Here is a 116,651-nt window from a genome sequence, read left to right as displayed (position 1 = left end):
GAAGTTGAACGCAAATGACATTCTTTAAACTTACAAAAAAATTTAGTAGAAAAACATTTAAAGATTGAACCATATGATATTGTCGGTTTTGTAAGTCAAAAACAAGTAAGATATTGGCGGTTTCACTTGGTTAAGCCTAATATTACTCAAATTTTATTCCCTCACTTGCAGTCTTTGAATATATAGTATGCTGATTTCTAAAAAGGGATTAAGAAATTTTGGGCTTTAAAATAGTACCACTGACTTAAGATGCTGTCGTGAAGGGAGTCTATACTTAGGTTATTTTTCAGTGAACATTTATGCACAAAGGTAGGGTTGCACGGGACAGAAGCCTTTAACACATAACCAGTCGAAATCAAGTGAACACTGCCTCCACACTGAATTTTGTTCTGTATTTGGTAGTGAAAATGATTAAAAAATAAAAGTGGTTTTGTTAGAAAAATGTTTGTGCTATTTATTTGCTTAAATTCTTCATGAGTGAATGAGGTAGTAGCTATTTAAGAGCCCAGTCATGAATTTCAGCTTCATTTACAGCTGGGGAGACCTGTGTTTCCTACCTTCATTTTCCTGTCTGTAAAATGGGAGTGATATCTACCTTGTAAAGTAGTTGGTAGAAAGAAATGTAGCCCTGTGTGCCTGGGTCAGTAAACGGTACCTGCTATTTAATTATGGAGCTTTTCAAAACTATATGAAAATTCAGTTTGGGGTAACGTTTTAGCAAAAGCACTAAGATAAATTGCGTGCAGATATGGCTATATTTCCCTTTACATTTTCGTGAATATAGGTTTTGGATAATAAGCTCCCTGGTAGTGATTCTATGTGGAAGGTAGAAGAATATTAGTTATTTAGGGAAGAAAGACAAACTGGGCTTCTACTAGAACAGTGAAAACTAATTTTACATTCACCTTGGAGTTGCATCTTAAAACTGATGTTCTGCTCTTAGTGTCATATAGCCTGTACAAGCCTACTTTTCCTCTGGCAAAACAATACCACTTTCTTCACTTGGGCACCAGATTAAGTGGTCTGTGCTGTTTGAAGATCGATAGACATCTTTTAAACTGGAATTGTGATTCTGTTCCCTTTGTCTCAAATCTAGCTAGTGCATTTCACTCCTATCTAAAATAGTTTCTCTAATCAAATACATGTAGTTGTGTTTAAATATGGAAACTCTACTGATACTTTTAAAGAGCATCAGAATATGTTACTAAGGGTTTATTAGCAGAGGTAGTTTTTAAATGAGACTAATTCTGGAGTTGTTGATTTTGAGTCTGTTTTACTTAGTTTTATTTTCCCATTTTCATTTTATAATATCAAAGTATATGTAAAATTCATAAAGACATTCTTCAGCAAAATAACGTGTGAACCATGCTAATTCTTTGCTAGTGGGAATATTCTTAAGAATATACTTAAAGGTTATAGTAGGCGTTAAATATCAAGTTAAGGAAGACAAGCATCCTGTAGGTTAGCATCATGTAATTTTGTTCTTATCAGTCAGCATTCAATCCAGGGAGCCAAATGACCCAAAAAGATTTGTTGACAGAGATTTGACCTTAATTGTGGGAATTGGTTTAATAGCCTCAAAGTTGTCTACGCTGTGCATCTGATGCTGAAGACTAAAGCCCACAGGCAGTCAAGAAAAGGATAGTTGAGAGGGGTAAGAATAAGTTGGAACCATAAGCTGGAACCCACAAGAATGGGCTGAAACTGCAGGACCAAGCAGATAAGCCACAACGTGTATGAACTACATAATTTCTGCTTCACTTCTTCAGAATTCCTACGCTACCCATGTTCATTACTTAAACATCCCCGCCAGTCACTGTCAGCCTTCTTCAGTGACCAAGAATTCTATGGGAGGTACAGGTGCGTCTTATTTTTGTGTTTTTATACTACACAGTTTCTGCTTTAGGCTAATTATTTTCACCTGCAAAACATGAGCAAATTCAGGAATGATTGCCAAATACCTTTCTTTAAAACAGGAAATTTCCTTCAGTTTTTTTAGGTGCTGTGGCAAAAGGAAAATTCTAATTCCATGTACCATGTGCCATTATGGCCAGAAGTACTATTCCTAAAATGAGCTGTAACAGTTTTTTTAAAGTTCATCACTAGGTAGTACTACAAGGATAATCACATGATCTGAAAAGTGTGCTATTGGGCTTCCCTGGTGGCGCAGTGGTTGGGAGTCTGCCTGCCGATGCAGGGGACACGGGTTTGTGCCCCGGTCCGGGAAGATCCCACATACCGCGGAGCGGCTGGGCCTGTGAGCCATGGCCGCTGAGCCTGCGCGTCCGGAGCCTGTGCTCCATAACAGGAGAGGCCACAACAGTGAGAGGCCCGTGTACCACAAAAAAATATATGTGTGTGTGCGCGCTACTGAGATGACATTTTTAGATGGCATTCTAAGATACTATTGGCCCAGATTTCTGATATAAAATGCTTTACAAAAGCCTTTTGCTCATTCATAATATACAAATGATGGGCTTTTACTGAGTTTAGTTTTAATGTCTTTACAAGTGATTTAATACCTCCTGTCCATTTATCTAGGTTTCACTGTCAGTTGTCTTTGAAAGTTCCCAAGTATAGCAACTTTGGTAAGGATTCATTTTGTTAATTTTGGAAAACACAGTTAAGATACCTTTTGCTGGAGTTAAGCACAGGCATAGTGTGTCCATACTAAGTAATTTGCTCAATTTCAGAGGCTAGCATACTACAAGTTGGACTTTGAACTCACCCCGTTTTCTACAACTTCTTCTCAACCATATTGTGACAAATAAAAGTTAAGAGCAAAAGCAACTCAGTATTTTCTTTAGTCCTTTTGTGGCCTCGAAACAAGCTCTTTGTCTGCTTTAGGCTTAGTGAAAACTAGGGAGAAATTTCACTTAAGCACTCATTATTCACCACCCTTCCCCAAGATGTGAATGATAAGCTGTGCATGAATAACACTATGAAAACACATTTTTATTAGTGTGAGTGGGGCTCAATACCAGTTCTAAACAGGAGAAAAACTGAATAGTTTTTTCAGCTTCTGTTGGCTATCAGCTTCTCTGAAATGTGTTCGTGTCTAGACAATTGTATGTAGCTATACTCACAATAATCAGAGCATCAGCTTTATGCCTCCCTTTTTATGAAGCTTGATAATTTTCTGTACACGAATGTCTAGACAGGCAAACTGTCTCTAGGGAATTTTCTTAAAGAATCCTATATTCTTTTGAAACCATACTGGTGGCAGGATATACTGAACATTTCTAAACGGCCATTTAAGGTAACCATTTTATAGCCCCCCAATTTTAAACAATTTTTTCAGTCACAAATGGAAGGCAAAGAGAATTTTATGAACCTACATTACAAAATCTAGATTACCACGTAAGAGTATCAAAATATATAGTGTTTTTATCTACTTACTTGAAACACGGCATATAGCTTCATTCATTAGCTGGATTAAAAGGCACATTTTGAAAAGTCTAATACTGTGAAAAGTTTATTTGCATTAAATAACTCCTATTTTTACCATCATAAGAGATACTGACATTTGCTTGTCCTTTGTGATCAGATAAAAGACATTTTGGAATGGATAATCTCTACTATTCTTTATGAAAGAAAAAGTTAAAAACAAAATTCAAGTGCAAAAGTTTTCAGTAGTCTTCCTACCTCCAGTGTATCCCAGCAAAACAGTCACAGCTTTAGGAAATTGATAAATCCCAAGCTACAATTTACCATGTTTTTTCCCCAATGAATTACAAAAAAAGTCTGCAGTATATTCTTGAAAGTATACCATATTCCCACAAAGCAAGGGAGCCTAAAAGCAACAGTGATCATTGCCTTTCAGTATCTCAAACCTCATATAATCAGTGACAGGATAACAGAATCTCTAAGTCCAACAAACATTCCCAAAATAATAGGGATCAACTTCTATTTAACAAAACTAGTCTGGGTTTACCCACCCTTTCCACAAAATTCAACAGACCCACGTAAGGTAGAAACTGGTCTTTGAATTTTTAACTATGATTATTTTTCTTCATTATAAAATGTATTTAATAAAATGTCAACATATGCAATGTAGTATGTACCAGCATGGAAGATGCAGCTTTAAAGATGTTTATTACAAAATTTTTCTTATGGTTGATGCTTCGGATTTTTAAGCCATCTCTTCAATAAAGGTCTCTAAACTCATTCAAATTATTTAAAATCCTGAAAAAAGTTACTGGTCACTCTAAAAAACTTGACAGATGCATTCTGACACATTTTTCAAGATACATTTAAAAAACATTTCCTTAGCTAAGCTCTTTAATACAAGATAACATTTTATGACTGTTATACATTATTCTCCCTAATTTATTGTCACTGTTGGACCTTCAAACCATCTTGGAATAAGTATGAAAAATTTTTATGTGCAAAAATGAATAATGCATGATTTTAACACTTTGGAGATAATTAAAATCAATAAATATTTTCTTGTGACTTACTTAAAAAAATAAACAGTAGGAATTGTCAATCTTGTGTATGTTTCTGGAATTTAACTTGTAACAAATATATTCTATTAGCATATAAAATGTTTTTACCTTATTTTGAAAGCATTAAATATGTAGGGATGCCCAAAATATGTGGATTGTTTTTAAAACTGACACAAATGCATCCATATTCCACTAAAAACAAAATAATCAGAATGATGTGCACTTATTAGGAAGCAAGTTTAAAAATTTGGAATTTTTTTAAAGTGCTCAGATTTGGAAGAAGAATATCTTTAAGCATGCTCATCATGAACACAAAAAGGACTTTTAAACTCAAGTTTAGAAAAAAAAAAAGTTTCTATGAAAGGAAGATTATTAACAAACATTTTCCATTGAAGAAAGAATTCAGGTAAAAACAAATAGCACCACAATGAATTGCACTAAGGTGCTAAAGGAGGTACCTTATTCCCTGCAGAGAGAATGCTCCTTCTGAAGTGTATTGCAACATATAAATGCAATTGTTTAATGGTTACCATTTGGTTCATTCAGCTACAGAAAACTGCATTCCTTCTAGTTCATTATACTGAACAAACATTCAAATTACTGAACTATACATAATGTTACATACTTTACATTTTATGAAAACAAAGCTTGAAGGAATATTTATAAAGGTCACCTTGAATATAAGATGACAAGTTTAAAAGGGCTTCATATCTCTTAAGACATTTAATTTATGTTAATGGTCCAGGAGTGTTTTAGATATAGATATAGATATATTTATATGCATATATATTTCAACAAGAAGTGTAAAAATTTTTAAAAACAAATCACAGCACTCATAGCTGTTTTACATAAGAAGGACTTGGGGTCATTAAGCTGTCAAACTATTACACTTATAATATGTATATTTTTAAAAAGACTGAAAATGGCACATCAGGAAACTTGCTGGAATTCTTATTAGAGGCCCATTTCATTATATCATATCACTGATGTGTCGATCCAACATAATTCCCTTTTCTTCAATGAAAACATCTGTCCCTTCTATTTGAATTCACTTCTGGGGTCTCTGCATTCTCTAGCTTTCCTTGGTTGAATGGCATCATTTTCTGTGTCAGTTAAAGATCAGGAAAACGGCTTGGGTCTTCCTTGTAGTCTTCAGGTATGGTAAAAATGGAGCCATCAAATTCATCATATCGAAACTCCTGAAAAGTCACAGTGGCTGTGATCGTAGGAAACACGGGTATATCTAGAGAGGACAATCAATGATAACACTGTAAAATGAAATGGTAACCTATTTATAGACTATGAAATACTATTAGAGATATCTATACTCCTTAAAATGTAAAAAAGTGTTATTCAAGGACCAGACAAATCCTAATATACATCTAATATTGAGTATGGGTGTTTGCAGGAAGAGTTTGGCTACTTGTGAGGAGAGACAGACACCAAAGCATCAAGAATTACATCAAAAACTCAAGGTCCCACTGCTTCCCAGTCTTAGCACTATGATGGCAGATTCCACTAGACTATTTTTTCTTGGGGCAAAGGGATGGCTACATTTGTACTTTTTGCATTCTGATATCTTTTCTTCAGATTGTAGTGTATATACTCTGAATCTGAGCTGATTTTTTTTTCATTTAATACAAATGAAATACATTCATCCTTTTTTGTTTTAAAACACTAAAAAACAATCCATCACTTTAATATATGGTATAAAAATAATCTCATCAGAATTGGAGTAATATCATACCACCACAGCCTAATATTCTTCTAAATAAAATACATTTCTAGATGAAATTATGAGTGAAATGTGACATCAAAAATGGCCAAATACTTTAATCACTCTGCAGTTTTATTCCTAATACGATTTACTGGAAAGAACACAAATTATAAAACCTAGATTCTGATTCCCACAAATCATTTAATTTATGAGGCTCAAGGATTTCGTCTACAAAATAAACTCTAAAGGTTACTTAAAACTCTGAAATGATTCTGTGAAAGCTAAGTTGAATGCCTAGGATAAAGGCATACCATAAACTAAGGCTGACTGTTACAAGCCTAGTATTCTATTGCAGAAAGTAATATTCTCATTTAAAAAAAAAAAAAAACTTAAAGAAATCAACATAAGGATTACAGAGTTTCCAGTTATTTCTGGTGGAAAAGATCATTCATTTGTGCTTATTAAGTAAAGATGCTGTTCTAATTCAGAGGTCAGCGAACTAAGTAAGGCCTGTTGCCTGGCCTTTTTTTGTAAGGCCTGTGGGCTAAGAAAACATTTTACATAATTTAGTAGTTTTTTAAAAAACACAAAGAATAATGTTTCACGCAGATAAAATTACATGAAATTCAAACTTCACTGTCCAGAGTAAAGTTTTATTGGAATATGTGGTTTACTTATTCTCTATGGCTGTTTTCATTCTCCAACAAGAGTTGAATAGTTGTGACAGAAACCATATGGCCTGTAAAGTCTAAAATATTTACTATCTTTCAGAAGAAGTTTGATGACCTTGATGACCCTTGTTCTAGGCATTGGATATACACCAGGAAACAGTAGAAAACAAATCATGCATTTATGGAGATTACATTCTGGTTGGGAGATACAAACCACAAATAGGTAAAAAATAATTGTGACTAAGTATGTAGGCAAAAATAAAGCAAGTAGGGGGATAGGGAGTTTCAGTGTTGAGGGTAAGAGTTCTTGATTAGGGTTCAAAGGAAAACCTCAATAAAGTGGCCTTTCAGCAAACACCTGAGATAAGAACAAACTACACAGTTGCCTAGAGGAAGAAAATTCCAAGTAGAGGGAATAAGTAAAAAAGCCCTAAAATGAAAGTGTATGGTTTATTCTGGGAACAGCTAGGAGATCAGTGTGGCTACAGCCAAATGAGTACGGGAAAGATTAGCAGAAGATGAGGTTTGAGAAGATATAGGCAGCCAGATCAAGCGGGGTTTAGGTCAAGAAAAAGTCTGCGGCTTCTACTCTGGATGAGATGGAAAGCCAGTGGATGGTTGTGAGCATAGTAGTAACATGTTCTGGCTTAAGTTTAGGCAGATGTAATGAGAATATAATGTAGGGTGACAAAAGTAATAGGAGGGATGTGCTCCAGAAGGAGCAGTCAGAGAGGCAGGAAGAAGATCAAGAGAGAACTCTATCCAAAAAGTGGGAGGAAATCTGAAGAGAAACTACCAGCTTTCACTGGGACAAGGACTCCACAAAAAGAATGAAATCTTGAGAGGTTAAGTCAGATAACAGAAAAGTGTCCAGCAGACTTAACGGTATGAACATCAATAACAAACACAGAGTGGAAGAGATGAAGAGAATCTGCACCGAGCAGCTGGGTTATTTCTAGCTTGAGGCTATTACAAACTTATTTTTGTATACAGGTTTTTGTGTGAACATATCTTTATTTTTCTGGAATAAATGCCTAGGAGTGCAACTGACTGATCCCATGGAAGTTGGGTGGTTAGTTGTTTGTTTGTTTTTTAAGAAATGGCTAAAACGTTTTCCAGGGTGGCTGTACCATGTTACATAACCACCAGCAATGTATGAGCAATCCAGTTTTTCCACATCTGCACAAACATTTGGAGTTGTCACCATGTTTTATTTTAGCCGTTCTGTTAGGTGTATGTAATGATATCTCACTGTGGTTTTAATTTGCACTTCCCTAATGGCTAATGATTCGCAACACTGTTTTTGTGCTTATTTTCCATTTATATATCCCCTTATGTGAAATGTCTTTTTGTGTCTTTTGCTCTTTTCTAACTGGCTTGTTTATTTTGTTACTGATGAGTTTTAAGCATTCTTGTGTTTTTTTTACTCTTAACTGGGTCTTTCACAGAGCAGAGCTTTTTTACTTTTGAAGAAGTCCAATTCATTGATTTTTTTTCTCTTATGGGTCATGCTGTGGTGTGAAGTCTAAGAACTCTTTGCTTAAACCTAGATCCCTAAGAATTTCTTCTACGTTTATTTCCTAAGTTTTATTGTTTTATTTTACTTTTAAATTTAAGTCTATGATTCATTTTCAGTTAATTCTTGTATAAGCTGTAGGATTAAGGTGGAGTTTCATTTTTTTTACCTTTGCATGTCTAATTGCTCCAGCATCATTTGTTGAAAAGGCTATCTTTCCTCCACTGAACTACTTTTGTACCTTTATCAAAAATAAGTTGAGCATATTTATAAGGATCTATGTTTGAATTCTCTTTTCTTATGTTGACTTATATGTTTATATCTCAACCAATACCATACAGTCTTGATTACTATAGCTATACAGTAAATATTGAAATGGAGTAGACTGATTACTCACACTCATTCTTTTTCAAAGTTGTTTTGGCTCTTGTTCTGAGTCAAATTCTTTCCCCTCCAAAAAGATCTATTCCAGTCCTAACCCCCAGAACCTAAGAATGTGACTGTTTTATGAGACAGGGTCTTTGCAGAAGTAATCAAATTAAGAATCATTAGAGTGGTCCCTAACCCAATGGCTAGTGTCCTTACAAAAAGGGGAAATTCGAAGACACATGTACAGGAAAAGAACACCATGTGAAGATGAAGGCAAAGATTGTGGAGTGATGCTTCTACAAGCCAAAAAACATCACCAGAAGTTAGAGGAGGGCCATGAAACAGATTTCCTCTCATAGCCTGCAGAAGGAGCTAACCCAGCTGACACCCTGATCTCAGATTTCTAATCTCCAGAACTGAGACAATAAATTTCTATTGTTTAAGCCACTCACAGTTTGTGGTATTCTGTTATGCAGCCCTCGAAAATATATATATTCTAGTTTCTTTGCCATCCCATGTAAATTTTAAAATAATCTTTTCTCAATCTACAAAAAAATATGGCTGGGATTGTGATAAGAATTGTGTTAAACCCATGTATCTCTTTGGGAAGAATTAACATCTTTCCTACGTTGAATCTTCCAATCCATGCGCATCGTATGTCTCTACTTTTGTTTAGATCTTCTTTTATTTCTTTCATCAGTGTGGTATAATTTTCTGCATACAAGTACTGTAAATGTTTTGTTAAATTTACATCTATTTCCTTTTTTTTGCAATCATAAAAAATATTTAGTTTTGGTGTCAGTGTGTTCAATGCTAATATACAGAAATATTACTGATTCTTGTATGTTTAACTTTTATCCTGCCATCTTGCAGAATGCATTAACTCTAGTTTGTTTCTAGAACCTTTGGGATTCAACTCATAGAATCGTGTCATTTGCAAATAGAGAAGATTTTATTTCTTCCTTTTTCTACTCTGAGTGCCTTTTTTTTCCCTTTCATTCATTATTACACTTACTATCCCCTTTTGATTTCTGCAGGATCTGTCATGCTATCCTGTTTCATTCTCTGTTTTTTATCTGTCTTGCTACAGATGTGTTGATTTTATCACTCTTTTCAAAGGACCAGTTCTTTGCATCACTGACTTTCTCTATTTATTCTGTTTTCTCTTTCATTTATTTCTACTCTTTATTATTTCCTTCCTTCTGCTTGCTTTGGGTTTATATGTTCTTCTAACTTCTTGAAGTAGGAGCTTAGATTATTGATTTAAGACTTCTCTTTTCGTAATGTATGCATTTAGTGCTATGAATTTCCCTCTCAGCATGACTTTAGCTATATTATACAAATTTTGATATTTGTAATTTTACTTTCATCCAGCTCAATATATTATTTTCCCTTGAGATTTCACCATTGACATAAATTATGTAGAAGAGTGCATAACAAAATATCACAAACTGGAGAGTCTCGTTATCTTTCTATTATTAATTTCTAGTTGGATTCTACTGTGATTGATTGTTTTTCAATTATTAAGGTTTGTTTTATAGCCCAGGATATGGCCTATCTTGGTATATGTTCCATGAGTACTTGAAAAATATGTGTATTCTGCTGATGTTGGGTAAACTGTTCTATAAATGCCAATTAGGTGCTTTGGTTTATGGTGTTGTAGAGGTGTTCTATAATATCCTTGCTGATTTTCGTTCAAGTTGTTGTATCATCTGTTGAGAGAAGGGTGCTGAAGACTCTCACTATAATTGAAAATCTATTTTTCCTTTCATTTCTTTCAGATTTTGCTTCACTTATCCTGCAGCTCTGTTGTTTGGTATACACATTTAAGATTGCTATTCTTCTTCATGGATTGACCCCTTTATCATTATATAATGCCCCCCCGCACCCCGGTAGTTTTCTTTGCTCTGAAATCTACGTTATCTAATATTAATATAGCTAGTCCTGTTATCATTTGATTAATGTTTGCATGATATATCTTTTTCCATCCTTTCACTTTCAACTTGCCAATATCATATTTGAAGGGTTTCTTGAAGATAGCATGTAGTAGAGTCATGTTTCTTTTACCTGTTTTTCCAATCTATATCTTTTAAATGTTTTACTTAGACTATTTATACTTAATAGAATTATTTATATACTTAAGACTTAAGTCTCCTGTTTCATTTTTTGTTTTTTTGCTTGTTGTCTTTTTTCATATATTTTTCTTTTTCTTGCCTTCCTGTAGGTTACGTGACTACTATTTATTTATTTATTTATTTATTTGGCTGCACCACACAGCATGTGGAACGTCCCTAACCAGGGATCAAACCTGTGCCCCCTGCAGTGGAAGCGCAGAGTGTTAACCACCGGACCACCCGGGGAAGTCCCAACATGACTACTTTTTAGAATTTTATTTTTATTTATCTATAGTGTTTTTGAGTATATCTCTTTGTACACCTTCTTTAGTGGTTGCTCTAGGTATACATTACATATAACTAATTTATCATAGGCCCCTGGTGTCATCACTTTAGCAATTCAAGTGAAGTAGAAAAATTTTACCCTCTCTTTATCTCCTTTCACCTTCCCCCATTTATAATAAACTATAAATAGAAAGAAAGAATGGAGAGATAAAAGTAGACTTTCAAGCAACTTGGCTATGAAAAGCAAAGATTAAAGGCAAGTGCTGGGTAGGGTGGAGCTAAAGGGATTGTTTCATTAGATTGGTTGAATTTTATTTCTGAAGTTTGGCCATCTTCCCCTCACCTCCCTGTGCCTGACTTTTCTTTTTTTGGGCCATACCGTGCAGCTTGAAGGATCTCAGTTCCCCAACCAGGGACTGAACCCAGGCCACGGCAGTGAAAGCCCACAATCCTAACCACTAGGCCACCAAGGAACTCCCTAGATCGGCTGAATTTTAAAAAGAGAAAGACCTTTAATTGGTTTAACTTTAAAAGGAGAAAGAACTGAACAAAGCCTAACGGCTAAGAAGAAAAAGGCTGTACAGGAGTTGGAAGATAAAGGAGAAATATGGGGAAACTGATAGAGCAAGCTTTTTAAAAAAGCAGGGAGGAGAACAGATCCACAGTACAAATGAAGAGAATAATCAAGCTAAGAAAAGGGACACCACTTCTACTGAGATAGAAAAGATGGAGGAAAAGATAGGGCTTGGGGCAGAAAAGTCTGTGTGAGAAGTTGGGAGTAATGAGGGAGGTCTCATTTCTGATGGCCTTTTTTTGTAACTAAGAAAACAAAATTCATCTGCTTAGACTGTGGGAGGAAGTAGTGGGGGGTGGGGATGGGGACTGATGAAGGAGGTTCAAATTTAACCTTTGAAAGCAGAATGAGGGAAGCAGCAAATCAGAGAAAAGATCATTCAAAATCAGCATTTAAAGCTCTGGCTGCTTTTGAAAACATGTAATTGTGTTAACAATACCCAAATTTTTCCCCTCAATTGTATCTTCTAGCCTAAATATAGAAACAGAAATGACTGAAGATTAAACTGACATAGGACTGGAGTTTTATATGGTCATTTTGAAAGAAGGACAAAGAGACAAGAGAGACAGAGGTAAGCAAATTCCCAATAAGTATACAAGCAAAAAATTATAAATCCCTTGTTAATATGGCTCTATATCAGAGAAATGCCTGCAAAAAAGTATTGTAGATTTTTTTCCTTTCTATATAAAGTATTTCTTTTTCATAAAAAAAACTTGTATTGTGAGGTTTGATTTGTGTTTGGGACTTTAAAAAATGTGAATACAGTAATAGTTTCATATATTTAATCCCTACCCTCTATTCTAGTTTGTCACTGTGCCCCTTAAATACAGTATATAGAAGAGAGTCCAATGCTTGAACTATTTTCTGGCTACAGACAATTACAGTGGGATTTGAAGCTTCTGCAGAAATACTCATGTAATGATCCACAGCTCAAACTCTCAGCTTTAGTTTTCTAACAGTTTCTGCCTAGAATCTTATCACTGGTTTACTCAAGTAGACACTGGGTTCCCAGTGCTTTTACATCACAAAGGGAATCTAGAATGACATAGTTAGAACATGTTTTAAAATCAATTTTAATTCACAAAATGTATTCCCAAATTTGGAAAGTTGAGAAGGTCGAGTTTAATTTTAGCAATAAAAGCATTACTTCTGGGATTAAAGCATTTTGGCCTAATTATTCTGAGATGTGGTTTCAGTAATATTGAGTAAAACAAGATAAAATATATCAGAGGAATTATATAAAAATTATATTATTATATAATATCCCCCTACCCCATACATAATGTAAACACCAAAAGGGCAGGGGCTTTTTGCTGTCTCTCATCCCCCCCATAGAAAAGGGTCCAGTACACAGCAGGCACTGATTAAATATTTGGAGGCTGGATCAGTGGATGGTATTGAAGGCCCTCCTGGAGCTTAAATCAATGCTAAATCTAAACCTCAACTCCTAAAGAACCTGTAAATAGTGTCTTGCTCCCAGTTTTCTAATATAGTTAAGAAGATAAATATATACGAAAATGAAAGTTTACTGTTTTGAAAGATCATTGTTTAAAATAAAATTAAGTTTACACATTTAAGACTGAAAAATAAAATGTAAGGAGTATTACTGTATCCCTGAATAATGACTGTTGACAACAGAAACATTCCCACTATTCAGAAACTCAGAGTCTGCTGAAAATTTGGGCTAAAATCCAGTCTCCCTATATTTCATATTAAAACATTATCACAGTGCATCATAAGTTCACCCACACCCTCTTGAATGAAATATTTGCATATCCCTTACATTTGACTTAAGTAGAATTAGAGTTTTCATCAGGAACTTTATATATTTGACAAAACATGAATATCAATGCATGTAATTACAGAAAAACCATATAAAAATTTAAACTATGAAATCCATTTTCCTTCAAAGCATATTTCTTCTTCTTAAATGTTAGTAAACAGCTCCATATTTCTAACAGACACTGAACTTACATGAAAATTTTTCTCTTACCTAGTTTTACAGGAAAGCCTGGAGGAAGCTTCATCTGAACAAATTCTCTAAGCTTATTAAAGTGCTTGAAGGGAGCTATTACTTCCAAAACATTCAATAATCTGAAAAATGGAAGGAGAAAAACATTTTTCAAATTGATTTCATTGTGTCTTTATGTTGTTTTATAACTACATGCTTCAAACTTACACAGTATTACTGACTTCCAGATATTAAAGATGAGAAAATGACACCTCCTTCCACCTCCTGTTTTTTTGTTTTATTATTCTTTTCACAGTGTCAAAGTTTATAACTTTCACATTTTATTGGGCAGCCATAATTCCCACAGTTGTTGATTTCAGATCTATATTTCAGCAGATTCAAGGCTTACACTAGTCTTCTTCCTGAAGTCTACAAATTCCCAAGTTCTTTAATTAGCCTCACTGTTTGGACGCCTGAATTTCACTGTCAATTTTGTGTGTGTGAAGGGCTCTTACGTACTTATTATTCCTTGATTTCTTATAGATTTGATAACTGAGTGTTTCTTTTTTACATACTAAAGAGAAATCCAACTGGCATAAAATTTCAGTTTATAATCCTTCCCTCTTAACTACAATTTCATGAGGTCTCTTAACTTCTTTTATCCTTTGGTTGGATGAATTTCATTTTCAAGTAGTAGTATTTTTCTTTCAAAAAAGGCCCATGGCTGCTATATTTATTGAATTCTTCTGTGTCCTTTTCAATTGCCTTGATATGTAAATGACATCTTACCTAGATATACTATCAGATCACACTTTCTTTGCCTCAGCAATATCAAGATGTAAAAAAGATGTAAGGCCAGGCTGTTTTTTACCCTTTCACCTGAATGCCTTTAGAACTCTCTATTAACAATTGAAATACAATAGTTTAACCAATATAATAATTGTTACTAATCCTTCTCTATCAATTTTTCTTGGAGCCTAATGTTAGGCTACAGAATTAGTTCTTCCATACAGAGAAATTTTCTTCTATCATATTTTGAATACTATTTTGTTTACATTTTGGAGGCTTTCTATTTAAATGGAACAGCAATGATCCTTATATTGAAACACTCTCCTCCATAAATATTACTTCTCAAATTTCTTTAACCTCTTCTTTCACTGGATTCACTATAAGCTATAAAAATTTAATTTTTGGTCACATCTATCCTGTTCATTGTTGTTTCTACTGTATTTGTTTTGCAATAGTGCTATTCAGTGCTTAATTTATTTCCTTAGGTTTACAATCTCCATTTCATTCTGTTGTCTTATCATCTCATCTTAGAGTGATCTAGTTTACCAATTTCATGTTCTTTTTATGTTTTCCTATAGTACTTACAAGAAATTTTCTTCTGTTCTTTGACTTATATTTTATTCTAGAATGAGTTCTTTTTCTGGCTTTTACATACTATCTATATTCCTTATTTTACTTTTTGCAGGGGGAATGGCTATAATTCCACATTTTATAAATTCTAAAATACACATTTTTTTTCACATATTAACATCTCTGAAATTGGGATAACTCCTAAAATTGAGAGCATCTTATAATTTGCCACATTATTCTTCTTCATTAGAGTATATATCTGGTGCATCTTGGAGTCATTTGGGTCCAAGATATGATAAATTATGCAGATTTGTATGTATGGCTAATTCCCTTCCCGCATCTTCTGAGAACTATTTATTTCCCTCTTTGATCAATAACTTGAGGACTGTATACCAAATTCTATCTACTCTTCCAAAGCCTGGCTATTGAGGAGTATGAGATGTGCACAGAATTTGTAGAAAAGAAGGGTCCTGCTCTCTTCCGTGAGAATTTTTTTTTTTTAATGTAATAGCCCAGACTGAAAGTGGAAGGATCTACAAAGGAAAGCCTAGGACTTCAATTCATCCCCTACTTTAGTGAGAAGCCTAAAGGTACAATTCTGTCAGAATCGGCTCTAGCTACCCACCTCACATTCCATCCATCTCTCCAAATCAATTTTTTTTAATGAGCATCTGATGAATACAGGTTTGGAAGGATATATTCAAGTACTCCAGGAGTACTGTTTATAAGGGTGACAAACTACAAATAATTAAAATGTTTATCAGTAGGGGGATGATAAAATAAATGGCAGTATATCAATACTACAATATATCAAGGAAAGAAGAAAAAGATAATAATGTACTTATTGTAAGAACTCCATGATAACTCACTTTTAAAAGAAAAAAAGGAACTAACAGAACAAATTGTAGACTGTTCCCCCATTTTTATAAAAAATTCTAAAAAAACACAGAAAAAATCTAGACAAAAATACAGCAGTTATTTACCTGAGGTGAAAGAAAACTGCCATTTTTATTCTATAAACTTCCCAACTGTTACTTTTTACAATAAGCATGTATTCATGTATTACTTTTGTAATTAAAAAATAATTATTCAAAAATTTATCTGGTTAAAATAATTAAAATGTTAATATTTCTAGAAGGGAGCACGACACACTGTCAAAGCAATGGCTGTTTGCTTTTACATTTCAAAGGCCTCAAATGCACCACTCAGATGCCAACATTATTATAGCATTTAGAGTTCAATAGCTTCTTTCATAAACTTGTGCAGTTAATAACAAACTTACGACTCAATTCCCAAGGGAAATTCCTGGCTCATGGCTATTGTGGCTTTAAACGTTTTCTTACTCTCTTTGCACACCAGTTCTCTACCCAGATGAGGAGCTCTAAAATGAAAAAGGAAAAAAGAAAGAAAGAAAGAAAGAAAGAAAGAAAGAAAGAAAGAAAATATTAGGAAATTTTTTCCACATGCTGTCATCTTCCCAAGAAGAATCTGTCATCTTCCAATGACATTCATTAGTATTTCAACTTTTCTTACTCTGATAGAAATAAAATTATGCTAAAAGGGAATGAAACGTATAATAAATGAGGCAAGGGTAACAAGAAAAAGAAAATAGCAAAGCATAAAAATTCAGAAGAATATGATCAAAACCCAGAAAATTTCATATTGAATTTTAATAATCACTATTTTTAATAACAAAGCAAATCCATAGAAAAAAACAACCTTTAAAAATATTTTGTATCTTTTAAATCACTTATTCAATTCAACCTCTTACTGTCTATGGTTCTCAGCACTGATCAATAAGAAGTGATATAAAGAATGCAGAATTTTACATTACTTGTAGAATATTATAAGATGGAAACATTTTATAGAAGTTAGAAAAAGTATAACAATAAACCTTTCAACATAAAAAAAAAAAAGACAACTTCTTACTAAGCATGAGGGTAGGTAATATTTTATTCTCCACCAAAAGAATATTTTCTACAAAGGACTGTATTTTCTTTGGCATGGGCAGCCAGAAAAAAATTCTTATTTATTTATTCATTCAAAATAAACCATTCATTCATCATTCTTTTATTCAATAAGTACTTACTGGATATAAAAACTATGTAATAGGTACTCTACTAAGTATTAGCAATATAACATTAAGCAAACATCTTGGGTAAGCATAGTAAGAAGTAGTCTGGCACAGGCTGAAAAAAAGAGATCACGACAGGAGATGAGCTTGGAAAGGCAAAAAGTAGATAAACAATGAGTAGCCTTACATACCTTGCAAAAGACTCTGGATAATAACAGAATATAAAGTTCATCATACAGTGCAAAAACTCAAATAAGCAACTGTATTGGGCAAGTCCTCATATTTCCTTAGAACAATGTCCTATAGGTTTTTTGGTGTATATAAATTGGCAAGAGGGATGTAAAAAGAAGGCTCTACAACTTATTCAAAAAGAGAATGTAACTGGGGATGCTTCTCCCTCATCATGCTTCATCCATATATATATTTTTTTTTTGTGTGGTACGCGGGCCTCTCACTGTTGTGGCCTCTCCTGTTGCAGAGCACAGGCTCCGGACGCGCAGGCTCAGTGGCCATGGCTCACGGGCCTAGCCGCTCCGCAGCATGTGGGATCTTTCCGGACCGGGGCACAAACCCGTGTCTCCTGCATCAGCAGGCGGACTCTCAACCACTGTGCCACCAGGGAAGCCCCTTCATCCATATTTTTAGTTTCAGATGAAACTATACTAGTGATTCTCTGTAAAAAAAATTTTATGCCTAAATATTCATGTTTTTACAAATTTTTCTAAAAACCAAAGAATATATAAACAAACAAAACAACACTTACTTTCCATTTTCAGAAGATATATATTCTTCCCATGTAATAGTGTTCTGAGGAGGAGGGGTAAGGGACTGTCTTCGAATTGGCTGCCAAAAAATAACAAACAGAGAGGGGGAGAGAGAGAGAAAAAAAGAGAGATACAGAGACAAAGAGGGAGGGAGAAAAGAAAATTATATTTTTTAAAATATAAAATTAAAACATACAATAAACTATAATCTACTTAATCTCTTCAATATAATGCTTTAAGAGGTTATTCTGAGATACTTCCATGGTGATGTAAGGTCCAATAATATTTATTATCATTTTTTAAATCTCAAATAAAAAGAAAAGTGTCAAAGTAGTAAAATCCATTCATTCAATGTCTATTTTTTTGTTTTTGTTTTGTTTTGTTTTTAATTTATTTATTTTTGGCTGTGTTGGGTCTTCATTGCTGTGCATGGGCTTTCTCTAGTTGCAGCGAGCAGGGGCTACTCTTCATTGCGGTGCGCGGGCTCTCACCACGGTGGCTTCTCTTGTTGTGGAGCATGGCCTGTGTCCCCTGCATTGTCAGGCGGATTCTTAACCACTGCGCCACCAGGGAAGCCCCATTCGATTTTTTAATCATCTAAAATGTCCCTGGCATTATGCTAGATGCTGAACGTGGGAACTACAGAGAAGTATAAAAACTAATCCTGACTTCACAGAGTTTACAATTCAAAGTTGGAAAGAAAAAACACATACAAACATGAATAGTTAATCAGGAATACAAAGTATTAAATGATTAAAGATCAAATGAGCTTACAAAAAACTGAGTAATACAGGGGTTCAGAAAAGAGAGCAGTTTTCTATAGACAATAAATCGAGACTAGGGGATTGAGGCTCAAATTTAAATGAAAAGAAAATAAAAAGAATATTTTGGACAGAGAGAATTAACAGGGAAAACACTAGATTGATTTGAACTAGGGAGGAAAGTTCAAAAGGGAGATCAACAACAGTGGTAAAGGTCATATCAGATTTAAAACTTACACCTCATCTTTGTTAACTAAGAGCTTGGATCACAATAGGATGAACTGGCAATAAAGAACTAAGGGAGTGGCAGTAGAAATCGAAAATTGCTAAGGAAAAACCACAAACTGTAGAGCAAAAGGGCAATAAGTGAAAGACATAAATAACAAAATGAACAGTAACACTGGGAGAGGATTCCATTCAGAGAAGTATAGTTTTGGATATAATGAGTTTAAGATGTTAATAGGCAGCATATTAGAGTTGTTAAAATCAAGGATTTTGAAGACACAAAAATGAACTGGAATCCCACCCAGCTCCACTACCTGGTAGTTGTGTGAATTGGGGCATGTTATTTATATTATTGTCCATTTAATTCACCTGCAAAATGGGAATATGACCACCCAACTCATAGTTAAGAATTCAAGGAGACAGTGTATGGAAAATCTTAGTGCCTAGCACAGTATAAAGGATTCAGTAAATAATAGTAACTATTTTATACTTGGAAGTTCCTAGAGGGCAGTTACAAAAAGAAAAGGAGAGAAATCATATTTAGAGATAATGGTTTAAGAATTCTCTGACTAACTAAATGAAAAGTAATAAAACAGAGGACTAATGACTGAGTCCTAAAAACTACACAGATTTGCCAGGGGGGAGGGCGGAGAGGACAGAAGGGAGCCAGATATTAATCAATAAGGGAAAAGAAAAAAACATAGCATCAAGTATCATGACAAGATACAAGACAAGTATCAAGTATCATGACAAGATGCAAGACAAGTATCAAGTATCATGACAAGATGCAAGACAAGTATCATGGAAGTGAAAAGGCTGTTTCAATATCATGACAAAGACTTTAAAGGGAAAGAAGCCTGAAAAAAAGGCCACAGATTTTGTTGGTTAGAAATCATTGATGATCTCTGAGTAGCAACAGAAGAATAGGGGAAGAAGGGAAACTAACAGTTTTTGAGCATCAGGCAATATGAAAGATGACGTTCTGCCCTTGAGAAGTTTACAAAGAGAAACACAGGAAGTAGATAATTATAATACAGGATGGGTGTGCTATGATAGAGGGATCAAGAGGATGGCATAAAAGCACTGAGAAGAGGTTTCTCTGACCCAGATTGGGGTAGCCAAAAAGATGTGCCAGCAATGGTGGTTCCTGGTGGAGAAGTCTAAGAGAAAGAGAACAAAATAACCAAATGAAGGACATTGAGAAAAGTACAATGGTGAGAAAAAGCATGCTGTACTGGGAAACTACAAGTGTGGTGCTATTTTTCCCTTCATGTGTAGCATACATGAAGGAAAAATAGCAAGATACAAGGTAAGAGGGCAAGACACAGAAGAGAAAAAGTAGTTTGAAAGGGTTTTGTGCACTAAGTAGATTGTATTTTACTCAGAAAGCAATGGACGAATATTTTGAGCAATATAATGTTTTAGAACACAAACGTTGGAGCCAGACTGACCAAATCCTGGCTTTGCCAATTACTAGCTGACTTTGGACAAGTTATTTAACCTCTTTTGTCTCAGTTTAGTCAACTACATAACCTCAGAGGGTCGTTGTAAGGATAAAACTGGCTTGTTAACATAAAATACTTAAAATAGTGCCTGACACATAGTAAATATTCTATACATTTTAGTTATTGAGGCTTTACATAGTTCAATCTATTTCAGAGAGGTCATTCTGGTAGCAGTAAGTTAGGAAGCTATCTCAGTAGTCCAAATGAGAAATGATAAGCTATTTCAAAATGGAAGAAGAGAAATAGATTCATGAGATCTTTAGGATTTTGTAATCGATTAGACACAGAGGTTAAGGAAAGCTAAGAAGTCCAAGGACAAATTTCAGATTGCTGGTTTGGGTAATGGTAGTAGATAATGGTGTTACCACTCAAGACAGAGAAAATAAGAAGAATGAAAAAACTGATCAGATTTAAACATACTAAATCTTAGATACCTATGTTTATCCAAGTGGAGGTAGGCAAAATACTATAGATCTGGTGATTAAGAGACAGGTCAGAATTGAAGGTATATATTGGGTGACAGTTACTAGTTTATGTGGTAACTGAAGCATCAGGTATGTATCTAACAATGAGACATTAGAGAATACTAATTGTCTACTCAATCAATAATCTATCTCCTGTTCTTTGTTGTAAAAGAACCTCCCTACCAATTTTTGGCTGGACACATGACTTCCTAGATTAAAGACTTCTAGATATCTTTACAGCTAGCTAAATTAGTTACACCTAAGTTCTAACCAATGGGATTTGAGCAGTGATGTATGCAACTTCTGACTGGGTACTCAAACAGAACAGGCATGTCCTCTCTTTCCTAATTACTATTAGCAATTATCATTCCTAATGGTTGGAATGCTAAACAGGTAATAAAACATCGTATACCATGTGAATGAGGGCCAGATCCTAGAAATGGTAGAGAAATAAGACCAAAAAAAAAAAAGGCTAGGTCTGAGATTAACTCACAAAACAAAGAAACCATATAAACTCAGATTTTTCCATGAGAGAAAAATAAACTCCTGTCTTGTTTAAGTTACTGTTATAATCAGCCAAAATTATATCATAACCAATACCAAATACGATATATAAAATGTGATACTACACACAATAGTATGGCATGTGGCAATGGCTATTAACAGAATGACAAATGGGCTTAATAGGTAGTGACTGTCATAAATATTGTGGCAAAACATTAGGTAAAACAGTGTCTTGTGATCCTGCAGAAGGCAGACAAGCTAATAGAAGCTGTAACAAACAGAAGAAATGACTGAAAAAATTTACCACTGATGCTCCAACCCAGAAAGGTTAATCACACCTCCACCCAAATCTCTATCTAACTAAGCAGATCATGGTCAATTTCTCTTTCAGAGCACTGCTTAAAATTGTCTACTCTTTTGTCTACTCTTGCTTCCAGTCTATTTAATACCTATATATATTTAATACCTGTATATACATTTGGCTATAACTGAGTGTTTATATATATATAAAATATATATTAAATTATATATATATTAAATCACATATATATTATCATATATATATATATATATATAATATATATATTATCATAGTAAAGACTCATTTTCCTGGCATGATTAGATAATGCAGAATGTCATATAAGTATATTTTTCCAGGTAATAAAATTCTCTAAGCAGTTTCTACTATTGCCAATAGAATTCTTTCTAAACTATACATTACACATTCCCCATCTTAGTAGAGACTGTAATGAATCTAATTTAACCTTCCACTGAGCACTTTACTTCATCATTAGGAATATCAGTTTTTATATTTTAATAAGGTCTTTCTTAGTTTATGTTTATTCTAATTGATCCTTTGTTATATACTGATACTCACAGCTGAACCCATCAGTGTTCCCACTATACTGTTCCCATAACTATCTAATGAAACAGGAAGACATGAAGGCTGCCACAGGACACCAGATGGCTTTCTAAGTTTATTTCCCTAAGTCAGTAGGCTCTGTAACTAAAATGAAATCAAACCTTTCCTACATAATTAAATGCAAACTTTTAATGCCTGTTTTTCTTGAAGCATATAAGAAATAGTTTTGATTTATTGCTAGATTTGCTGAATTCTAATATTTTATATGGCAAAATTTTCTGGAAGTTTAACACATTCATGTATTTTATATCTATATATTCTTATTTTGATTTTATATATTAAAAAAGTACATAATCACTAATAGAGTTTAACTCAATATTCTGTATGTATAGCTTGCATACAATTAATGCTTTTATCAATGACTGTCTAAGGTATAAATGGGGCATTACTCCCCCCTCCAACAATAAGTGGTTAGAACAAAGTGGAAAAAAGCACCAAAAGTGGAGGAGCAAGTGTCCATAACTTAAGAATTTCTGAGCACTTAAATTTTACTATAAAAAATATTGTCAAAAATATATACTAAATATTAGAACTGTCTGGAAAAGAGAGGGAAAAGAAGGAGTAGAAATGGCAAAACTAGTTAAAAGGCAAAAATTACTTCCAAGTGTTACCTATAAGCTATTTCTTATAGAAATTAAAACAAATATTTGTCTGAAAAAAAAAAAAGAAACTCAAAAGCTATTCACTTAGAATAAAGAACATAAATGCATTCTGAAAAGGACATACATTTTTAAGAACTGAAATTCTATTAAAATGTGGCTTTAAAATATAATATTTTCAGGAATTCCCTGGCGGTCCAGTAGTTAGGATTCCACGCTTTCACTGCCAAGGGTGCAGGTTCAATCCCTGGTTGGGGAACTAAGATCCCACAAGCCACACAACATGGCCAAAAATATATATATATATGTACATATATATATATGTATATATATATAATATTTTCATGTCTTTTGAAAACAATCATAATAGTCATACATATTTTCTAAGTTCTTGAAATTTTCAATAATGTTCCAAAGCCAAAAACATGCTTTTTACTAATGTGTTCTCTATACATCATTAAAAAAAACACCACAATACTGATTTTGACTACTTTTACCAATAGCAACGTTCTCTCATTCCTTTTACAACTTCAACTTCACAATATTTTGTAAGAATTGCTAAGACGTGTTGAAAATCTGGTTACACACAAAGATGAGACTTTAACAAAGGCAATCTGGGAAGCAATATACTTAGCCCAAGAACAAGAAGAACTTGGGGTAAGGGTCCAAGAATCAAAACCCATCTTTGCTACTTATAGCTTTGTGACTTCAGATATATTAATTTCTTTAAACCTCATTTTCCTTTCTATACAATTGGGCAATGATAGTTATCTCATTAGGTCACTGTGATAATTAAAAATTAAATGAGATGATATATGAAAAAATACTTCACACAATGCCCAGGAACTATTTCCTTTGATCTGATCAGAAGTCAGAAGCTTAATTATTTAATTCATATTATTTTGTTTTATTATATAGACATCTGGGATTAAACTATGTTTTAATTTCAACATGCCAAACTATACGTGATTAAAATGTCATTTAAAGACCCCTTTACCAATTCAAGTGCATCAAGTTACAACCTCTGCCCTAAAGAAAATAAATTTGTGTACTCATCCCAAAATGGTTTGCTGCCAAAATTAAACAAAGGTAGCAATAAGCACCACCACAACAAAATCGTTTTTTAAAAAAGAACTGTTATAAAATTTAAATCACAATATAGTCCAAAGAAATGTTCTTTATGTCTGGTTAACAATGGGAAAGGGTAACAGCTTTGTCAAAAGATTAGGCTCATCATTCCCTCTCTTCAATCCATCTCCATTTCTATTTCCTGAGCATATCACATCCTATTACCTCCTACTGATGGAGAGATCAGCAAATACCAGGAGGCTTCTGGAAAATAAAGTCTAGTGAGGCTCTAACCCAAGGACAAAAGAAAAATGAGGACTGCAAAGAGGATCTGGCAGGAAGGGGACACGATCACACTAAACTGGATCACAATTTTAACTTAAACATTTAATGTGGCTTCTTAAGCACTTTACATCCTATACTCACTTAACTAAACTATGGTTGATTCACTCAACACATAAACTTTCTAAACATTAAGATAAATTTGCTGGCACACACGGTATCACCATGAATTAGTTGAGACCTGGCATACTATTCTGAAAAGTTTGTCTATCCTGAAAATGCAATCTGGCACAATACCATAGGGGAGAGGCTAAACATTCAAGGAATTCAAGTCTCCTCATAGTAGCCTTTCATCTTTTTCTGACTGTGACTCACATTTTACACTATAACCCAGCAGTCACACATATGCAAGTAGACACAACATACACCCTTGACACTATTGTTTCATAAAGTAATAAGGACCCATACTATGTGCTCTAGTTTTTCCTTATTATCTGAATTTAGATTCTACTTCAAAAAAAAAAAAGTGGGGGTCACAGCCCACAAATTGAATTCATAATCCACTAAAGGGTCCCAATCCTAGAAAACACTGCTATAAAAAATGTAGTAAAATGTTAACATTTGGGAATCATTTTTTTTCTGGTTTTAAAGTCTAAAATTGTTAAAATAAAAAAAAATTTAAGAAACCCTCCAATTCATCTTACTAGGGAAATAAGATTATAGAGCCAAGTTACCTTGTCTCATATAGCTATGTAGTTCCATGATTTCCCTCCCCTTTTCCTACTGTCACACAATTCTTTGCATGTACCATGTTTTCAATAAATACATGCTGAATAAAAAAATTATGGGAAGGTATAGGCTAGAAATGACTTCATAAAGTAGGTAGATTTTTAGCCAGGTCTTCACAGCAGCAGAAGATTTCAGTTGGTGAAGTAGGAAAAAAAATATATATATATATGCAAAGGGACATGGATTAAAAATTAACACCAGGTTTCATGCTTACAAAACAATTTTAATCTATTTATTAGTGAAGACTCAAAGATCAAGAACAGGTTCACAAAAAATCACCAAAGACTGTATCACAGAAAAATAAAAGGTGATACATGGTAAACAAAACCTATGAGCATACTTATATAAACTCACTGAATGCCAGGAATGAAGTCTACCCCCTCTCTCTTTAGAACATTATAAATTAAGAAAAGTAAAAGTTATACCTCAAAATTCTGCTCCATTATGTTTCCACCTTTACTCAAACTCTCCATAATGGCTTTATTTCGAAGAATATCTTCTTCACTGAGATGTTCTCTTCTTTTTCTTGATTCTAAAACAAGTCCATTCACCAGATAAAAGTCGGCCAAAAAGTTTCCTACCCTTTCCTAAAGCAAAATCAAATATTTCAAAATAATAAAGTTTATCTTAGATTTTTTTAAAATTTTGAAGTAATACACAGTTTCTTCATAAACATATAACATTTAGATGTAAATAAAATATTCCTCTGGTACTTGAAACTATCAAATTATCTTATACATTCTATTAAACTAAAAAATACATAAAATTACACATTTCAAATTTGTAAAGGAAAATTTAAAACACACAAGATGTATGGTAGTTAATCTGCAAATGAATTAAGTGTAAGTAAAAACAACACACAGTATTCCTTTAGAATCTACTCCCAAGTAGCACAAAACTATCTGACAACTTAATTTAGCTAATAGTCAAATATCATGAGTTACAAGGAGGGGTCAGGGATAATTAATGTTCCCATTTTATAGATAGAAAAAAATGGAATAAAAAGAAATAAAAATTTCTAGTACAACTAAAATTAATTACCTGTTCCAGTATTCTCTAACAGGCCCAAACTTCAAATTACAGTTGCTTGCTTCTTTCAACAGTGGGAGAACAACCAAGTAGTTTTGCTCATCAATATAATTATGTATTTATATTATGGATTGGGGATAGGGAAACTCAAATGGATTAAAAGGACATCAAGAAAAGAGGGCTCCTTCAACATTAACCTTCACCTTTTTCCAGACCCACAGGTGGTCAGAGTTTGAAATAACTTACCTCAAAAAACATGATCAGTAACTACTGAAAATAAGCTTCCCATTTCTACCTGCATGCAGATCACTTGCTCTCCTCTTGCTGCTGTTTTCTGGCATTCCAAAACTAAGTGTTTATTGTTGCTTCCATTTCCACCTTGCTTTTGGTGGCTTCCTTACCAGTCATTAGAAAGCAAGGCATTCTGTACCTGTTTCTACCTACAAAATGGGAACCATAAGCATTACTGACTCCCTCCTTACCTGTCAAAGACTTAAGAAGATCACCTAGACACTCTTCAAGAGCTTTGAGCTGCTTAGCAGTAGCACTAGATGAACAGCAGCTTCAATTTTTATCTTCTCTTGAAGTGATCCTTCTAATGCTGTCCAGAAGAACAGAGTACAAACAAATAAGACTTCAAGCCAACAAATGGATTGCAATGTAGGATCTCACAACTGGGAATCCTATAATGGTACTTGTTGCCAAATAGGCTTAGAGAGGAAAATTGATGAACCTAGATCTCACAGTGAGAATTTTTCTGTGGTTGGGAAACACTCAAGTGATAATGATCAATTTTTGAAATCTTATAATGAAAAAGCATTTATTAAAAATAAATCATATCAATAAAAAAATTTAAATGTATATTCCCCATAATCCAGCCATTCCATTTCTTGCTATCTATAAAAGACAATGCAAAGGCATGTAAAAGGATAGTAAACATAACATCATTTATAGTGGGAGAAAACTGGACACAAATGTGTGTCCATCTAAATGTCCAAAAATAAGAGACTGGATAAATAAATTACAACATATCCATACTATGGAATACTATGCAGTTGCTAAAAAGAATGAAGTAATACTACTGAAAAGAAAACACTTCTAAGACATTGGGGGAAAAAAAGTTGCAAAACAATAGATAAAATGACACTTTATGAAAAATAAACCTATCAATCATAAATAGATATTTATGTACATAAAGCATAAAGAAAGGTCTGGGGGATATACAGCTGGATAACCTTCTGCAAAGGACTCTGGGATTGTGAGTAGTGGTCAAGGGAGATTTTTCAGCTTTATGTGTAAGACTGTGTGGTGGTTAATTTTATGTCAGTTTGCCTAGACTATGATGTCCAACTGTTCAATCAAACACCAGTCTAGATGTTGCTACAAAGGCTTTTTCTTTTTTTTGGCTGTGCTGTACAGCTTGCAGGATCTTAGTTTCCCAACGAGGGACTGAACCCAGGCCACAGTGGTGAAAGCACTGAGTCCTAACCACTGGACCACCAGGGAATTCCATGAAGGCATTTTTTAGATTAATTAAAATTTACATCAGCAGACTTGAAGTAAAGCAGATTACCCTCCAGAATATGGAAAGGCCATATCCAATCAAATGTAGGCCTTAAGAGCAAAGACTAAGGTTTCCCAAAGGAAAAGCAATTCTGCCTCAAGACTGCAACACAGAAACCCTGCCTGAGATTCTAGCCTGCAGATTTCAAACTCAAGACCATATCAACTCTCCCCTGAATTTCCAGCCTGCTAGACTGCTCTAAAAATTTCAGACTTACCAGCCTCTACATTCACACAAGCTAATTCCTTAAAATAAATCAATCTCTCCCTCACTCTTCTCTCCTTCTGTCTATAGGTATATATACATCTATATGCAGATATATACACATACACAGAGAGATACAGAACTCCTACTGATTTTGTTTCTCAAAGAACCCTGACTATTACAGGCTATTTTTGTCTTTCTAATGAGGATATATTCATTTCTACTGTGTGTAATAAAAGATAAATAGAATTCTTAAAATCTTGGCCCTTACCTAATGTGTTACTTATCCTTGACTTTAAAATTTTATAAGATGCTTCTTCATACATGCAACTAAAAAATGTTTGAATATATTTTGAACATATTATATTTGAAATATTATATATTATATAACCTCTTGCTGACAGATGAAATGGGAATTATGGAAAGAATTTACAATTCACTAATGGGGAAACCGCCACTGAGATTTAATTTAATTACAGTGTTGTAGAAATGTAAGCTTATTTAATTTTAGTCAAATATATGGAATACTGAGGGACAGATACTGGGTAAGTAAATAGTTTAAAATTCTAAAAGAAGAAAGAAAAAAGGTCCAGAGAAATGAATTTAAAAGTATATGCTTCTTTGTGGTCTTCCTAAGAAAAAAAGCATTAGAAATATAATGGAACCATGTGAAGACATTGTTTCCTGTATAATAACAAGGCAACAAACAACAAGAATATTTTTCAACATAAAATTCAAATGAACTAAACTTTCTCTCCTGGCTTCTCCTATCTTCCAACTCTGTAACCAACCAATATAATTCCCTATTTGGGTTCAAAGAGAAGAGAATAAACTACTTGAAAACAAGTAAGTAAGATACTTCTTTCTACCTGTATTTCCATCACATTATTTTGACAACATTAAATACTAAACAATTTTTAAAGTGTAAAAATCTCGATTTGCACATACTGTTTTATCTTCCCGAAAAAGCCATCCTGTTTGGGCACGCGTGAAAGAAATTGATTTGGTTGATAAAGTTGCAGAGTAAATATCACTACTCATTAAAATGTCAACCTCTTCTTCTGTTTCCATCTCTGATTCCTGGGGTGGGGGCAAAAGGTAAATATAAGAATCTAGATTTTCAGAGGTTTTTAGCGCCACATATGAAAATGTCAACAATTAAAACGTTACAGATTTCAAAAAACAAAAAGGACCAATTCTAAAAAAATGTGAAGTGCTAGTTACTCTAAAAACAATTACAGAAGTGTAAACTTCATATAACTAAATAAGTTAGAATTATAACTAATTATGAATCTAAAAATACAGGACACATAAAAAGGGTACTCACACTCTTCCAGATATGTAATGGAAACAATACTAGATTACCCATTACAGAAGTACAAAGTATGCAGAGTAATTGTAAAAGATTACTTTAAGAATTAAGTAGACACGTCTGAGACAAAATGCCTGTAAGAAGGTTTTGTTTTCTTTAAGTATAGATGAATCTTACTTTAGTTCTTTTTAATCTAAAGACCCACCACTATGAGCCTTTCTTTCCCAATAGTTTTAAGTGGAAGGAAGGAAGGGAAGGAGGAAAGGAGAGAGGTGATAAGGAAGGAAAAAAGGAAAGGAGGCCACATGGGATCTTCTCTATACACCTTATAGAAAGAAAAGAAATCCATAAATATCAACTCATAATTTCCAAACTCAATTAGCAGCCTTGCTTCAACATATTCCCCAGTGCTGGCATAAAATAATTGATCGATAATTATTTTTTAAAAGAGAAAGCTTTGTGCTTGTTTCAGGGACAGAAAACTAAGAGACCAGGTACAGAAGAGTAAATGAGTAGGCATTAGATGAGGCTCTATTCTAAATATAATAGGCCAAGAGAGATTCTCTGATATTTAGGACCCCAGAATCCGAAGAAAAGAGGGAGAAAAAAGGCAGAACCTAGAGAGTTGACTGGAGAATGAGAACCATCCATAAGGTTTCCAATAAGTAGAGGCTCTATTTTCCCTACCTCCTGATTTCTAGATTCCCAGGAGGCCCATTTTCTATTCGTCACCACAAACTTTCACCCAGATATAGCCCATTTCCTTCACCCTTACAAGTGAGGGACAGAAAATCTTGACATTAATGCTAAGGCTGTAACAGGTGAAAATGTATTCCTGGTAACCCAAACTAATTCTGAACACAATTTCCTAAAGAGAAATTTTGACTGGCATAGATTGTACAGAACTGTTAACCATCATGATGTAAATATATTACAAATCAATTAGGATTTTATGTACTAGCTTGGGAACAACACTATATACAACACTACCTATGAAGAAATTTGCCTTAAGTTTCAAACATCCCAATTTCAAATAAACTTTTGAAACATAACTCTTCTGTAAATCATAGACTATCTCCTAACCACATCATTGAAAAAGACCTGTTGTTAATTACATTCATTCAACAAACATTTAATGAACAATTATTACTTATGTATACATATTAGGATAAAAAACAAGTATTCCCTGCCCTGAGGATTATTGCTCAAAATCTAGCATTTCTGTATTCTTTTAGACATAAAATACACACACATATACCCTAAATACCAGACCACTGGTGATCTCATTGATACTATAACATCAGCTAATACTTACACTACTAGCCTTAATCTCTGGTTTCTCTTTTAGTACTATCTTTCCAACTCATCTATTGCCCAGTTAGCTATCCTGTTGTTATTTAAAACATAAGAATTCGAATTATTTAGTACATATATGAGAGTCTAGAATAAGGGTCAGCAGACTATGGCCAGCAGTCAAATCCAGTCCACCATCTGTTTTTCAAGTAAAATTTTATTAGAATACAGCCATACTCATTCATTTATATATTGTCTCTGGTGGCTTTTATGTTAATAACAGCAGAGGTGAGCAGTTGTGACAGAGACCATATGACCTGCAAATATATTTAAATATCTAAAATACTGACTCTCTCCCTTTACAGAAAGATTCTGCCAAACTCTAACTAGAATGTACTGATGCTGTATTAGGTACCAGAGACTACAACTAAAAGAACCCCAAACCTCTGAGAAGCTTAGCCCCAAGAAAGAAGAAAGCCATATAGACAAAAACAGCATTAGAAGCTCTATGGTACCACATTAGTGAGAACCTCAAAACAATGGTCACTTGGCAGATGAGGAAGTAACACTAAGTAGGTGCCCCACCAGGGTGAGGGTACAAGAAGAAGGGTATCCCCAGAATTGGAAACAATATGAACAAAGGAATGAAACACTAAATAGTCTGGAAAAAATTGCAAAGAGTTTAGCATGAAGGTATCTATGATAACAGGGTAAGAAAAAGGCTGGAAAAATGAACAAAAGCCAGGTCACAGAAGGAACCATGGCATGCTAAGGAACTTGGATTTCATTCTTCAGGCAATAGGGAACTTTTAAAGTGTCTTTAAGGAAGACAAATGTCATGAATTTGTTTTCAATGTTCAACCTATCTCCAATATGTGAAATAATTTAAAAGGAGACAAGAAGGGGGCCAGGAAGATCATTTATGAGACTTTTGTGACAGTCCAGTTGACATAATGAATACCTAAATTATGGCAATAACAGCATGAATAAAAAAGGGATAATTATAAGACATGAGGGAGACAAGAATAACCACACATGTTCTCTAATTAGGAAACGTGAGAATACAAGAAAAGATGTCAAAAAAAACCTCCAATTTTTCTCGCTGAACAGAGAATGATATCAATCACCAAAGGAAAGAAAATGGGAGAACGGGCACCTTAAAGGGAAAATAATGAGTTAAGTCTTAAATAAGCTAAGTTTTGAGGTACCTAGGAGACACACAGGCTATCCATTAGGCATTTAAATAGATAGGTCCCCACTCAGAAGATCTGAGTTACAAATATATACTTGTGAACTATCAACTGATAAGAAGTAGTGAGAGCTGTGGGAATGGAAGAGATTATTCTGGCAATCTGTAAAAATGAGAACATCAAGCGCATATCAATATTCAAGAAGTGAGCAGAGAAAAGGAAACAGGCAAAAGAGAGTAAGAAGGAGATATGGGAAAAGAACATCTAATGATCAAGGTCAAGTCACAAGGAAATGCAAATTTTAAGAACTGAGTTACCAATAATAGCAAATACTTCAGAGAAGTCTATATAAAGAGAAGGTTGAAACAAATACACTGATTTTAGCAACAGATCCAATATGAAGGTCATCTAAAACCCCAAACCTGTTTCCTTTTCCAAATGCCCCAATTCTATCTGTGGCACCACCATCATTTACTCTGTATTGTAGTCTGTTCAGTGTGCAATAGCATCATGCTTAAAAAAACAAGGTACATACCTTAATTTAAAAATACTTTATTGCTGGGACTTCCCTGGTGGCACAGTGGTTAAGATCTGCCTGCCAATGCAGGGGACACAGGTTTGATCCCTGGTCCAGGAAGATGCCACATGCTGCAGAGCAACCAAGCCCATGCGCCACAACTACTGAGCCTGTGCTCTAGACCCGTTAAGCCACAACTACTGAGCCCGTGTGCCACAACTACTGAAGCTCATGTGCCTAGAGACCGCACTCCGCAACAAGAGAAGTCACTGCAATGAGAAGCCCATGCACTGGCAACAAAGAGTAGCCCTGGCTTGCCGCAACTAGAGAAAGCCCACACACAGCAACGAAGACCCAAAGCAGCCAAAAAATAAATTTTAAAAACAACACAAACTTTATTGCTAAAAAATGCTAATCATCATCTGAACCTTCAGCAAGTCATAATCTGTTTGCTGGTAGAGGAGTCAAAATATTTCGAGAATTACCAAAATGTGACACAGAGACACAAAGTAAGCAAATGCTGTTGGAAAAATGGCACCAATAGACTTGCTCAACACAGGGTTGCCACAGACCTTCAATTTGTAAAAAACGCAATATCTGTGACGTGCAATGAAGCGAAGTATGCCTATAACCATAAAAACACATATTTTCCCCGCTTCCATTCTCTCCCTTTTCCAATCCATCTTGCATACTAGCTGTGTGATCTTAGCGATATCTTTTAACATTTATAAGCCTCAATATTTTCATCTATAAAAGAGATGGTACTATTTAGACAGGTTATTTTAAGGATTTAATAAAAGAGCTTTAAAGTATTTATAGTTCCAGTATGCTGGCATTTAATGCTTAATATATGATAGTAATTGATATACAGTTTGCCCTCCATAACTGCAGGTTCCACATCTGCAGATTCAACCAACCAGGGATCAAAAATATTTGGAGAAAAAAAAATTCCAGAAAGTTCCAGAAAGCAAAACTTAAATTTGCCACACAGGCAACTAGTTACAAGGTATTTACACTGTATTTACAACTATTTACCTTGGCTTTACATTGTATTAAGTATTATAAGTAATCTAGAGATGAATTAAAGTATATTGGAGGATGTGTGTAGCTTATATGCAAATACTACACCATTTTATATAAGGGACTTGAGCATCTGTGGATTTTGGTATCCTTGGGGATTCCTAGAATCAATCCCCCGCAGATAGCACGAGACAAACTGTATATTATTAATACAATGCCACTATCCATAGCACCTAGCAGTGTCTAGCATTTATTAGGTCCTTGATAAAATGTTTGAGGAAGAGAGGGAAGGAGGAAAAGTCAAAAAACTATTATATATAAGACTAATTCATTTAAATTACTTTTTGATCAAATCAATCCCTTGTTTAAGAATCTATGACTCTCTATTGCCAACTATAACAGATCCTAAATTATTTTATCTGGCTGTTAAGGCCTTCCATAAATCATGTTCCTATGCTCAGTAAGAGAAACCTTCACTGCAGTCAGATAGATTGCTTTTCTGTTTCCCAAATAAACCATTCTTAGTCCTACTTTCCTGACTTTACTCATCCTGTTTCCCCCACAAGGAATGTCTTTTTTTCTTCTCTTCGAATCCAACTCTTCCTTGCTCAGTGCCAGTTAGGAAACTATTTATTTCAATAGTACACATACAAGGTAACTAAATATCAACAGATATGACAGTAGGAGGGTCTAATCTAAGAGATGTTGAGGAAGGGGTCACAAGATGTAGTAAACGTAAGGAAAGGAAATGGTGAAAAATAAAAGCCACAGTGACAAAACAAAATATTGACCTAAAAACATTTGTAAGGCTATCAATGATATATATAGATACTAGAAAAGCTTTTTCTTTGGTTTATAAGCATTCAGGGAACAACAGATATAAGATGATGGTGAATATGGTCTCTCAAAGGTCGTTGTGAAGGCAATTCACATGGTGTTTAGATATGGTGTTTAGAAGGGGTATAATTTTGTACTTTAAGAGTGAAAAGACGGAGAAAAGAAAGGTGGCCAAAGAGTTGGGAAAAGTAAAACGGTACAGACAGAAAGCCAAGAGAGGTGTTCATATTAAAGAGGTAGAGATGGTTCACAACAATAAAAGAAACTAAGATAGGAAGATAAATGGGGACAGGGCCAGAACAGGTTCAACAAATGAGAACTATGAGAAGTTAGGGTTTATTTCACTAGGAGATCATCAGTGAATTAAGAGCAAACAGACTCAGTGGATTAGTCAGGATAGAGAACAGATGATAAAACTTTTTTAAAAAGCAAGAGGTAAGAAAATCAAAGCTTTAGGAATGAACCATCTCAATTATGCCTTACGCCTTTTAAAACAATTACACCGAGGCTTGGTTGCATACACAGACTTCTTTTATTTTTTTAGCCGCACCCCGTGGCATGTGGGATCTTAGTTCCCCAACTAGGGATCGAACCCTTACCCCTTGCATTGGAAGGCGGAGTCTTAACCACTGGACCACAGGGGAAATCCCTACACAGACTTTTTTAAACCATTTACAGGAATACTGATAAGACAACATGCTCACCTCATGGTGTATTCGCTGATAAACTTTTTGTTCATTGTCTAATACTACAAAAGATTCAGAGGGTGCCGCATCCCCATTGAAAATGAAGCTTAAATCCCCTCGTTGGCACTTCATGTCAGTAAAGTCTATGAGAGTAGTGTCAAGCCTGTGAAAGATGGATAGATGAAAAATTCTGACAAAACTTCAATAAAACTTCATATTAATTAAACAAGTTTTGCTCCTTCTAAACTCAAACCAAGATGCTAATACCATATTTCAAAATCAAATTTATAGATAAAAGCTAAATTTAAAATATCTCATTAAAAAACACCAAAAGAATATTTAAATATATATTCAATTTTATCTATATTTCATTTTTCTGAATATATACTTCATTAATCCAGCAAGAAAAAGGTTGTTTCCCCATTGTTGATGCATTTCTCTAACTGTACCCTTATTCTCTACCATTTCCTATACTGTAGCTACTCCATAAAAGTTACTTCAAGGGGGAAGGGCAGAAAAGGAAAGCAGACCTGTCTAACATTCTCTGATACTTTCAAGACCAAGTTGCTAGCTCGGCAGAGTACAGCTGACCCTTGAACACCAGGGTTTGGGGCGCTGACCCACATCCCCTCCACATGTAACTTTACAGTCGGCCCTCCATATGCACATTTCCACATCCTCAGATTCAACCAACCTTGGATCATGTAGTACTGTAGTACGTATTTCTTGAAAAAGATCTACATATAAGTGGGCCCAAGTAGTTCAAAACGGTATTGTTCAAAGGTCAACACTATATAAGAGAGGTATAGCCATGGACAGACCACATTCTTAGACTAAGGACTGTGTGTCCACAGTCTTGTCCTTATGATCTGCATCTATGCTTATGCTTGGTACCAAACCTTGCTTCATCCTTCAACTCGATAAACCATTTAACTTACTCTAAATTCTTGGCCTTTCTGCTTGACTTCCCAGATTCAGATTAGCATTCTTTTTCCCAGCATTTTCTTTTCCAACATCTCCACAGCCTGAAAACATTATGCATCGTTCCTATGGCAAATATTCATGGACTCACACACTTGTATGTTTGTTGTGCTCATTATAACCAAGACCTGGCATGGTCGACCCAGTGGGTTGGTCTCAAATAAAATCTACAAATCACTACTTGTTGAAATTTGGGAGAATAATGGAATGGAAAAGTTCACAAGTACCCTGAAGTGCTTCAATCTTGCACAAGGCTTTGTAGGAGAAGCTGAAAAATGGAGCATATTTCGCATGCAAAAGAATAACTAGGGTTACATATAATTTATCACCAAAACTAGTAGTTTTTAAAGGTGAAGGTGATACTGTTAATAATTTTACCAGGACAACAGAGGTGAACAGGGAAATATGGTTATCCTAGGTATAAGAGGCTCTTTTCTGAGCCATATAAAATATACACACCCCTCAGAACCAAATAAGAAGTCCTAAAAAGAAAACCAAGTCACCAACTCCTATATGAGTGAACACTACCTGCTGCTTTACAGTTGAATTCTAGCCCCTGGTCCACTTCCAGTAGCCTGCTACTGTACTACTGGTGCCTGTACTACTAAACATATCCTGTTATTGCTTGTACATGTGGCGTAAGAGAAAATAATGCCAATAAAAGGGGCTTATCCCCCACCTCTATAAGATGTAGGCTACTGAAGTCTCAAAAAAGGAACAGATCATTTTACATGCATGGCCTATTTGGACTCCAAGCTTCAGCTACCAGGGAACTCTATACCCCACCAAAAAAAGAAGAAAAGGGCCAGAACAGTCTTTTGCCTCCATTCCCTTCTTGCCCATCCTGGGTGAGAGTAGTAGTGGGTTGCAAGGGGTGGGGATAGGAAATGTGAGAGAAGAGATGTACAGAGAGACAAAGGCAGACTGACACTGGCAACATTTGAGCCCTTAAATCTAATTTATCATAATGATATAATTTATAATATAATTTTTTATATAATTTATCACAATGATATTTTAATGTATTAACTAGTCCTTGGCTTTCAGCTTATAAGCCTAAATACTTTTAATTTTGCCATGTAATTCACCATGAAGAACAAAAAATTCTTTATACAAATGCAAAGATTTGAGTAGAACATGTTCTGTTTCAGATAAAAACTTGAAAAATGCTCAAGTAACAGTGAAAAGGAAATAGGGCCTACTCGAAATAGGAAGAGCCTGACTGAGAAAGTTTGCAATGATTATTTTAGTCAGTGGTTATATGTAACCTCAAAATTATTAACAGTGAAAATATTTGTTAGTATTCTCAACAATAAAGTTGCCCACACTTTCCTATTTCTACTAAAGTATTAATTTCTCTTTGACAACAAAGAAGATACTTTTTTTTTTTTTTTGGCCACACGGCCGCAGAATCTTAGTTTCCCGACCAGGGATGGAACCCGCGCCCTTGGCAGTGAATGCGTGGAGTCCTAACCACTGGAACACCAAGGAATTCCCAAAAAAGATACTTTAAATTATCACATAACTGTCAGGGGATACAAGTAAAATTCATTTGAAGTGATGTTTAAAAGAAGTAATCATCTCCTGATGTTTAAATTTTAAAGTTTTTATTTAATGTTAACAAATTTCTTTTTCTTTAAAGCAATTCTTCATCTATGCAAAAAACCTTTGTCATACATCCTAAAATGCAGCTTCTCCATTAATCTAGTAAACTTTGTTTGATAACTAGCACTTTGAACCTGTCACATTCCTCCCTCAACCTCGGCTGCTAGTAAGTCCCAGGTTTCAGAGTCTTGCTAAACTGCAGTAGCTTCCCTTAAACTACATTCTTTGACACAATTATTCTCTCTCAGCCTCTTATTCTCATGTCTCTATCTTAACCATTTTGTGGTTTTTTTATCATCTATATTTATTAGGTAATATGCATCATGTCATTTACTTTTAAAACTCATATATAAATGTGAAACAATTTTTTAAAAGAAAGAAGCTCCTTTTCTCCTAAATTTAAGAATCAAACAGAACTAAAACTGACCTTTAGTTAAAGTAGCACATGGAAGATAATACTATTCTCCCAAGTTATCTACTAACTTTGGCAAGCACCTATATTAAGCATTTTTAAACTGATAATTTTTTAATAACCATAATATATTGCTAACAATAGGCTACTGAATTAAATCTACATCATTATCAAATCCTTTCCTAGTTTTCTAATCTATACTTTTCTGTATTTTCCAAGGTTTCTATAATGACCATGAATTTAATGTGCATGAACACTTTCATCATCAGAAACATCTGAGGAGGTTATTTTTAAAAACAAAATCACAGAAACTTCTACCTTAATAGAATTTTGCTGGAGAATAATGACCCTAGAACTTACTTCCATCTAAAGGTTATCTCTTCATTATAATTCAACATATTGAACAATAAATCTCATAAAGAGTTGATTTTTTAAAATTTCTGCCTTGTGACATGATATGATCTTACAGGAAGTCAGAGAGGTCCTGGCTCAGTGATTAATTTGCAATATGCTCATAAAAATCACTTCACTTGTCAGAACGTTCTAATCTATAAAATGAAGAGTTTATATGAGCTAACCTTTTAAGACATCTCTAGCTCTAGACCCTTACATATTCAAATTAATATTCTGGATTTTTATAAGATACAGACATGTAAAATTTTATGTATATATAAATATACTAATAGGTATGAATATACTAAAAAGTTGGCATATTCACCAGCATTATATATAGCTTAGATATATATAACTTGTAAATATACCTATATTAACAGAAAGCTAAAGAGATAATGATAAAATCCTGAAATAAATAAAGTAAATAGATTCCCTGTGAGATCCAAACATCAATCTTAGTTTTAAAAGGAAACAGAAGAAAATTAATATTAGCCTTAAAGTGTTCACTAGAATGGATAGATGACTGAACAGATGAATGGCTAGAAGCATGGATGGGTAGACAGGGGAGGGAAGGGTTGGAGAGGGATGGAGGAAAAACAGGACAATAGTTATGTCCTCCTTATGTGTCCCTTATTCCCTACAAAGCCAGGAAGAGGGAAATAACCATCTTAAATCTTCTTAATGTTATATCATGATCTTCACTCTACTTGCCTTCCAGATAGTCTGTAGTTAAATAATAATACCTTTGTTTTAGTCAAGATTTTATGCCTTTGGTTCCTTATCTGTAGTATCTCAAAGGAAATAAAATATTGTGAATATATTACAACATGTTATAAAATACTACATCCAAGTATAAGCTATTACTACAAAAAGAAAAGCTATCTCTAAATCTCAATTATCTGTTACTCAGAAAAAAAATCAAATCACCTTACCTGATATTGATACCTTGTTTGTATATTTTACATGCATCAGAAGGCAGAATTCGGGAAAGTAAAGGCACTGTATTTGTAAAAAGAAAAGGCAAAAAATAACCACCTGAAGTTCAGAGAGATTACAAATTTTTTTTATTAGAAGAAGAGTAATGTAAACATTTTACTATTTCACCAAAATTGTAATAATTTCCTTTAAAATAGTATTTTCCACTTAAAAATAATATACAAAGCAATTTTGAGGAACTTCAAATACCTACTGTTTAATTGTAATTGCTGTATAGTTCACCACCACCACCCACTAAACACATGTAAGAGTAGCAGAGTTGATATAATGCCACTCTTGGGTATATATTGTAGGATATTACTGTAAGTTAGAAAACGATGCCCTGTGGTAACTAAACCCTCCTGAATGGGTAACCAGATAAGCCTGGATTCCATCTGATCCTCTAAATATAATTGGATTAAATACCAGAAAAGTAATATGTGTAATAGAAAAAGACACTTTTAGAGCTAGATAGTCGAATTTGAGTCTGAATCCCAAATATGTTGGTTACTTAAGCTCACTGTAGCTCAGTTTCAAAATCCATAAAATGCAATCATACTATTGACTTATAGATTTCTACATTCCAGTGTTGCTTACATTCATATCACAAGCTACAGTCTCATAGTTTTTTTATTATTTACTATCTGCTATATTTTGAGGAAATATAAGTTATTCTATGGATAAATAAATCTACATAACAGGCTATATAATTAAACTACCACACACCAAAAAAAGAAAGAAATGTGAAACTCAAAATTCTTGAAATTAAAGATTACATCACATGTACATGTGTATGTACGTGGGTGTGTGTATCTATGTAAGATATATTATATGTATATTTTACAAAACTCTGTGTTTTAAAAATGGGTGATAAATCAACCTGGGTTAGAAAGAAACAAAGACTTTGGAGAAAATTAAGGGCTAGTTTTTTAGTTAACTTTTTCAAAAGCATCAATATTTGCTCACTAACATTAAAGGTATACCAAATATAAAAATGTCTTTTTTAAATCCTTAGAGGTCATTTAATCCAAAATGATTTCCAGCATTGAAGACAGTTTTCTAGACTTATTTTATAAAAGCAAGAAAATTTTACTGCCCAGAGGGAATATCAACTAAGAGTTACCCTGGTCAAAGAACATAAGAAATCATTTTCCAATAAAATTTTTCCTTATATGAAACAACAGAAGTTAAAAAGATTAATAATGGCATAAATCTACGTAAATGATCAAAGCTCCTCTTTCATGCTTATTGAGATCCAGTTTTTCTGTCCTTAAATATTTGGTGTAGCATGAAAAAGACGATTACAAGAAGATAGCATCCTAACAATTTAAATTTAACTTATTACATCTTTTGAAGTAGTATGGTAACCTATAAAAACAAAACTTAGAATCACATACCAATACCCATTTATCAAAAATCAGAAAAGGAGGAAGAGGGGAATGTAGAAAAAAATTAAGAAGCTTAGGGTTTGAAAAGCAAAAGTTAAAAAAAAAAAAGATATCATTGAGAAAAAAAGATTTTAATGCATTCCAAAAATAAAGCAATTTTCATTTTCCCAATTCTGTGATGACTTTTTCTTCCCCAATGTAAACTGAACAATTAGGCTGTCTGTATCTTAAGTTACCTCAGCATAATCTGAGAGTCTAACACAGTACTCCAAAGGCAGCATAATCCTCTGAACTGAAAAATGGAAAGTCTCAAAATTTTAATTTTGGTTTTGCTATCACTTACTCCCTGATTTTAAGAAGAGTTTCTAGGTTGAATGTTTTCCATCTATAATATGCAAAAAACAGTCCCAAATACAAGATGGATATTCTGTACATTATGAGATAAAGAAAAAAAACTATTAGTTTTTCTGTTGAAACACGCTATATACACATAATGTTAAATTTGTAGTGATTATAAAATTATTTAACACTTTACAGTACCTGAAGGGCTTCCTTCAAAAACATGGTTTCATTTCATCTACACCAAAACAAAGGCTTGAAATAGGTGGGGCAGTTATTATTATCCCCATTTTTAAAATGAAGAAACTGAAGCTCAGGAAAGTTATGTGATTTGCCATGTCAAACAGTTAGGAGCCAGTACTTCTGATTCCAATTTAAAGCTTTTCCATACCTAAAAACTCAAGCTGGAATAATTCAGTCACTTCCAGACTTGCTATTAACCAAGTCTGAGGCTATTTTCAGCCAAATACTGAAGGAGAAAGAGTAGAGTTTGTGGGCTCCACAACCTCTAAATTAAACTTAACGCCGGACCTCAATATTTCTTAACTTCCTCTTATTTCTGGGTTGCCTTTTTTTTTTTTTTTTTAAATATTAGGGGCTTTAACAAGGGGAGGAACCATGCCTAAACTCTGGAAAAAAGCTTGATAATCAAATCTAATAATAGAGATTATCCAATTTTTTTAATCCAAAGTGTCTAAGCTAAATCTAGCCAATGAGTTTAGTTTTTAAAATTATAGATGACATCTAACCATCAGGTGCTAATAATTTGACATGAAATCAGTAAAAACCTTTATCAACAATGAAACAGATGGGCTGACTTTTTTGCATCAAAGTCAAGTTCTCAAAGCAGCAATACTTTAAACAAGTACCTCAGTGGTTGCATAATGAACCTGATTATGCAACATTTATAATGTGTTTATAACTACAGATCATATGCACAATTTCTGGAGTAATTACATCCATTTCTATTTCTTCATGTAACTGAAATGTCACTTTTAAAATATTTTAGAACATTTTGCTCAGCAACATAAAGTGACTATCTTAGAATTCAAACCACTAACAACTACTAAGACAATCAATTAAAGAGCCAGTACACTCAAGGGACAACCTCAGTTTAGGATCGCCAAGAATGACTGGGGTATTTACAGATAGAAAAAAACCGGGTGAAAAAACAGTACTCAGGCTTCAGACCAATCTAACTTAGACCTCTTTTATTATACAGTGCTATTACAAACCTTTTTTTCTCTCAGTATTCTAGAACACTGGGACTTCTGAATAATTTATAGAGCATAAAGGACTACGAGAGTTAACAAAACAAAATCATGTGTGATCTTTTTTTTTTGACTGTGACATGAGGCTTGTAGGATCTCAGTTCCCCAGTCAGGGATTGAACCTGGGACACAGCAGTGAAAGTCCAGAGTCCTAACCACTAGGCCACCAGGGAACTCCCTCATGTGTGATTTTGATGGAGCCAAAACTAGCCTGATGAACTACAGTTGTTAACAATGTTAGAAAAAACTGATTATATTTAGGGATTAAAATTTTACATTTAGAGATTAAACACTAGAAAAACCTTAATCACCCATGCTGTACAGTATTATGCAGCTGTTAAAAAAAAAAATGAAGTACTTCCTCATGAACTAAAATGTGAGATACCTATGATATATTAAGTAAACGTGACAAAATGCATAATGATATAATAGTATGATCCCATTAAAAAAAAAACTAATGCTGAGGATACATATACATATATACATTTATATTTATATATATGTACATACACACACGTTTGTAAGCATTGAAAAGAGTTTGAAATATTCATATGAAACATTAACAGTGGTTTCTAGAGTTATCAATATCTGATTTATTTTTATGATTATGATCTATTTTTATGATTATTTTGGTGATAATAAGCATTCAAATATCCTTAATATCATAAAGATTAATTCAGATGCTTTAAAAAACACACATAAGCATACTATATTCAAACCTATAAATAGATTACATTAAAAAAATATTTAACCCAAAAGTTAGTGGTTTGGATAGTTGTTTACTTAGTAAAGTAAAGGTCACTAGGATCAAACTTCCTATTTGGACACCAAAGTTTTCTCCCTAAGTAGACTCATGTTTAAAATGGGGAGGAGAGAAAACTTACCTTGCCAAGGTAAATCAATAAATGACTGTAAAATATCTAGGAATTAACGTCTTTCATAAATAAGTGGAAGAGTGTGCAACCAAATAGTATGTTAAAACAGTGGCTATAAAGTATGCAATAAAAGCAGCAAATGTGATTGAAAGATGACAAAACATACAAAATAAATTAATGTTAACCAAATTCTTCACATTCAGGGATCTAAATACTATATGTCAAACTTCCCTAAATTCAGTAAACTAATAATCCCATAATTATTCTTCTCTTCCCTCTGAAAATTCCTTATATTAAATTATTATAATATTTGAACCAGCATTTTATTTTAAAAAAAGAGAATTTTTAATCTTAAAAATAATAATTATGAAAGTTACTAATCAGGTTAGGATAATTAAGTATTACTATAGGGCTTTATAACCATTACATTCAACTTGACGAAAAATATTTTAATTTCCTTAGGGCAATATTTGTTATGTTAACATTTCTATATAATAGTTATTTTTGCACTTGCATTTCTGCATACGTACATATTTTATAGTAAAATATAGCACACTCTTACCCCAGCTTTGAAAATCCCAGTGAAGTTCTAAATAAAAGTCACCTAGCTGAGAAATGAAATATGAATAATTATTGAATGCACACCTTCGTTAACAGCTCTTATACCTACTTAATATTTTGCTTAAAAAAAATCTGTTATCATTAAAGGTCTATAGACAGGAATAGGAAATAATTTCAATGTATGGAGTTGGAGAAAGAACCAAAAAATATATATGGTTATTACTTAAAATTACATTACAATAGCAGACATTACTACACATATCTACAAAGGAAAACTCACACCACTCTAGATTTTACAAGAACGTTTTAATCACATAAGAACATATCTGAAACTGACAGGCATTTAAATTTGCATCAATAAATATTCCATTTCGCATAACAATAAGTAGTATTGTAAAAATACTTAATAACTTTAGAAGTGTTATAAAAAAAAAACAGTAACTTCCAAAATGATTATTGTGTAGGCTCATAATGGTCTAATAAAATCACCCACTGCAATACAAACTTTTTTTCTATAAAGTGATAGGTTTACTAAATCTGAAATAATATGTCATCATATGAGATCTATAGAGAACGTTTTTATTTCACAAATTAGAAGCTAAACATCAAAGACTATAACTGTTCAAGGAACTATTAATCAAATATTGTCAAAAAAATTTATCCCTTGAGATTTCAAAAACAAAGCATACCTAAAAGAAGACATAGTCATGATGATATATCTTTCTCCCACAGTTCTTTCACGCATCCAAAATGCAGAGGAAAAAACAACAGAAAACAAAACTCTCTCCCTTTCTGTGCCAGCACACCCAGCTCTTACCATCATGAAGTAGGACAGACAAAAAGAGTTTTGTTACATAACGAAAATGCAAACTGCTCCTAAGGCAGTAGCACTTCAGCTCATAGAAAATCTTTCAATCCAAAGGACAAAGGAAAACTACTGCCATTAATTATGACTTACCTCCATTTTTCTTAGAGCTCTTACCTAATTTACTGAAAGCAATAATTCTTTATCTGCCTTCTAAGATCAAAGCAAATAATGCTTCCCATAAGATTACACATCATAATCAGAGTATTTTGTAATGTCATTATTGCTTAATTGAAGCAGGATTTTTACCATTTCTTGACCCTTAATAATTAGTGAGAAATTAAACTGTATTTTTAAAATGCTTAAAAGTACACTTGCAATTACCCTTTAGGGCAAAATCAGCAAAGAAATTTAGCCTACCTCTTTCAGGGCTTTTAATAATCGAGGTCGTTTTTCTTCAACACTTTCCCTGGATTGCTGCTTAAGCTTCCTTAAAAGAGCTGTAACTAAAATTTAAATTTAAAAAATTTTTTTAATTTAAAATAAATTTCACCATGCTAGTTTGCCAATTACACCTCAATAAAAAATTTATGAAAAACAATTTCACCATGCTAGGAAACACCACTGGCTTATTACACAGAGATATAATATAGATATTGTGAATAAGTTAGAAAATACCTTTAGCAAAACTGTTAAGATCCTCAAGGAAAATTGAAAACAGATACCTCGACATCAACTTATTCATACTAGTTTTGCTAGTTTTTAATCATCAGTAGGCTTTATCTGACTGAGTCAAGATTACCAATCTCAATCAGATGATGCAGTGTCCTGTTGTCAACACTGATCTAAAAGATGATCTCAAAGATAGATCTCAAAAATCCCACTGGACATTATTTTTCTAAAAATGTAATTATCTGCAATTGTTACCAGTTGCATCTGTTCTTCTTTCACTTGAGGCTGTACTCTCACATACCACCAACATAGCATAAAAAATACTAAAATGAATCCTACTCTATCTGTGAAAAGAACTTTTGACTCTAATAAAACCTGAAACCCCCCAGAGCGTCTTCTCAACAGTTAAGAGATGGAGATTTAGACAAATTGCCTAAGCGCAAACCACAGCATTACTACTTATTAGCTGTATAAACATGGAACACTTACTTAATTTCCCTAAACTTCAGTTTCTTTTTTTCATATGTCAATTAAGAATAAAGTGAAATCTGCTACATGGAGTTACTATAGAGGCTCTATATAAATTGCTTACTACTGTGCCTGCAAGTAGGTAAGTATAAGTTTTGTTTATTAGAATAAAGGTCTAAAATTAACTAGCAAAATCAATCAATCCCTAACATTTATTGAAATAAGGGAAAATATTAGCCTTGAATGAAATAAGATGAAAAAATGTACAGAGGGGGGTAAAATGTATACATCAATACATGCTGATTTCCTCCTGGTCTTGTTTTCATATACATATATATACATACAAACAAATAAAAATACTATTATTTTTACTATTTTACAGTATGCACTCTTATAAACTACTTAACGTCTTATATGGAATACAGAAGTATAAGGGAAGTATAAGGTTGGGGGAAAAATAATGTGGAAAGAAGACAGTAATAAAAGCTTATTAAATCAGATTTGTTTTGTCCACAAAGGCCAAAAGGAAAAGCTCAGGGAAGAATATGAGAAATAGTAGAATCTACTCTTATTTTTAACCACAGGTCTAACTTTAATCCCAATGTATTTTTAAAAGCCAAAAATCAAAGAGCAATGTTTAAATTACTAAAGGTCTTTTGGGACAGAAGAGGATGAGACATAAAAGTCAGGGAACACGGGACCTAGTTTCAGTTACACACTACCTGTGATCTCGGTCAGCAGTTCCCAAACACAAGTCTACATTTCAGTGGCCAACTGTTCAAGTTTCCAGTGATATGCAGCCAAATGAAAAAACTGGGTACCAGGGTGGATTTCTTTTTCTTTATACATTATATACTTTTTTAAAATTTAAGGACTATTCTTTCATTTTTGGTTTCAAAGTGTCTTTTATTTTTTTAATGAAATTGTGATCGCAGAAGAAAGTACTTTTAAAGTTCTTATATGCTAAAGTGAAAAAGTTGGCTACTCTACAACAATCCTTTAATAAAATTCTTTTCTGGTCTATAAAATCCAAATAGTGTGAGAACCAATGACCTATATAAACATTAGGGTTCTTTACAGATTCAAATTTATATGAATCTGGTTAACCTTCATGTTCATTATAATTTAACTTTAATATCAAAGCGATATTACCTAAATGTAGTAGAATTCTTTTTATAATTCTTCTCCACTATAAAGGCAAATACTTTAATAAATGTTTATTCAATCTACCTTGCCTTCAAATTCAAACAGACCCCTGTTGACATAAAGAACAAAAAGAATTAATTTCCTAAATAGAAAAGATATCAATGAAAAGCAGAAGTCATATAGTTTCCATTAACTAAATATACTGTAATTGACTGAAGACATTTAGTAAATAGAAAATTATGTTAAAATGACCAAACATTATTAAAAACGTAGTGACAACAACTGTATATAGCATAGTAATGTATGCAAAGAAATTCCTGTTCTATGAGACTTCACATTAAAAATAACGTCACTTGTGGAAGCAGAAACGAACACTCAGAACACAATTAGACAGGGACTTCCCTGGTAGTGCAGTGGTTAAGAATCCGCCTGCCAGGCTTGCCAGGTGGCGCAGTGGTTGAAAGTCCACCTGCCGATGCAAGGGACACGGGTTCGTGCCCCGGTCCGGGAAGATCCCACATGCCGCAGAGCAACTAAGCCCATGCGCCACAACTACTGAGCCTGCACTCTAGAGTCCGCGAGCCACAACTACTGAGCCTGTGTGCACAACTACTGAACCCACGAGCCTCGAGCCCATGCTCCGCAACAAGAGAAGCCACCGCGATAATAAGCCCGTGCACCGCAACGAAGAGTCGCCCCTGGTCACCGCGACTAGAAAAAGCCTGCCCGCAGCAACTAAGACCCAAAGCAGGCAAAAATAAATAAAATAAAATAAATAAATTTATATAAAAAAACACAATCAGACAAAATTACCATCATATTTGGGGGGAGGGTCAATATTTGTACTCCCATACTGTAAGGATCTTATTAACAGTGATTGATAATGAAAATAAAATCAGCTTTAGAGGATTTGGATGATATTAGGCAGAATTCATACAAAGACTCAAATGAAGAACTCCAAAAAAACACAACTAACTTAACTTTCTCTTTCCTTCTTCTCCCATATAGAGTACTTGTAAAGTTTTCAGTTTTTTGTGTCTAAAGTTTTTGGAGCTATGCCCTACTGCTCCAAGTATTACTTAAATGTGTATCTTCTGCCTTCCACTTCCTTCTGTGCTCCAGTCTAATTATCTCCTACTTCTTACTTGTACAGTTCCACCTGCATATACTACAGAAAACTCAAACTCAACAAACCTAACGCCAAATCAATTAAAATCCATACTGTTCTTTTTCCTATTTTCTGTATATCAATTAATTAATGAGATAGCCATTAATCCATGATAAAGGCTTTGGAATTACTCTGAATCCTTCCATTACTACCAGTATCCAAGAGATAATCAACCACTGTAGATTCCTTCATTTATCTTTCTAATCTATCCCTTACTTTTCTAAACACACTGTCTCTTCTTTAAGTCAAGTTTACCATATTTGTTCTAAAGATTATTTTTCTAAAAATCTCTTGCCTCCCTACTCAATTAAACAGTCTTCAGGCTTATCTAATAATGTCAATTCCTGCTTTAAAGTCTTCTGAGGTTTTACAGTGACTGGAGGTTGAGATTAAAACCTTGAAAAGCACATCTCAGTCAGTGTGGCTCCTTTACCATCAAACTTCATCTCTCAAAACTACACTTCACCCCTTCACCCATGGTTGCCGTGTAGCCTCATTTAGGGAGCCACACTGAAATATACATTGTTCCCTAAAACGTGCCTTGTTCTTTACATTTCCATGCTTTATATATATTCTGCTGTCATAGGCTAGAATGTCCTTACCCACCTAATTATTACTCCTAAAATCCTTTGAGACTCAGCTTAAATAAACAAACACCTTGCCAAAACTGAAATTACTTTCTCCCTCATCTTTTTTCCTCTATACTTTGTGAATACTTCAGAATACTGCAGAATATTCATTGGTTTCTCTCCCCCAACTAAGATGAGTTCCTCAATGTCAAAGCTAATTGCACATTCCTACTACGTTTCCAATGCACCTGATATGTACTTAAGAGACAAACAGACAATCCCTACTCTAAATGAAGCTTACTGCCTAATGAAAGTGACAGGTAGAATTCTGGCATAGTATACGGGCAGAGAAAGCTTCCTTGTACTTGAACTGAGATCTGAAGAATTATAAGGAGCTGGGGCAGAAGGGGAAGGATGTGTGAATATAAGAAACTGAAAAGCCAGCAGAGCTGACATACAGAAACCATGTGGAAAGAACAAGATAAGGATGGAGATTAAAAACTGACATTATCATACTAGATCTTATAAACCAAGTTAGAGATATTCATCTTCATCTTAAGAATAAGAATTTTTAAAGGGTTTTAAATAGGAAAGTAACATGACTAGAAAAATAAACTAGAAGAAAATATAATAACTCTCTGGGTGAAATTATTTCCTTTTGTTCTTCAATAATTTCCTAATTTTCTACAACAAATGTTACAACTTTCTTAAAAGAAAAAAATATTTTAAAGTTTTTTAAACTTTATAGTTTAAAAGAGTTACTATAGAGTTATAGTAAATAAAAATCTTAATATAATACTTTTCAGAAAAATGTTAATTCTCGATTAATCTCAAATTTTCTTTGCAGTTTTAATTTTCTTTGTTCTAGGAGCCAGAAATGAAAGGATGAATAAGAAAACATATTCATGACTTGAGTCCTCACAAAGATTATACCATCAGGATACAGTGTAGGGAAAAGACATTGAACAGTTATTTAGAAGTGTGCTGAGTGCTGCAAAGGAAAATAATGGACCACTGTGAAAACATATAAGAGAAGTTAATCTACTTAACGAGTTGGGAAAAGAAATATAAAGTTGAGACCAAATGAAGAAGACTGCCAGTTCCTGGTAAGACTGCAAACCAACAAAGACTGCTGTCTCTTTCCCTCCAAACTAACTTTTGATGTGCTACAAAAATAAGACCGAGTCTGATAGAATTCCTAAAACTACCCTAACATAAATATACCACAATGAAAATCTGTATAAACTATGAATAAGTCCTGGAGAGACAAAAGACAGCTAGGTCTCAGTATAGATAAGAACTGGAGCCACCAACAGTCAGGGATGGGGTGCAGGGAACAGACAGATAAAGGGAGTCAAAAGGTACCAACTTCTAGTTATAAAAAAAATAAGTCATGTGGATGCAACGTACAGCATGTTGACTATAGTTAACAACACTGTACTGCATATATGAAAGTTGTAAAAGAGTATATCTTAAAAGTTCTCATCACAAGAAAAACAGAAGTACTGTAACTATGTATGGTGATAGATGTTAACTAGATTTATTGTGGTGATCATTTCACAATACATACAAATAATCAATATGTTGTACTACTGAAACGAATATAATGTTGTATGTCTCTATATATTTTTACTTAGGTACATTTATATATAATATATAGTAATTATATATATATAAAGTCATGAATAATTCATATATAAGTTTGTAAGTAACTGCAAACTTCTCATAGTATGGAAAGTTATGCTGAATGACAAATATCTCAAATGCATCACTTCATAGTTTTAGAATACATATCAACAATAGTAATTTATATTGCTTACTCATCTGTCTATCTCCATAACTGATGGCTTCCGCCAGCGGGCTCCATCCCTGAGCATTTTTCACCTTTACTGGAGCATTGTGAGCCAAAAGTAAATGGGCACATTCTGAAACATAAAATGGTGATAACGTCAAACATCATGCAATTTTCAGAATCTCTAAATTAAAAACTCATGTAAAAATTCAAGAAATCAAGTTAATATAATAGATCTATGATATAAGTACTATACTATAGAGAATTAAATAATTTTTAAAATTCCTCTGTATCTAAACCAGGTTATTTCAGATCCTTAGATTCAAGAAGTATCTATTCTATTACCTAAAAATAAATTGGATCTCTCTGCAAAGAAACTATTATATTCCCTAATAATTGTTCCCAAGGGTATTTTGAGAATGTTTCCATACTATAAAAGACAGCCCAAGAAACTCAAGAGTAATTTACCTAAAAATTTCACTATCTAATAAGACCTTACCTCTGCAAGGTCAAATGGAAAGCTCATTATTTATTTCAGGGGGAAAAAAAGTATTTTCAAAAAGAATCACTAACGTTTCCACAAACCCTTATTTTTCAAATTTTACAATTCGTTTATTTCAGAAAAACACCCAAAGGGGACAAAAACTTGTTTATGACTACAAGGACAAACCCAGACAGTCCTTCTAGTAATCAAACAAAGTCTAAGGTATACTAAGCTCACCATCCAGCCCAGGCACAGTCACCCACTGAAACTTAAGGGGAACACTGAAGACTGTGCCACAAGTGACAGAATAATTACATAAAAGAAAAACCTATCCTCAGGACACAGTTCCCAAACCACTGGATTTTTCTTTTATCTCTTCCTTTTTTTGGGGGGTGGGGGGCCGTGTCCTGAGGCATGCAGGATATTAGTTCCCGGACCAGGGATCAGGGATCGAACCCATGCCCCCTGCAGTGGAAGCATGGAGTCCTAACCACTGGACTGCCAGGGAATTCCCAACACTGGATATTTTAGGAAGCACCGAGGGATCTCTGGCCTCTTGGATCTTGGCTGATAAGTTCAGGGGTGGTGGGTATAAATCATTGCTCTCAACGTTTCCAGTTATTCATGGGAAAATTAATGTACATAGTACTTCATCAATGGATTGTGTGGTTTCAATTGTTTTGTTTATATAGTATTTACTGTTCCCAACTCCAGTGGCTGGGGCATATCCAACATTTAACACAGGTAATCTGAACTGAGTCTTAAAATAAGAACATAATATATGACAACATGAATAAAAGTTTCCTACAAAAGAAAAAAAAAGTCTAAGGTATAGACACTTGTATACATTGAGGAAATTTGTTTTTAATTCAAAATAAAAAGCATATTAACAGGCAGAAAAACATTTGAAACCAAGGCTCATGGGAAATTTAGGATGGCTATCCAACCTAAATTCCCTAAATGAATGATTCATTCATTCAATCAGTCTTTTAGCAAATATTTACCAAGTGCCTATTATATGCCAATTCTAAGTACTAGGTCCTGGACATAAGTAGTGAGAAGAAAGATTAGTGAGAAGAAAGATAAGATCTTGCTATCAGAGAGCTCCAATATTAAAATATAATTAAGTAAACTAATAAATAAAAAAAGATAATGATAAGTGCTCTGAAGGAAATAAAGGTGTTATGACAGTTGTAATGTAATACAAGTGAGCTGAGGTGGAGGAAGAATGGCACTGTTTTAGCACTATTCCTAGTAATAGAAGGAACATCTACATTAGCAGGAAATTATATCAGAATAAAGTAAAATAAATACAGAAATTTCACAAAGGTGTTTAAGAAAGTCTGCTAGTAATATATAAGAATATATGTACATGAACATTTATTTTAGGATTATTTATAATGCAAATATGAATATCCATCATGGGAGAATGACTGACTAAAGCATGATGCTTCTATATCCCTGGACTAATAACATGCAGGCATTTTTAAAGAATAGAGTCAAAAGGACAAAGGAGCCACCTGAATGGTCAGCCATTGGCCAAATTTGAGAAACTGAGCATCAAAAAGAATAATGACTAGTTACAACACATTAAACAAAAAAAAACTGATAGGCCCATAATGACATCAAAAAATGAGAGGACAATGAGTTCTCCTTTATAGAAGAATGACTGCTAATAAATGTAGAAGAAATGATAAAACTAGAAAATCAGCAATAACAACAATGTAATAACTGATACAGGCAAAGGACCCCAATGAATGCTAAAGTCACTAGGTAAAAGGCTATGTGCTGGGAAATAGGATATTTACTTAAAGTATCATCCCAAGATTACTTAATAAAATGAAAAGTGTTCCTTTACAGTAGAGATAGCTGAAGATCATCATCTCAAACAAGTGATCAAAACTTAGTGGCAGGGCTTCCCTGGTGGCGCAGTGGTTGAGAGTCCGCCTGCTGATGCAGGGGACACGGGTTCGTGTCCCGGTCCGGGAGGATCCCACATGCCGCGGAGCAGCTGGGCCCGTGAGCCATGCCCGCTGAGCCTGTGCTCTGCAATGGGAGAGGCCACAACAGTGAGAGGCCTGCATACCGCAAAAAAAACCCAAAAAACTTAGTGGCAGTAATAGTGGGATAACTTAAAATTATGTTTCCTAATGTGATACAATATAAAGTTCATATGCCTCTGCAGTATTCTTTCCAGAAATGTTTAACCTGAATCTAATAAAGCAACGATACTTAATTTTTGATTCATAGAAAAAACAGAGTATAAGGAACAAGTTAAATAACATTATGAGAAAATAATCAGGCAAAACTGAGATGGGAGACATTCTACAAATTAACTGGGGAAGACACTTCAAAAAGTCAGGTACAAAGGAAGGGGGAAAAAAGGTGGGCAAACTTTTCTAGATTATCTGAAACAAACAACCAAATGTAATGAATGAATCCCAATCAGATCTTGATTCAATATAAAACACCGATAAAAGACATTTTTCGAACAACTGGAGAAATTTAAATATGGATTGGATATCAGATATTATAACAATATTATTATCTTAGGTGTGATAATGATATTTTGGTCATGATAGACAATGTCCTTATTCTTAGAGATGCATGCTGAAGTATTTGGTGGTAAAATGTCATGATGCTTACATCTAGTTTTCAAATGTTACAGCAAAAATAGTAAAAAAAAAAAAATATATATATATATATATATATATACACACACATATAAAACACTAAGATAAAGAGAAAAATACAGCAAATGATAAAATGTGAACAATTATTGAAGCTAGGTAGAGACTATTTGAATGCTCATAGTGATAATCCTTCAGTTTATCTGTATATCTGAAATTATTCATAATAAAGCATTGAAAGAAAAAAATGAATAAAAAAGACAAATATTAAAAACAAGAATGAATTTAAGTCATCCCAATAGACTGAAAGAAATGTCTACATTGCACTGCTAAATCATATATCTGCTCAATGGAGAAGTATATTATGATCACATGTTTTTATAAAGGAATAAATAAAAACTACACATATGAATGTGTGTTTAGATACACAATGTGTATGTGTGTTTAGATACCCCAATGTTCACTGCAGCACTATCTACAATAGCCAGGACATGGCAGCAACCTAAATGTCCATCGACAGATGAATGGATAAAGAAGATGTGGCACATATATACAATGGAATATTACTCAGCCATAAAAAGGAATGGAATTGGGTCATTTGTAGTGATGTGGATAAACCTAGAGTCTGTCATACAGAGTGAAGTAAGTCAGAAAGAGAGAAACAAATATCGTATATTAGCGCATATATATGGAATCTAGAAAAATGGTACTGATGAACCTATTTGCAGAACAGGAAAAGAGGTGCAGAAGTAGAACAGACTTGTGGACACAGAGGGAGAAAGGGAGGGTGGAACGAATTGAGAGAGTAGCATTGGCATATATACACTACCATGTGTAAAACAGCTAGTAGGAAGCTGCTGTACAGCACAGGGAGCTCAGCTCAGTGCTCTGTGATGACCTAGAGGGGTGTGACGGTGGGGGTTGGGGGGGTGCGGGGTGGGAGGGAGGCTCAAGAGGGAGGAGATATGGGGATATATGTATACGTATAGCTGATTCACTTTGTTGTACAGCAGGAACTAACACAACACTGTAAGGCAATTATACTCCCCCCCAAAGAAAAGAATCAAAAATAAATAAATAAATAAATACATAAATAAATAAAATGGACACTCTCCTAAAGAAATCTACCAGGGGGTTTTATGTAAATATGTGTTTGTGTGCATAAATAAAAAAGTAGGGGAACATGAACATGGATAGATACCTACAGACTTTGTATTTCATGATAAACTTTTGAGTGAAAGGAAAAACATGGCAAAGTACTAGATGCAGTGATTCAACTTAAGTAAAAACAAACTAAGCCCCTGTATTACAAGGAGGAAGGTGTGCAAGGATGCCCACTAGGCTATTAATGTTAATTACATCAGAAAAAATGTAGGAGAGATGATGCTTTTTATATACATCTTTATACTGTATTATTTCAATTGTTTCATCAAGCATGTATTAATAACCTAAAAATCATTAAAGAAAAAATATTAGTTTAAAAATATTGAAAAGGAAGATGCACAACAGTATCTAAAGCAATATACCAATTGCATAAACTAAGGTATAGAACTGGTATGATTTATATATACGTTAAAGATGTCAACCGTTTTCTCATACGCCACAGACCTTGCCACAGGCCTTTTGCTCACACCACAACTCAACTGATGTAGAAATGAGCAACTAACGAAAAGCCAGAAAATCATAGATATGCCATGATCTCTGACCTAGTCTCATACATTAAAAAAAAAAAAACTGGAACAATCAAATGCCTTCTCTCAGCAACTGTAACAATGAATAATAAGAAAAAAAGGTAGTTAACAATCAGGCAGTAAGGCTTAAAAATGCACAAATGCGCCACAAAGAAGTTATGACTTGAGGAGTCTAAACAAAATGAAATTATGATAAACAGAAATCACATATAAATATACCAGAGCTATACAGGTGACAAAATATAAAGAGAGTGAATGGGATAAATAGGACAACTGGGAACAAAACAGAATATTCAGAGAGACCCTTATGAAGATGAAAAATCAAACTAACTCTAGACTTATTTCAGAAAAAAAATGGAAAACTGCAGTTCCAAAAAATACTGATAATAAATTAAAAGTTGCAGCAACTGGTTTGAAGAATTTTTTCTGATGTCTAACCAAAAGAATAAGAATTAAAGGTTAGTTTTCTAGTTCACCTCCTAAAGATTCCTGAAATCTTTTAAGTATAATGTTTTTCTCCATTTCAATTCAAATCCATAGTTGAAAAACTTGCCAGCCAACATGGCAAACATGGTCAATAGACTCAGAAATTCAGAAAAAATCAGACTTCAATGGTGAAAAATAAGGTTATTCAGTAGGTTAAGATGACTGAGAGAAGTAAATAAAGGTGTATAGGTCATAGGGTATCTCTCTTTAATTCAGTCAACAAATATTTGAATACCCTGGGAATTTTTACTATGTTTACAAACAAGTATACAAACAGAAAGTGCCCTTCAACAGTGAAGTCACTAAAGGCATAGTATATCTCTAAAGGAGAAGATAAAAGTGGCACAGATTGAACAATGGTATAATGTAAAATTGCTTTACAGAATTAAGTATAAGGTAGATGTTTTATCTTCCACTACATATTTCAATCTCACTCCTATGCAACCAAATATCAAAAATATTAAAAGGTCAAAAAAAAAAAGCAAAAAAGAGTATTCAACTGGAAAAATGTAAATGGAAAATTATAAATTGATCAGTATATTAATGGCTGTACCTACTCTACATGAAAAAGACTCAGGAAGAGCAAATACTGACATTATTTGCAGATCCTGAATCATCTAACCAAGTTTTTCCCAAAATATGTTCCACAGAACTCTAGTTTCTCAAGATACTTGTGAAAAAGAGAAAATACCAAATAACTATTGGAACAATGACTCTATATCCAACAGAAGGCTCCAATTCAGAAGGTCACAATGAATATTAGCATATCAAAAGTTCTAAGAAGGTCCACAATAAACAAAACTGCTTAAAACTTAACTCACTATTTTCAGAATCAATTTGACCTGGAAGCACTATTTTCCTCTAAAAACTTATCAATATCCAATGAAACTAATTCTGTGAAACACATTTTGTATAGGCTGATACAATCCTATGATGAAACCTAACAATACCGCTACTGAAAATTAGAACACTTAGACCTAGGATGGTAGATATGTTTAATTTCATATTCGAATCCTGGCAAATCCATATTTACTATTAAAGTGCTAAATTTAGAATAGCAATCAGACTTGGCATCAAATTAACTATATTTACCACAAAAACAGGAGGGAAGCACGATGCATGTTAGCTAACTTTGATTTAGACCATTTCCTTTTTGAATGGTTCACAGTGAAAAGAGAGCAAGGCAATTCACCATAATAATCAGGAATCCAGGCTCTGGAACAAGATACTCCAAGTTCAAGTCAAAACTCTGCTACTTTACCCTGGGAAAGTTGCTTAACTTCTCAGAGCTAACTTTTTCATCTGTAAAATAGGGATAATAATAGTATCTTCCTCACATGGTTGTTGTGTTAAATGAGTAAACATACATAAAGCCCTAAAAAAAGCATCTAGCATATTGTAAATGAATACATTCCAGTTATTTTCTAAAGTTCTGATCGAATGTTCTTTGAAAGAAAGCATAAGTTTTAACTGCTCAAATTTAGCTAACTATATCTGATATCTTTTCACCAAGGTATCTATACTAAAGATGACTATCATTGTCTGCCCTGCCAATATTCCTGATAAACATTCTTCCTCTGTATTCCTGATTTCCTCTTCTACTCCCAACTCTCACCCAAAGCCAGCCAAGCTAAAGCTAACTTCACAGGAGTAAATATATATCCCAAAGTCAATTCATGAGATTGCCAGTCACTCATCACTGTGACTTGGCTCGACATGAACTAGACCAATCAAACTTTTTGTTCAGAAATTCAGGAACCTAAGAAACTGAACTACTTGGTGGAGAACACTGAAATCAAAGCCTTGAAGGTTTAGGAACCTAGAACAGTTATTTTGGGTCATGGTCAATTTCACTAAACAGAAAAGTCAATCAAGAAAAGGGAGAATATTTTATATATATATATATATGTGTATATACACACACACACACACACACACACACACACACACACACATATATATATATAAAGAAAGAACAGCAGATGCACCATAAGAGACAGATGATAGATGATTGATAGTTGGACAAATAGATGGATATACATATCCGAAGGGAAGGAAGGAGGAAGGTTGCGGGGGTGGGGGTGGGGGCGGGGGAAGGAGGGAAGGAGGGAGACAGAGAGGAAGGAAGGGAGGAAGGACAGGGGGAGGGAGGAAGGGAGAAAGGATCGCTGATCTCCCAGACTGTCTTGGTTACTACTCTTCCTGAGACATAGCTAGTCCCCATAGCTTGAATTTCTATAATATGTAGCACCTTAATGAATCTCTCTTTACTTAAAAGTTACTTGACTGGGCTTCCCTGGTGGCGCAGTGGTTGGGAGTCCGCCTGCTGCTGCAGGGGCCGCCGGTTCGTGCCCCGGTCCGGGGGGGGGTCCCGCGTGCCGCGGAGCGGCTGGGCCCGTGAGCCGTGGCCGCTGGGCCTGCGTGTCCGGGGCCTGTGCTCCGCAGCGGGAGAGGCCCGCGTACCGCAAAAAAAAAAAAAGGTTACTTGACTGAGTCTCTTCCTTGTAAGAAGGAGAAAAAAATAACATAACTAAATAAAGAAATAAAGATTTGAGCCCCCAATTTATATAGTATTAAATTTCCTACAAATCATATGCTTCACCTAAGCACAAGAACTTAATAAAACCAAACCAACAAAAGAATTTTTTTCAACAAAGCAAGTTCTAGTAACATCCTTCAGATCATCATACATTCAGATCAAATGTTTACAGCAACAGCCACATCACACTATATAACAATAATAGATGTTCATAATGATACAGCTAGATCATCAGAAAAGTGTTAACAAAAATTAATTAGCCTGTTTAAAAATTCAAGAGTATATGTTTTCCAAAGATTTTTATCAAACACATCCAAAATTTAAAAATCTAGCACTCAATAGGTTGCCAATCAGCTATCTGGAATCCTCACTTTCCAGGGTTACTGGGAATCCAGATAACTAAGACTTATTGCATCTAGGAATAGCCTTAAAAAGTAGATCTTTTAAATCACCTGTCTATGAGTTGTTGCTTTCCTTTTTTCTTTTTGGAGAATAAATAAGTACTAACTTTTTATTATCATCTACCATAAAAAATCTAGACTTATGAGTTTAGATATATAAAATAGTCCATATTAAAGAATCTTATAAAACTCTTTGAATATTAAAAGTATTACAATAATTAATAAAACTTAATATTTGGAAACAAGAGTCTCCTGAAATTATACTTCCTTGATAAAATAACCAAACAAGAAAAAAAAAAAAAGCTTCAAAAGGCATAAAGATTAGTATAAGACTTCCACTAATTCTTTGAAAAAAGTGCTATGAAAAATGAGAAAGTATTTGTGTTTTTTAATATACTGAATCCTAAACTCAATTAGCACATCAAATAATCAGGCGAATTTTTTAAAACTCAAAACGTAAAACTCATCTTAAAATATTTAAACTGACTATACATGAGTGAAGTTAAACAAAAAAAGAAAATATTTACTAACCTTTATTTCCTAACATCACAGCAAGATGTAAAGGAGTGTTTCCTAAAACAAAAGCAAAAATAAATTAAATTAGTGTAGAAACATCAGAAAAATTATTTTAAGGTGGTTTCAGCTCCTTCAGAAATTTCACTGACAAATTTTAAGCAAAAATAATGTGACCACAAAATGATCCTGCTTATGTGGCAAAGTGAGGGTCAGAGGATGCCATGCTTTCTAAATACAAGGTATCTTACTCCTCTTCCCCCCACCTCCCGTAAAAGGTTTCCATTTTGCTTTTGGGATTTCTTCTCCAAACAGATGTCAGATTCCTTTGCTGCTAATTTCTCTGTTATATCAATCTTTGTTCATTCATCACACAATTTAAGTACCTTACTATATATATACTCATCCTTGCTCATAAATATCAATAAGTCCCAATCCCAGTCCTCAAGTTTTAATAAATAAAATGAAAACACTAACTGGAAAAAATATATGCACCCCCCATGTTCATTGCAGCATTATTTACAACAGCCAAGATATGGTAACAACCAAAGTGTCCATCAACAGATGAATGGATAAAGAAAATCAGTGTGTGTACACACACACACACACACACACACACACACACAGTGGAATATTATTCAGCCATTAAAAAAAAGAATAACATCTTGCCATCTGTAACAACAGAGATGGACCCTGAGGGCATTATGCTCAGTGAAGTCAGATAAAGACAAATATTGTATTATCTCATTTATATGTGGAATCTTTTAAATATATATGAATATATATATATATATATATATATATATATATATATATACTGAGAATGAACTGGTGGTTGCCAAAGGTGGAGAATGGGAGGGTAGGCGAAATGGGTGAAAAGAATCAAAAGGTACAAACTTTCAGTCAAAAAAATGCCACAGGGATGTAATATACAGCATGACTATTATTATACTGCATGTTAGAAAGTTGCTAAGAGTAGATCTTAGAAGTTCTCATCACAAGAAAAAAAAATATTTTGAATTATGTATGGTGCTGGATATTAACCAGACTTCTTGTGGTAATCATTTCACTATATACAAAGATGAAATCATTGTTATACACTTGAAAGTAATAAAGTGTTGTATGACAATTATACTTCAATTTAAAAAAAAAGTATATTGCAAAGGTAAACAATTTCTTCTGTCTCAAAATGCTAAATCCTAGGTGGGTCTGTAGAAGATACACATTTTCTGTTTTACTAAAAACAGTACCTTGTTAATCTAAACATTTATTTTGTTTCTGATCAGCTCCAGAAAAAAAGAAAAGAAATCCACATGTATAAGTATCAATTTCCAATTTTATTGGTCTAGAATAAGATCATCTTCCACCTTTTCTAAATATTGAACTATTTTCATAAGTTTGCATTCACATTCTATGACAATTTATCAAAACCAAAAAGCAGTCATAAAAAGTAAACAAACTTGTTGACAAATTGGTGCCAGAAACAAAAGCTCAACACTATGCCAAAACCAAAACCTTTACTTCGGATTATCATTCCTAATTCCCACCTCTTTTCTAGTTTAAGTTCTCATCACCTTACCTGAATATCTACTGCAACAACCTTCAAGTCTCCCTGCCTCAAGTTTTGCCCCATTTCAATCTCCTCTCTATATTGGAATAATAATTTTAAAACAAAAACTTGACCATGTTACACTTAAAAGGCTGGAAGTGGTCCATATTTTATCCTTAACATGGCATAAAAGGTTCTTGAGATATGTCCTTACCTTCCTTTCTTCTCCTATTTTCTTCTTTACCCTGTATTTCACCTGAACTGCATACAATAAATTCTCCAATAAGCCAGGTTCTCAATATTCACACATTTTATTAATCCTTCCTAAATATTCCTTCCCGATCTGCCTGGCAAGTTAATACTCACCTTTTAGGGCTTAGCTCAAACATCACCTATTCACTGAAGTCTTCTCTAGACAATCAGATGTTCCTCTGCACTGCTCCCAAAGCTCTCTATACCCATCTTTTTATTGCAGCACTTTTCACACTAAACTGTACTTTAAATTTTTTGTGTAAACATCTATCTCCTTCATTAGACATTAACCTCAGGATAACTAGATACATATTTTGTTCATTTATGTATATGAAATGCTTCCAATACACATCTAACATTCAAAATAGTCAATAAGCATTCGTGAATGAAGGCATAAGAAAAAGTTCTGACTATAGAAACAAACCTTAAAAATATCAAATAGTTACAGAAACCTGATCACTAAAACGCGACAGGCATTACCTTAGGCAAGGGTTGCAAACTCAAATGTTTCCATAATTAAGTAATGTAATTGTAAAACTTTTGGTGTTATTTTTCCTAAATGTTTACACGAATACACTTGTAAAACCATCTAGCCTTGGAGTTTCCTTTGAGTGAACATTTTTATTACAGATTCATTGTCTTTAATAATAACAAGAGTACTTATGTTTTCTAATTCCTTTTTGTGTGCATTTTGACAAATTAAATTTTTCAGGGATTCTGTCCATGTCATATAAATTGCCACTTATTGTCATACATTTTGTTCACAATATCCATGATTTTTTAATGACATTAAAATTTATGCAGATGCCCCACTTTTCATTCATATTTGTTACTTGTGTTTTTTCTTTGATCAGTCTGAGGTTTATTTAATTTTATGCACTTTTTTAAAGAACAAAGTTTTGGCATGTTGCTACTTAATGTCTGTTTTAATTCAATAATTCTTGCTCTTTTATTACTTCTTTTCTTCTATGTTATTTGGGTAAAATAGACTCAACTTGGGAAATAAAGCAAGTTAAGTTGTTCTTTTTCTAATTTCTTGAAATGGATTCTTAAATGTTTGATTTTTTTACCATTTCCTAGTATATTTACCTTTTTATTAATAATTTCTAGTTTACTTACACTGTGATCAGAGAACAGACTCAGTATAATCTCAATGAAACATGTTGAGAGTTGCTTTATGGTCAAGTTTGGTCAATTTTTGTAAATGTTTTCTGTAACCTTGAAAAGAACATGTATCTTAAGGGTTTTGGGTACAGCATTTCATATAAACCTCCTAGATCCAGTCTGTGTTGTTCATATCTTTTATATCCTTACTGGTTTTTTGTCAGCATGTTAAAGAAAGAGGAATGTTAAAAATATCCCACTGTAATTGGGGGTTTCTATGTCTTCTTGTACTTCTAGCAACTTTGCTTGATATATTTTCAGCTATGTTACTAAGTACAAATCAAATCCTCATACTTTCCTAGTTCAACAAATGATTTTCATCTTGAAGCACCTCTCTTTATCTCAGATGTTTTCTGCTTTAAAACCTACTATGATGTTAATATAACTATTCCAAATTTTTTGATTGATATTTACATGGAATACATTTTTCACTCCTCTCACTTTCAATATTGTTATATTTCAGATGTGTTTCCAACTGTATGTAGTTGGGTGTTTTTTCATACAGTAAGCTAATATTTGTCTTTTAACCAGAGCATTTAATCCAGCCTCATATGTTATACTTACTGATATTATTGGAGTTTAAATCTACCATCCAGCTTTGTGCTTTCTATTTGTCCTGCTGGTTCCATGTTCCTTTTTCTCATCTTTCTTACCTTCTTCTAAATTGATTATTTTCATTATTCCATTTTGGTTTTTTATCTGTGGATGGAAGGTATATTTTTTTTTATTTTACTATTCTTTTAGTAGTTATCCTAGAGATGCACTGTCCCATATGGTAGCTACATGTGGTTACCGAGTATTTGAAATGTGGCTAGTCTGAACTGAGATGTGCCATAAGTGGGATTTTGAAGACTTAGTATGAAAAACAAGAATGTAAAATATCTCAATAATGTTTTATATTGATCATCATGTTAAAATAATGTTTTGGATATTTTGGGTTAAATAAAATGTAGTATTAAAATTAATTTCACCTACTTCTATTTTATGTGGCTATTAAAAAACTTAGTTATAAATGTGGCTTGCATTGGCTTTCTATTAGACAGCACAGCTCTAGAGTTTACAATATGCATCCTTGATTTATCAAAGTCTAATGTTAAATGGCACATTCCTTTCTTGAGAGCAAGTCATTGACCTTAGAACACTAACTTCATTCCCTCCATCCAGATTTATATGCTGTTATCTAGTGCCATGAGTCTTTATTTGTACCTTATAGAATCAATATTCATTTAAGATTTCTTACCACTTTTGTTGCTCTTCATTCCTTCCTACCTCTCTAGCCTTCCATTAGAATCATTTTTCTTCTATCTGAAACACATCCTTCAGTATTTCTTTTAGTGGTGGTCTGATAAGTGAATTCTCTTAGGTTTTTGATTGTAAATGTTTATTCAACTTCGGAGGATATTGTACAGGGTATATAATTCTTGATTAGCTGTTATTTTCTTCAGTATTCTATGTAGTCTTATGGTTTTCTTTTTTGTTGAGAAGTCAGCTGTAGGAATTTCTACTGATCCTTTTAAAGTAATGTGACTTCTCTGGCTGCATTTAAGATTGTTTTTTCAGCCATTTCACTCCAATGTGGAATCCTTTTTTTATTCTACTTGGGTTGGACTTGTTAAATCTCTGAATTGGTGTCTTTCATCAATTTTGGAAAATTCTCAGCAACTGTCTCCTCAAATATTGCTTTAGCCCCATATTCTCTCTCTTCTCTCCTGGGGTTCAATTAACATAGAACTACTCTTACCATTTTTAATTTTTAAAAAATTTCTTTCCCTTTTTCATTGTAGATATTTTCTCCTGACATATTTCCAAGATCATGAGTTCTGTCTTCTTCAGGATCTAAACTGTATTAAGCCCATTTATTTAGTTTTTAATTCAGTTATTATATATTTCCATTTGAGAATTTCTATTGAATTATTTTCCAAATATGTTACTTCAATTTTCATAATTTCCAGTTCTCCACTAAAATATTCAAACTTGTCTCTCATCCCCCAAGAACATAATAAACATTGTTATTTAAAGTCTCTGTCCATACAAACTACTATATATAAAATAGATAAACAACAAGGTCCTACTGTATAGCACAGAGAGCTATACTCAATATCTTGTAATAAACTACAATGGAAAAAAATCTGAAAAGGAATATATATATGTATAACTGAATCACTTTGCTGTACACCAGAAACTAACACAACATTGTAAATCAACTATACGTCTATTAAGTAAGTAAATAAATAAAAAATAAAGTCTGTCTAGTAATAATTACAATAAATGACGCTCTGATGGCTCTGTTTCTCTTATTGCTTCTCTCTGGTTCTCATTCATGTTGTCTAGTTTCCCTATAATGCTGGTCATCTTGAATTGTATGCTGAACATATTTAATTAACTCCTTCTGCAAAAATCTTGAAGCCTAAGAAACAAATTCTACAGAGACTTTTATTTGCTTCTGACATGTGGCTGGGGGTACTAGACTAATCCAGGGATTGACATTTTTTTTCCGGCCCTCACAAATGACTCAAAGCTATGCTTCAACCTATATCAGAGCTGATTTACCTGCAGTTCAACCTTATTCCTAAGCAGCTCTTCAAGTTTCCATCCCCAAAAGCAGCATGTTTAAGAGATACCCCACACCTGGTGGGCCCTGACCTCCATCTTTTGTCCTCTTAGCTCACCAAGGCTGTCAAAAGTACTGCTCAGCCTCTCAACTGCTTCTTCTGGATTCACAAAAGCTGCTGGGGAAAAGTAACCTCAAATGTTAGGTTTGCATCTTTGGATTTCCATCTTCTGCCAGATCTTGGCCCAGTATCCCTTCCTACCTCATTAGCTCTCCAATGTCCTTAAAGTAGAATATTTTATTCTTATTGCCTTCTAAAGAAGAGTTGTCCTCATTATCTAGTTCATCATTACTAGAGGCAGAAGTTCTACTTTGATTTTATGTGTTAACTTTTCTCCATCTTCGTTAATAATTTGCTTTCTATTTTTTTATACTCTTTTGATTAGTGCATAAAGATGCAATACTTTTATGAGTGCTAATGATCATAACTTCTATCAAAATATAATTACTCTCTTAGCACTTTTAAATCATTTTTACCTCAAATTCAATTTTATCAGCAATTAATCTTGAGGATTCATAGCTTTCTTTTCTTTACCATTGACTCAACAATAAAATCTCCATTTTTCACTATTCTCCTTCAAGTATGTGTGAAAGTCCTTTTCTTCCCTTTTAGTTAGTAGATGTCATCGTTGTTACTTTTGGAATTTCTTCACTACTCCTTTCTCTTAGTAACAAATGCCATACCTTAAGTACATGAACCAGGGAAGACACATGACACAAACCCAACTAGTCTGATACCTAATTAGAAAATAGTTTCAGGGAAGGGCACAATTCCCACCTGGGTCAAGGTTCTTTTCTGCATTTTTTTTTTTTTGTACTTGAGCCAGTGAGGAAAACTGTCTCTTGACATTGGAACCTTAGTACTTTAAGGTTCTGAGTATGAGACTGCATATTCTCTACCATATAGATTAGCGGGTCTGAATCAGGGACAATTTTATCCCCCAGAGGATATGTGGCAATGTCTGGCACATTTTTGGTTGTCAAAACTGGGGAGTGGGGGGTGCTAATGGCATCTAGAAGGTAGAGGCCAGGGATGCTACTAAATACCTATAGTGCACAGGATAGGTTTCCACCACACAGAATCATCCAGCACAAAATGTCAAGTGTAGAGGTTGAAGAACTCTGACATAGAAGAAAGCCCAACTACAAGAGGGAAGAATTAAATTCTACATAACACCAGATCTAACAAATTGTACAATACCCGCCCCGCCACCAACAAAAGTCCTCATGATACTGCAGAAAATCTGGATACAATCATGTCACTATTGTCTCCTACCCTATCATCTTCAGTTATATGAATCAATAAATACTTTGGGGCTTAAGCTAGTTTGCAATGAGTTTCTATCACTTGTAAATCCAAGAATCATTACTAACACAATATGGGAATATAAAGCTTTATTTGACACAATCATACTTTTGGAGATTTCTGTTTTTTAAGTCCTGTGGCTTTGCTTTTCTACTTTTTTTTTTTAATTTGGACTTTTAAAATTCATCTTCCACAATAACAGATTATAGATAGATTTTAAATTCTATTTATAGCAAACTAACACTTTTTAGAACCACCTTTTATTTTTAAATAAATTTATTTATTTATTTTTGGCTGCACTGGGTCTTCGTTGATGCGTGCAGACTTTCTATATTTTCAGTGAGCAGGGGCTACTCTTCATTGTGGTGCACGGGCTTCTCATTGTGGTGATTTCTCTTTGTTTTGGAGCACGGGCTCTAGGCGTGCGGGCTTCAGTAGTTGTGGCACGTGGGCTCAGCAGTTGTGGCTCACGGGCTCTAGAGCGCAGGCTCAGTAGATGTGGCGCACGGGCTTAGTTGCTCCGCGGCATGTGGGATCTTCCCAGACCAGGGCCCGAACCCGTGTCCCCTGCATTGACAGGCGGATTCTTAACCACTGTGCCACCAGCGAAGTCCTAGAACACATTTTTAAACTCATGCTTATCTAACACTCAAAGTAAAAAAGTAAACTCTACTTTTGATTCCCATTACAACAAATGAAGAGGTCTGGACTTTTTCTTTTTTACTGAGGTATAGTTGGTGTATAACACAATGATTCACAATTTTAAAGGTTATATTCCATTTATAGTTATTAAAAAATATTGGCTATATTCCCTGTATTATTATCCTTGTAGCCTATTTATTTTATACATGGTAGTCTGTACCTCTTAATCCACTACCCTCTTCTTGTCTCCCTTTCCCTCTCCCCATATCTGTATCTGCAACTCTTCTGTATATCTGTGACTGTTTCTTTTTTGTTATATTCACTAGTCTATTTTACTTTTTATATTCCACATATAAGTAATACCATATAGTATTTGTCTTTCTCTGTCTGACTTATTTCACTTAGCACAATACCCTCCAAGTTCATCAATGTTGTTACAAATGGCAAAATTCCATCTTTTTATGGCTGAGTAATACTCCATTGTATGTAAACCACATCTTCTTTATCCATTCATCTGCTGATGGACACTTAGGTCGCTTCCATATCTTGGCAATTGTAAAGAATGTTGCTATGAACATTGGGGTGCACGTATCTTTTTGAATTAGTGTTTTCAGCTTTTTACAGATAAATACCCAAGAGAGGAATTGCTGGGTCATATGGTAGTTGTATTTTTAGTTTTTTGAGAAAACTCCATACTGTTTTCCATGGTGGCTGCACCAATTTGCATTCCTACCAACTGGGTACTAGGGTTCCCTTTTCTCCATATCCTCATCAACATTTGTTATTTGTGTTTTTTTAATTAATTTTTATTGGAGTATAATTGTTTTATTATTTGTGTTCCTTTTGATGACAGCCATTCTGACTCTGTGTGAGGTGATATCTCATTGTGATTTTAATTTGCATTTCTCTGATGATTAAACAATGTTGAACATCTTTTCATGTGCCTGTTAATAATCTGTATGTCTTCTTTGGAAAACTGTCTATTCAGATCTTCTGTCTCATTTTTCAACTGGGTTTTTTTTTTTGACGTTGAGTTATATGAGTTGTTTATATATTTTGGATATTAACCCCTTGTTGATCAGATCATTTGCAAATATTTTCTCCCATTCTATAGGTTGCCGTTTCATTTTTGTCAGTGGTTTCCTTTGCTATGCAAATGCTTTCAGGTTTAATTGGGTCCTGTTTGTTTATTTTTGCTTTTTTTCCTTTGCTTTAGGAGACAGATCCAAAAAAATTTTGCTACTATTTATGTCAAAGAGTGTTTGCCTATGTTTTCTTCTGAGAAGCTTTATGATTTCTGGTCTTACATTTATGTCTTTAATCCATTTTGAGTTTATTTTTGTATATGGTATTAGAGAATGTTCTAATTTCATTCTTTGACATGTAGCTGTCCAGTTTTCCCAGCAGCAATTATTAAAGAGACTCTCTTTTCTCCATTGTATATTCTTGCCTCCTATGACAAAGTCATAGATTAATTGACCATATGTTCGTGGGTTTATTTCTGGGCCCTCTATTCTCTTCCATTGATCTACGTGTCTGTTTTTGTGCCAGTACCATACTGTTTTGGTTACTGTAGCTTTGTAGTACAGTCTGAAGTCAGGGAGCATGATCCCTCCAGCTCTGTTCTTCTTTCTCAAGATTGCCTTTGCTAATCAGGGTCTTTTGTGTTTCCATACAAATTTTAGAATTATTCATTCTAGCCCTGTGAAAAATGCCCTTAGTATTTTGATAGGGATTGCACTGAGTCTGTAGACTGCTTTGGGTGGTATAGCCATTTCAGCAATATTAATTCTTCCAATCCATGAACATGGTATATCTTTCCATCTGTGTTGTCTTCCATTTCTTTCATCAGTGTCTTATAGCTTTCCTAGTACAGGTCTTTAACCTCTTTAAGTATGTTTATTCCTAGGTATTTTATTCTTTTTGATGCAATTATAAAGAGTTCAGTACTTTTATGTCTCCTCTAGCTCCATTTTTGTTTCACTAATTTAATCAGTGGTTATAAACCATTTCCTTACCCATTATAGATTACATGTCTTTCAAAATTTGAAGCAAAAGTGTTTTTTTGGGGTTTTATTTGGGAGGGGGTTGGAAATTTGCTCTTAGGATTATAATCATATTTGCTTTAATTATTAGACTGATCTATGGTATATTTAACTGGTTTAAAATTCATTATCAGTCCTTTTTGGACACATGTCTCCTTTCTTGGGTTAGTCATTTAACCCTTCCAATCTGAGATACTTCTTTGAATAATATTTTTCAGGAATGATATCATGATGGTTGGTCTATTTTCTAGAATGTTACTATTGCTTTCACAAATGAATATTTGGCTAGAAAGAATTCTACAGTTGGCAGATGGTGTATCAAGTATGTTCTAACATTGGCGAGGTCTGAGGCCAAATTGATATACATTTTAGTTCAATATTATAGTAATCTGTGCTTTTTACTTGTATATATGTAGGATTCATTCAATTTTAAAATAGCACCAAGAGGGAATTCCCTGGCAGTCCAGTGGTTAGGACTCTGCACTTTCACTGCCGAGGGCCCGGGTCTAATCCCTGGTCGGGGGAACTAAGATCCCACAAGCCACGCTGCTTGGGCAATTAAAAAAAAAAAAAATTGTGTGAAGATATGCAGATCTCTTTTCATTAATTTTCCCTGGAACAAATTATGAGCTCTAACTTTGGAATCAGAACAAAGTTTAGATAAAAAAATGTTTTCTTCTTTATTTATAGCTTTGGGTGTTGCCTCTGATCCACTTCTTCTGTTTTATTCTCTGGAAATTCATATTATTCATAGAATACAATCTACACATGTAAAGTCCATATTTATAACTTGTCCTTCATTCTTTTAATCTGTCTCCTTTTCCTCTACAGTCTTTGTTTTCAAATTATTTTTGTACATCACTCATTCAATTTTCTTTACTGTCAAAACTTTACTTTCTATACTCAATTTAGATCATTTTAATGCAGTGATTATATTTTTTAAAATTTCCATAGTATCTTCATAATTTGGACTGTTTTCTTCACATCACTATTTAACAGTTTTAAAGAAACAAACTGTTTTATGTGTTACTGAAAAACAAGGCAATTATTTTCTAAACTTTTCTTCTATTTCTTATAGTATTCCTAACAGTATCTTCAGGATACTTATAATGATGCTTCTTTTATAATAACTGTTTTCCAAAGACTCTCAAATGGATTTTCTTTTTCTGCTCATCCATCCTGAAATGATTTATTCAGATCTAATATGGGAAAGGACAAGCATATTGCCCTCATTATCCTCTCAACATTCAAGAGAATAAATAGCAGAAACTCCTCTACACTCTGAAGCTAAAAGAACAAGCTGATATTTAAGCACTTTCCTATGAGACTCTAATACTCTAAATAAACTCTTAAAACTAAATAATAAAAAGACAACCCAGGCTTCCCTGGTGGCGCAGTGGTTGAGAGTCCGCCTGCCGATGCAGGGGACACGGGTTCGTGCCCCGGTCCGGGAGGATCCCACGTGCCGCGGAGTGGCTGGGCCCGTGAGCCATGGCCGCTAAGCCTGTGCGTCCGGAGCCTGTGCTCCGCAACGGAAGAAGCTGCAGCGGTGAGAGGCCCACGTACCGCAAAAAAAAAAAAAAAAAAAAAAAAGACAACCCAATTTAAAAATGCGAATATATGAATAGCCATTTCTCCAAAGAAGATATACAAATGGCCAAAAAGCACATGAAAAGATGCTCAAAATCATTAGCCATTAAGAAAATACAAATCAAAACCATAAGGAGACACAACTTTATGCTCACTAGGATGGCTATAACAAGTGTTGGAAAGGAGGAAAAACTGAAATCCTCAAACACTGCTGTTGGGCCAGTAAAATATTGCAACCACTTTGCAAAACAGTTTGGTAGTTCCTCAAAATGGTAAACACAGACTTATCACATGACCCAGCAAAAGATATATACCCAAGAAAATGAAAACATGCCCACACAAAAACTTATATACAAGTGTTCATAGCAGCATTACTCATAATAGCCAAAAAGTAGAAACAACTCAGATGTCCATTAATTGATGAATGTGCAAACAAAATGAGGTACATCCATACAATGTAATCTTAATCGGCAATAAAAAGGAATGAAATAGTGATACATGCTACAACACGAATGAACCTTAAAAACCAGTGTGCTAAGTGAAAGACCACAGATTGTGTGATTTCCATTTACGTGAAGTGCCTAGAATAATAAAATCTAAAGAGACAGAAAGTAGATTAGAGATTGTCTAGGGCTGGAGGAAATGGAGTGGGGGCCAGTGAAAGGTAAAAAAAAATACATGATTTCTTTTTAAGTTGATAAAAATGTTCTCAAAGTGATTGTGGTAATGGTTGCACAACTCTAAATATACCAAAAACCATTTCATTGTACACTTTAAATGGTCCAACTGCATGCTATAGGAATTATATCAGAATAAAGCTGTTTAAAGATAAATAAGAGATAGGTGGCCGATAAGTAAAAACTTATTCACTCTCCTAATAATTTTAAAAGAAAAAGTCTTCCTTAAAAAGGTCTTTTCACTGGATTTATTGTTCCTTAACAACCATCACCAAGGTTAGTCTAGCTCTCAACTAAAATAAGCTCTCTTGCCCACTTGCTTCTTTAGTGTGAATTTCTCTATTCAAAATAAGGTACCAGAAAAAGTTTTATTTTTTTTCTACTGTTATAAGTCTTAATGATAACAATAAATGAAGGCAAGAAGAAAGGGTAAGCTTGCTGTCGAGCACATACTTGCTCCTGCCATCTGTTTTCCATATTAGAAACTTCTTCATCCTCTAATTCAGGGACATGATGTAAAGTATTACTGGAACACAGCCACATGCTGATTGTTTATGAATTGTCTATGGCTACTTTCATGCAACAAATGGTATGGCCTGCAAGCCTATAATATTCACTATCTTGCCCTTTAATGAAATGTTTGTAGACCAATGCTCTAATCACTAAGGGTTTCATGTCACATTACAGGTGACAGGAAAGAACACCTGTCATTCATCAATATAATTTCTATATTTAATCATACTACATTACTATTATTAAAAATTTCTCTCATTATCTAGTTTACTTGATTCTAGAGTTATCATTGTATTTTAATACAAAGTTAGAAGGAGTTCATAGGTTCTGTTATTTCTCCAACATTTTACCCAGAAGGAAAATCCATTCATTTCCATTCAATAAATATTTACTGAGGATCACTATGTGCTAGGCATAGTGCTAGACACTAGAGATTCAACCATTAATAAGCTAGAAATAATTCTTGCCCTCGTGGAGTTTATATTCATAAAGAAAGAGAAATATAAAATAAAACAAAATAGATTATAAGTGTTGAGAAAAATAAAAGGCTAAGGCTGAAAATAATAAGGACAGACATACTTTTTGATATTTAAGTCAGGAAAATCTCTCTAAAATGAGATCTAAACGCTAAGTAAGAACTATGAAGTCAAAGAATAAGAAGAAATGCTTTCCAGACAGAGGCCAGAAATAACCTGGCATGTTCAAGGAACTGAAAGAAAATAAGTATGGCCAGACATAGAAAAAAAGGAGGGATTGGTAAAAGATTATATCAGAGAAGTAAGAAAGGGCTAGATCATGCAGGGTTCTATAACATATGGTAAAAAATATGAACTTACTTTTAAGTGGAGAAGGCATTAAAGGACCTTGAGTAGGGACATGACATGATACAAATTACATTTTAAGATCACTATTCTTAACATACAGAGAATGGAATGGAAGGGGACATAGGGAGACTAGTTATGAGTCTGGTGCAGTATTCCAGGGAAAAGATAATAAAAATTGGTTGGTCTCAAAGTGGTAGCAGTGGAGACAGAAAGTAGACTGATTCAAAATAACTTGTTAATTAGACATGTATGGGTAAAAAGAGGGGGTAAGACAAAGAATGATCCCAGTGATTGACACTTGAGAACTGGATAACTAAATGATGTGATTTACTAGATGGCCAGGTGGGAAGTGGAAAATGATAACTCCATTTTGGACAAATAAATTTTGAAATATCTCTGAGATTCCCAAGTGGAGATAATTATAAAATCTGGAACTCCAAGGAGAAGTCGAGGCTAGAGATATAAATTTAAAAATAAGAAAAGAGAAAGACATTTAAAATCAAACATATAAATTTCTGAATATCCATTTTTGTCCTAATAGTAGGAAAGGTTGTAATAGTTCTTTCTTCACTTCCCTATCTTTCAGGAGAAAAAAAAAAGTACCATGTTCTAAATGGTAGCAGAAAAAGAAAACAAGGAACTGATAACACTAGCTGCTGTCAAAGAGGATAACTGGGTGGATAAAGACAGGTGGGAGAGAAATTTTATTTTTACATCATATCCTTTTATATCTTTTTATACTTTTGTAGCATGTGAACATAGTAACTATTCAAAAACTTACACTCTAGAGCATACAGGTGAAGAAATCAAGGCATTTATGCACCTAGATAAGTACTCTGTTTTCTTAAACCCTCCAAGAACATACAGATGAAAAGGTAAAAGCCTCAGCACCTACTTAAGTTACAAATGAAACTTCCTATTACAAGTCCAAATTAATCACGATTTCAAAAGATTTATGAACTAGAAATGACTTTGAGCTCAACGATCCAGTCCCTCTCACTTTAAGGTAAGAACATAATCAGAAATACACACTACTTACAATCAAGGATGCCAAATGTCATGCTATGATTTCAATATTTTAAATGCAAAATAATCTTTATCAACATCATTATCTACCCAATACCACATTTACTTTACTGACTAAATGTATCATGAAACTAAGTGCTCAAGTATCCTAGTTTGACCCTTCACCTACTATCCCCTCAGTTTTCTAAGTCCTCAACCTACTGCTTAAACTAATTTGTTACACAAAGGACACTAAAAACTTAAAATAACTTTCTCCGTTAACTTTTCAAAATATACTTTTAAATCTGAAATTGGATGCCTTGGTTTTAACTTGGTAAACAAAACTGAACTCTGTTTCGTTAAATGAGTAAAAAACATTCCAGTAATATTAAGACCACTATAGTCGAAGTATGCAAATTATCAACCAAATGGCTGGCATTTACAGGGCATATATTATATACTATGTGCCCAGCACTATGCTGTATACTTTAGATATCTTATTTAATTTGCTCCCTAACCCTGTGAGACAAAGATTATTCCTATTTCACATGTCATAAGAAAAATACATCTAAAAATGGTTAAGTAAATTCCTAAAATTACATATCCAGAAATTGTGGGAGTCATGACTCTAAAATCAGTATTCTTTTTACTATACCAACAGATTTCAAATTTTCTGGTTTCAAGACCGCATTATACTCTTAAGAATTATTGAAGATCCCAAAAATCTCTTATATGAATAAATCTATTGCTATTTACGTTAGAAATTAAAATTGTTAAAACCGTTATATGTTAATATAATTTTTTTATGAAAAAAATACAATTTTCCAAAACAAAACAAAAAGAATGACAAAAGTGGTACTATTTTAAATTCTTTAATTAAAAATAAAAACAAATTTAATTTAATGTCTGGCCTAATAGAAGACAGCTGGGTTTTTATAACTGGTTCTGCATTCAGTCAGGTGTAAATGCTGTCGTGAAGTATATGAAGAAAATCCAGATTCAGACGATATGCACTTGAAAAAAAAGAGGAGTATTTTAACAGCCTTTCCAAATAATTGGCGGTATTCTTTGATATTACACCAAAACTTAGTAAGTGGTTATTTCTTTAATGTTTGTTGCCATGTGAGATCTCAAACCATATCAATAAATTTTTTGTACTGTGGTACACTGAAATTCATTGGTTTCTCTTACACTTTGAATGGATCTTTTACTGATGCATGGTTTTGTAACATCAGGCGTTGATCAGTCTAAAAAATACTGATTTACTGAGTTATGCAGATCTTCCAAATGTCAACACATTTCAGTATACAAAAATTTTTAAATCACATTTAGTAATATCACCAATCTGACCAGAACAGTCTTTAAATACTAGGAAGCTGTCAAGCTTACAGTGACAGAGACAAGTTTTCCAAATTCTAAATTTCATTTCAAAGCTTGAATTTTTTAATTGGCAACAAATATTGTCAACTGTTTTCCTTGAGGTCACAGGTTCACTTCATCCAATTTCCAGAAAATGTATGCCAGATATCCAAATTGTGATAACCATAGTTTGTGTGTAAGCTGTTCTTTCAAATAAAAATGGTGTTCCATGACAAAAGCAGCTAGTTTGGCTTACAACTCAACTGCACAAATGTTCTCCCTTTCTTTTTCTTCAGTATGCAGCAGAAAAGTATTATGCATAATTCACATTATGTCACAAAGAATAAAAAAGTATGTACTCAAGATTAAGACTTTAAAAATTAACAATTTCTACGCCTTCATCAAAGACATTGTGAAATTGGCTTTTTTTTTTTTCCTACTTCAAGTACATGGCAGTGAATAATACAATGACTACTAGCAGTTTGGTGCCTTGATTCATGCTAATGTTCCAACAATTTTACCCACCACTGCTTTTGTACCATCAGTGAAAATGTCAGCGCTGTGAAAAAGGCAAACAATGACTTTGGGTTATTACAAAAATAGTTTTGACTTCATGTGACCCCTAACGAGGGAGCAAAGCAGGAAATTACAAGTCCTAGAACCAACACAGCTCCAGCTTCCACAGACATCTTCAAGTCTCATCCAAGCAAGCAATAAAAAGGGAGAATTTTTGTGCTTTCTCTCATAAATGGTACTATAGTACTAAAACTCACACACACACACACATTACTTTCAATCTATCATTGACTCCTAACCAGTTCTACCTTCTCATTATTTCCAGTTACCCCCACTTATAATAATAGCATGTTAAATTGACCCATGCCCCCGACCAAAGTTTCTTTTCTGCCTCATATAGTAGCCAGAAAGAGCCTTTTAAAATCAGATCATGTTACCTGGCTATTCAAAACCCTCAAATAGCTTCCTATGTTATTCAAAGTAAAAGCCAAAATCCTTAACAATTACCTACAAAAGTTCTACATGTTTACACCCCGGTCTCAAAATCTCCCATATCCTACCACTCTCTGCCTGTTCCAGCCACACTATTCTTTGAACATGGTACCTTTGTGTTTGCAGTTCTCTGCCTAAAACTCTTTTCTGCCATATTCTCTTTACTATATTTTTATTAGTTTGTTTATTATTTATCTTCCCCCATTAGAATGTAAGCTCCCTGACAGCAGGGACGACTTTGTTCATTTTGTTCACTGTTGTAACCCCAGCACCTAAAACACTGTTTATCACATATCAGGAGTTCAGTATATATCTGTTAAGTGAAGGAATGAATGAACCAAAAAAGGGGGAAAAAAACTATGAAGAACCATTAGAATAGTGTTAAAATCTATTTTTACTCTCCAAAAAGCATTTTACCTCAGGACAATGCAGGTGTCCACACAATTCTCTATGAAAGCCAACCAATATCCAAGAGGATATGCAACACAGCACAGGTGGCTTTATAGAAGTCAGCTCAGTGCTGATTAAGAGAGGATAAATTAACACACCTGACAGATATCTACAGCCAAGAATCCAAATGTTCTGAACCAAGTTGCACCAGTAGTAGACGAAAGATGACTGACAGGAGAGTCAAATAAACCTTTTAGCAAACTGATAGGCAGTATAAATTCAAGAAGCAGATAAAACCTCAATTGAATGAAGTCCTAACTAAACCTCAAAAACTAGAATGTCCTCTACTGAAAGGCACGTCACAGCAAAAGTAGAGCAAGATATTGATATTAATGGATATTACTATGATATGAGCCTTCATCATTAAAATATTTTCTTCAAGTGTGGTCTCCCATTTAAGACTATAATGCCCCAAGAGATAGATATTATTATATCGACTTATTTCAGCAGTTAAATAAATAGTATAATTACATAAAAACCAGTTTGTAGAGAAGTATGGTCTCCAACTCAGATCTGATTCCATATATAGAAAAAGCCTTCTAGTTTTACAGATGATCTTTGGGATACCAACAAGACTAACAGGCTTAAGAACAGATGAAATGCAACCACACAGTTAAACCTCACATATCCTGATAACTAACACCATTCATAATCTTTAAACAGTTAGAAAAGAGACCTTTTCCCTTTTTCCTACCCTCATTTGACATGCTTCTGTCTTGCTCTAAAACTGATCTTCTACCGCTCCCCAGTGAAATAAATGGTATATGAACAGGAATATACTGTTTGTCTTTCCAGCCCCTATCCAATTTTTGAGAATCTACACTCCTTTTCTAGAACACAAAGCATCCTGACAATTACCTTGTACTCTTCATTTAGATTTCTATGACTTATGAATGCCATTAACTTGGGACAGACATATTCAGTTCTCCAATAAGTCCTCCAGAATTCTCCTGCCTCATTGCCGATGCCCAGGACACAATATCATCAGTAATTGCTCATTTCTGCTTCCTTTTTTGCCAAAGTTTGAAGGTCAGACTTCCTACTTCTACTGTGGTTCAGTGAAAGCAGCTCTTCAGAGGTAGCTCTGCAGATGTGTTCATATCACAATTTCAAGTAGCAGTTCATGTTCTATAGTGCTAATGATGATGGCATCAGGAAACTCATTTAACACCAGGACAGTCCTATTCTGTTGGAGATGCACATGCAGGAAAAGGTGAAAGGAAGAAGGTTCTATTCATACAGTCATGGAAATCAACTGAATCAACCCCACAGGATCAGTGGAGTGACAGATTTCACAGACAAATCACCCTCATACCCAGTGACAGTACATAAAACTTTAATGGATTATCTTGGGCCTCCAGAAACCACTTTTTTTCCTAAGGGAAAATGAAGTATGCCTTCCAAAAACAAAATTCAGAAAAGACTACAAAACACGAGGAGGACAGATACAAAACTACTAGTGTTCTTTTAAAGATGTGCCTCTTGACTAAAATTGTTCACCTGAGACTTCAAGATTTTTTTTTCCATGCAAAGTTTACCTTTATAGTCGCCTTTTCTCAAACAGACATATTGTGCTTTATTCTCTTGTATCACCCATCATGAAGGTTAGGGACAAAAACGAAGCAGAGAAAATGATATCAAAAGAAAGATCAATTCATATAGAATAAGCCAAAATAAACATATTGTATGGGCACCAAAAAGATTTCCTATCGCCTCCATTCTCAAATGTACATTTTTAAATTTTCTGAACGTAAGATGTTTTAAAATCTCTGTCTGAAGAAATCTGTCAGCCACCAGACACAAGTTAACCATTTCTTTATCACTTCATTGAGTTACCTGCATTGGCAGGAATATTCTCAAACTGACTTTTATTTTAAATTTGAAATCTCTAATCACTATGTAAAATAGCTTCAAGAAGATTACACTACAATTCAGTAAAAATGAAAATTAACTGTGTATAGAGAAGATGGCTTGTCACAGGCCAGACGATGTAATTAAAGGCCGTAGAAACTGCCAAACCTCTCAGAATAGATCAGAAATTTTTCACATCTAGGAAACGCTGGTTTGAGCAATTCATATATCAAGGACTTTTGTCACTCTGGCCCCTAAAAGCTTCTGACTAATGTCCAAGATAAGGTGCTTAACTTCCAAAGATATTTGACTCAATTAAGGGAAAAAACAAAATTACAAGTTTAACAAATGGGATGCAGTCAAAATCAAGAAAGTCTTCTATAAACTTCATAAGCATTCTCAGTTCTAAAGGGGAAGAAGTAAAAATCATTAGCATCAACTATAAAAAAAATAGCATGTTACCATGATGCTTTGTTTAACTACCAATGGCAAAAAGGGATTCAGAAAAATCTTCACACTCAATGTGAAAAAAAGCCTAGACTTAAACTTTAATCCTATAGTAAAAAAAAAAAGGGGGGGTATATAACTAAAGATATACTAATGATATAAGGTTTAAGTAATTTTTGTACACTTAATGTATCTTTTTCCCCACCCGAGAAGAGCTGTTATTAAATATACCATGTGTCAAAATCACTGGCATATTTGAACACAGTATATATATGATATTATGGCTGTTACTATATTTAACTTATATTTCAAGAGATATGTTTGGATCCAAATACAATATTCCTTAATATAATTGATGGCTTAGAAAAAGCAATTCAAACTCAACTAACATTTTTCCATAAAAGAAAAAGCTCTATCCTTGCTCCTACTCAATTTGACAATAATTTGTAAATACACATACATACACACACACCAAAAAAAAGTTTTTCAATTCAGAGATCACTGCAAACTGAAAGAGCTAATGAACAGTGAGCTAAATAGTGACCAAATTAGGATTCAATAAGCTTTCCAGGTAGGTAGAATAAAGGATCAAGATTAACAAGATAAAAACTAATAAATGTAAAGTCCTGTTTTGAGGTTAAAAAAAAAAATAAGGACAAAAAAGGACAGAACAGAAAGACAGCCACTTACTTGAGAATAAACAGTATTAAAAAATCTACATACTCTTGTACTATATTATTTAATGTATGCTCTTTACTAATATACATTACTAAATGTGTATTCCTTAGAGCAATAAATATAGTCTCTGTCTTTGCTGATGAGGCTACTATAGCTTCAACACTAAGGCTAGTTCTGGGCACCATCCTCAAAGGAAAGAACTAACAAACCAGAGTTTCACTAAAAGAAGATGACTAAGATTTTCATTTACTTTTTTAATACACCTCTATAGCATTTACTGTGTTTCAGGGACCATTCTTAAAATTTTATAAACCATGTCATATGAAGAATGGATACGGAAGTTAGGAATGTTTAACCTGAAGATAAGGAGAACATGATAGCTCTTGCTTGTCAAATACCTAAAGGGCTATCATGTGGACAAAGTAGCCTATTTATCCGTGCCATTACATAAAAAGAAAAATAACAACAGTGAGAGATTTGGGCTCTACAGAAAATCTCTGTGAGCTGTTCAGTGGCATTCTCTCTCTACAAGTACTAAATGAGAAATATATATTTAAAAACTTTGCCATAAATTGCCACATACACATTATTAAAATTGACTTCTTTGCAAAATAGTGCATCCCGATCAACAGAAATATTTACAAACAGGCTGATCATGTGCTTTGGAGTTCCTGCTGTCAGTTCAGTTCCCAGCTTTGGAGCTTATTTACTAAGTATGCAACTTTGGCAAAGTTTCCTTGCCTCTCCAGGCTTCACTTTCCTCACCTTTAAAACAAGGATAAAGCTACCCTTTATAGCAGGGTTATTGTGAGAATTAAATGTAATAATGTATGTAAACACTTAGCATAGCATTGATGTATTTAATAAACTATTATCTTTGATGATGATCATCATCATCATTACATTATGGAAGGAACATCTAGTGAATATAAAACTATGTCATATGATGTGATATAATTGTATGGCTCTGCTATGCACCTGTATGAGTGTATGATTCTGCTATGTACTCATCAGGCTATAACAATCCAAATATAACAAAGAGCTTGTTTTTGTTGGGTGACTCAAAACACATTTATCTTTTGTAATTTGAAAGGAAAAGTAATCTAAAAAGACTAAAGTATCCAGGTTAGTAAAATTTCATGAGTAAAAGTAATGTAATATAGCAGGGAAATTATGCAGCTACAGGGGAAAAGGAGATTAAAGAAGTAGCACATTAAATAGAAGCCACTCTTCCTTAGGAGTCTTCACTGCAGGAGATGAGAATGTAAATTGCAGGCAAAACAATTACATTTTCCACAGGTATGTGAACCATTGGTTACATTCATCAAAAATATCAACAATGTAACAGAATGTAATCTGGTGTAGCCTTTAAGAACAGTATGGAGGTTCCTTAAAAAACTAAAGATAGAGTTACCATATGATCCATCAATCCCACTCCTGGGCATATATCTAGAAAAGATGAAAACTCTAATTCGAAAAGATATATGCACACCAATGTACATAGCAGCACAATTTACAATAGCCAAGACATGAAAGTAATTTAAATGTCCACGGATAAATGAATGGATAAAGAAGATGTGGTATATATAGACAATGGAATACTACTCAGCCATAAAAAAGAATGAAATAATTGCCATTTGCAGCAATATAGATTGACCTAGATTATCAGACTAAGTAAATCGGAGAAAGACAAACATCTTATATCACTTAAATGTGAAATCTAAAAAAATGATACAAATGAACTTATTTTCAAAACAGAAATAGACTCACAGACATAAAAAACAAATTTATGATTACCAAAGGGGAAAGGGAGGGGGGTGATAAATTGGGAATTTGGGATTAACAGATACACACTACTATATATAAAACAGATAAACAACAAGGACCTACTGTATAGTACAGGGAACTATACTCAATATCTTGCAATAACCTATAATGGAAAAGAATCTGAAAAAATCTAAAATACATATATATATATAAAACTGAATCGCTTTGCTGTACACCTGAAACATTCTAAGTCAACTATACATCAATAAAAAAAAAATAAAATCAACAATGTAAGGGCAGCTAAGTACAATGCAAGCATTTAGTATATCAAGACAACTTAGAAAGAGAATTTCAGTGGGCTAAGGAAGAGTTCAAGGATATTCAGGATTCTAATTACTTTGAACAGAATTTGTACTTTAACAAACCAACTCGTAAATGCTAGATGACATATGCAAGCCCAATAATCCTGCAATTCAGTACCTTCTGTGATCAGTCAAGAAAATCAGTTCTAACATTCTATACTATCATACTTTGTCAGTCATAGTCACCTCTTTCTTCTTTCAAAGGGAATCAATTCTCAAAAACAAAGTTTTATCTGTTTTCAGGTACATTTCAATGTAATGGAACTCTACAATTTAAAGGCAATGGCCATAAGATAAACTATATATATATATATATATATATATATATATATATATATATATATATATATATATATATAGCTACTATGAAGACCAAATCTGAAAAATGTCCTAATAACTAAACAACCTGAAGCTACAACAGATCTCCCACTAAAAACTGTTTCCCAAAGGGTCAGAAAATAATTACCATGAACGAACAATATTATGTCGTTGCAACAACAGTAAAGTAATTAAGTAAATTAAATGTAGGAATGAAAAACTGGGTGCAGCTTTTAGGAACACTCTGGAGGATTTGATTTTTGATAAATGAGAGGTAGTAATTCTTACAATATTGTAAATTCAGAATACAAATGCAGTTGTTAGAGAATTATACAACCAACAGAAATCTTACTTTTTTTTTTTAATGTCAATTTTTGCCCTAATTGTACATAAGAAGCCTAGAGTCCAACAGAATTAAGGGAGGTTATTCCACAGGCAAGTATTTCATTACTGTGTTGCACTATTTTGAGCAGAGTTGAGTTATTCTAACTGAATGTATACAATACTCACGTTCAGTTAAAAGCCGAGCTATTAAAAATATTTGCCAACTACCCAGTTTAAAACGGCCTATCAAATGTTGAAAATATCAATGTTGACAATAGTTTTCATTAATTTACTGTGGTTTAAATGTCAACTCAGTCACATTATGTTTTTAGAAGAAACAGAAAAAAATTCAGCTAATAAATTAAAGCAAAAAGTAGAAATACGGTCCTTGAATAACAAATGACACTATATGTTGTCATGTAGGATATGATGAGGTTACTATGAAAAATCATAGTACTATTTTTAGTCACAGATCATCAAGATAAAACATTACTATTAGCAATTATCTATCTAAAACAAGCAAAAAACTCTAAGCTCTACTTCAACAAAATCTTAGCCACTCAGAAGTCACTTTACATGCTCCAGGTATCAAATGCCAACAAATTTGTACTGTGGCTTTCAGAAATCAAAGCATTTGCAAAGTGTAAACACTTTGTACCAAACTAAGCTTCCTAAAAGTAGAAGAAAAAAGAAAGAAAAGAAACAGACAACCTGATGGCACGTAGAAATCACAACCAGTTGCAGTCAGGTTGGGATTTGTACCTGGGCAATGAAGGGAGTTGGGTAATTTATATGTTCAAAATTCAAGATCCCAAGGGGGCAGGAGGGTTGAAGAAGAAAAGATACAGTTCAATAAACAATGGATGATAACCAGGTTGGATGAGAGGCAATCTAAAATTTCTTATGGTCAAGAATCAACACACTGAAGCCCTGTCTCAAACATAAACCAAACAGCTTCTAAGAGTTTGAAGTAGCCAAGGAAGAAACATTCCTTCGCACCCACAAGAACCAATCCCGAAACCACTGGCATGCTATTACAAGATTTACGGGCATTTGGCTTGGAATGGTGGGCAAAAGAGAGGAAAGAAGGGTCTGTTAGGATTTCAGAGGCCTGGGGAGGCACAACCTAGGCTCTGGGAAGGAGAGGTGGACAGGGGCGAGCACTCCTCACCGTGATTATCTTTCTGCCCGATATTGTGCGTGCGGATGAGAGAGGACAGTCTCCTCACATCCCCCTTGAAGACGCACTCGTGCACCGGGTAGTGTGCGGGGCAACTGCCTCCACCTGCGACGACAGCAACGGGGTTGGTGCCCGCTAAAAGAGCCGGGGACTGGGAGGTGGTAGTCACGGAGGAATTGTGCAGCGGCAGGGCCGGGGCGCCGGGGGGATTGGAGGAGGCCGGAGCTGTCTTCAGCTGTAGCCGGTGGTGATGGTTACTGAAGATCTTATGACAGGCTCTACCGCCCTTGCTGCTGCTGCCTGTGCCAATCCTGCCTCCGGTAAAGGTGCCGCCGAGGGCAGCCGCCGCTTCCTCATCCCCGGGCTCCAGCAGGTCCCCTTCTTCTTTGCTGGGCTTGTGGTCCCTCCGCAATGAGCGGATCTTCTCCCCGGTCATCGCCGCCAGGGGCAGAGAGGGGATCCAGGAGGTTCACCCCTGGCGACGAAGCTTGCGCTGCGGCCGCACAAGGCGATTAGAGCGGTGGCCAGGATACTCCAGCGCAGCATGAACTCCCAGAGCGCCCCCGAGCCCGGGACAAACGCATCTCCCGGAGGAAGAAGAGCCGGCTCTCGCCTAGGCACGAAGGGACGCGCGCTCGCTGGGGGGAGCTAGAGTTCAGGTGCCCACGACACCAGAATCCCCGTCTCCACCGCCGCAGCCGCCACCACTGCTTCACACCGAAAAACAGGGGACGGCCATCTTCCCCTGGCTTCTCTCGCGAGAACTCCCCTGGGAGGGAGGAGGGAGGAAACACCGCGATAAGTGAGCTGCCTGCTCCCTCCCTCGCAGGTTCTGTTCCCAGGGTTGTAGAATGCCGGCGCTTCCCAGGCAGTGGGTTCCCGCCCCAAGCTGCAGTCTCTGAACTAAAAGACCGGGATCCAGCGTCCTGATGGCCGCGCTTCTTGTGGGCCGTCTGAAACCTTAGCCTGCGTTTGAGATATTCGATGCACGTTATAAACAATGACAAACCCTGCGACCTCTGGGCCTCCCTCAGGAGTGCTGACTGACGCCAAGGCACACAGGATATGATGTCACTGAAATGCACAGGACACTCATTCAATAAACTTTCGCTAAGCATCTACTTCGTGCCGTACACTCTGCTAGTAGATTTATAAAACACCACTCCTGGCTCCAAGGTGCTCCTTAGAGGAGGAAAGATAGTCAAGCAATTGAGTACAAAATGTAACTGCGAATGAAGTGGATGCGGAGTGCTGGGTTGCACGAAAAAAAAAAGGGTGGGGGGAAGGCAAATTTTAGTGTTGGAGTGTCAGAAAAGCCACTACCGAAGTTTAGGGACTGACCCTGGATAACAGGCTATTCAGCAGACTGGGAGAGGGAAGGTCATTCAAATATTTGTCGGATGAATGAATTTCGGGCAGGCGTCAGAGTTAAAGCATGGGGAGTGGACCCTGAAGGATGGCAAACAATAATTGTGTAACCGGAATATCACTGGACTAGTTCATGGCCAGCCTCGACCTAGCGTCAAATTCTAAAGAACATAAATCTGACCTTGACAAAATAACTAAAGCTGTTGGGAACTGGAGGGCAGAGGAGTTAGCAATGTCCGAAAGATATTAACCTGTTTGTCTCTCCTAAGTCCCATTTACTCTGACAGCTGCTTCTCTCAAAACTCTTCTTTCTTAAACCAACCTTATATCTACTTCCATAACACCACCCCTCCAAATAAAAATTCCTGTGGGAACTGTCCTCTCTTCATCCTTCCCTGCTACTCAGGTTTCACCTTCCATCGTCTTTCAAATCTATTCAAATTAATGTCATTCTTCCCTTCTTCCTTTTCTTTCTTGTGTGTGTGTCTGGGAGGGGGGGAGGCCGGGGGCTGGGGGTGGGGAGGTGTTCCAATTCTGTTCAAGCATTGCATGGGCAATCTGCACCTCAAAGGGTCTTCCTACTCAGAAAGCAAGAGGGACTGGACACCTATGTACAAAAACATTTTCTTCTTCCACAATAGCCTCTGAAACAGGTGGTAGGCTCAGCACTTTATATGCTATTTCCTTGTGATAAGTATTATTTTCAATCTTCATTTGACAGTTGGAAAAACTTCCCAATGCATCAAAGGTGGAATGTAGCACAGTCAAGTGTAATTCCAGGGCTAGAGAAATAGGAAGGGGCCAAATCATGTAGGATTTTGTATGTTATCTCAAAAGTTTAGACATTATCCTACAAGAAATGGATAGCCTTTTAGGGATGTTAAACAGGAGAATAGTAAACACACACACACACACACAAAGCAAAAAAGAACAAAATCAAAACAGGGGAATAGCATGATGCAATTTGCCTTTTAGAAAAGTCACCCAGTCACCCATACCTTAGAAAAGTATGTATCCAGAATAGATTACAAGGGGGCTACTATAGAGACAAGGAAACGTAGAGACTCCTGCATAAATCAAATAAAAATGTGTGTAAAAATATGCACGTAAAAGTTTGGTAGAATATACGTCACACAGGGGGAACAGTAGTTCACTCTGGAAGATAAGATTGCTAAATCACATATTCCCTTCATTGCTTGAATTTCTTTTTACAAAGAGAAAGTATTCCTTTTTATTAATCAGAAAAAATAATAAATTAATTTTTAGAAGAAGTATGCGATTCAGGAGGTGAGAGATTATGAGAGTATAAACCAAGTTAGTAAGAGTTAGGCTGGAGACGGTTTAAGAGTTTAGAAAAAACTGAGTTCAGTTTTGGCCTATTGAATTGAATGTTCGTGTTGCTCACCATAAGGAGTTAGATGGCAAATATTTTGGTATTTGGAAATGAACCTTAGGAAACAAATCTGGGTTAAGATTCAGAAGTTATCATTACACAGTAATTGATGCCACAGAAGTCATTGAGTTCCCCAAGGAAGATTGTGTAGAGTGAGAAATTAAGGTCCAGTCTAGAACAAAACCTTGAAAACACCAATATATAAGGGATGTGTACAGGAAGAGTGGCCAGAATCCTATTAATAAAAAAAAATTTTTTTTAAACTTATACCAAATTGTCTACCATTATATCTGTGTTACCACTGGATTTAGAATTTAAAAGTAACTTATTAGTGGCTGCCACCCATGGACAGATATGGAAACTCCTAAGCGTCCCCTCAGTAAAATCAAACACTACAAACATCAAAAATAATATTCAGCCCTTACTTTTAGGAGCTCCACAGTATAATAGGGAAAAATGATATAGAAATATAAGTTTATAGTACATTGTGGAAAATACAAGAATTGAAATTATATGAGATCCTGATATACTACAGAAGAGGAGGTTATTAATTCTATCTGGAGGAAATGAAAGTTGGGTGATCAGAAAATCTTTCTGGAGGAGGTAATGTCCAGACTGGGTTTTAAAGAATGTATAGGAGTTGGCCAATTGGGCAAGGGGAAAAAGATATTATAGGTAAGAATAAAAATTACAATAATGATAATAGCTATAATTTATTGAGAGCTTACCACATATTAGGCATTGTTCCAAGCAAGTTTCAATAACTATTTGATTTACTCCCCACAACAATTCTATGAGGTACTTTCTGTCCCTATTTTACAGATGAGGCAACTGAGGCACAGGAAGTGATCATCCAAATGATGAATAGAGATAAGAAGAATAGTATGTATAAATATAGCATGATAGTTGAGAATTATCAGAGCATGGTATGTGGCAGGAAAAGTGGTGGTAAATGAGACTAGAAAGGAAAGCTGGGACTTGATTACAGGAGCAACTGTATGAAACTTGGGCTATATATGCTAGGCAGTAGAGAGTCTGCAAAGGATTCCAAACACATTAAAGACAGAATCACATTTAATACTATAATGTACAACCAACCAATACCCCAAGGATATGAGATTTTGCCAATCTTTCCAGCTTAACCTCCTCGCACAATGCCAGATTCATTCTTCACTGTAACCAAAGCAATCTGCTGACAGTCCCTTATCCGCTCTCATGCCACCATGCCTTTGTACATGTGATTCCATACATCCTGAATTCATTTCTATTTCACTTACCTAGATACCTCATTCAATCTATCAAGAATTAGTTCAAATTTTATCTCTTCTTCACACAGGGTTTTTTTTTTTTTTTAACTTGGCATACAATTCAGGGGTTCAGAAAATTACATTGAATGAAACCACTAAATAAAATTTAGCACATCCTTCTATTATGAATGTAGACCACAAACCACAATAATATTAGAGGTAACTGTGCCTCTGCAACCAAAAGAAACCACAGATATTTTCATATCACATTACAGTTGCTGCAGATAACTCAAAATATCATTTAAATTCATCACTACCTCAAAATTATGTTAATAATTATGCTCACTGATAAATCTTGTTCTTCTATGAGTTAATAAAGAAGCACATATACTGCTATATCACAAATTTGTTTTTTCAGGTATTTTGATAGCTCTTTCAATACTCTAAATTTCCTTCATAATCCAAAGTATTTTACACACTTAAAAACATTGTTCTGAAAATGGGTTCCTAGACTTCACTATACTGCCAAAGAGGTCCGTGGCACAAAAACAGAAGTTAGTAACCCCTTCTTAGGAGTCTCTAATGACACCTGCCCTTCCTCTCCTTGTCTCCTCTCCAACACCCCACCATTCTGAATATGCGTCCCTTCTTTGCCTTCTTCTGATTTCCCTTTCTTTCCCAAATCTTTCTGATTTGCCTTTTCTGATTTTAACTTTTGCATGCCTCTTTGATATTCTTGTCCACCTCTTCAACTAGTTCTTTGAGATTTCTCAGTACTGAAACTATGTTTATCCCTGTTGTATGCACAGTGCCTTACAGAGTGAAATAGTGAATGCTTAATATTAATAATAAACAGTTGTTGAATCGATCACCCATAACATAAGACCCCAAAGTATCTAAAATGTACCAAGAGAACTGTAAACTAAGTGATGAGACGTTAAGTAAACTTACTAAATAATCCCAATCTGACTATACTTTAGCTGACTACTAGTTTCTTGGATTCTTAAGTGAGGCCCAAGAGTAAATATATATCACTTTGGATTTTTTTTTTTAACAAATAACAGTAAATTCAACTGAAACGGTCTTAAATTAAAGGGATTTATTGACTTACTTACACAACGGTACAGAGATACGTCTTCAAGAGGGGCCCCTCCAAACCGCATGTCAGTTTCTCTGTGACTCAGAGCACCTTCTCCCTGTTCGGAACATTCTCCGAAGGCCAACTTCTCTCAAGGATACAAGATGGCTGCCAGCAGTAACAGGGGCCTGGAGCTTCCTCCTTCAGGTCCAGAAGGAGGGCCCAAGACCCCACAAGTCTGCTGCTCGACATTCATAAGATGATCCTGTCCAATCTCTGCGTCTGGGAGAGTGTTGATTGGTTCAGGCCTGGGCTACCTGAACAAATCCCTGTGGCAGAAGAGATTACCCTTATCAGGTTTGCCCAATCACAACTCATCTCTGAGCAGGGTGGGGTGGGGCCAAGCACTCCAAAACTGCAAAACTATTTCATAATGAGAATGAGGTGGAAAAGACGACGGGGAGACAAACGCAAGAGCAGCCATGAAAAGAACTACATCCAATGACTTAAAGTGGGATTTTCCTTGTGGGGGGTGGTGCGGGAAGAACTGGCCTGTTATCACAGTGTCAAGACTAAATATGATGAAATATGTTGGTTATCAATTATATCAATAAGTAATGAGTGAATAACTTCACCATCAAACAACATATTTACATTTTATTCAAATGTTACAGAGATAGAATTCAATCCAACAACTCAACTATATAACAACTTTTCAATATACTATATTTACTCTGGTCTTACAGACTAGCACTTCTTAATTTCCCTCTTGGTATGGCTAAGAATCCAAATAATGGTCAATTTGCCTTCAATAGCAGGAGGAAGTACTTTCTGATAAGTGGAGTCCCAACTTTTTCTAATGAAAATTTTGTTAGATGCCTTACTGTTCACTATCACCCAACAATAACTGGAGGATTAAGCATGGTTCTAAGAATGAATATTTCTGAATTTTAGGGGAATTGTATGTACCTGTATTAGATTTAGACAAACACCTAATCCCCATACTGGTGTCTTTATTTAATGAAAGCAGTAGTATCACAATATGAAATATGGAATGCACTGTATAAAATAATAAAATCCCACTGTTATAATTTATAAATGCTTCAACAGACTAAGATTGGTAGTTATGGACTTCCCTGGTGATGCAAATGTTAAGAATCTGCCTGCCAATGCAGGGGCATGGGTTCGATCCCTGGTCTGGGAAGATCCCACATGCCGCGGAGCAACTAAGCCCATGTGCCACAAATACTGAGCCCACGTGCTGCAGCTAGTAAAGCCAGCAGGCCTAGAGCCCTCGCTCCGCAACAAGAGAAGCCACCGCAATGAGAAGCCCGCGCACCGCAACAAGAATAGCCCCCGCTCTCACAACTAGAGAAAGCCTGCGTGCAGCAACAAAGACCCAACGCAGCCTAATTAATTAATTAATTAATAGAAGATTGGTAGTTACTAATCTTATGCAGTCCTCTTTATGTTGTATACCAATATGTTTCTAATGTAAACATTAGAGCAAGTTTAGTCTACATCCTTTATTCTCCTTCTCTCAAGGTTTGTATTTCATACTTTCACAATAATCTAGAATATGATTTCCTACACTCCATATTTGTTGAGATAGGCCTAGGAGAATTTTGCTTGGATAGATGATACAGCTGCCTAGCTAATGAGGTATTGTCTTCATCAACCCTGACAACACTCCAAACAGTGCACTGACAAATGAAAATAACAAACTTTGTAAATCAATACCTTCACACGTTTTACATCCATCTCCTTAGGTCTCCGTATTTTTATTTCCTCCAAATTTGCCTACTCCTTTTCTCAGAAGGTATACTGAGCACTTTTAATTCCTTCTACTATTTATGATCAGTGATTATTAGTGATTTAGTCAGATTTCTCTTAAGTAATCAGAAAGAATAAGAGAGGCAGGGGTTGCCAAGGAAACCAGAGCAGATAGCTGTGGAAGTTCCTGAAGGAAGCAATTCCTCTGAGAAAGATAAAACACACAGACTTTTTTTTCTTTGGTGGGGGAGGAAATATGCCAGGACCTTAATGAGAGGGCAAGTCAATATGAAATGAAAAGGAAAAGATAAATAGCAACATATGTAAATGAGATTATTTTTAGATCACCAACAGAGACTTGGAGCAAGAGATACAAAGATATGAATAGGAATTTTAGTAAAAGAAGAGGTTAAGACACGATAGGTATATATGTAAGAAGTTAAATGGAGCAGATGGATCAGGGTGAGTGTACTAGTGTCCATGGCTTCCTAGTTCTGCTTTATTTTAAATTACTTAATTGCCCCAAGATACATCCAATTACATGCTGTATTGATTAGACTAAATATTCCTCAAGAGAACATCTAATTCAACATGTTCAAAATAGAACTTATCTGTCAGCAATCCCACTAGCCAGACCTGTACATCACTTTTATTATTCTCAACTCTTCCCTCTCCTTTACTCACACAGTCAACCAGTCACTAAATCTTGACTTTTCTATCTCCCATATAGCTCTAAAATTGAACTATTTCTCTCAACTTTACACTGGCCAACTTGGCTTCAGGCCCTGGCACTTGAAACTGTCCACAAACTCTTTTGTCTCTGGCTCCCAGTTCCCACTCCTGCATGCACACATACACAGAACTCCACATACTCTCACCACTTGGATTGCCAGATTTATCGAAAAAAATTACAAGACACCCAGTTAAATTTGGACTTCAGATAAAAAAATAATTTTTAGTATAAGTATGTCCCACATATTGCATGGGACAATATTGCAAGTATTACAAATATTCATTCAATATGTGGGACATAATTATACTAAAAAATTATTTTTTTAATCTGAAATTCAAACTTAACTGGTCAACTTGTATTTTACCTTACTAACCTCTCAACCATTTGTTTGTATTATTTAGAGTTACATATGTAGTTAAAGTACAAAACCAAATGTACAGGAATAGTAACACCAAATTCAAGAGAGTGATTTCTATGGAATATGAACGGGGAAATGTCATCAGTTAGGGATAGAGAAGGAAATTCCAACATATATGTGCTTGTATTAAGTATGTTTTTTAAAATTTAATTTAATTTATTCATTTATTAAATTTATTTATTAAATTTATTTATTTCTGGCTGCGTTGGGTCTTCGCTGCTGCGCGAGGGCTTTCTCTGCTTGCGGTGAGCGGGGGCTACTCTTCATTGCGGTGCGCAGGCTTCTCACTGAAGTGGCTTCTCTAAGCACGTGGGCTCAGTAGTTGTGGCTTGCGGGCTCTAGAGCGCAGGCTCAGTAGTTGTGGCGCACAGGCTTAGTTGCTCTGCGGCATGTGGGATCTTCCCGGACCAGGGCTCGAGCCCAAGTCCTCTGCATTGACAGGCGGATTCTTAACCACTGCACCATGAGGGAAGCCCTATTAAGTATGTTTTTTTTTAATTTTTGCTTTTTGGAGTTTTCTCTAAGGGGATTTATGTTTCATTTCTTAAGCTTAGTGGCACAAATAGATTTTTTTATATTCCTATGCTGTTTTGTGTGTCTCAAATATTTATAATAACTATTTTTAAAAGCTTAACAACCCTCTAGATGAAGTCCAAAGAACAGAACATGGATTACAAACACTTTCATGGGTTCACTGATCCTGTTTACCTCTCTAATTGTACCATGTCCAGCTTGTACACAACAGTCTGGTCATGCTGAACAATTTTTCTCAAAAGATGTCCAAGCCTTTGTCCACACTATTTCCTCTCTCAAGAACTCAGCCCCACCCTCCTCTTCTTGCCATTAAGTCTCAAATTAATTGTCAGGATCTTCAGGAAAACTTCTCTGGCACCTTATCCATGTCTGGGTTAGGTCATTCTATGGACTTCCAGAGCACTGAGTACTTTCACCATTACTTACCATCTATTTGCACAATAGTGTAACTGCTGACTTACTTCTCTGTATCGGTATACCATTAGAACATAAACTCTAAAAGTATAGACTATGTTGTATTTACCCTAATATCCATAGCCCCTGCCCCATTAATGGGTCCTCAATAAATATCTGTGGTAAGAATTAATTAATTAATGATGAGCTGGTTTATTTAACATTCTTAAGGCATGCTATAATTTTACTTTGAATATGAATCCTGATTTATAATCAGTATTTAGACGGAATCATAAAATCTTACCACTTCGTAGTGTGAAGATTGAAATCATTACCTGGAATAAAGTTCTCTTCTGTCATTCATATTGCAAAGTTTGGTTTCAATATCAACTGTCACCTAAACTAGGTCTTCTTTTGCTGTTTAGGATTAGCACATCCTAAGCATTCATCAACTTCTACAAACAACACTTAAGCACAGGTGATGTTTCTGAAAATTGCTTTTTATATTTCTGCATTCAAATTTGATGAATATAGTAGGTATTATTTTATTATACAGCAGGTATTAGGTATCGTTACTCACCACTTGCATTTATTGAATCTAATACAAATTTTGTTGTTGCCTATGTTTTCTGCTCAGTCTGCCTTTTTCCTTCATTTCCTTTAAAGTCCATGTGCTAACTAAAATTGTGATTTACTAACAGCTCCTAACTCCATATGTAAAAAATCAATAAATTATTACCTTAATGAAATAATACAACTTTCCTTTACTATGCAGATTTGCCTTCTTGAGTTTTCTCTCTCCTGTTATTTGTTCTCTTGATACCACTATAAATTTTACCAGCACTCTTCCTTCAATTCTGATTTTAAGATCCTTCATAGAGTCTTTGCTCCTCAGGATTTCCCCATTCTCATTAATAGAAAAATAAAGGCGGATATTGGGAAAGCGTTGAGGCTGGAGCAGTTGGCACAGGGAAAAACAGTATGTGACACAGGTATCAAGAGGATGCCATCTTTACTCCAAATGCACTCTCTTTATGTATTTCCACTTCTCAAACTTTATAATTTCAGCTCTCAGTTCAGTCTTATCCTCACATTCTACTTCTGCAATTTCTAAAATAATATCATCTGGATCATTTTGAGGCAACATCAAGAGAAGAAAAATAAGTCAAGCGATCATATAATTATTGAGGACCCCCTATTGCTAAAATGTAACCTACCATGGTTCCCTGACTGTTATGAACATTTGGCCCAGGGAATGCAAAGAGCTACCATTTGGAGAATGTTGGCTGACAGTCAAGAGCCTTCTATAGTGGAACTTGCTGTGATGGATTCACCATAGTCCATGAGTTGGTCCCCAGTATGACACGTGAAGAAATCTAACTTTGTCAGCTTCTTGAGAGTGAGTCTATTTTCCAGGGACGAACTTAACATAGCCAAGGATAAAAGACTGATATATGTGAATTTCAATCTAAAATTAATGACCAAGTGGACTAGAATTACACATTAGCACATCCCCCTGTAGACAAACTGCATACAAAGCCAAATAAGCAGAATGCTGCTTGGTGAGCATGGAATCAGAATAAGAGGAGCCAGTTATTTGATTCTAATGTTTAACGGCATTGTGTTTTGTGAGCCTGATGTTCCCTGTTCCACAGGAGTGAAATTTCTGTCTGTGAGGCAGATGGAGATTTACAAGACCTGAGGAGCACCAGCCCATGCCTCACCAGCACACCGTGCTTGGATGGCCAGTGCCAACTTGTGCCTCTGTGATTCCTTTTTCTTTGAATTCCTGGTTGACTTACACCCCTATCCCCTTATCTCATATACATCTACTTGTCACTTTTTTCTTTAGATATATTAAAACATTCTGTGTGGTCATTGTCAAGTATGACCCAGGAAGCCATTATTTTTTTTAGATGACTTTGTACATCTCTACTCAAATTCACTATGTGATCATTTCAAATTTTTACTTTCAAATAAGTCTGCTTACTTGTAACATTATTTTTATTCTGGGGGGAGGCTCCTCACTGTGGTGTCTATATACAGTTAACACATAAAATAAAAGCAAAATATTTTTAATGTTTCATCTCAGGAAGTAAGGATTAGGGATATTACTAATGGATGTGATCTACCAATTGAAATATTTGTTAGACTTTTTAAGCTACCCTTCTGCATGTGTGTGCATACACACACAATATAGGACAATTATTCTTAGTTCTTAAAGCTTTTCTAATTTGTTTTTAAATAACCATAGATAAATTTTAAAAGGAGGAGGGACTGGAGGTGGAGGAGGAGGACAGAGAAGAAAAGAAGAGGAAGGGAAGTGGAAGGAGAAAAAGAAACTCATCCAGATTAATTTTAAACAAGACATGATAACATATGTACAGCTTCATTTTGATCAGTCTCCAATTTTTAAACACCATCTAATTTTTAAAACACCAACTTTTCCAAATGCTCTTTCGTACTACAGGCATTTACTATTACTCTGTGTTCCTGAATTTTCAACAAGTCCTAGATATATGCTCTTGTTTCCTTCGATGCTCTATTGTTCATTGTAAAAATATTATTTCCTTTTGAATGCAATTTCAATTTGCTCAATGCTATGGCTATTCAATATTTGTGTTCTTTTGCTACACCTATTTTTTTTTAATTTATTTATTTTATTTATTTATTTTTGGCTGTGTTGCGTCTTCGTTGCTGCGCGTGAGCTTTCTCTAGTTGTGGCTAGCAGGGGCTACTCTTTGTTGAGGTGCGCAGGCTTCTCATTGTGGTGGCTTCTCTTGTTGCGGAGCATGGGCTCTAGGCGCATGGGCTTCAGTAGTTGTGGCACGTGAGTTCAGTAGTTGTGGCTCACGGGCTCTAGAGCACAGGCTCAGTAGTTGTGGTGCACGGGCTTAGTTCCTCCACGGCCTGTGGGATCTTCCTGGACCAGGGCTTGAACCCGTGTCCCCTGCATTGGCAGGTGGATTCTTAATCACTGCGCCACCAGGGAAGCCCTACACCTATTTTTTTAATTGTCTAATTTATGTTACTTCAGCAACTCCTTATTTTCCAAGATTCTTTCTTCAAGCATTTTATCCAGCACATATGTTCTCTGAGTGACCATTTTGTAATTAAAACCTTTTGATTGGGTATGTTTCATTTATACAATTACAATAATATTTTTATTGGTATCATAACACATTGGCTTATTAGTAATTAAGGCATTTTGCATACACAGTATACAAGTGTGGACAAAATAATTTTAATATTGTTTATTTGCTATGATGTTTTAAACTGTCACAGTCTTTTCAGTATAACAGCTGCACACATTTATCAAATAAAACACGGTAAAAAATTAATGATGATTGGTCTTTGTGGTTCCTAGTAATAAATCTGTCTTTTAAAAAAATCATAGCATAAATTATATTCTTATGCAATACGCAGGATTGCATGAAGACCTAGTAGTTCTTAAACAATATTACCAAATAACCATATAAATTCCAAATGCAGTAAAGCCACCACAAAATTAAGAGGAAGACGCAGAGATATCCCACTTACCTCCTGCCCTATACATGCACTGCATTATCAAAATCCCTCACCAGGGGTGTGCATTTGTTACGATTAGTGAACTTGCATTGACACATCATACACACTCGAAGCCCATGTTTTACATTATGATTCACTCTTTTTAAAAAAAAAAATTTTTTTAAACCCTCAAGATGATTACCAGTCAAATAAGATTTGAGTAAGTACAGCTGCTTTTACCATTTTATTTTATTTTGAAGTTTATTTTACTTTATTTATTTTTTAAACAGCAGGTTCATATTAGTTATCTATTTTATACATATTAGTGTATATATGTCAGTCCTAGTCTCCCAGTTCATCCCACCACCACCCCACACCTCCCCCACCCTCCCCACCCCCGCTTTCCCCAGGATTCACTCTTGGTGTTGTACATTCTACAGGTTTGGACAAATGCATGGCATCAATATAGTACCATACAGACTGTTTTCACTGCTCTAAAACTCCTCTGTGCTTCACTTCAATTGCAATACTCTTTTTATTCACCCAAATACAAATTTTCATTAAACACTTGGAGTAACAAACTTTATTCCTTACATACATTTTTTACACATTTTTCAATCAAAAGCATAATCAATCATTAGAATGAGTATATTGCTATTAACTCATAGTGACTCTATTGTACCTTACGGCTGTTCAAAGAAATAAAGACTTATAGGCCTGGACATAGTTAGCCAGACACAGAATAAACCAATGGGATTCTATTCTGAGCAGTCCAAAGGAGAGAAATTGTTTTTATTACCTTAGAGACTGAGAAATTACAAGACTGACATTCATAATAATAGCCATTCATCAATAACTTGCTACATAACAGGTACCATTCTACAACCTTTACTCCCATCTTTGCAGTGAATCTCTGACAGTTTCTCTCAAGCCACCTGTGATAAAGTACCAGCTCTGTTTTATTCACAGTCTATTGCAGACTAATATTTTGTAAAATACAACAAAAACAAATAGCTAGAAAAATTTAAATGTCATAAAAATTTTATTATGGTCAAAAGATATAAAATTACTCTGTCAAATTTTTATAAAATTTTCTATTGCTCACTCTACATTTTTTTAAAAAATTATTTATTTATTTATATTTATTTTGGCTGCGCCGGGTCTTAGTTACAGCACGAGGAATCTTTGTTGCAGCATGTGGGCTTCTTAGTTGCAGCCTGCGGACTCTTAGAAAATTGCATGCGGACTCTTAGTTGTGGCATGAATGTGGGATCTAGTTCCCAGACCAGGGATCGAACCCGGGCCCCCTGCATTGGGAGCATGGATTCTTACCCACTGGACCACCAGGGAAGTCACTCACTCTTCATTTCTAACCTGCAGCAAAGAGACTATTGATGGACACTGACACGAAGACCACACTTTGAGTAGTAGCACTATCCTATACAAAATATGGATTATTATTTCTACTTTTCTGCTGAAAACAAAAACTGAGGCTTGGCTCAATAAAATAACTTGCTTAATTTCACTCAGATAATCAATAGCAAGACCAAATTTGTAACCAGAATTGATTCCAAATTCTGAAGTTTTAAATAATTGTGGAACATGGTTTCACTGACAATTCTAAAATTATACTCTCCAATAGCTGCTAGCCACATGTGGCTATTTAAATTAATTTTCATTATGTAAAATTAACTTTATCGGGGTCCCTGGTGGCGCAGTGGTTGAGAATCTGCCTGCTAATGCAGGGGACATGGGTTTGAGCCCTGGTCTGGGAGGATCCCACACGCCGCAGAGCAACTAGGCCCATGAGACACAAGTACTGAGCCTGCACGTCTGGAGCCTGTGCTCCGCAACAAGAGAGGCCGCGATAGTGAGAGGCCCGCGCACCGCGATGAAGAGTGACCCCTGCTTGCCACAACTAGAGACAGCCCTCGCACAGAAACGAAGACCCAACACAGCCCAAAATAAATAAATAAATTAATTAATTATTTTTTAAAAAAAAAACAATAGTTCAGGACTTCCCTGGTGACACAGTGGTTAAGAATCCTCCTGCCAACGCAGGGGAGAGGGTTTCAAGCCCTGGTCCAGGAAGATCCCACATGCCACAAAGCAACTAACCCCGTGCACCACAACTACTGAGCCTGTGCTCTAGAGTCCACGAGCTACAACTACTGAGCCCCCGTGCCACAACTACTGAAGCCCACATGCCTAGAGTCCGTGCTCCACAAGAAGAGAGGCCACCACAATAAGAAGCCCACACACCACAACGAAGAGTAGCCCTGGCTCGCTGCAACTAGAGAAAGCCCACGCGCAGCAATGAAGACCCAACACAGCCAAAAATAATAAAATAAAATAAAGTAAAAATTCAAAAAAACAAACAAACAATAGTTCAGTGATAAAATAGTCCTAGTTCTTCCTGAAGGGATATATGTAACAATCTGATATGTTTCTTTGAGTTCTGCAGGACCTGAGGCCCTCACCCAGGTGTAGGATGGAAGAATGATGTTGACCCTCCTGACTTTAATCAACTAAAGATAGGACTCTGTCAACCTTTGCCCCAATTCCATGCTGAATTCTTCTCTGCTCAAGCCCCTTCACGAATATGTGTGTACCCCACTTCTAAAACTTTCCTACTTTTGCTGTTTGGGGAGACTGTTTTAGGAAAGATTCCCATGTTCTCCTTACTTGCTGCAAGTAATAAATCCTTCCTTCTCCTGCTTTTTGCCTTGGTTGTATCTTTTTGTTACAGGAGAATGGGGAAGTGAGAACATGGTCACATCCCAGGTCTCGGGTTAGTCCCTGGGGTGGGCTGCCAAGTTTGGGTCCTTGGTTTCACTCAGGAAAGAATCCAAGAGTGTGCCATAGTAAAGTGAAAGCAAGTTTATTTAGAAAGATACACATTCCAGAGGCAGAATGGGGACTGTCTCAGAAGGTGCGAGTCACCCCAGAGTATGGGGCGGGGTAATTTCACAGGCTAACAATTGGGAGGATTATTCTAATTATTTTGGGGAAAGGGTGGAGATTTCCAGGAATTGGGCCACCACCAAAGTTTTGACTTTTTATGGTCAGCCTTGGAACAGTCATGGTGCCTTTGGGTGTGTCATTTGCCATGCTGAGTATTACAATGAGGCTCAAGGTCTATGGGAAGTCAAATCTTCCACCATCTTGGGGCTAGTTGGTTCTAACTAGTTTTTGTTGTCTTCTCAATAGCTGTGTCATTCTTTTAAAGGTTGTGCCCTGCCCCTCCCCCTGCCCTGTCTCATTTTGGCTCAACACCCACCAAGAGGTAAACCCAGTTTTTTGGGTAACTGTGAGGCCTTACTTCCTCCATGGTCCCCAATCTCTCCATACTTTCCCTATCACAGGACAGGGAGGTCTGGAGGACCAGGACTTCCCACCTGGGGCTGATGTTGACTCCTGTCTTACTTCTAGCTTCCCATAAGCCCCATGTCACCATTTGGCTCGGGAGAGGCATATGAATGGGACTCAGAAGTGGAGGTCAAGAAATCTCATTCAGGTCAACAGATTTCCAAGATCCTACTCAGTTTAATTTTTTAAATTCTTTCAACACAAGTAATCAAAAACTTTTCAGATGTCAGATATTTTAATTAAATTATGTCCTTTAATGTTTATTATAAAATGTTCATATGGAAGTTCTCTGAAATTTGGAAGAGAAGGGAAAATGATGCACAGGAAGAGGGGAGGGGGAGATTGAAGAGTTGATTTTTTAAAAATTAATTAATTAATTTGTTTGTTTTTATTTTTGGCTGCATTGGGTCTTTGTTGCTGTGCACAAGCTTTCTCTAGTTGCGGTGAGCAAGGGCTGCTCTTCATTGTGATGCTTGAGCTCCTCATTGTCATGGCTTCTCTTGTTGTGGAGCACAGACTCTAAGTATGCAGGCTTCAGTAGTTGTGGCACGTGGGTTCAGTAGTTGTGGCTCACAGGCTGTAGAGCACAGGCTCAGTAGTTGTGGTGCACAGGCTTAGCTGCTCTGTGGCATGTGGGATCTTCCCAGACCAGGGCTCAAACCTGTGTCCCCTGTGTTGGCAGGCGGATTCTTAACCACTGCACCACCAGGGAAGCCCCTGAAGAGCTGATTTTTTAAATACATGGATGTACATGTTACTGTAGTTTTTGTTTTGTTATTATTACAACTGCTGTTGTAGCACATTGATTCTTACCATACCTTGCCACAGATTTCTAGGACATCTCCCTAAGGAGCTGTGGAGAAATTAGGAGTCGACTATGAAACTAATAATAACTATTTTAAACTTAAAATGAAAGTTTTAAATTCTCAAAATCTTATGTTCTGAAGCTGTATACTTTTAACGTGATACTTAGTAGCTCACATGAAACAATCTATAGGATAAATACCTCCCAGAATTCATGCCTAGAATAAAGCTTTTCTATTGAAAGAAATACACGTTTCATTTCAACTGATATGAAGAGCTACAGGGCGCTTTTATATTGATTTTTATTTTCTCTGGCTTCCAGGAAATCTGTAGTAAAAAAGTTATTTTAAACAGTTATTGTAGTAACTATTGTCCTTCCAATTCCTTGTACAATTATCTTCTCTGCCTGTCTAGAGGTGTTGGCTTGGATTCTGAGTATTGTGGACTTTGATGTGGCTGAGTGTCTGGATTTTGTTTCCTTTAAAGAATGTTGAAGTTTATTGTGGAAGTGGTGAAATTACCTCTATCAGCTTTCCCCTTTAAAGGCTTGTTTTTAAGCTTTGATAGGTTGGTCATAAAGTATCCTTTACTTTGTGGCTGGTTTAGCCTACTACTGAGATGCTGCACTTACAGAGTCACTATTGAATGTCCCAGAAGTCTGAGGTCTTACCCTGTGGTTCTAACTCATATGTCTCCCCGCCTTGGGTGAGCTCTGGGAATTGTTCAGCTTTCAGCTACCCAGTAGTTGTTCTTTTCCCAGGCTTGTGGAATTTCACTTATGCACTTGTAGCTTAGTTTTCATCCAAAGACACAAGGAAATGCCTTATACAGATTCCTAGAGCTTTTCCCTAGATAATTTCCCTCTCTGACATTTTACCTCAATCCTCTGAACTCTGATCTCTGTCTTCTCAGCTAAATGAGGCCATCATGTCCTTTTTAAAAAAAAAAAAATATATATATATATATATATATTTATTTGGCCGTCCCAGGTCTTAGTTGTGGCACGTGGGATCTTCGTAGCAGCATGTGGGCTCTTTAGTTGCAGCATGTGGGATCTTTAGTTGCAGCATGCTAACTCTTAGTTGCAGCAGGCGAATCCTTGGTTGCGGCAAGTGGGATCTAGTTCCCTGACCAGGAATCGAACCTGGGCCCCCTGCATTGGGCCAACATGTTCTGCTTGAGATCCCTCTCTCTCTGATCCAGAAAGTTACTCCAGTTTTCCTGTTGGGATGACAATACAGCTCACCTTGTTTGTTTCCTTCTCTAAGATAAAATAGTTCTGCATTGCCTGTTGTCTGATAATAGTTTTTTTAAAAATCATATTTTGTTCAGTTTTTTAGTTGTCTGTGTCGAGAGAGGAAGTCAGGTAGCAGTTACTCTGTCTCTGCTACAAGTGGAGACCAATTCTCTTATTTGAAAATGTGTGTGTCTTGTTTGTTACTGTATCTATTAATGTAACCAGCATCTAGCACAGTGCTTGACACAGCTGGCATTCAATAAATAATATTCAATGAATGACTAGATGGTGATATTATTCATCCTAATGGTTGTGACTCAAAACTTTTGCTTGAGGCTCTGTTAATAAGTGAAAATTTAGCAAGAGACAAATAAATGGACTTGTAATTTCTGCTTATGGAAGAAATATCTCAAAGGATGTATCTAGTGTTGAACATTTTTTGTAAAGATTGAAGGACTTTTAAATAAATAACCATGAAATTATAAGTGAGAGAACATGACTTTCAGGCCTGTTTCTAATAAAAACTATTATGCTAGGAGCTCAGCAGTGCCTAAGTATAATGTATAATTGGATATATTTATCCAATCATCTTGAAGCTTGAATCATTTGGTTTTTTGATGATTAGATAAGGTAGTCATGTAGAAGACAAAGTATTTCTTGTTCATGAGTAAAAATCTGAATATAGAAGACTTAGGAGCAGCAGCAACTATTACGCTTTTCTCCTCCTTTTCTTGAACTGCAACCATAGGAAGAACAGTTTAACCTGCTAACTTACTTTTCCTACTCTGCCATTTTCCCTTCTTAACAACTACCCCTCCCTTTTCATATTCATTTCTTTCTATGGTCCGATTTGTACTTCAGAAAAAACACTCCAATAGGCATCAAGAGGTTTATGTATATATCTATAGATTTCTTTTTTTTTTTTTTTTTTTTTTTTTTTTGCGGTATGCGGGCCTCTCACTCTTGTGGCCTCTCCCGTTGTGGAGCACAGGCTCCGGACACGCAGGCTCAGCGGCCATGGCTCATGGGCCTAGCCGCTCCGTGGCATGTGGGATCTTCCCAGACTGGGGCACGAACCTGTGTCCCCTGCATCGTCAGGCGGACTCTCAACCACTGCGCCACCAGGGAAGCCCCTATAGATTTCTTATAATACACTGGTTAATAATTCATCTGGGAAAAAATTTCTTTTATAAAGAAGTTAGCTTCATTTAAAGCAAATACACAGCGCAGTAAATAGTATGACAATACTGATGTGTTTCCACTGCTTACTTTTCAGACTTCTTGAGGAGAAGAATGAAGTCTTGCTATTCCCTCGATTGCCTAACATTTATTCAGTCATTTAACAAATATTTATTGAGTATTTTCTGTATGCCAACTACAAAGCTAGGTGCTGGTGACACGAAGATACTGCTGCCTTCCTTCCAGGAACATATAACCTAGCAAAAGACATTTAAACAAGCAGTTTCAAATAAAAACAATAAGGATTGTATGGAACTCACATCTGTGGGAGGGAAAGCAACTCTGGAGATAGTAACTTCAGATAAATCTTGCCAGAAGAGGAAAAGCTTGATCTGAGATATACAGAACCTATAGCAGTTAGCTCATCTGGTGAAAAAGGGGAAAGAGAATTCCAGCATAACAATATGTATAAAGACCCATAATCATGAAAGGATATTGGTACATCCAAGGAACTGGATGTAGCTTCGTATGGCTGGAGAGGGGTAGGGACCAGCAAGATAACCAAGGGTTTTGGATGCCAGGTGAAGGAATTTAAACGTTTTCTGGGCAGGGCATACTGTAATCAGTTTTGCACCTTCATTTTCAAAGTTCTTCCAGCTAGAATGGATAGAATAGATAGTCCAGGTAACATATAATAAGAGACTTGAGCCAAGACAAACCATTATGCTTACACATAATTGGCAATGAGTGGTTGTTTGTTGAATGAATAAATTAATAATGAATATAGCTCAGTGTTGATCATTGTCACACACGCATGTACAGCTTTAGGAACAAAGTACAAATAGGAGTCCTTTCTTGAGAAGAGGGACTTGAGGGGGCCAACGTTATCAAAACTGCACTTTAAGGACTTCCTTGGTGGTCCAGTGAGTAAGACTCTGCTTCCAGTGCAGGGGGCCTGGGTTCTCTCCCTGGTCGGGGAGCTAGATCCTGCATGCATACCTCAACTAAGAGTCCACTTGCTGCAACTAAGAAGTCCGTATGCAGCAACTAAAGATCCAGCATGCCGCAACTAAGACCCGGCACAGCCAAAACAAACAAACAAACAAACAAAAACCCTGCACTTTAGAGGAATTATTCTGCCTGTAAAGTACAAGGTGAACTGAAAAGGGAACAGGCAGGAGCACATGGTAGTACCTGATCAAGGATGCTGCAATGGGCATGAAGAAGAGAGGATATATTTAAAAGATACATTGATTATAGAAAGAAGAAGATATTACTGTATAGCACACGGAACTATATTCAATATCCTCTGGTAAACCATAATGGAAAAGAATGTGAAAAAGAATGTATATGTATGTATGTATAACTGAATCACTTTGCTGTACAGCAGAAATTAACACAACATTGTAAATCAACTATACTTCAATAAAATAAGAATTTTTAAAAAGAAGAAGATAATTAGAGTCATTGCTAGAGAATGATGAGGTGTTTAAGGAATTTTTTTGTTTTGTTTTATAAATTTATTTATTTTTGGCTGCATTGGGTCTTCGTTGCTGCATGAGGGCTTTCTCTCGTTGTGGTGAGCAGGGACTACCCTTTGTTGCAGTGCGCGGGCTTCTCATTGTCGTGGCTTCTCTTGTTGCGGAGCACAGGCTCTAGGCACGCGGGCTTTAGTAGTTGCAGCATGCGAGCTCAGTAGTTGTGGCTCGTGGGCTCTAGAAAGCAGGCTGAGTAATTGTGGCGCACAGGCTTAGTTGCTCCGCAGCATGTGGGATCTTCCCGGACCAGGGCTTGAACCCGTGTCCCCTGCATTGGCAGGCAGATTCTTAACGACTGCACCACCAGGGAAGTCCTGTTTGTTTTATTTACAGGAGAGGCTTGAGCATGGTTGTAGCCTGAGAGGAGGGAGTTGTGTGGGAGAACATAATAAAAATGTAGGAAAGGCACAGGATGGGATCAGGAATTTAGAGTCTCCATTCACTGGCCCTGTGACTGGAACAAGTTACATAAACTCTTTGAATTTTAGTTTACTCATTTATAAAATTCAGATAATTTCTATCCTTTGGAATTGTTCTAAGAATTAGAAAATAATTATGTAGATCCCTTAGAATAAGTAGGCACTCAACAAAAGGTAGTTGTTATAGCTATTATTATTATTGTAAGGGTGTGACTTTCAGAGAAAAGACAATAAAGAGGTGGAGTAAAGTTAGGGGGGAGCAGAAGGGAAAATTTAGTGAATTCACACCTATTTTTCTGTGAAAGTGTTAAAAGAGAAGGAGGGTGATGGAAGAGAGTGATGAAAGCTTACAGTAGCTATAGTGGCCATTCAGAGAAGAAATTAACCAGGTGTGGACATTCAAAGGAATTTCTGATTGGTTGAAGGATCAGAGGAGAGAACCTTAAAGTACTGCCCATTTCTTTCACATATAAAAACATTAGTGGAAGGGTTGGAATTACTCTTTACTATTTAATGACATCTTCTCCGATGCTAGAATTATTTTATATTTTTTTCTTAAATACAGGCCTACCTCATTTTATTGTGGTTCACTTTAATTGCACTTTGCAAATATTGGGTTTTTGACAAATTAAAGGTTAGTGGCCACCCTGCGTCGAGCAAGTCTATTGGTGGGAATTTTCCAACAGCATTTGCTCACCTAATTTTTATGTGTCACATTTTGGTAATTCTCACAATATTTCAAACTTTTTCATTATTATTATATGTATTATGGTGATCTGTCATCAGTGATATTTGATGTTACTATTGTCATTGTTTTGGGGTTCCACAAACCACACCCATATAGGACAGTGAACTTAACTGATAAATTTTGTGTTTGGTCTGACTGCTCCACCAACAAGCTGTCCCCCTTCTCTCTCCCTCTCCTTCGGCCTCCCTATTCCGTCAGATGCAACAATATTGAAATTAGGCTGATTAATAACTCTACAAATGGCCCCTAATGGTTCAAGTGAAAGAAAGAGTCACTTTAAATCAAAAGCTAGAAATTAAGCTTAGTTAGGAGAGCAAGTTGAAAGCTGAGACAGGCAGATAGCTGGGCTTCTTGCAGCAGTTAGCCAAGCTGTGAATGCAAAGGAAAAGTAGGAAACTAAAAGTGCTCCTTTCCAGTGAACAAATGAATAATAAGAAAGTGAAGCAGCCTTATTGCTGATATACAGAAAGTTTCAGTGGTCTGGATAGAAGATCAAACCAGCTAAAACATTCCCTTAAACCAAAGCCTAATCCAGAGAAAGGTCCTAACTCTCTTCAATTCTATGAATGCTGAGAGAGGTGAGGAAGCTGCAGAGGAAAAGTTTGAGCTTGCAGAGGTTGGTTCATTAGATTTAAGGAAAGAAGCCACCTCCATAACATAAAAGCAGGGGACTTCCCTGGTGGTGAAGTGGATAAGACTCTGTGGTCCAAATGCAGGGGGCCCAGGTTCGATCCCACATGCATGTTGCAACTAAGAGTTTGCTTGCCACAACTCAGGAGCCTGGTTGTTGTAACTAAGACCCAGTGCAACCAAATAAATAAATTAATTAATTTAAAAAAAAATTTTTGAAGTGCAAAGGGAAGCAGCAAGTGCTGATGTAGAAGCTGCTGCAAGTTATCCGGAAGACCTAGCTAAAATAATTAATAAAGTTGGTTACACTAAACAACAGATTTTCAATGTAAATGAAACAGTCTTATATTTCAATGTAGATTGAAACAGCCTATATTGAAAGAAGTTGCCATCTGGACCTTTTCATAGCTAGAGAGGAGAAGTCAGTGCCTGGCTTCAAAGCTTCATAGGACAGACTGACTTTCCTGTTAGGCGCTAATGCAGCCGGTGACAGTAAGTTGAAGCCAATGCTTGTTTACCAAAAATCCTAGGCCCATAAGAATTATGCTAAATCTTCTCTGCCAGTGCTCTATAAATGGAACAACAAAGCCTGGATTGATAGCACATCTGTTTATGACATAGTTTACTGGATATTTTAAGCCCACTTTTGAGATCTATTGATTAGGAAAAAAAGATTCCTTTCAAAATATTACTGTTCATAGACAATGCACCTGGTAATCCAAGAACGCTGATGGAGATATACAGTGAGATTAATGTTGTTTTGTGCCTGCTAACACAACATCCGTTCTGCAGCCCACGGATCAAGGAGTAATTTTGACTTTCAAGTCTTATTTAAGAAACAGAAACAGACTCAAAGACATAGAGAACAGACTTGTGGTTGCCAAGGGGGAGGGTGGGTGGGGAGGGATGGACTGGGAGTTTGGGCTTAGCAGATGCAAACTATTGTATATAGAATGGATGTCATTACGAACATTGATGATTCATGGGAAGCGGTCAAAATACCAACAGTAACAGGAGTTTGAAAGAAGTTGATTCCAACCCTCATGGTTGACTTTGAGTTTGTTCAGAGTTAGAGAGTATTGGCTCCAATTGTGAAGGAAGTTCTACTGTGGGTAAGATGCTATCAAATAGCATTGCATGCTCCAGAGAAACCATTCATGAAAGGAAGGGTCAATTGATGCAGCAAATGTCATTGTTCTCTTATTTTAAGAAATTGCCACAGTCATCCTAACTTCAGCAATCACCACCATGACTAGCTGGCAGCCATCAACATTGAGTCAAGATCCTCTTCCACCAAAAAGATTATATCCCACTGAAGGTTCAGATGATGATCAGCATTTTTTAGCAATAAGGTATTTTTAAATTAAAGTACATACATTGGTTTTTAGATATAATGTTATTGCACACTTAATAGATTATATTATAGTGTAAGTAAAATTTTATATGCACTAGGAAACCAAAAAATTTGTGTGACTCACCTTATTGTGATATTCACATTATTGTTGTGGTGGTCTGGAACCAAACCCACAATATCTCTGAGGTATGTCTGTATTTTAAAGCCTGTCCAGAGAAGCTCTTTTAATTAATTAATTTATTTATTTTAATTTTAACTTTTTATCTTTTTAAATTGCTGTTAAGAGAAAAATGTTACAGTAGAAATGGGAGATGAGTCAGAAGAAGAGAGCACAGGTCTATGGAGAAGAGTCTTCCCTTTTGAAATATTTGACACTTGGTTTCTTGTTCTAAGACTTCTCTGACCCTTATCATGGTAATAGTAGGCATTGTAACTCTAAAGATGACTGATTAACTGTGTAGTGTTTCCTAAACTTTTTTGACCACAGCCTGTTTGTTTTGTACAGAAATTCCTAGGGACACAGTTTGGAGAGGTTTTGTCTAGTATGTCTTATATGTCTTGCTTTCCTTTTCTGAGATACCAGAATCTTCAAGATAAGGTAATTTTCTCCCAAAGTTCTCCATGTGCCTTCATTACCTATCCATTCTCCTGTTGGTAAGATTAAATTCAGAGCAGTCCCTTAGTTCCTCTAGTCATGGTTCTCAACTGGGATTGGTCTTTCCACATTCGGAAATCTGTGGAAATATGTAGGGCTGTGTCATTGTCCACCAGGGAGGTTAATTGCTCTGCAGTGAGCCAGCCAGTCCTGAAACTTGGAGAATTAACACGTTTTCCCTATGATATAAAATTGTCAGCAAGTAAGTCAAGAGCTTTTCAATTGTTGTATTACCAGTTGAACAAGACTTCTTCGCATCTGAATAGTTCAAGTTATCTATCACTCTTATATCTTATCTTTGTGGTGGTTTATGGGCTGTGCAAAAAGGCACAGCTTTCTCCATTGGACCACGTAGCCTATGTAGAGTATACCTCTGCAAAGATGTTGAAATATCAAAAACATCAAAAAGTAGTTTTCTGACCTAAGTGTTGCCCACTCTGTCTACTTGCCCTGTATCCTATCCCTGTCCCATATTCTATCCCTGCCCCATATCCTAACCCTTGCCCCGTATCTTATCCCTGGCCTGCCATGAGCTTCTAAGGACCTATTTTTGAAAACTGTCAAGTATTATTATTTCCTCATTTTTACAGAGGAGGATACTGAGATTTACAGAGGTTCAGTAAATTGACTTCTCAAGGTCACAGAGGTTGCAGGTGCTAGAGTTGAGCTTCGAACCCAAGCATTCTGACTCCAAAACTCAGCAGCTTCACTGTTACTCAAAAATGCCCCAGTTGGTACTTCATTACATTTTTCAGTCATACTAGGCTACATTTGTATCACTGTGGAATGCATCTTAATGATTTCTGGGCTACTTTATTATCCCAAATATCTGAAATCTGTTTATTATCAGATTATATGCTCATCAGATTATATGCCAGCATGAGCAAGCCACAACTTTTTTAATCTCATCACTAAAACAAAGCAATTGTGCTAGAAACTCAATCTCTGGTGTCTCTCTTGATATTAAATTTAATAATTCCATCAACAGTGTTTAGACTTTTACGCTCAAGATTTATCACTTTCAATTATGTCATACCAAAACCAGATTCAGGGTTTTTTTCTTATTATTTAAAAAAACTATTTTTACAGGCAAATGGAAGTAGGTTCATAAGTGATATCCTCAGGTCTTTGGCTCACTGTAGTGATCTACAAAACCCAAATTAAGGACTTGTGTTGTAAAGTCTTTCTCCTCTCCCTGAGCTTCAAATTTCCTGCCTTCTCATAAATTTGATTGTCAAAAGCCAAGGAAGAGCAATTTTTTTCCCCTCTGAGGTAAAACAATGCAGATCTAATCACTGCCTATATTTATGCTTTACAATAATAGCATATTATAGAACATCTCACCAAGGTCCCTACTGTTTTCTCTGTTCAGTCACAATATCTCTATCCATAGCTTGACTTTAATGACAATGCTGTTTACATAGTGTGTAAAAAGTATTTATTATAAAAATATTAATTAACTTTGTGTTATGAAAGAAATGTAAAAACTAAGAAGTATCCCATTTCCTCTAAAATATATGCCCATGAAGAATCCCATTACCAAGAGGAATTAATCTTTTTTCAGTAAGTGTTAAGATAATGCTGTTTTGTTGTTTACAACCTAATTTACATGAAAAATTACCACACACTCCAAACTATATAGCATTTATTATATTTAAAGTAGCTGTCTTCTATTCACTTAAAAAGTTTCTTTCTAGGGCTTCCCTGGTGAGGCAGTGGTTGAGAGTCTGCCTGCCGATGCAGGGGACATGGGTTTTTGCCCCGGACCGGGAAGATCCCACAGAGCGGCTAGGCCGGTGAGCCATGGCTGCTGAGCCTGTGCGTCCAGAGCCTGTGCTCCGCAATGGGAGAGGTCACAAGAGTGAAAGGCCCGTGTACCGCAAAAAAAAAAAAAAAAAAAAAGTTTCTTTCTAAATAACTTGCTTAACTGACATTTTAAAATTAGGATTGCTGGTATTAATTTTACTGTTAGAAGGTAACATATGGTATAAAACTTGAACACAAAAGCAAATAAAATGTAAAAAATTTGTCTTTCTACTGCAGATCCATGCTTCAAACTACCAGAATGATTTTTTAAAAATATATGTATTTAGCTCTTAAATAGACTCATCCACTGGAGGGCAGACAGCAGAAGCAAGAAGAACTACAATTCTGCAGCCTGTGAAAACAAAACCACATTCACAGAAAGATAGACAAAATGAAAAGGCAGAGGACTTTGCACCAGATGAAGGAACAAGGTAAAACCCCAGAAAAACAACTAAATGAAGTGGAGATAGGCAACTTTCCAGAAAAAGAATTCAGAATAATGATAGTGAAGATGATCCAGGACCTCAGAAAAAGAATGGAGGCAAAGATCAAGAAGATGCAAGAAATGTTTAACAAAGACCTAGAAGAATTAAAGAACAAACAAACAGAGATGAACAGTACAATAACTGAAATGAAAACTACACTAGAAGGAATCAATAGCAGAATAACTGAGGCAGAAGAATGGATAAGTGATCTGGAAGACAGAATGGTGGAATCCACAGCTGCAGAACAAAATAAAGAAAAAAGAATGAAAAGAAATGAAGACAGCCTAAGAGACCTCTGGGACAACATTAAATGCAACAACATTCACATTATAGGGGTCCCAGAAGGAGAAGGGAGAGAGAAAGGACCCGTGAAAATATTTGAAGAGATTATAGTTGAAAAATTCCCTAACATGGGAAAGGAAAGAGCCACCCAAGTCCAGGAAGTGCAGAGAGTCCCATATAGGGTAAACCCAAGGAGAAACACACTGAGACACATAATAATCAAACTGAGAAAATTAAAGACAAAGAAAAATTATTGAAAGCAACAAGGGAAAAATGATAAATAATATACAAGGGAACTCCCATAAGATTAACAGCTGATTTCTTAGCAGAAACTCTACAAATGAGAAGGGAGTGGCAGGATATACTTAAAGTGTTGAAAGGGAAGAACCTACAACCAAGATTACTCTACCCAGCAAGGATCTCATTCAGATTCGATGGAGAAATCAAAAGCTTTACAGACAAGCAAAAGCTAAGAGAATTCAGCACCACCAAACCAGCTCTACAACAAATGCTAAAGGAACTTCTCTAAGTGGGAAACACAAGAGAAGAAAAGGACCTACAAAAACAAACCCATAACAGCTAAGAAAATGGTAATAGGAACATACATATCGATAATTACCTTAAACATGAATGGATTAAATGCTCCAACCAAAAGACACAGGCTTGCTGAATGAGTACAAAAACAGGACCCATATATATGCTGTCTACAAGAGACCCACTTCAGACCTAAGGACACATACAGACTGAGAGTGAGGGGATGGAAAAAGATATTCCATGCAAACTGAAATCAAAAGAAAGCTGGAGTAGCAATACTCATATCAAATAAAATAGAGTTTAAAATAAAGAATGTTGCAAGAGACAAGGAAGGACACTACACAATGATCAAGGGATCAATCCAAGAAGAAGATATAACAATTATAAATATATATGCTACCAACATAGGAGCACCTCAATACATAAGGCAACAACAAAGAGCTATAAAAGAGGAAATTGACAGTAGCACAAAAATAGTGGGGGAATTTAACACCTCACTTACACAAATGGACAGATCATCCAGACAGAAAATTAATAAGGAAACACAAGCTTTAAATGACACAATAGACCAGATAGATTTAATTGATATTTATAGGACATTCCATCTGAAAACAGTAGATTACACTTTCTTCTCAAGTGCACATGAAACATTCTCCAGGATAGATCACATCTTGGGTCACAAATCAAGCCTCAGAAAATTTAAGAAAATTGAAATCATTTCAAGCATCTCTTCTGACCACAGCGCTACGAGATTAGAAATCAATTACAGGGAAAAAAATGTAAAAAACACAAAAACATGGAGGCTAAACAATATGTTACTAAATAAGCAAGAGGTCACTGAAGAAATCAAAGAGGAAATAAAAAAATACCTAGAGACAAAATACAATGGAAACACAACGATCCAAAACCTATGGGATGCAGCAAAAGCAGTTCTAAGAGGGAAATTTATGGCAATACAAGCCTACATCAAGAAACAAGAAAAATCTCAAATAAACAATCTAACTTTGCACCTAAAGGAACTAGAGAAAGAAGAATGAACAAAACCCAAAGTTAGTAGAAGGAAAGAAATCATAAAACCAGAGCAGAAACAAATGAAATAGGAACAAAGAAAACAATAGCACAGATCAATAAAACTAAAACCTGGTTATTTGAGAAGATAAACAAAAATGAGAAACCTTTAGCCAGACTCATCAAGAAAAGGAGGGAGAGGACTCAAATCAATAAAATTAGAAATGAAAAAGGAGACGTTACAACACTGCAGAAATACAAAGCATCCTAAGAACTACTACAAGCAACTCTATGCCAATAAAATGGACAACGTGGAAGAAATGGACAAATTCTTAGAAAGGTATAACCTTCCAAGACTGAAACAGGAAGAAGTAGAAAATTTGAACAAACCAATCACAAGTAATGAAATTGAAACTGTGATTAAAAACCTTCCAACACACAAAAGTCCAGGACCAGATGGCTTCACAGGTGAATTCTATCAAACATTTAGAGAAGAGCTAACGCTCATACTTCTCAAACTCTTCCAAAAAAATTACGGAGGAAGGAACACTCCCAAACACATTCTATGAGGCTATCATCACCCTGATACAAAAACCAGACAAAGATACTACAAACAAACAAACAAACAAACAAAAACTACAGACCAATATCACTGATGAATATAGGTGTAAAAATCCTCAGCAAAATACTAGCAAACAGAATCCAACAACACATTAAAAGGACCATACACCATGATGAAGTGAGATTTATCCCAGGGATGCAAGGATTCTTCAATATATGCAAATCAATCAATGTGATACACCATATTAACAAATTAAGGAAGAAAAACCATACGATCATCTCAATAGATACAGAAAAAGTTTTTGACAAAATTCAACACCCATTTATGATAAAAACTCTCCAGAAATTGGGCATAGAGAGAACCTACTTCAACATAATAAAGACCATATATGACAAACTCATAGCAAACATCATTCTCAATGGTGGAAAACTGAAAGCATTTCCTCTAAGATCAGGTACAAGACAAGGATGTCCACTCTCACCACTATTATTCAACATAGTATTGGAAGTCCTAGCCATGGCAATTGGAGTAAAAAAAGAAATAAAAAGAATACAAATTGGAAAAGAAGAAGTAAAACTGTCACTGTTTGCAGATGACATGATACTATACATAGAGAATTCTAAAGATGCCACCAGAAAACTACTAGAGTTAATCAATGAATTTGGTAAAGTTGCAGGATACAAAATTAATGGACAGAAATCTCTTGCATTCCTATACACTAACAATGAAAGATCAGAAAGAGAACTTAAGGAAACAATCCCATTCAGCATTGCAACAAAAAGAATAAAATATCTAGGAATAAATCTACCTCAGGAGGTAAAAGACCTGTCTTCAAAAAACTATAAGACACTGTTGAAAGAAATCAAAGATGACACAAACAGATGGAGAGATATACCATGTTCTTGGATTGGAAGAATCCGTCTTGTGAAAATGACTATATTACCCAAAGCAATCTACAGATTCAATGCAATCTTTATCAAATTACCAGTGGCATTTTTTACAGAACTAGAACAAAAAATCTTAAAATTTATATGGAGACACAAAAGACCCTGAATAGCCAAAGCAGTCATGAGGGAAAAAAGCAGAGCTGGAGGAATCAGACTCCCTGACTTCAGACTATACTACAAAGCTACAGTAATCAAGACAATATGGTACTGGCACAAAAACAGAAATGTAGATCAATGGAAAAGGATAGAAAGCCCAGAGACAAACCCATGCACTTATGGTCAACTAATCTATGACAAAGGAGAAAGGATATACAATGGAGAAAAGACAGCTTCTTTAATAAGTTGTGCTGGGAAAACTGGACAGCTACATGTAAAAGAATGAAATTAGAACACTCCCTAACATCAGACACAAAAATAAACTGAAAATGGATTAGAGACCTAAATGTAAGATCGGACACTATAAAACTTTTAGAGGAAAACATAGGAAGAACACTCTTTGATATAAATCACAGCAAGATCTTTTTTGGTCCACCTCCTAGAGTAATGGAAATAAAAGCAAAAATAAACAAATGGACCTACTGAAACTTAAAAGCTTTGGAAATGAAAGGAAACTACAAACAAGATGAAAAGACAACCCTCTGAATGGGAGAAAATATTTTCAAATGAATCAATGGACAAAGGATTAATCTCCAAAATATATAAACAGCTCTTGCAGCTCAATATTAAAAAAACAAACAACCTAATCCAAAAATGGGCAGAAGACCTCAATAGACATTTCTACAAAGAAGACATACAAATGGTCAAGAAGCACATGAAAAGCTGCTCAACATCACTAATTATTAGAGAAATGCAAATGAAAACTACAATGAGGTATCACCTCACACCAGTTAGAATGGGCATTCAGAAAATCTACAAACAACGAATGCTGGAGAGGGTGTGGAGAAAGGGGAACACTCTTGCACTCTTGGTGGGAATGTAAATTAATACAGCCACTATGGAGGGTCCTTAAAAAACTAAAAATAGAATTACCATATGACCCAGCAATCCCACTACTGGGCATCTACCCAGAGAAAACCATAATTCAAAAAAACAAATGCACCCCAATGTTCATTGCAGCACTATTTACAAGAGCCAGGACATGGAAGCAACCGAAATGCCCATCGATAGATGAATGGATAAAGATGTGGTACATATATACAATTGAATATTACTCAGCCATAAAAAGGAATGAAATTGGGTCATTTGTGGAGACGTGGATGCATCTAGAGACTGTCATACAGAGTGAAGTAAGTCAGAAAGAGAAAAACAAATATTAACGCATATATGTGGATCTTAGAGAAATGGTACAGATGAACCAGTTTGCAGGGCAGAAATAGAGACACAGATGTAGAGAAGAAACATATGGACACCAAGGGGGGAAAGTGGTGGTGGTGGTGGGATGAATTGGGAGGTTGGGATTGACATGTATACACTAATATGTATAAAATAGATAACTAATAAGAGCCTGATGTATAAAAATATGTGTGTGTATATATATATATATATATTTATTTATTTATTTATTTTGGCTGTGCTGCGCCTTAGCTGCAGCACGCGGGATCTTTAGTTGTGGCATGGCTGTGGGATCTAGTTACCCAACCAGGGATCGAACCCATGCTCCCTGCATTGGGAGCGCAGTGTCTCACCCACTGGACCACCCGGGAAGTCCCCCAGAATGATTTTTATACACATTAAATCATATGTGTTCCTCTAAAAATAACACAACATGGTATATACTCTTTTGAAAAAGTAGGAGCATAACATATGCATTGCTTTGCACCTTGCTTTACTGTCCCAGAAATTAGCAATCATGACATACCAACTCAGATCAATCTCAGCTGCTTCTCAACTATACTGTAGCCATCACAGAACTGTATCAATAACACACTGACCAGTCTCCTATGGATGGATAACTAAGCTGTTTTTCATTCTTCTGCTATTAAAAAGAGCGAAAATAGGTACAAGAAACACCCTTATTCATCCTCACACACATACAGGAATAATTTGAAGGATCAATTCCTGCAAGTTACTAAATCATAGGAATCCTTGATACCTAATAGTGAGCTGTCACCTAATAGAGTTTTCTCAATTTACGAGCATAAAAAAGGCTCGATTCAGAGCATTTATATTAGTGTTATTTTTATTTATTATTCATTTATTTATTTTTGTCTGCATTGGGTCTTCATTGCTGCGTGCGGGTTTTTCTCTCTAGTTGCGGAGAGCAGGGACTACTCTTCGTTGCGGTGAGTGGGCTTCTCATTGCAGTGGCTTCTCTTGTTGCAGAGCACGGGCTCTAGGCGCATGGGCTTCAGTAGTCGTGGCACCCGGGCTCAGTAGTTGTGGCTCGTGGACTGTAGAGCACAGGCTCAGTAGTTGTGGTGCATGGGCTTAGTTGCTCCATGGCATGTGGGATCTTCCCGGCCAGGGATCGAACCCATGTCCCCTGCATTAGCAGGTGGATTCTTAACCACTGTGCCACCAGGGAAGTCCAGTGTCATTTTTTAAAGAATCTTTTGTTATGGTAATACTAAATAAAATATCCCTATTCATGCAACTCAGTGTTTGCTCACAAATATTAGGAGATAAACTAATTAGGACTGTTTTAGAGCCTCTGGGTCCCTAAGCACCATATCATATAAAAACATACCCATGTACAGCTATATATATATATATATATATATATATATATATATCTTGAGAGGAGTTGCGGTTGATATGTTTTTGTTTTTTGTCTTTTGTTTTTTTTCGCGGTACACGGGCCTCTCACTGCTGGGGCCCCTCCTGTTGCGGAGCACAGGCTCCGGACGCGCAGGCTCAGCAGCCATGGCTCATGGGCCTAGCCGCTCCGTGGCATGTGGCATCTTCCCGGACCGGGGCACGAACCTGTGTCCCCTGCATCGGCAGGCGGACTCTCAACCACTGCGCCACCAGGGAAGCCCGATATGTTATTTTTTAACAGAAAATATTAATTAAATATACAGTAATATCTATTAGTGTCTTGGAGTCCATCCATTTTCCCCACAGGGCTAAAAATTTTGCTAGGTTTCTAAAAGTTTGCAGGTCCTTAGGCTCTGTTGTCCTAGTGCTTAATGGCTGTGTCCTGGTAGTTAATTTGAAAAGCCAGTTGCCTCAGTCCTGTAATTTTAAGAGCCGTTTATTCTGTATTCTCTTCTTTCTTAAATGGTTTAATAAATTTTCAGATATTTAGTTAACACGCTGCAGGAACAGAAGTATTCCTAACCCTAGTCCTAGAAAATAGTCACAATAGTAAATAGGTCAAGTCTGTATTGTTTAGGGAACAAGGAGATTTTTGTTGTCTGTTTTAAAGGAGTGCTCCTTGTGAGAGTAGGGCTCTGGATACAGGTGAATAAATTGTGACACGGGACTGCTTCCTTTTTCCTACGGGGATGTTGCTGTCAACTGCGTAACAATGAAGGCATTTTGTGTAAGGATTTGAGGCTCCAATAAGTTTTTCAAAGACACACACACACTATATATATTTTTTTTCATCAGGGAGAGTCTCTCTGGGTACTTCAAAAGAAGATAATGATGCTTGAAAAAAGTCGTTTGAATAGCTCTTAGGAAGCTGCCGGAATCCTGCTTAGAGATCCTTATCACAGTAGCTCTACTATTACCTAAGAAAATTATGACCCTCACTCCTGTTTCAATCAACATAATTACTGGGTCATTACAGAGTTCAGCGTTGTTTCAAAGGCAGGCTGCCCTCAGTTAATGAGAATCCAAGCTGCACATTTGGCAGCTTGGGCCACCGTTTTCGTCACCGATCTCCACTTTGTCGCTTCGTCCGTCAGAACCGCCCTCAGGACAAAGGGCGGTTGGTGGAGGTGGGAGGGGTTGGGGCAAGGGCTACGGTAAGAGGAGGATATTTGCGTGGCCTGTTTACAGGTTACT

The 116,651-nt window shown here is 35.4% G+C and overlaps 1 protein-coding gene across 3 annotated transcripts; it reads right to left on the bottom strand.

Moving 5' to 3' along the window:
* Positions 1 to 3,434: 3,434 nt before the first annotated feature.
* ANKRD13C (ankyrin repeat domain 13C) lies at positions 3,435 to 83,419 on the bottom strand. Of its 3 annotated transcripts, XM_082834731.1 has the most exons (13): positions 82,691 to 83,419; positions 58,796 to 58,837; positions 50,062 to 50,166; positions 44,639 to 44,724; positions 43,415 to 43,460; positions 38,937 to 39,003; positions 34,632 to 34,776; positions 28,707 to 28,838; positions 25,387 to 25,548; positions 17,842 to 17,921; positions 16,287 to 16,385; positions 13,688 to 13,788; positions 3,435 to 5,691 (listed from the first exon to the last, which is right to left on the bottom strand). In XM_082834731.1, the coding sequence occupies exons 1-13, from the start codon at positions 83,133 to 83,135 to the stop codon at positions 5,561 to 5,563; spliced, it is 1,641 nt and encodes a 546-aa protein (XP_082690857.1). In that variant the 5' UTR covers positions 83,136 to 83,419; the 3' UTR covers positions 3,435 to 5,560. The 3 variants fall into 3 exon arrangements, with proteins under 3 accessions (XP_082690857.1, XP_082690858.1, XP_082690859.1); XM_082834732.1 differs by lacking the exons at positions 58,796 to 58,837; positions 82,691 to 83,419 and adding an exon at positions 56,517 to 56,559; XM_082834733.1 differs by lacking the exons at positions 50,062 to 50,166; positions 58,796 to 58,837; positions 82,691 to 83,419 and adding an exon at positions 46,511 to 46,535.
* Positions 83,420 to 116,651: the final 33,232 nt, after the last annotated feature.

Source organism: Leucopleurus acutus, assembly GCF_964270905.1.
Source record: "Leucopleurus acutus genome assembly, chromosome: 2".
NCBI classification, from domain to species: Eukaryota; Metazoa; Chordata; class Mammalia; order Artiodactyla; family Delphinidae; genus Leucopleurus; species Leucopleurus acutus.
Note: the sequence above shows the minus strand (reverse complement) of the source record. Positions and strands in the feature narration are given on the sequence as shown.

What these genes read in the sequence shown, in the direction of transcription:
- ANKRD13C (XM_082834731.1), bottom strand. Translation starts at nt 83,135, where the DNA reads ATGACCGGGGAGAAGATCCGCTCATTGCGGAGGGACCACAAGCCCAGC. An exon ending in AAACAAGGTATCAATATCAG is followed by an intron (nt 34,777 to 38,936) that starts GTAAGGTGATTT and finishes CATCTTTCACAG; the next exon opens with GCTTGACACTACTCTCATAG. An exon ending in TTTTTCGGGAAGATAAAACA is followed by an intron (nt 25,549 to 28,706) that starts GTATGTGCAAAT and finishes ATTTTGCTTTAG; the next exon opens with GAAAGGGTAGGAAACTTTTT.